The sequence below is a fragment of the Protopterus annectens genome, chromosome 5.part0, assembly GCF_019279795.1.
Source record: "Protopterus annectens isolate FY-2018-M chromosome 5.part0, PAN1.0, whole genome shotgun sequence".
Classification (NCBI taxonomy): domain Eukaryota; kingdom Metazoa; phylum Chordata; order Ceratodontiformes; family Protopteridae; genus Protopterus; species Protopterus annectens.
The window spans coordinates 988,795,153-988,939,331 of NC_056735.1; positions in this window are offsets into that span (position 1 = coordinate 988,795,153).

The following is a 144,179-nucleotide window of genomic DNA, read 5'->3' on the forward strand; positions in this document are numbered from 1 at the left end:
AACCCGGACTGAAATACAAAAGGGGGGGTGTATCCATTTTCATAAAGGATAACCACACCTCCAGGTTAGTGGCACAGCACGAGGCCTCAGGGACCATCCAAGTGCAACTAACAGTGGGCAAAGCTGCTTATCAGATCGTTGCCTGCTACAGATCACCTACCTTGTCTCAGGACTCTCACTCAGTATTCCTGAGAACACTGGAAAATATAAAGGTCCTACCAAACACCATGATAATAGGAGATTTCAACTACCCAAACATTGATTGGGAGAATTACTCAAGTACAAACTCGTTTGCCCAGTGCTTCCTAGAGTTTATAAACTCAAATGCCCTGGAACAGCTGGTCACCACATCCACTAGAGGTGACAACATACTGGACCTGATCATCACCAACATGGGGGATCAGTGTTCCACACCAGATGTAAACCCCTCGCTGGTAAGATCAGATCATAAAGTAATCACACTGGACATCCACATCCCGACCCCACCCCCAGTCAAGGAAACCACTGTGAAAAACTTTTCAAAAGCAAACTTCACACTTCTCAAGATCGAAGTGGAAAGTTTCAAAGCCCCCTTGCTACAGGATAATGCTATCCTACCCACAGAATCCTTTACAAGTGCATTATATGAGCATCTACAGGGATGCATGGATTGAGCCATCCTGAGTAAAACCAAGACTCACTCCTCCAAAAAGAGGAAACCAGTCTGGTGGTTCTTGGCCATAAATAAGTTATACAACAGAAGGAGGAAACTACTACACGATAGAGCAAAATTCCAAAAAGGAAAGGCATCACTGATCATTATTAGCAAGAAACTACAATTGCTCATAAAATCATCCAAGGCCAGTTTCTAAAGAAAAATTGCCAAGGAATCTAAAGATAACCACAAAGCCTTCTTTAGCTATATCAAACATTTAGGTGGCAACTCTCAGATATGCTTTGAGCTACTGCAAAATGTCAAAAATACACTGAATCAACTGACATTGCCAACATCCTGGCAGACAAGTTTAGTGCAAACTTCACCCCCACCCCCAAAAGAGCCTGTGTCCATCCCAGAAGAATGCAGAGCCTCAGACATCATGGACATGCAGGTAAAAACAGCCCTCTCCAAAGCTAAGAACACAGCATCAATGGGACCGGATGGTGTCCCAGGCTGCGTCTTACATGAGCTCCAAAAGGAACTAAACCCCCACCTAAATTCACTGTTAGACTCAGCCTTACCAGGGCTATGTACCCAAAGAATGATGTACAGCAAAGGTCATCCCACTCTCCAAAGGTGGTGCCACAACAGACCCAAAGCTATGGAGCGAATTATCATGGAACTCATAAACAGAGACATTGGTAACATCCAGACACTGGACCCTACCAAATTCGGCTTTGTTAAAGGCAGATCCTGCCTCCTAAACCTAGTTGACATCTTTGAAACAGTTACCAAGACCATAGATGAAGGGAAGGTAGTCCACACAGCCTACCTGGACCTCAGTAAGGCCTTCGACACCATTCCCCACTCTGGCATCATAGACAAGCTTACCAGCTTTAACATTAACCCCTATGTCATGAGATGGGTGGCCAACTGGCTCACGGATAGAACACACATGGTCAGAGTTGTGGGTGCCATGTCCGACTCTAAACCAGTCACAAGTGGCATCCCACAGGGGGGCCATAATTGACTCTCTGGCTAACACAGACATCCTCCAGAAGGGTCTTACAGAGACAGATACCTGGTGTCAAAACCATGGCCTCAAGCTGAATGCCAAAAAATGCATAGTCATCCCCTTTGGAAAAAACAAAGTGCCCAGGAATTACCACATAGGTGGTAATCCACTAGGTACGGAAAATGTAATTAGGGACCTGGGGACCCAGGTAGATAGTAACCTCTCCTTTGATAATCACATTGCCAAAGTGGTTAGATATTCCTTATATGTAGCCCACCTAATCACGAAAGAGTTCACCTCTAGATCAAGAGAGGTCATTGAGCCCCTCTACTCATCACTCATTAGGCCCATAATAGAGTACAATGCCCCATTTGGTATGTACCTTAATTGGCACACACGACAGCTAGTAAGACCACAGAAGTACCTCATGAAGAGGATCATGGGCCTCAAAGAGATGCCGTATGTAGCTCGACTAAAGAAACTCCAGCTCTACTTGGTTGCTTACTGCCTGCTCAGAGATGATCTATGCCCGACGTATAAGGCCATGTCCAACCCGGAATTAATAGACATGCTCCACCTCAAGAAAAACAAATCTCTTAGATGCACATGCTCCAGTGAATTAAACCTCAGCAAAGCAATAAACAGGATGTGCTGGAGGGATAGATTCCCAGAGACTTCCCTCACTCTGGAATAGAATCCCAGTTGATGTTAGGCAGATCCCCTCGCAGACTCTCTTCAAGAGGAATCTTGACGAGTGGATGGGAAATTGTAAATTTACCCCGGGGATCACTTCAGTGGCTCTGCTAGACAGAGGCCCAGGAAACTAATTTAAAAGGGAGGTGAAAGCCAATACATTCTGGCTAGGCTTATAAATGCCCTTGGGCAGATAGCCTAGTATCTACCTATGAACCTATGAACCTACACACTCTAGGGACCTAAACCTTGTCACCACAATAAACAGAACATGCTGGAGGGATAGATTCCTGTCCCAGAGACTTCACATACTCCAGAATAAACTACCTATCTATATCAAACAAAGCTCCTCATTAGCACTCTTCAAGAAAAATCTTGATGATTGAATGGGAAATAGGAAATTCACCCTGAGGATCACTTCTGTGTCTCTGCTCAACAGTGGCACAGGAAAATAAATTTCTTGGGTGGCATAAGCCAGGGTACCTTTTTGGCTGGGCTTGTATAGGCCAGGGCCGATAGCCTAGTACCTACCTATGAACCTATGAACCTTTGAGCCTTGCCTAAAAAAGGTTATATGGGGACAGCAAGAGCCTTGGCCAGTATTCAGAAGCATAGGGGCGACAGGTGCAAACCATCTGTAGCGAAGCAACAAAGTTTGCCTATCATGTCTTCACAGGCAGACAGAGACTGGATCCTCTTTGAATGACACCAGAAGCTCAGCCAATTGTTGAAGTTTATCATCTTTCTGTTATATTGCAGTATCATGTAGGTGAAGGTAAGATGCTACTCAAGGTTTGACTCTGTGTGTGCCATGTGGTGCATCAACCCATATATGATATGGTCATGACCTATGCATACAATACACTCACAATACACCTAGTATGATAAGCCTGCTGAGGTTAGCAAATGTGAAAAAACCTTTGTGCAAACTGTCAGCAAGTAATGTCTGTATTGTACCCTGTAACTCCATATTGCTTGCTGAAGTGTAAAGACTTACTTAGTTTGGATTAAGAACACCGTACTTGCCACCTGTGTGTGTGTGTGTCTGTCTGTCTCTCCCTGGGGAGAGAGCAACCTTTTGGGAGAATACTCACACCCCTTAAAAGTGGTATACTCATCTTTGTCGTCTCATGATGTCACCATCCTACAAATATACCTGTGGAAAAAGAAATCTCAGTAATGTGTGTAGCGCATCATGTAAATGTGTGCTGTTGTAGTCTCATAATGTAGTTAGGTAGTGGTTTGAACCCTGCACTTGCCACCTGTGTATGTTTGGAATGTGTGTGTCTCCCTGAGGAGGTGCAACCTTTTTGGAGACTACTCACACATCTTATGGTACACTCATCTTTGTCAAGTCTGATGATGTCACCATCCTACAAATATACTTGTGGAAAAGTGAAATTTCAGTCATGTGTATAGTGTGATGTGTAAATGTATACTGTTGTGGTATCATCATGTAATTAGGTAGGGGCTTGAATCCCACTTGCCAACTGTGTGTGAGTCTCCCTGCAGAAGAACAACCTTTTTGGAGACTACTCAAACACCTTAAAAGTGGTATACTCATCTTTGTCAAGTCTGATGATGTCACCATCCTACAAATATACCTGTGGAAAAGCCAAGTCCTGGTAATGTGTGTAGTGCGTTGTGTAAATGCATACTGCTGTAGTATTATAATGTAATAAAATAGGGGTTTGAATCCTGCACTTGCCATCTGTGTGTGACTCTCTGGGAAAGCACAACCTTTTTGGAGACTACTCACACCCCTTAAAAGTGTTATACTCATCTTTGATAAGTCTGATGATGTCACCATCCTACAAATATACCTGTGGAAAAATGAAATCCCAGTAATGTGTATAGTGTGTCATGTAAATGCATACTGCTGTCGTATCATGATGTAGTTAGAAAAGAGTTTGAATCTCATGCTGACTGACGGTGTTTGTGTGCTCCAGGTGTGTGACATCATTGGCCAATGTGGAGTAGGTTTTGATTTTTCTAGTGTATGATATATCACAATGACAACTGTATGTGCATTACACATGTAAGGTAGCTGTGGGGCAAATCCATATACATATATGTGACCTCAAGCATTTCATAGGTGGGTACTTTGCTTTCTCCATGAACACATCTGTTATCTTTGCCAGAGTGTGCTGGCACTTTCCAGACCTTAGGTCACTTCTGTATGCTTGTGACAAGCTAACCCACTGCAGTGATCCCTGGGCTATGGCTTCCGTTTCACATCACGGTTTCTATTGAAGAGTGCAAGTGAGGATTTATGCTTTAGGTATATTTGAAAACTGTTCCAAAGCAAGCAAAGTCTGGCAAAGATGACTAATCATTATAGGTGTGCAACAACCTCTGTGGATCTGCATGAAAACCCTTTATTGTTATGTGCTCCACAGAGGGATTTCCAAAACCCTTTGGTAATGTGATTATCAAAGGAGAGATGACTTAACACATGGCTCTATGTATACATTAGTACCTGTTCCACATTTTGGGGGCTACTACTTAAGTGGTATTCTGGGGATACTTTGTTTTCTAAAAGTGGATAACTATGCTTTCTTAGGCTTATAGCTTTACAGCATGAGTTTGACACCAGGTATCTATCTGTATGATACCCTTTTGGAGGATGTGTGTGTCATCTGGAAAATAAAGTATAGCCCACAGTATGCATTTTCATCAAACATGAGCATACATATCCCTACTGTGTTTGCTTGTACCTAAGAAAGCTATATGCCAAACAGGAGTGGTCCCAGGACTGAGTGCAGGTGAATACCACTTGTTACTGGCATAGAATAGTAGATGGAGGCTGCAAATGTTACTGTGTGTCCTACATCTGTGTGTCAGTTGTCAAGCCATCATCTAACAATCGTTTATGGTCAGTCTATTGAGATTATGTACAATACCAGTATGTGGGATGGGTATGAATTGCCGGTGAGCTATAGCCTGGCTGTGTTGACCTCCACTCCCTCACCTATAGCCTTGTTGACTGGCTTGAAGTCTACTAGGTGTAGGAGCCATGACCTGGCCTTTAGAGAACCTAAGTGGGTATGGTGCAGTGTTTGCAGGTTCATCATGTCTCTGTTAATGAGTTCCATAATGCTGTGCTCCATAGCCTTCCAGTTAACATTGGTCTGGCTTATAGGGTGAGAGTTTCCAGGACCTGCTGTAGTTCTACCCTTAATCAGTTTATGTTAACATTTGCACTGGGTGTGACGAGGGTGGACAGGTTTAAGAATAAGTATATTAGAGGGTCAGGTCAGGTTATGCCAGATAGGCAGGATTAAGTTGGTTTGTACATGTGCTGAGGAGGGATGCAGAGTATATTGTGAAATAGATGCTAAGTATGGAGCCGCCAGGTAACAGGAAAAGAGGAATGCCTAAGATGAGGTTTATGGCTGTGGTGAGAGAGGACATGCAGGTAGATGGTGTGATAGCACAAGATGCAGTGGGCAGGAAGAAATGATGTACTGTGGCAACCCCTAATGGGAGCATCCGAAAGACGAAGAAGATGTAGCTCAACCCTTGTGGACTGTGAACACCATTACCATGTGTCATTCCACAAGTATATGACCTGTATAGAGGCTGCATCTGGACAGAGCGTTTAGGTGAGTGGTGACTTCATATGTCAGCTTGTGTATGACACAGCCAGGGACACTGTCCAGTACCATTGCCACTGTGGTGTGTACTTTGTTAAAGAGATTTTTTAACTAGAGTGTCTGTGAATCAGGTTTTACGTTCTTCAGGTCTGGAAATGTGGCCCTTGTGTAATGACAGGGTGGTGAAATCCGCATTTAAACTGTCTTACAAGGAATCGGTAATGTCAGTCAGATAAGTGTACTTTGTGACCATTTACATTAACTGTGACCCAATCTGAGATTTCCCCTGTAGATTATGAACGACACTGAAGAAAGCTTTAGTGTTGTCTTTGGATTCCTTGCCATTTTGTATTTTGAAGCTTGCCTTGTATGTTTATTGAGGGATTGTATTTTCCCAGTGATACTGACCAGAGAGGGTATCCCTTCTTTGTATGTAACTCTTTTTTGGTATAACTTCACACCTTCTATTATATATTTAGTTTATGGCAGGGGTCCATGAGACTAATGCACTTTTACTGTATAAGTGAGAATTTCTTGTGTTTGTGATAGCACGGTCCATGCAACCCTGTAAGTGAACAGTGTGCATTAATAAAGGATTATGCAGCTGGGACAGTGTTAACCTTAGTAATGCAAACCAATGACAGATAGCAATGACAGCATCACCCACAGCACAGTATCAACCCATGTCATACACACACATGTGTACTCACGTTCCAAAATGTGTGTAGTACAATGCATACTGGCCACCAATAGAAAGTATGGAGTGTTAACACTGGCCAGTACAGGGCATGCCACCCTGCCCATGTGTCCAATATGCATGTACATGCAGACAGTGCACCTCCACCATGTTCACAAATGTACACCTGCAAACCTGTGCTGCACACACCCCAAACTTACTGTCCACTGTATAACACATGCTGACACAACTGCACACATCAGCCAAGTGGCACATGGGCAAACAAAACACAATTGGAATAAACACTGGTGAAAACAATACAGCATTGCTAATTACAGCTTTAATGCATCATGCCTGCTCAGCTACACCTTCAAGGATATCATTGCACTTCACTGCTGACAAAATGCTACACATGCAACCATTGCTATACGTTATTAAAGTCACCCTGTGCATCAGCACCATGTTAGCCTGTTCCTGCATCAATGTTACAGATGACAGGAAGTGACACAGATTTCCTCATATGCACAGGGTGTATTGTTGGTTTGCCAGAGGCCTACACTGAGCCATACAATTGACATGTGTGTGTGAATGTGTGTGTGAGGGCCATGAGTACTGTTATGGGCCATTGTTGATGTAATGTGGGCAGGTATGTGTTTGCCCTAGGTTTCTGGTTTATGTGTGTGTGTCGGCATGCACACAGTTCCAACATGTGGCTGCCATATACAGAGATTTGTGAGACAGCTACAGACTGTACCTGGCAGGCTTTACAGATCACCATCCCTGGCCATGGATACAGAACCTGTGCCTGGCAGGGGTGCTACAGAAAGTATCAGGTACTAATCCAGACTGGGTACTATCCAAAGAGGTTGACATATGTCCACTGGATCCAGGTCCCTGCTGGGACTGGCCAGAGCCACATGCATGTGCTCTTCTAGGATGGTCTATGGACAGCCCCCCCCCAACATTGCTGGGGGTAGTACTGGCACTATGGGAGAGGCTGTGACTTGCTGGATGTCCATAGCGACCTCAAGCTGCTGATGTTGCTGGCATATGTCCACGTTGATGTCTCAACCTTCCCGCACTGTCCTAACACATGGACATGACATTGTGTAGGACATCCAATGTCTCACCCCAACATCTATCAATGATCTTAGTGTAATTACGTATGGCATCTGCTAGGTCACGGATACTGTCATTTACAAAGGTGTTATGAGCACTCTGTGCCCTTAGTCCCTGTCTGCTGTACAGCTCCATTCATGTCTGTGCCTCCATGACAGCCTGGAACATGTGTGTGGTAGAAAGAGTTGTGGCACGTCTGCCAGGGACATGATGACCAGCAATGCTCTGATGAGAACCCCTGGGCATCTGCCTATGTGGTACCATTCCAGACATCAAGCTATGGCTGCTGTGTCCTGATACATGTGCCATAGATACCACACTGTCCTGGCCAATGCCAACCATACACTGTCCCTCAGCAAAAGGCAATGGTGATGATGGATGCACAGGCAGTATGACTGTGTGCATGGATGGGGTGGAGACTTGTCTACTGTCAATTGATGGCCCAACAATAGACCCTGACAAACCTGCCTGTGCCTCAACACACCTATCCTCATGATCACTGTTTGTCTCAGTGACATCAGGTTCCCTGCTGTACTGAACCAGCCCCACCTCGGCACCTGTGAGAGGAAAATAGGAATCACACTTTAAGACCTGAACATGATGTCAGACCACATGCACACATGCGCCCATGCGCACATGCCCACATACACACATTCGCACATGCACACATACGCACATGCACACATGCACACATACACACATGCTCACATGCACACATTCACACATGCTTACATGCACACATGCACACATGCGCACATGGACATGCGCACATGGACATATGCACACATGCGCACATGCGCACATGCACACATGCGCACATACAAAAATGCACTCCTCCCTAAAGCAGACACACACAACACCAGCAATCTCAGAACATACACAATAGCAGGTGATGGTGGGGTACAGTATCACAAGCAAAACAGTTATATCACACATGTCAACATGCAGGACATGTGTTGCTCAACAGCATGCAGTGCAAGTGTAGACAGTCCTTGTTACTAACAGTATACATGGCTTTGATGCATGTGTTTTGTTATTAGGTGATGGGCCTCCCCCTGGAACACAATACATACATGGACACAACATTGCTGTGTAGGTATTCAAAACTCTGTAATGTACTGTGCACCATAACAAACAGGTGTACATACCATGGCTGGATGTGTATCTGTGTGTCAGATAGGTATCCAATGCTGATTACAGCCTCTGTGTCTTTAGCTAATAATTGTAGACACATTTTTAGCACATGCATGATGAGTATTCACACAACATCATCAGTGGTGCATGGATAATTGATGGAATACCATTTGGCCACATACCCAATGTACGGTACTTATGGTGAGTGTAGATCATACTGTGGACATGCCAGTGTCATCCATGACATGACATGCTAAAACACAACTGCATAATTAAACACTACACATACCCAATGTGTGTCATATGGCCTAGCCACTCAATAGCATCGCAAGACATATAAGTGTCAGTTTTGCAAATGGTGATTGGTATGCATATTATTTAGAGGTGCGTATGTGTGCACACACGCAACATTAAGGTGTATAGCAAGGTGTATAGCAATGAAAGCTATGTGTAGTACTGTGGTTACAATAACTGGATGGGGTATAGTACCATAGGTCATCAACATGAAGCATCATGTGGTCACTTAAGGCTACAAATGTTTCCCAAACCAGCACTACTCATGCTGTACCGGAACTGTACTACCTTGGCTACATTCACCATTTCACAACCAGTTGTTACATGAGTTTGTAAGGAGGCCAATAAGGAGCATTCCCTGACATGAATGTGTAGTGTGTTGCAGAGTGTTTAAATGCCCCATGATAGGCCTGTACCCCTCAGGTATATTATGTGTAATGTGTGGATGAGATTTTGGATACTGGAGTGTGTCTTTACAGAGGGTTTGGGAATCCTTTATATGTAGTATGTTAAAATGCTCTGTGTATGACATAGATGTGTATGTTATCTGCATGTTGAGTATCAACTGTGCCTATCCAATGGTCACTACAGTCTAGCCACATTTGTTTGAGATGGTCTGGGTATTTCATGTGTTTGAGGCAGCTAATAACATTAGTGAGATGTGCGTGGTCTTACACCAAACATGCACACCATGCATTATGGGTAGTTGTGTTACATGTGTACATGGCCTATACCTTAACTATGACATGCACTTTTTATTTACAATAATAAATGTAGAACACACTCAACAGCATCTGTCCACTGCCTTGATGTCACCCCAGAGGGACCTACATAGAGATGAGACAGTTTGTCAGTGGCCACAACTGTGGCATTGCTACTGTGTGTTTGTAATCTTACAGTACAACAACAGTTTACATTCACAGGGCTACAGATTATGTTCCAAATGATCAGTATTGCACAACAACAGGCTCCACATCTTTTAATGACACACTCCACATCTCACATATGCATGATCTACCAATACAGATAACAGTAATCTACAGATATGCCATGTTACCTGCATGCTCCATGTGTGCTTGCTGGGTGGCCCCAACCTCCATCCTGGTGTATGTCTGGTGCTGTTGTTGTTGGGTAGGTGCCACCAGGCTCAGGAGCAGCTCCTCCACTCTGGTGAGGGGGGGTTGGATATTAACATCACCTCCTGTTGCAAGCTGTTGTCTCCGCACATCAGCAACACACTGACGGACATGTCTGAGAAGATCACTGCAGTGGTGGCGTACCTGCTCATATGCCCGGTTATGCAGGCCTACTTCATTTACCCTGTGGACATCTTGCCACATTGCAGTACGTTCCTGCTGGTCCTGGCTGGTTCGTGAGAACATGAGACTGTAGTGCTGAATCATACTGGTAGTAATTATGTCATCTTCAGCACTACTGTAACTGGGGTTCCTGTGATGTGCCAAGATCCCTGGAAGACATAAATACGAAAATATGTCTGAGCAAGTCATAGGGCACATTTAACATTATACAGTACAGATATCACTGAACTGCCATATATAGCAAGCTGTTAGCTAACCGAGAGTGAAATACTTTAACTGCCACTTATCACTGCTCACCCCACAACTGCTTGGAAGTGCCTGGCTCACTCTCAATCTAATGAACCATGTTCTGCACAACATCAAAATAAAATCACTATATAAGACTATACAAGAGTACCTGGCACACTGTATGCAACACAATGCACCACCTAGCCACAGCAGATATACATCAAGCTGATGTGTAAAGAAATATATCATCCATCACAATGAGTGCAAGGTCCAGTAAATGTATTACTATTATACCATACAACCTGTTAATGGCAAACCCGTGTCCAAAATATGTGCACAATTGGGAATATAGGTTGCATACTGCTGTAGTACACTATGAATGTTGCTAGATACGCAGTTATATGTTTTACCACACATATGTCAAAGGACATGTTACAGACATACCCACACACACATCAGACATAATTACAGGACACAAAGGTATGACAACCCAGATAAGCTTTCAGTGTGTACTATACAGTACTGTGTGTCAGTATTTGCACAACCTTAATCTTGAGAAATGTAATCTGTGATGAATACAGGGACTATACAAAACAGTGGGTGCAAGCAATGTTGACATACACCATACTTTGCTGTACAGGCCCAGAGCTTCAAGTAGTACTACAGTACACACATGATTTGGATTCAACATCAGTACCAATCAATAATCACAGATGTAGTGCTTTAGCCTCCAATGACACACCCTAGTTAAAACTTCAAATAGATCCACAGACTAATGAAAAACAAGGGCGAGTAGCACTGTGAGCAGAGTCAACAAACAAACAGATAAATCTTAAAATAAACAATTTAATGAGCGCTTTCGGTAGGATCTGTGTCTTACCTTCATCTGACTCTGAATAATGGTGCCTGACCTGCTCATCAGTCCGAGGAATGCCAGTGGCACTGGTGAGATCATGAGCAAGACTGTTCCAGGCCTCCATTTTATATTGTGTGCCCTGGTTCTGGCCCCGTAGGAGTCTTTCCTCATGATTGTGGACAAGGAGCCAAACCATTACTTTGGTTTCCTCAGTGCCCCAGCATTGCACTCAAAATTAAGTGACTTCTCCAACACCAGCCATGCTAACTGCAGAAGGGAGCTACAACCAGTTATGGCAAGTATTTCTGCCTGTGGAGCTTAAATATGCCTCATTTCCCACACTTATTTGTGATTGGCCAGTTTTGAAAAAAGTCAGCTGTAGGCACACCTGCTTAGCTGATGTTGGCAATGTTTAATATTCCTTTGATAGATATATGGCTGTTGAAAGTACATGGTTGTGAAATGATGTCATGGCTTAGTGGTAATGTATTGTGACTATAGTGCGCAGTATTCTGAGTTCGAGTCCTGTCACTACTTTTTATTTTCCTACTGGCCAAACCTGAATGGTTAAGGTACAGTAAAGGATGTGTGGCCGTGTTTAGCTGACTTTGCTCAACTTTGCCCGACTTTGCCCAATGTTGCCCAACATTGCTCGATGTTGCTCGACATTGCGCTGGTTAGCGTGGTGCGCAGCTACACACAAATACGTTGTATTTGCGCTGGTTAGCGCAGTGTGCAGCTATGTGCAAATACATTGCGCTTGTTAACGTGGTGCTCAGCTATGAGCAATTGGTTTTAAATAAGCTAAATTCTGCTAAAATGTCCTTAGCAGTGCTTTATATTGCTTAAAATAAGTTACTCATGCCTCAGAATGCATAACCATTTCACCTTCATATATATATATATATATATATATATATATATATATATATATATATATATATAAAATTTGTGCACTACTACATATAACATTTGAATGCTTTTTACAAAACTTATACATGATAAATGTCAGGAAATATTTCTGTATACAGATTTCCAACAGAAAATGGAACATGCGGCAATGGGACTTGAACCAGGAATGCCTCCTCTTTGTGCAAAGGCTCTAACCACTACACTATCACTATTTTGCTTAGTTTGTATGTTTCTTTCTTATTATCCTCTTCGGTGTCTAAGCTGCTAACTGTAGCTAAGCAATGGGCAATCCTGCACAAACATGCGCAAATACGGGCAGCTATATTGGAAATAAAACAAAAAATTTCTTTTAATTTTTAAATTTGTACGAGGTTTAACATATGGGGGAGTGCAGTGTTACAATGTACAAATGTGAGTGTACTCCCTCATGTAACTCGACATTTCTTGGGTTTTGTCAGTGCAGGGACGTGGATTTTTGGACTGCTCGGCAGTCTGACACGCCCCCTACACTCGTCCATGCTCCGTGTAAGCTTTAGAGTTGAGGCAGCGTGCCCTCATTAATATGCATGGCTCACTGCCATCATACTCTTAGACTGGCATTTCCGTGTAAGACTAATCTAGTCTTACACGGAAGATTAGTAAATTCTGGGGCTACAGAAAAATTATGTTCCAGTACATTACTTAACTTTATGCATCAAAGTCAAAGCTTATATGTCAGAATCCCATTTCTCCTTATGCATCATCCTTTTGTTATGTGCTGTCATTCAGATTTGCAGCCAGCCAGCATGGGCATATCTACTAAAATGATACCACACATATCATAGTCTACACCATGATTTAATGTACAATGGCAACATGTACATTTGCTGCAGAACATCCCACTGACAGAGAATAATTATGTGCCCACTAATGACATGACATGAATCAACATCAGTATAATGGCTTCATAGGTAAGTAGTAGGCGAGCTGTTCTTGTAGGCTATTTTAAGTCTTGACAATTTCCTTTCCAGAGGTGAGACTCAAACATGTATCTTTTGTCTATGAGGTAAACTTCTTAACCAATATACTAACCCCCCCACGCACACACACACACACACACACACTTTCAATTAATACCAGCAGTGGGTTCACTGTTATGCTTATGGAAGTATCATTTTGCAGATTAACAGCTGGCTACCCCAACTCTTCTGGTTTGGATCACACCTCATGATTCTAATGATACTCTCAGCATTTTGGGGTTTATCTGCTTAGTAGCAGAATTAGTCCTTTGATAGCTAACACATTACTGAAGAGTCATACACAATAAGGACACAGAGTAAAACACTCAAGTAGCCAATCGTAGAAGTGTAGTGGCGCTTCTTAAATTCAGTCCTCATTTCTTACAAATGCTATTACTCTTCTTAATTGCTCTTGTCTCACTCTGAGTTCTTTGTACATAACAAACATCACAACTCTAAAATAACTAAATTATCCTCACTAAGAAATGTACATTTGTCCTAAGGTTGAGGTATAAGCAAAGCAAAGAATGCAAACCAGTATATCCACACTGATTATTTAAAGTAACCACTCATGGTTATTCATGTCACTTCCTCTTACGTAATGTTACCTACTACTATATAAACATTTAAACATTTCATATAAAGATTTAATAACAGGTACTCACATAACTCAGTTGTTAGGGAGGCATTCATCCAAACCATAGCCTACCATTTGATAATTATAAGCTGTGTAAATAGTACTGAAGCCTTCTGAACTGTCTCATTTGGGCCTAAAATAACACAATTCAAATTTCTGTGCAATATAATAGCCTTTTTCATAAGTGAACAATCCAGTAGTAGCCTGACAATATAGCATTCACATAAACTTGACTTAAGCTTCACATAATCACAGAAAAATCCTCCAAGCAGATAAGTCACAAATAGTAGGAGCTATTGCTATCACATATGCAAGAATGTTACATGCATTATGTTTCCATTCTGGTTTTCAGCTAGATAAAGTATGACTGCATATTTCAGTGTAGTAAAATCAGACTGTTGACATGTCTTACCCAAGTGTAGATCCCCAGATGATCCCACAAACAGGTCTACGATGTCAGCTCAGTAACTGATTCTTCAATGCACATTTCTTTTTATATCAGCTCACAAGACTATTACCATGAATAAGGATTGCTTCAACAGTACTCAACCTATTTTTGTGTGTGTGTGTGTGTGTGTGTGTGTGTGTGTGTGTGTGTGTGCATGTTTTTGCAAATGTGCTCCAAATCAGACCTCTTGACTGTACCTATTTTGAAAGTACACACCTATTTTCATGCTTGGTTTACTTTTTATGCAACGTACCTATTTTTGGAGGTGCACTCCTATGTTCAGTTTTGATCTTCCCCTAAAAATGATTTCCTGAATCCGTTCATCTCACACACTTTTGAAGCTGTTAAGAAGACAGGAAAGCAGACTTGATTACCAATATACCAATGAAACCAATAATTGATAAAAAAAATATGACTGACATCTTACATCTCTTTTTTTCAGAAGCAAAAACAAATCAGTTTCTGTACATTTTTGCATTATCATTCAAAAAGATCTACAGATTTTCACTGGGCCTTTTATAATATGCCTAATACTTTGCATCATTTTTCACTATCTGTTTCTTTAAACTAGTCTTTGAGTAATATTCCACAATTCTACTGGAAGTGGAAGGTTATGTGTTATTTGCAATTCAGATTTTATGCTAATTAGACACCCAGATTTTTTTGGTTGGATGTACCTACTTTTCAAGCGCCTGTGTACTTATTGGCAAAGTCTTCAGGCTGAGAGGTATACAACAAACACAAACTCAGATAAATTATTCTGCTGAAGTCGAGATCAATTTTGCTCCTTACCCTGTCATTTTTATTCTGTTTTTGAGATCACTATATCTCTGAGAAAAAGAAATGTTTGAAAAAAGAAATAATAAGACATGTGCTCTTTCACTTAGATACGATGGTCTTGGAGGAAAAAGCAGTGTACTCAACAGTTCTTCCTGTTTTACAACATAATTCCAATTTCTTTTCTTACATGTTAAGTAGTACAAACATTGAGCTTGTATTTATGAAATTCAAAGAAAGAATTACAAGCATCAGGAACTTGAATTATATAAACAGACTGATATTGAGTTTGTGTAGCATCAACTAGCATTTCATATGAAGAAAGTTGTCTCATGTATATACATCCTTTCTGTAATTGAAATGCATGGAAAGTTTTTGGCCTTCCAAATGTGCATTAATTAAATTATCCACAAACGTGGAAATACTACATTCGGTATCAGTTTGAATTCCACACATAGAATGAACAGATACATCACTCAGGATCTCCCTAGCTTGAGGAAAAAGATGGCACACATATTAGGATGCTCACAAAATTCAAACTATTTAAAGCTGCTCTGGATGAATGACTAAGAACTAAGAGTCTGTCCAGACATTTGTGTTCCTTGACAGCTTTGTGGCCTTAATATAGCATCCTAAAAAAAGTCAAAATGATATCCTACAACTGAAATGAGGCACACAGATACAAAATGAAATGAGCATTTAAACAATATCCCATCTGAAGCAGGTATGAATCAAGCAATCCAGCTTCAAGTTCGAGAAGGGATCCCTTAAAGGTACAGTCCTTAGGATATACAAATCTGCCATGGATAACATATAATATAAATATTCAAGTAATTATGCTTGGTAAATTCAATATTTACCAGTCCTCCACAAATGAGCAGTACAGGCACACTTCTCTTCACTATTCACTTGGTATAACCCAACTTATCTCCTACATTTTTGGAATTGTTTAACAAAACAATCAATTCTATAGTTTAGACAAGACATTAGCATCTAAACATTAGATATTTACTAAGACAAGCCTTGTTGACTACCTCTTTGTTTTCACATATGGGCCATAATCATGCAGCTTTACTGCTTCACTTGGTCAAAAAAAAAAAAATCAACACGCCAAAGTTCTTAGCATTCCTCATAAAGTTCCAGTTGGTCTCCACTAATCTAGCTTATTCTTGATGACTTTTACCAGTCCTTCCTCATTATCTTCAAGAGCTTGCAACCTGTAAAGTGCAAGCATACCAAAGCCAGATGTATACCTTAGTAAATCCCAAAATGTAATTGCCATGACTAGCTGAAAATAATATAATTAGCACAGCTACTCACTATCTTATCCATTGTGGGTAGCTGAAAATTAATAATACCAAATCACTCATAGTTTGCAACAAGATGAAATTCTTCCTTATCCACAAAGTCAGCACGGAAACAACACTCGGATCAGTATGACCCAGTTACTCAGTCCAGGACAGAAATATTAGCCCATCCCCTAATAGATTTGTTATCACTAGAAAAAGTAAAAAAAAAAAAAAATGAAAATAACTCCACGTAACTGTAGCTCACTCACTACCTCCCCGCCAAGAGCAGCCCTGTTCTTTCTGAATCCAATAATGAATCATTTGACTTTATTTGTCTCTTATTACAAGTGGCCTAGTAAGTGAGCTACTTTCTCAACTCGGACTGAAATATTTAGTTAATCAATATTACCAAAATCACTATGCAGAGCACCTCGGTCTCTCGACAGAAGGCCTACACTGTATTTTTACTGATCAACCTCTAACGCAATGAAATGAACACTGCAAATCATTGACTATCATCCATTATTATTCCTCTCCATAACAGGAATAATTCATCTGAGCTATCTGACTTATATTGGCCTGTTACACTGAGGCAAGGCATCTGGCTTTGATGGTAGTGAACCGGGGTTGAGACCAGAGCAGAGCTGCTGTCAGGGATCAGCTGAAGAATTGATTAGCAATCAGCTTTCATGAAAGCTCTGGGTCTGATTAAAATAATTCTGCATGATAACACCACCGATATGCATCTAACTTTTAGACAACAGTTCCATCCTTCCTCAACCTCCTTTTCCCATTTTGTACATATGGTTAGGGTGTCACTTCAACAGTGACAATCATCTCAAGCCAAGGCTTACACCACTGGATGGCTAGCCCTGCAGCAGTAGTTCATCCATACTGCTCACACCTATGGCCAGGTTTGAGTGTCCAATCCACCTACTGCACATCTTTGGAATGTAGGAGGAAACTGGAGCTCCCAGCAGGAGCCCACACAACTGCAGGCAGGACATGCAGACTCCACACAGAAGGCATCCCAGCTGAGAATTGAACCAGAAAACTTCTTGCTGTGAGGCAACAACGTTAACCACTGCATGACCGTGGCTACCTAAACAACAACTCAACAGCAGCTCTAGGCATGAAATCTTTTAGTGTATGTTGAGAAAATAATCCTTGTTTCTCCTCACCCAACATGGTTTCCTATAGATCATTCCAAATAAATAATTATTCCTAGGACTTTAACAACTTTTGGAAAAGAAAAACTGCAAGCATGAATTTGGGGGAATATGTACTAATTCCAAGACTGCATTACTTTGGAGTTTTTCCCCTTGTCCAATATACAGTGCTTTTTGAGTTAGCATATGTAAGTAGCATGTGTATGGGGCGGGGTACTGCTCTCCTGCAGAAATAGTTTACATTTATAACAGTATGCTACTGCAATTCTTTGTTTTGTATTTAATTACTTAAACAAGTGTGTCTAGCAATATCAGGCCTAGCACTTCTGATAAGGAGCTCTTCACAGTGCATACTCAAACAGATCTTTATTATAGCAATCGTGTAGACAAGTCCTTTGGTATAGGTTTGTGTCTCATTTTGGTCTCTTTGAGTAGAGAAGTAGGTATTCACTCAACAGCCATTAAGTACTACAAAAGTTATTGACTGAGCATCTGTTAACTAGTTAAAAATTTATATCTCTGACAGCATCCAGTCTATACATTTTTCTGATTCTGTTTCAGGCGTCAACCCCACATATGATAGATTATTCTGGAAAGCCATGCTTGCTCCAGTTCTCTTAAGCATTTTTTTCATCATCTGGTGACTCATGTCGAGTCCATGTCTATCAATATGCCAATAATTCAAATAAAGGTGTCAATGCTGCAAATTAAAGTGTCATTGCTCGGAACAACTGAAAAAGTGGACTCAGTTCAGGAAGAAATGTCTTGAATATCTCAGGTTAATAATAGGGGTGTAGATTCAAAAGTTCATAGGTTCATAGGTTGATACTAGGCTATCTGCCCTAGGGCATTTATAAGCCTAGCCAGAGTGTGTTTGGCTTTCGCCACCCTTTTAGATTAGTTGACTGTGCCTCTGTATAGTAGGTCACAGAAGGTAGCCCTTTTAAGGTTAGTTTACTGTACCTCTGTCAAGCAGGGACACAGAAGAGATCCCAGGGGTAAACTTACGATCTCCCATCCACTTGTCAAGATTTCTTTTGAAGAGGGTCAGTGAGGGGCTCTGCCTAACATGGATTGGGATTTTGTTCCAGAGTGAGGGAAGTCTCTGGGATATGAATCTGTCCCTCCAGCATGTCCTATTTATTTCTGTGCTGAGGTTCAAATCCCTGAAGCGTGTAGCTCTAAGGGATTTGGATTTCCTGAGGTGAAGCATGTCCATTAATTCTGGGTTGGACATGGCTTTATACGTCAGACACAGATCGTCTCTGAGTAGGCGGTACGCAACTGAGTAGAGCTGGAGTTTCTTTAGCCGAACTGCATAGGGCATCTGTTTGAGCCCCTTGATCCTCTTAGTGAGATACTTTTGGGGTCTTTCCAGTTGCTGCAGGTGTCGGGTAAGGTACATCCCAAACAAGGCATTTTACTCAATTATGGGCCTGATAAGTGATGAGTAGAGGGGCACAATGACCTCTCTTGATCTAGATGTGAACCCTTTCATGATAAGGTGGGCTATATAGAAGGTCTTTCTAACCACTTTGGCAACGTGATTGTCAAAGGAGAGATTGCTGTCTACTTGGGTCCCCAAGTCCCTAATTACTTCTTCCATACTTAATGGATTACCACCTATGTGGTAATTTGTGGGCACTTTGTTTTTCCCAAAGGGGATGACTATGCACTTTTTGGCATTTAGCTTTAGGACATGGCTCTGGCACCGGTTATCCATCTCTGTGAGACCCTTTTGGAGGATGCTTGTGTCAGCCGGAGAGTCGATTACGGCACCCAGTTTGCAGTCATCTGCGAACTCGGTCAGCCATAGTCCACCCGTGTTAGCCTGTACCTCGGAGAAATATATACCGAACAAGAGAGGTCCCAGGACTGAGCCTTGTGGGACACCACTTGTAACTGGTTTAGAGTCTGACATGGCACCCGGTAAGTACTAGGCTAGCTGCCCTATTTGCAGGACATTTTAATCCTAGCAAATTTAACTTTTTTTTGTTTGAATTATCCTATCCTAACCTGTTTGCTGTTAGATTGACCTTACCTATCTCTTGGTGGATAATTATATATTACCTCTAGTGAGAATAACTGTAATCATACCATAGATAATATGAGGAGACCTATGCAAGGGATACAGCATTTAGGAGCTGCCTCTGCCCATTAGTAGTACAGAAGCAGTCCTAGGGTAAATGTCCTATTACCCATTGCACATTTTACATGGATAGGGAGTCTGTTCTGTAAAATATATATGTCTCTTTAAAGTATTCTGTTATTGCTGGAGAAGTGGTTTAGATCCCTGGACCCAATATTTCTAATGACATTTTACTTGCTAATGTGGGGTAGATCCATCAGTATTGAGTTGGAGGATGACTTGTATGCCAGACACAGGTCACATCTTAGCAGATTATTGGGTACTGAGTATAGCAACATGGCTTTGAGGTGGTCCATGCAGGGCATGTATTGTTTAGGCCTTTAATCCTTTTAGTAAGCTATCTCTGTGGGTTCTCCAGTTGTTGCATGTGTATTGATAGAAACATGTCAAAGGGGCATTATACTCAATGACTGGCCTAAAGAAGACTGTGTAAATGGGGCAATGACATATCTAGAGGTAGTCACAATCCTTTTGTTTATAAGCTGCATGATATAGAATAACTTTCTTATGACAGTGGACACATGCTGGTCAGGAGTTAAGTCACTGTCCACATAAGTTACCAAAGCCTGAAAAACTAGGTCAACACTCAGGGGAGTATTGTCATTATGGTGGTTTCCCACTATAGATGACGTCCCAAAGGATATGATAATGTATTTTGCCATTTAGTTTCAGTCCATGATTCTGGCATCAGTTATTCATTTGGAATAAAACCTTCCTCCAGAATGACTAAGTCATTTGAGGATTCAATAATTCCTCCTAGCTTGCACTTATCTGCAAAGTTCATCAGCCAAAGCCCTTTGTACTTCCTTTTATTTCATAGAAATAGATGCCAAACAGGAAATGTCCCAGCACTGAACTCTGGTGAACCCCACTGGCGACTGGTCTTTTTCTGGTGGTAGTGTCCCCTATTTTGATCTCCAGCATCCCATCTGTTAGCCAGATGGCAATCCAGCAAATGATGAAAAAATTTATTCATAGCTTATTTAGCTTTTCTACTATGCCAGAGTGAGGGATTGTGCCAAAAACCTTGGTTAGGTTAAGATATGCATTGTCTATCATTTTACTTCAATCCATTGCATTGATGACCTTTTCAAAGACATTCACCAGATTGATTAAGCATGACCTGCCCTTGAGAAATCAAACCTGGAATTAGTCCAGTGTTTATAGAATCCTGATGCCCTTATTGATTAGTTCCACGATAAGACTCTCCATGGTTTTGCGTATGACACTGGTCACATCTATGGGTCTGTAATTGTCTGGGTCTATGTAACATCCAACCTTATGCTGAGAAATGACTGTAGCTGATCTACATTCACTTGGTACTAAACCTGTATGGAAACTGAGGTTGAGCAGTTTTGTTAAGGAGGGTGGCAAAATCATGCTTTGTGCTATTTAAGTTGCATCCAGTTATATTGCCAAGACCCATTGATGCAGTATTTTTAGCTTTTTACCAAACTTTCTGGACTTGGATTTGTATGATAGCTGGAGGTGAGTGGGTTTTGTGTATATCATGTTGAATAGCTGGGGGGAGAGACAGGTAAAGTTAGAGAAAGTAGGTTCACTATATCTTCATCCACAGTGCAGGTAACATCATTCAAAACTCATCTCAGTGCATTGTTGAGTTGCTGGGTTGTGCATCTGAGATTTCAAGCATAACAATAGAAGCCTTGTGATTTTCTTTGGTTTGGATGACCATTTTAGCATCACTCTATTACGCTTCTGAGCTGATTGTTTATTTCAGTGATGAAGGCTGCATCTTTCTGGGATTACTCGTTTTACTTTTGGTCAAAATTCTCTTAATTTTATTGTAAAGGTTGTTGATATCATGATTTTGGGATTTGTTTCTTGGGTTTGTCCTGCATTTGTTCCTACAGGGTACAGCTACATCTATGCAGCTTTTTACATGCTGATATAGTTTAGTGATATATGTTTCTCTGTAATCAGTGGAGTTAACTGGGTTTGGTGAAGATTTGAAGCTTGCCAATGTGCCACTTAGAAGTAGGTAGTTTATCTAAGACAATTTTCTAAAGGTACCTTGGGTGGAAAGGGTCTCTGGATTCAGTTTTACTTTGGAGATGGCTTTGTGGTCAGACCTAACAAGTGATGAAGATATACAAAGGATAATGCAAGATGGCCCCTTATTAATAAGGACAAGATCTGAGATGTTATCCCCCTAGTGGGTACTCTGATTAATTGCCCCAGATCTTTTGTATTAACAAAGTCCAAGAATCTCTGTGGTGGTGTAGGTTTCCCAGTCTATAGTTGGACAATTTAGATCACGTAGGAAAATGGTATTGTATTTAATACTGAGTCATTATAGTTCCTGTAGATTGGCATTATGGGTTTCTTTTGTCATAGATGGAGTTCAGTGACTATTCATACCTCTCAACCTCTTAGAGCAATAAATTTGGACAAAGTCATAAATAAAACTGGGACAAAAGCACAAAAATAGGGACAATTTTTAACTATTGCTCTTACAAGCTTAGAAAGCTGATAGAATAGCAGTTTTTGCATTAGCATGAATTTTCTGAAGGGTATGAAGTCTGAAACTCAAATGTTTGTAATTATTTTCTAACATCAGTCTTTAATGGTTTGCAACTAATTTGCCAGAAACCGACAATTTTATGAAAAACAGACCAAAAATATGAGGCAAAAATCTGGACATTCTGCAAAAATATGTACAGTTGAGAGGTATGTGGCTATTGTATGGCACCATACTTTTCTGATGGTTATTTCAGCATGAAGAAACTATAGTGCTTCAAGATGCTTTACCAGCCTTGATGTGAGTCCCTTCTGGATGAAGACTGAGACACAGCCACCATTTTCCCCTTCTGCACGGTAGCTAATCTAAATATGTGGAAGGCGCTGTAACATTGCACAGCCAGAGTGCTCTCCCCGATGTTAAACCATGCTTCAGTCACTACATCTTCCAGGGTGAGAAGTGCTTGTAGATGGTGAAATTTCTTGTTTAAGCTCCTAGCATTGATCAGTAACACCTTCATAGTTTCCTTTGCTTGCTTTATTATGTTTGTTAGGTTTATCAGGTTGGCATTGCCTAAAAAAGGCATTATGTGGGTGGCCAATAATCAAAACCCTAGATGGAGCAGATGCAAACCATCCATGATGAAGCAGAATGGTCTTTCAGTAATATCCTCCCAGGATGACAAATATTGGAACTCCTTTGAATGATCCCAAAAATTTAGTCAATTATTTATTGCTGATATAGTGTCACTATCCTTGGAGAGGGTATAATGTGTTTCAGTGCTAAGATGATAACTGCCTGGGACTCATAGTCCGAGAGCTTCATCATGTCTCTCTTCATATAGTCTAGGGAGGTACATCTCAAGTCATTGAAATCCACGTGTACTATGAATGAGTCATACCAGTACTTGTTGTTTAAGGACTTGAAGGTGTTTGTAATATGATGGATCCTAGCACCAAACAACTAACTGTCACTCTTTCTTTGCCCAGTAAGAGGTACATCTGCACACCTTAAAATGGGAGATTGGCATACTAGTTAAGATGTTTACCTTGTAGACCCAACATGCCAGGTTTAATTCTTGAATGGGGTAATTGACTAGGCTTAAAATGGTCCCCAAGGGCAGTTATAGTGCTAATCTATGAACTTATGGAGTCACCTATAATAAAAATGTTTGATTGAGTAAATGCCAGCTTTATGAGCTCAGTATCCTTTCCTTTTTGACTCTTTTTGCTATGTGATGTGGTAAGCTTAACTTGCAGAGTGTGCCTTCATAGGTTAATAGGTATGTACTAAGCTAATGACCCCAAAAACCATTTTAAGCCTATCCATGCATCCCAGATAACTGAAAAGTTCTGGTACCCTTGAAAGGTGTAAGCATGGACTTGGAAAATGAAACAGTTACAAGCAGGGGCCTTGAAAATGAACTATTTATGGGCTACCTGTGTCCATTAGAGACATAGGTGCAAAACCAGGGATGAATTTCCTGTTTCCCATCCAGTTGTCTAAGTTACACTTGAATTGAATTAGAGAGGCACTCTGCTTCACATAGATGGGGAGCCTGTTTAAGAGAAGGGGTAGTATCTGCAATACACAACTGCGTCTCTAATAGGTCCTATTTATATCACAGGCAAGGTTTAAGTCTTTAGAACGAGTAACTCTGGTGCTGCTTGTTTTGCAGATATGCAGGAGGTCCATCGGAGCGGGGTCTGACAATGCTTTCTATGCCAGTTACAGTTCTCACCTCAACATCCAGAAGGGGACAGAATACAGGTATAGGGCTTTGAGGTGGTATGCACAGGACATGTTACTTATGCCCTATATTCTTTTAGTGAGGAACCTCTGTGGACATTTCAGTTGTTAGAGATGCCTGGTTAGGTACATACCAAAGGGGACATTGTACTCAATGATAGGTCTGATGAATTCTGAATACAGTGAAACAATGACTTCCTTGGACTTAAATACCATCAATTTTATTTATAAGTTGCACAACATAGAATGAGTTCCTTACTATTGTTGACTTGTGATGGCCAAAGGCTAGATTACTGTCTATGTGTGTCTCCAAGTCCCTGACTACTGGGTCGACTCTTAGGAGTATGCTGTCCATATTATATATACCAGGGGTGGACTTCCTGAAGGATACTATTATGCATTTCTTAGCATTTTATTTTAGTGTATGGCTGTGACACAGTTTATTTCCTGTGTCTGCCCTTCTTGGTGAACATACATGTCAGTAGGGGATGCTATGACTGCTCCTAATTTGCAGTTATCTGTAAATTTAGCCAGCCAGAGGACCTTAACATTGACCATGACATCAGAGAAGTAAATGACAACAAGGAGCAGTCCCAGGACTGATCCCTGATGGACTCTGCTTGTGATTGGTCTCATTGTAGAAGGGGACTCCACAGTTCTAACTTCCTGGGTTATATCTGTGAGCCAGCTGTCTATCCACTGGGTAACATAAGGTTTTATACCTAACCTCTTGAGTTTTTCAACAATGGCTAAGCGGGATATCATGTTAAATGCCTTGGCCAGGTCAATGTAGGCAGTGTGAACTGTTTGCCCTCATACTTTGCTTTGGTACCTTCTCAAAAAAGTCTACTAGGTTGAGTAGACATGTCTTGCCCTTGACAAAGCCAAATTATGTTGAGGCCAATGTTTGGAGGTTTCCTATGTGATTATTGATCATTTCCATGATTATTCTTTCTATGACTTGTGATATTTATGGGTCTGTAGTTTCCAGGATCTGTATATGGCCCACCTTTGTGCACAGGGGTGACAGTTGCTTTTGTTTGGAGGCTACAGTTAAATGGCAGTTCTAGAGGTCCTGATAGGTAAAGTTGCATGCTGTTTAGAAGGAATCCTGGGATACAGTCTAGGCCCATTGATGCAGTGTTCTTGGCCTGACAGAGAGGATTGAGGAGCTGTTCCTTAGTGATAGTAGGGGAGTTATATTTGATAGTATTTCCTGAAGGGATGCTGAGGGGGGGAGAGAGGGGTAAGGTAGAGATGAATTTGTCTGCCAGTAGATTTGCTATGTCTTCTGGCTCAGTATAGGTGGATCCATTAACAATGAGCTCTAAAAACAATTATGCATTGCCTTTGAGGTTGTGGACATAGCTAAAGAATACCATGTGGTTGTCCTTGGCCTGGGAGGCCAGATTTGCATCAGATTTGGCTTTGGTAGACTTTATTTGACCTCTGACTTTCTTGTTTAGTTTGATGAGAGTGCTTTTATCTTGCTGGGTGCTACACCTCATAACTTTTGCCATAATTTTCTTACTTTCGTTATATAGCCTATTGATTTTGTGATATCACCAGGTTGCTTTTTTTTAGTTAGTTCTGTACTTCTTCTTGGTCGGTATAGTTACCTCCATGCAGTTATTAACATAATGTTATTGGTCTTTCTGTGAACAGTTCCTCATAGGCAGCAGTGTTTTCAAGGTTTATGGGGACTTGAGATTTTACTACGTTATCATTAAATAGTAGGAAATTGGGCTTACTTCAAAGGAGACCATTTTATGGTCTGACCTTATCAGAGAAGACACTATACTAGGGGATGTGCATCACTCTCCCATATTGGTTGTCGTATTGACAATTTGATCCTGGGAATTTGTGTTTACAAAATCCAGGAATCTCTGTGCTTGCACATTTGGTATTGTATGTGATTCCCAGTTCTTAGTAGGGTAAGTAAACTCACCTATGAATATGATATTGGATTGGATGGCGAGTGTTTCTAATAAGCTTACATACATGTCATGGGTTACCTGGGTCATAGAGAGGGACATAGGAGGTGGCGTAGGATTTTGCCAATGGCAATTTGAATATGGAGATGTTCAAGTATTGTTCCGTTTGACAAGCATTGAGTGTATTTTTTTTTTATGTAAATCAAGACACTTCCATCCTTAATCCCTGACTGTGTAGTAGGTGGTCTAAATGTGTGGAAGGCATTATAGGCTTGCACTCCTAGTGTGATTTCTGTGCTCTCAGCAGTTTTAAACCATGTCTCAGTGACTGCACAGATGTCAGCATTCTCTAGGGAGAAGAGAGCTTGTAGGTAGTGGAGTTTCTTATTTAGACTTCGAACATTGATCAGTAAAACATGTAGCACCTTTGTGCCTGTGATACATCTTGGAGGACTTTGCAGTTTACATCAAGTTTATCTTTAGAAGCTCAGCACAAGATGGACTATGTGTATTGTGATGCCCTTGGTGAGGTGTAGAGTGGGATGTGCTTCTAACAATTTTGGAGTCTGAGTTTACTATGTGTAAGATTTTTGCCTCTAAGGACATTATATATGTACATCGCTCACACACTGCATTATACTATTTGAGTAGTAGATGATCATCAAACAGCATGAGATAAGTCTTATACTGTCTCAAGATACTCATCTCCATCATACTAACTACAGAAGGTATGGGTAAAAGCTGGTCCATGATTTTGAAAAGAGTAACTCGAAGGAGTGAGGCATGGGTGACTATGACAGAGGTTTTTTTTTTTTGGATACTGTTTCAGTGGGCTTATTTCTAAAGTAACGGGAAATGTAATTATTTGGTCATGGGTGTAATGCACCTCTAATCCTGTTTAGCTGTGCTTGCTGTAGGTTAATGAGCCTCAAACCTGGATTTCCAACATTGTTTAGGTTTTGCAGGTCACTTATAAGGAAAAAGATACTGTGCATGCAACTCACTAGACATGAAGTCCAACCATGACCATTCACTGAGCACAGGTCAGAGTAGTTTTTTTTTTCCTCTTCCTTTTTTAATGAAGAGCTTACTTGTCACAGTCCAGGGCATAGAAAAAACATGATGCGTGGAGCTCTGTTCTGGTTATAGCAGACTAGCTAGAAATAAAGCTAATACTGAAGCTTTGTGAATTACAGAACATGTACCAAGTCAGAGTTCTTAGTCCTATGACTCTGTGCTACGAGTCAATGCATCCAGGTAGGTTAAAATTTCAGAAACTTTAGCTTTTACAGTGAGTGCAGGGAAAACTGTAATGTGTGTACAGGCAGTAGTGAGCAGCATGGAGAGCAGTAGTTAATGTTTCAGTGGTGGCCGGGAGAATTATAGCAATTAATCAGACACAAGAACAGGGAACAAACTACAGTACTGATAACTGATAGAGCATTTACCTCCCCCTTGGCTTCCTTGCTACTTTGTCTCCAAGATCTGATGCAGACCATTTGAAAGAGCAAAGATAGAAGGAATGCCTTGGGAAATACTTGGCTTGATAGTGGAGGTGCAGTTTTAGGCACAAGACAATCTTTACAAGAAAACTGATAAAATGCAGTACATCCACTCTAGATGGTTATGATGAATATAGCATCTTAGCTTATCAGATTTAGAAGGTGAACAATGTATTTCAGACATCTGGCAATACACTCAGTAAACATCTTAGGTGTTCATTTCAGATGTGACTAGGCAGTGTTGGTATTATATTTGGGGTCTATGTTCACACATCAAATGGGAAAAACAACGGACAGCATTTCTTCATAAATGCAGTTCATTGAACCTCCTCATGTGGGGGTGCCCGCTAATTACATATACCGACTCCAAGATCACACTACAATGGGGAAAGGGCAAATTTCCCTATATTTACTGTGATGCAATCTTAATCAGAATGGCTCAATGAATGGCACATTTGATGACATATGCCATTCTATGTTTACCCATTCGATAGGTAAACATAAACCTTCTATCTTTGGAATGGATGTGTTAGGTCCCTTTGGAGTTGCAGAGGGTTAAGTTAATTAAGTTTTACAGAAATTGAAATAAGTTTCTGAATGTGCAGTTATCTGATTCTCAGAAGATGAAAAAATTGCCTATCTGAATGAGTGACTATGTTGCTAGTAGATGTTTGACATTTAAAATTTGAATTGCAAAATACATTTTTGACTTAAGGATTAAAAAGAATATTGATGATGGACAGATTTCAGGTACTGCTGAGCAGATTTTGGTGACAAAAGCCATCATTTCCAAGGTAGTATAAGATTTCAAAAGAAGCTGAGAAACTTATGACAAAAACCTATATAGCACTGGGAAAGGCAGTCATAGCACTAAAAGGGAATATATCTTGGAATCCGTTGCTTTATCAAGTGAAGAAAAATATGTTTCATAGCATTTAACAATTGATTTGAGATTAGTAAAAAAGTATTTTCTCTCTGCTGCCAATGTGGTAGCAACTATACCTGAATTAATGACCTAGCTACATAGTTATTATGAAATATATTTATGCCTTAGAATCTGTAATGTGTTTTTCTTTGTACATTGAATCTAGAGTCTGCATTGCAATTTGTTTCTATATATGATTGTCAGTAACATCTACATACAAGATTACCATAATATTTCACAGCTCATCTACATTTTTCCAACAAGCTCAGACATTTAAGCCCTTGGTGTTTTGAAACAAGTTATTCTTATACCAGGATGTCATTCTCATCCAGACCTATACTAAAAAAGTACACAAATAACTTTTGTTCATTAAAGGTTTAGCCATTTATTTTTCCAAACAATTATTGAGGATTTTGTGCAAAATGCATAGCTAATGTATCTCATGCTATGAGAAATGGTAGAAGACTATAATCAGTTTTTATAATGGAGCCCCAATTACCATGCAGCGTTTGGGAATCTGCAAAATGCATTGCCTGATTCTGCTGTATTGATCAGTGCTAATTTGACACAATCTTTTTGCATACATCTGCATGTCAGTGATGAATCTAGTTCAACTCTGTTGCTGCAAAAGAGACATAAGAATGTATCTGTGGTCAGATTATAACTCCATTCTCTAGATTTCATGGTTTTTAAATCTAGTTGATGAATTGTTTACTCCTTGTATGAAATATCACTGCAGGAAGGAGATAAATATTTGGTAGATTCCAAAAGAGTTGCTCTCAGTGTAAGTCTGCCCAGATTTTGAAAGACTTGCCCTCATTTAAGTGACTTACTTCAGGCAAAGAACCAAATAATGAGTTTGTAACTGTGCAACACAAATGAAAAGCATTAACTTAGGCAATGATGGGTTCACGTAGTCCCTGGCATTAGTCCAAATCATGTGTGACTGCAAAATCACTTAAAACAATCCACTCCATAAATATAAAAAAAAGGAACAGCATTTATTATTATTATTATTGAATTTTTTTATTTTTATGTTTATGGAGTGGGTTGTTTTAAGTGATTTTGCAGTCACACATGATTTGGAATACTGCTAGTGACTACGTGACCCCATTGTTACTTTAGGTTAAGAACTATCTATAAAGAAGCTTACTACAGGGACAAGATTTGAAAACACCTGCTCTCAGACTGCTCTCAGCGTATGTGGTCATTTACACTCAGAGCTAGTTTTTCAGAATCAGGGCTATTATTTGGCACAACTGTTACAATATAAAGACCAGAGAAATGACTGCTGTTAATAGCAAGGCATTTTTCTATCTTAATCTTTTAGGGGGCATTACCAAGAAGGTATTCTGTGCATTTACACTGATAGTACACAATATTGGTACTTATTGGTTTTATTATTGTATAATATATATATAATATAATATATTATTAATATTGGTCTTACGTCATAGAGTATGCTATTTGGATTTCAAGCAGATCACTATTGCTTAGATCCAAGTTACCTGCTCAAAAGGCAGAAATGAGACAGCTCTGTATGTTTTAGAAAGTTATGATGGATCTATGCCTTTTTAGGATACTCTCTGCATGATTTCCTCACTCTTACTGCAATTGTTGATTTGGGCCAAGAAGAAGATTGTTGTTTCACAAGGTAAACCACTGCAGTGTACAGAAAAAAATATAAGTAATTATATATACATTATAAATATATATAAATATAAATGCATTAGATACTTGTTTTTATATATATATATATATATATATATATATATATATATATATATATATATATATAATGTTTATTGTTGTATGTACATATAAATTATATCTTTATATATTTATTGAAATTTTAAAGTTGATGATGGACATAAAATTATAGCTGCAGACTCACTGAGTAATATAGTGGCATATAGCACAGCTGAAGAAGTCACCTTGGAGGGGAGAAGAACTATACCCTGGCATTATGGTAAGTCCAGATGATTCAGTGATTGAACAAGTTTCGCAAAACTGAATGCATCTTTATTGTACAACGTGATGCAATTTCAACAATAGAAATGTGATCCAAGTGTTGTAGCTAAACTGAAACATGAGTAGTTAGATGGAGAAAAGCAATTGTATATAAATGTTAGGGGTTACAAGTTAAACCATGTACTTAGAATAATGGCTAAGGAAATGATTGCATTTCATTATGTTATTTTCATGCAATTAGGATTAGGATTAGAGGCTTTACTCCGTATATTGAAATGTAAGTGTTGGCATCTTAACTTGAGACAAGTATAACAGAAGGTGGTTGATGAATGCTTGATTTGTTTGTAAAATAATTCAAATCTGGAAGTATGGCCAGAAATGGCCAGAAACTTTGGAGTTTTCCCAACAATGGTGAATTCTTTCTTGGATGGGAATATTTTCAATGTTTTAACAATAACATCTTTTATGCATTAATTCCCATGAAAGGGCAACTTTATTCACTATTTAAAATAGTTGATATGGGATTGATAGATGAGGGTTTTTGGATACCTCTACCTTGTGGAAAGGACGTGGACTTTATTCACCAAAGGAGTGGTATAGATGAACTCTGACAGTAGACTGACCTTGGGAAACATTTCAGATTGACTACATGGGACACTTCTGTGCTGGTATGGATGGTTACAAGGAGGCATTAGTGATTGCTAACTATATTTTGAAAGCCATTGGAAGCTTTACTAGCAGTGAAAATACAGTTCAAACTACAATGTACTCACTGTGGATATTTGTGTTTTCATATTGGGTATTACCAAAAGTTATAGAAAGTAACAATGGAACATTGTTTGTGGTTTGTTCTGAAACAAATATGTTACAGGGATTCAACAGAGACTTATTCTGCTGTACCATCCTCTGTCAGCAAGTCTGGTACTGAGAATGACCCATACTATACAACTGAAACTATGATTTTACATGAATAAGGTATTGACAGGGGAGCTTGCTTACACAATGTGCTCCTACCTATTTAATGATCAGTAGCAAAACGGACAGGATTATCTCCTTCTTAAATGATGATAGGATAAAGATAGCCAGTACACTGACTAGCAAAGATTTTTGTTCATAGTAGTAGTCAGATGGTGACATAGACAGAAATGATTTCTCTAGTGGCATAGCCATGTTCAAGAATCACAGAAGGTTACTTCCAAAAATATGGCAAGGAAAGGGATTTTATTAGAAAATTAGGTTCACAGATAAATACTGAACAAAATACACTATAAATGCATGTTATTGTGAAAAGTATGGAAAGCTGGCACTAGGAAATTCAGTTGAGGAGGACTTTTTACTATTATTGAGACAGTTGTAATGGTGTAAAGAACAAGGACATAAAGGAACCAAAAATCAAGAATAATATATTTAGATTAGTGCAAGCTGAAGTGAATATATTATACTTGCTATCATCTTACATTTTTTAATTTCTATTTTTCTTTAGAAATAAGTAACGAACAAAACATTTTGAAATGGGTTTCAGTATCTGCAATTGGATGAAATCTCATGCACAGAATTTCCCATGATTATTTTACTAGAAAAGAAAAGCAATTTTGTGGGGAAAAAAAGGAACAATTGCTACCCCCTTAACTTGTCTAAATGTGTTCCCTTCAAAGTACAAAAAATTGTTCTCTAACACCATGGGTCAGAAATTGAAAAGCTTCTATGAGAGGGATTTATACCCCAACCCTAGGGTTGGGTATGGAACCAAAAAATGTGGGGCATGTAATCAGTGTTCATATATCTTAGAGGCTGAGCACCTAACCTTGACAATACCTTAAAAACTAAGGTATACTCTAAAAGAGGAAATTGTGGGAGTCAGGGACTAATTTACTTAGGTGTATGTTCAAAGTGTAACAAATTCTATGTAGGAAAAACTGAAAGAACATTATGAAAATTAATTTACGATCATTATTACAGCATCAAAAACAAAAATGCAAACAATGCCCTTTTTAAACATACCTTACTGGATAGGACACACACTGAATTTAAATTTGTAATTTTAGAACTAGTTGACATTGGGGAGGGGACTGGGAAAGCCAGTTGGAATATAAAGAATTCTTATGGAAATTTTATCTCAATGCCTTTATCCCTCCAGGTCTGAATGACCATATTAGTATTAAGCCTGTATTGAAATTACATATGGCTAGGTTATAAAATAGGTAAAAATGTTTTTCTTAGTTAATCACTGAATGGTTAATACCTTGAGGTTTTCTTTTGACTTGATATGTTTTGTCTGTACGTATTATTTTAATTTTGAATCTTTTTTTATCTAGGTGGGATGTCCACAAAAAGTTAAGATCCTGTACAGTTTAAGCCGCTGTCCTGTTTGCAAACAGTCTAATATTATTAGATCTTTATGAGGAGGAGTTAGTAAGTGAGGTTTAACTCAAACAAACAAAACTATTTGGCAATAGCCAATAAGCAAAGTGATGTCTGGTTTGAAAATAGTATTTAACTTTATTTTAGTCTTGTTTAAATTTATTCTGACGAAGTCCTTGACTTGTAAGGATGAAAGCACTTTATCTTATTTTGTAAATAAAAGACTTGTTTTGTTTTATCTCTGTTTGGATCCCTACTTGGATTTGTAGTCTTGCACTGCACACTACACTAGTCACCACTTCTTCGGTTTATTTCTAGCATGCCTGGTGACTGCTGGACTCCTTTTTTTATTTAATGCTGTAATAATGCAAATTTTACCTTAATATACATGACTTTGCAGGTTGTATGATAAAGCAAAATACCATTATAGACATAAATCAGTGGACACTGGCTTTGTAAACCGGCACAGGAATGGCCAGAAACTGTGGAGTTTTCCCAACAATGGTAGATTCTTTCCTGGATGGGAATATATTCAATGTTATAACAATAACATCTTTCATGCATTAATTCCCATGAAAGGGCAACTTTATTCGCTATTTAAAATAGTTGATATGGGATTAATAGATGAGGGGTTTTGGATATCTCTACCTTGTGGAAAGGACGTGGACTTTATTCACCAAAGGAGTGGTATAGACTAGTTGTACACAACTATATGGCAAAAGAGAATTTCATAGGTAATTTGTCCATTTGGTCTTGTGACTGAAACTGGTGTAAAAAACTTTGAAGATGATAATAAACAATATTTTGTAGTTGAAAAGTTATTCAAACCATTTGCATGAAAACTGAATACTTGAGAATTATGTATGCAGGATCATACAAATAATGAGTATCTTTTTCTATCTGCATCTATAATATTTCTCAAATGTTCACCAAATTATTGAGAGCACTTTGAATGCCTTTTGGAAGGAAATGAATGTTATTCTCAGCAAGTGCTAACCGAGAGAGACACAACTAATTTTACACTTTTTACACAGTCTTTAACATTTTATTGCAGTTGAAAAACAGTTCTATATGATTTTACATTACTTGAGCATTCTTTATAACTTAAAAACATTCATCACTGGTGTGGTCATCAGACCATGGTGGTACTTAAAGACAAAGAGAAACAAATAGTAGCCATTATTCAATACTATAACCTGCATGTATCAGAACTTTGCAAATTATTTGGTGGGATGAGGCTATTAAATTCTTTGAAAGAAAAATATCAATCCATTGTTTTAGCTTTTGCATACTGTAGCTCTTACCTTCTGCTGTTCATACTATTGATGGGCTACATTAGCAAACAGGTTGGAAGGGCGGGATCAACAAATCTGCTGTTGGAGGGGAGGGATCAACAAATCTGCTGTTGGAGGGAAGGGATCAACAAATCTGCTGTTGGAGAGGAGGGATCAACAAATCTGCTGTTGGAGAGGAGGGATCAACAAATCTGCTGTTGGAGGGGAGGGAATCAACAAATCTGCTGTATGCAGACGATGTGGTAGTGGAGGCAGACTCTGAGCTAGAACTTCAGGAAAGTACAGGAGAATGGAATGCAAATCTGAAGGCACTTGAGATGAAACTAAGCACAGGTAAGATGGTGGTAATCACAGCAAATTGGGGAAACCAGAAGAAGCTGAGAATAGAGAGAGAAGGGAAGATAGTGGAACAGGTGAACAGCTTCAAGTATCTGGGAGGGGTAGTTGAGGAGAAGGGTAGTCTGAATGAAGAGGTCAAAGCTAGAATCAGAGGAGCTCCAGCCAACTGGCATATGGTATCAGGTGTAGTTTATGACAGAAGAATGCCAAGGAAGCTGAAAAGTAAGGTGTACATGACAATGGTGTAACCAGTACTACTATATGGTACAGAAACTTGGTCAATAAAGGCAGAACAGTTGAAGAAGCTAGAAGTGATGGAAATGAAGTGCCTGAGAAAGGTCATAGGATGCACACTGTGGGACAGGCAAAGAAATGAGGACATAAGAGCAGAAGCCAAAGTAGCTCCAATTGCAGAAAAGATCAAAGTGAACAGATTATGATGGTATGGGCGCATGTGTAGAAAAGCAGAAGACAATCTGGTGAGGAAGATTTAGGACAGACAGGAAGAAGGTAAGATGAAGCAAGGACATCCAGCAAAGTGGTGAATGGATTGTGTGAAAGAAGAGCTGCAACACTCAGGCATGAGTGTTGAAGAAAGCAGGAGTGCGGCACTGAATCGAGAGAGTTGGCAACAGCTAACACAATACCTTGATCCCATATAGAAAAATGGGAAAAAAGGGGGCTGATGATGATGATGACTTCTTACATTATTTTGTGAATATCATATGATATCTTTGCTATTCTGATTGTCACCAGCTATTTGAATCATAAAATTAAATGATTTTATCCCTACTGAGTGATGACAAAAAAATAAAAAAAGATTGTTAGTGGGTATTAGAAATAATTTCCCTTAAGAAAAAATAAATAGGGAGGGACTGAAAGAATTAAGTTACTTGTAAATAACATGTAAATGGACAATGTACTAATTTTTGTATTATTGCTGGTTTTTAGTGAATATCTCATTTTGCATATGGTGAAGACATTAGTATATTACAGTTGCTATCATTCCTGCCTGTACTAAAATACATGGATATGTATAATGTTTATTAATTCTACAAGTTTAACTGTATGTTGACCCTGTTTATATTAGCAGAGAGGTTTGTGTTAGAGAGTCCTTATTTCTGGTTCATTATGACCATGAAATTTATAAAATAACAGGCACACAACCTAAGAAGAACTGTGCACAATTTGGAAGAAGATATCTCAGGCACTTTATCTGTATTGCATTCCTAATTCACTTGTTTTAGATTAAGTTGTACTACTACTAAAATAATTATGAATGCTGTGTTATCAAAGTGTACTTGTTTCAAGGACCTTTGTCCTCCCATTATTTTAGGCTTTGTTCAGATTTCTTGCACTAAGAAGTGAAGAGGTATGCCTATGAATTTCCTTCCTAAAAGTAAAGGCTTGGTTATCCAGATTGGGTCTGCACTTAAACACCATCAAAAACATGACCATGCTATTATTGAGTATGTATGGCACCTCCAGTTTACCTAGTAGCATCAGTATCAACTCACCCACAGGAACCACAAATCAAGTGGCGAATAATATCAAACCCTAGGTATTATCATATGTCACAGCCTTGCCACACACATAGGTTCATAGATTAGTACTAGGCTAACTGCCCTTGTGGACCATTTTAAGCCTAGCCAATTACCCCATATGTGAATCAAACTCTGCACCTTGTGTTATTAAGATAAGCACCTTAATTATTATGCCAACCTCCCAACCAAAGTTATTTTGAAAATAAACAGAAATGTAGGTTGTTGTACACACTGTCAATCCACATACTTCTTCAGCCAAGTCATTACTGGTCTCTAGTTTCCTCTCTGCCAGCTCTCTCTTTCCTAAACCAACTCAAACTAAACTTTCCAGACTGCTGCAAACCTATAATATAATTGACTAGTTTGTACCCATTTTCACCAGCAAGTGAGACTGAAAAAAATGCACTGACTCTCCAGCAAAAATGACCTGAGTCTTATGATTGTTCACACCTCTACTAGATGTCCTGCCACAATGCCATTACTACAATGCACATCCTAATCAGTCATGTTTGAGTAGAATCAAAAAAAATATTCAATATATCCAAAAAAAAGAACCACTATTGTAGCACTCTGTTTTAACTCCCACTACCAAATCTCTTCAATAACCTCCTCAGTGAAATCAAGAAAAATGTCCCAGGGATTTATGGCTTTAAAAACATTTGAAAATGTGGCTTCTCTCATACTGGGTGTGTTGATGTCATTCAGGTATGATATGATTCAGATGAGGTAACTGTTCTACAGAATTAATACCTGACCCTTTTCATTTTCTCTACTGATTATCCCCTTCAAGTTGCCCTCCTAAAAATCTTCTGCATTGTCCATATTCCTCGTCACTGTTATCCCTGCCCTCATCCCAACAGCAACTATATAACTATAATTATGGCTGCACAGTCTTCCTATTGTATGAGTAACAATGGCTTTCTAATTCATCGGCATCTTCTATTTCTTTGTTATAATGTTAAATGTAACTAATGCGTACACACATTACAATGCTAATAACATAACTGCACTCATGACGCCATTCTTTCTATTTTCCCCAAGTTCACTTATCACTGCTTGATTCTGTTCCACATAACCGCTCATACTGATAATACCTTATAATGTTTCACTGTATCCCATACAAAAAGTCCATAAATAGCTGTCAGTCAGACTCTTGCATTCCTTATCTAGCATCTCAATCATCACTTTCCTTTCCTTTCCTGGCTACTTTATGATCTGACCAAGTACTCTTTTGCTCTTCTATACTTACAATTGCTTCGTCTAGCAGAGGACTTCTGTTGAGGCCAAAACTCTTTACCACCTGCTATGGGTATATAATGCTTCATGATTGTTAATGTCATTGTGCCCAATACTGTCAGACAATGCACACATATGTGTATTTATATTATGAGTGAATGCTTATTAAATGGCATGGCTATAACCTGTAAAACTCCTTGTAAGTGACACTAATATTTTTTTTTCTGATGGGTTTCTTAACAGATCTGTAATAAAAAAGGGGCATTGCCAATTGGTATTCTCCTTGTCTATCAATAAATTAAATATGTAAAAGATTCATAAATAAATTCATAGATTACTGCTTTATAACCACAACACTGTACTACACCGTCCATCCAGCCAGAACCTCTTTTTCCCCATTTTTGCACATGAGGTTTGGGTGTCACTTCAATAGTGATTATCATCTAGAGCCAAAGTTTACACTGCCTTGTGGCTAGCCCTGCAGCAGTAGTTTATCCACACCATACACTTGCATGTACACTCACATCTATGACAATTTGCAGTATCCAAACAATCTATTTTTTGCCAGCCTTATGACTGACTTAGTTGCTATGATTTATACAGTTTTCCTTACTTAACTAATTAAGCATAGGATTTTCAATTTGGACTCAAGCATTAGTACATTAGTGAGAAAACAGTTTAGCTGGATTCCTTGCGCTGAGCAATAAAACTGTGAGACAGTAAGAGTAAAACTTGCAGCACCATGAATGGGCAGACTCCATACAACAAAATAATAAAATGATTGCCATTTTTCTGTTTCTAATCTTAATATACATAAAATCCATTTCCTAACATATCAAATATAAATGGTGGTCAAGGTACATTCTTGTACTTCACTAAAGATTAATAATTGGTGTATTTTTGCAGGGATTCTATAAACCGTATGTATTTGTATCTCTAGTTTCTTTTAAATATGAATATAAAATCCATTAGTACTTAAAAGATTTTATCAGCATGAACTCCAACCCTTTCTCTTAGAATCATAACACCACATTAGCAGTATCGGGGTACTAAGTTCAGCATTCCTGTTTAAGCAAAGAAAATGAATGCCTTAGTAGTTAACACTGACAGAAGTATTGAAAACAAAGTGTCTACTTTCTCTTCCTGAGTCTGACTCCTATTATATTGTGCAAATGTGTTTCTGTGATTACTTGTTTACAAGGTAACATAGAAAGTCATGCAAATTTCCATTTTTAGTGGGGTCACATACATTTACTACAAAACATTGCAAGGACATGAGATAAATAGCACATAGCTACAATAGTAATATTATGCTCACAATCACTCTATATCTGCATGTTCCTAAAACTGTCATGCTATCACAGAAACAATGTGGTAAATAAATTAAAGTTACTAGTTTGCCATGAATGGATGATAGAGATGACTGCTACAGTAATGTGATGAGGCAAGGATTAATGTGACCAGTCAGGCTGACCAAACAGAAAGTGTTAGCATGTTTTGCACTATGGCTTAGTAGCTGTGACAGGCAATTAGAGAAACAGAAGAAAGGAAATAAAAAAAGGAAGCAGCAATTCACACATTTATCACCTTGTTCAAGCTGCTCCTTATATCACATGTCTGGGGATCACGTCAATCGCCCTGCTAGACAGGGGTCCAGGGAATAAATACTGTGGGAAGAAACAGCCAGGGAATTGTTATGGCTAGGCTTGTATAGGCCCTAGGGCTGGAAGCCTAGTACCAATCTAAGAACCTATGAATGTAATGCCTGCAAAAAGAAGTGTCACTGCCACAGGAGTAATATTATTCAAATGGTATGATCTAGTTTGGAATATGCTGCATGCTTTTTTTCTGTTCCATTAATTTGCAGTCAGTAAAGTGGATAAACATTGCAACTTGCTCATCAGGAAGCGTGCATGTTGTATCAGAAAACAGCATGTGCTGGAATCACAGTTATAACATCATGTTTTCAGTGACATCCAAGGGTTATGCTTTGAACTCCAAATGGAATAGTTATCCTTCATTTCAATGTCAGTCATCACAATTATTTTAATGTGCAAATCTATGATAAAAAAATATACCCAGGTATTCATAAAGAAATACTGCAATGCAGTAGATGAAACTGTAACAGACTATGGTACACAGGACAGGGGCCATTCACAGACACACAATGTTGCCTTCCTATGCCAGGAAATATCGTGACCAGCATACAATTAGATAGAAATCAGCAACATTATTACAAGCATCATGGCAAATGCAAAGGAGGTAAACAGTATGGTGAAATGATTCAAAAACCTATGAAAACTCTATGTAGAAGTGCTATCACCAGGGTAGCTGTACAAAAAAAAATGCTTGAGCAGGGAGACAATCTCTGGAAAAATCATGCTGGAAGTAGAATTAGGTTTAGCAGAAATGGATATTTAGGAGGCTATCCTTACAGCTGGTAGTTGCAGAGGTGCACATTGTCATATACCATATTACAGAGTGATCCTACAAAGCCTAAAATTTCATCCCCTCCAGAACAGAGAAACTGTGAGTAGTGACACTATGCAGAAGCTGGTACAGATGCACTTTCATCATATGCAAACAGATGGGATTCATAGAATATCCACTCCTGTGTAGTTTAGAGAATACTGGCTCCAGGGTCCTTCCATCCACCAAGGGGGGAAATGATGGGTTTATCACAGGCATCTGCCTCAAGGACACTACACCAGGTTCTTGATGCCACACTATATAATATGTAGAAAAGTATTTGTGTTCTAATGCACACAGAAGAGAAAAACAGCATTGCATGAGAATTCTAAAATGTAACTTATTTCCTTGAGGTACTGAGAACCACTGACTGCACCATCATTTCCTTTAGGGCCCAACATAAGTAACAGGGACAAAGATATGCCAGCATTAAGGGATTCCGCTATATTAACTGCCTGCATGTTGTTTAATGCAAAATGAATTATATACAATGTGAACGTGCACCTGTCAATGCAAAAGGAATAATATACAATGTGACAGTGCTCCACTGAAACAGTGACCGTGATTCCCATATATGGCATATGCACACCTTACAGCAGTGATTAATTTGGTGTCATTTGTCAAGCATTATCTTATTGGTTATGCTGGGTATGCCCTTGAGACATTGCTCGTGAGCCAGATAAGAAATCTTCAGACCATGGCAGAGAATACATATTGCACCTCCCTGTCTGAGACGTGAAAGATTGTCGGATGTGATTAGATTGATGAAGTCTCACTTCTACTGTCTAGACATGTCCATTGGCACCATGATGTATGACCAGAACCATGCAGTAAAATATTTGTTGTGTCTATAGTGTTACTAAGCATGTTGGTATGAAAACAAATAGAGCAGAGTATTGCTATTGGGGAAAAGGAAACCCCACAGTCTACAGTGGCAGTGGAGGATGTGCCTGTTCATGAGTCTCTGGAATACCAGCCACACGGGATGACCATGCAAGGAGGAGGCAGGTGCAGTACACCATGGTTCATAACTAATTTGCAGATGCTTCACTTTGTATTGATTTCTAATATAGGGTCTAGGACACCTGCAACATGTATCTGTACTGGGTTCATTATATGCATCCTGTCAGCATCTGAATCCCTGGAGTGAAAGATGTTGCATAAATGCACAAAGCCCTCTCTGAGATCTTCATGCAGATCATGTACTGCACTGCTCAGCTCTTCTTTGACTGTGATGGAATCTGTCTGTGCCAGTATAATGGCACTGCATATTCTATGTGTGCTGATCATCATACCTCTCAACTTTCCAGATTTTTGCAGAATGTCCAGATTTTTACATAATATTTTTGGCCTATTCCTCATAAAATTTGCAGTTTTCTGAAAATCATTGAGGATTGAAGTCACTAAATAATGATAAATAATAAATTACATGTGAGTTTCAGACTTTATATCCTTTAGAAAAACACAAAAGTGCAAAATGTGTTCTAACAACTTTCTATGTCTACATGAGCAATATTTAAAATCTGTTCCTGTTTTTGGGCCTTTGTCCTCCCATTATTTCTGGTTTTGACCAGATTTCTTGTGCTGAAGGGCTGATAGGTTTGCTAATCATGGGGTTACTCAGATCAGGAGTGGGGCATGATCCATGGTAATCTTGGCTACCAGTACACTGGTCCCTATTTCATTCCTCATGCTAACTCCTGTCCTTGTGCAGTATCCTGTTGGTGAGAATTAAGTTGCACAGGCATGGCAGCAGTGCCTGGGGAATGGTGCTTGGGGGGGGGGGGGTGATATACCTCTGATATTCCCTGAGCTTGACATTGTCACCATGACCACAGCCTATGCCAGGCTGTGGTAACTCATCATCAAAGGGCACAGACAGTTCTCTAACACTAGCATGCCAATATAAATGATGAAGTTAGATGAACAAACCTAAATGTAAAATGCACCTTTTCTAAACATCCACATCCCAGTGAGACTGCAGCTATAAAACAGTACTTTAAAAAATGTATGACTCATACCTTTTGCAAACTGTTGTCACAGCTGGGGCCTAACATGTTTTTAAGAACAAGATAAACATACTTAGCAAAGATATAATTCTGTGTCAGGTAGGTTGCATTGTATGATATATGTTAGGTAATACCTAGCCGAGACATCTTCCATTGACAGTCAAGGTGATCAGTGAATTTATGCACCAGTATGGAGTCCTCCCCTCGGTATAAGTGATCTGTTACTGGTGACTTTGTCAGCAGACCCACCTCTACTTTTCAGCCATGAGAGTTGCCTTGTTGTGGACATAGCAAATCATGTCCATGGCCCAACACTGTACTTGTTCTTGGGCCAAATTATGGTAATCAACTACACTGACCTGTTCAACAAGGTCCCGACTGATATACCAGTGGAAGGCCTGGCCTTTCTTGCAGGTATGGCACATCTGCTGACCATATTTATTGACGGCTTCCAATACTACATCCTTCTTTGCCTGGAAGAGCTCATAGGTTCATAGGTTTATAGGTAAGTATTAGGCTAGCTGTCCTAGCAGGCCATTTTAAGCTTATCTAATTTCTATTTTTGTTCTCATGGTTTGTTAGAGATTGGTCTTACCCATCCCATGGTTGATAATTTTATATAACTCCAAATGAAAATAACTGGGATCATACCTAAGAAAATTTGAGGGGTCCCATGCTTGAGATAAAACATTTAGGAGCAACCTCTGTCCATTCGTAGTACCGGGCAGTCTTAGGGTAATTTTTCTGATTCCCATCCATAGATCCAAGTTTCACTTGAATATGGACAGGGATGAACTTTGTTTTATGTGGATGAGGAGTCTGTTCCACAGCAGTTGTATCCTCTGTGAGATATACCTGTCCCTCCATACCATTCTGTTGATGATGCAGAACAGGTTTAGATCCCTAGATCTAGTATTTCTGATGCCTGTTGTCTTGTTAATGTGAAGTTACTCCATCAGCATTTGGTCAGAGGATGCCTTTTATGCCAGGCACGAGTAACCTCTTAACAGTCAGTAAGATCCCAAGTATAGTGATAGGGCTTTGAGTCAGCCCATGTAGGACATGTTTAGGCCTTGTATCCTTTTAGTAAGGAATCTCTGTGAGCATTTTTGTTGTTGAATGTATCTAGGCAGATACATGCCATATGGGGAAATATATTCAATGACTGGCCTAATGAGGCTGGGGTAAAGGGGAACAATGACATCCCTAGATCTAGACACAATCCCTTTGTTTATAAACTGTACAGTATAGAAGGACTTTCTTACAACAATCAACACATTTTTGTCAAATGTTAGGCCACTTTGCACATAAGTTCCAAATCCTGAACAATTGGGTCAACTTTTAGGTGCAAATTGTTAATGTGGCAGTTCCCTGTGATAGACGACTTCCCAAAAGATACAATAGTGCATTTTTTGACATTTAGTTTCTGTCCATGATTTTGGCAGCAGTTATTTATTTGGGACGAACCTTCCTGCAAATAGGCTTAGCCATCCTGGGATTCAATGACCACTTCTAGCCTTCAGGCATTTGTAAACTTATTCAACTAAAACCCTTTGGTTTTGGCTTTTACTAAAGAAAAGTAGATGCCAAATAGGAGAGTTCCCAGCACAGAAATCTGGGTTTCTTCACAGGTGACCAGTCTCTTTGTGGAGGTAACCGACCCTATTTTGATTTCCTACATCCCATCTGTGAGACAATTGACAATCCAGCAGGTACATAGGGGCTTATTTCATTTATTTAGCTTTTCTACTATGCCTGAGTGGGGAACTGTGTCCAAAGCTTTGGTCAGGTTAAAGTATGTGGTTGTTACCATTTTGCTTTCATCCACTGCTATGGTGGCATTTTCAAAAAATACACCTGATAGAGTAAACATGACCTGCCCTTGATAAATACAAACTGAGATAGGCCTAGTACTTGGAGTTTTGCTATGTCCTGATCGATTAGTTCCATCATAAGTCTTTCCATGGCTTTGAATATGAGGCTGAGATTGAACAGTGCAGACAGAGGTGTGGCTAAATTATGCTTCATACTATTTAAGATACTTCCAGGGATATTGTCCAGACCCATCAATGCAGTATTTATAGCTTTTGATAGCACTTCTAGGTCTTGTGTGATAACTGGAGGTGAGACAGTTTCGTGTTTATCTTGAGGGACAGACCAAGAGGAGAAAGTTTTAGGACAAAATCCAAGATGTTGTTTCTCCTAGTGGGCATTTGGATTAGGTTTCCTAGCATATAGTTGGATAGCTTAGATCACCTAGGAAAATTGCATTAGGTTTAATACTAAGCAATTCTAGTTCATGTAGATAAGCATTGTGGCTTTTTTGTGCCAAAGAGGGAGTTCTATAGAAAGCTAATACATGGAACAGGACCTTTACAATGTCTATTTGAACGTGAAGACACTCTGGTATATCATGCCATTTTACCAACCTTGATGTGAGACTTTTCTGGATGTAGACTAAGACATGTCCATCTTTTTTTCCCAACCTGTGCAGTAGCTGGTCTATACATGTGCAAGGCATTATATCCCTGCACAGCTGGAGTGCTCTCCACTATCTTAAACCATGTTTCATACACTTCATAGACCTCAGTGTCCTCTAAAGTGAGAAGGGCTTGCAGGGAGTGGAGTTTCTTGGTTATGCTTCTAGCATTGATCAGCAACACCTTCACATTTTCCTTTGCTTGTTTCTTAACGTTGGCATTTCATTATTTTCTCCATATTTCTGCCCTTCTCTGACAAGGCCCTGAAATAGTCAGAATGAATGCATGTAAGCTTTAGTCAGGTTATACCAGTCCCACTCACATTTCAGTACCCCACCAAAAAGCCCAATGTGACATTGGACTGTGTTACATCCAACCTACAAAAAGAGAGGGCAATACAATCTGCTCAGGGACCTGATGTTTTGGAGCAGTCAGTGTGACATCATAAGTGTTTCCCTGATATAAGACAAACAGAAGCATTTACCTGCAAAAGTCTCTTTCAGCAAAGCTGAAGAGGACTTCCAGCATGGCAGGGTTCTAAGCAACAGTGAGTCTCTGGGCTCTGAGTTAGAACATGTAAGCGAAAGTTAGGCTTTATAACAAGCAAACAGAGAATAACAAAATAGTGATTATGTAAAAAATGGCAAAAACAGAAATAAACAAGATGAGCCAGTAATGCAGACAGCAATATGGCTCAAGCTGAAGGACTTTAAACAAACGTTAGAAGACAATTTAACATTGCACAAGAGAAAGATTGAAGAAATTCAGCAGGATCTGAGTGAACATTCAAAGATTTTCTGACATTGGTGGATAGTAAAACATAGCATAAAGAGGAACTGGACTCAAGAATAGAATGCATGGAGTTAAATCTAGTACAGTTAGAAGACAGAGCCAGAAGAAAGAATAGAAGGATCATAGAATTACTGTTGAAACAGGAAGTGCAGGAATGCAAATAGCTGGTAACAGAATTATTAGAAAAGGAAATAAATACCAAAGGAATGGGTTAAGATAGAAAGGGTGTATGCAGCCATTTATTACCCAAAGATTAAGATGAGCAGAAAGGTATATCCATTTATGGTTAGGTATGCAGACATATGAGCTAAAGTGAAAACTCTTGAAAGCAGCACAGGAACCAGGAAAAAAAGTAATGCTCCTGGTTTTCCCCTGCATTTTCTCCTGTTTCATCATTTCTACATTAGCCCACCTCTTGTACTCCACAAGATTATCCCCTTACTTTTAAACCATGGTTATATGCTCATGCAGCTCTTCTAGTATGTTGTCACCTTTCCTTCGTTAATGTAATTTTGTTATTTATTTTACAGTTTTGTTTCCTTTGTTGACTACACTAGTCCCACTAGGCTAGTGAACACTTTACAGAAGAGACCCAACATGATATTTATACTACAGGTGGAAATTTGGCCAGGGCATCAGGGAATTTCCACTACTCATAGCTCATACAGCTAGCATGTACATGCACATATTCCATTCTGCTTCTAGTGCAGACGTGGCTGGTATGATAATGTGTGTGCAAAATCATGGTGGAAAACAGAAAGGAGGAGTGTGGTGTGGTGTGGATTCACTGCAATGTAGTGGTATTATGATGGATTTAGAGGTTATTTTTCAAAAGGAACTGTTTGGTGAATCTGATACAGAGAATTTAAATAAAGAAGACTGTTGTTACAACCCTCCTGTTGGGAGAGTTAAGGGCTGATATATTAAAAGTCAAGACAGTACAAAACTAGCCAGAGAATGATGGAGAATTTTTATGGGGAGAAATAATAGATAATATCCAAAAGAAAGAGGGAAAATCTATTTTAGAAAAAAAGCCAATGTAGAGGAATGTGAAGAAAGAAAGTCATATGCAGAGACAGTTGCAGAAGGAGTGAAAAAAGAAGGAAGTGGTAAAGATAATGCAATAATAAGAAAATGTACCATTAGAATACAAAGGAAAGAGGTAAACAGGTATGATATTGGCTATGGATGCTGCAGTTGTGCAGTGGTTAATGTTGTCACCTCACAGTAAGAGGTTCTCTAGATTGATTCTCAGCTGGTGTGCTTTCTGTGCAGAGTTTGTATGTTCTCCCTGCATTTGTGTGGGTTTCCTCCGGGTACTCTGGTTTCCTCCCACAAACCAAAGAGGTGTGTCTGGAGCATTTCTCCCCAGACCTCTGCTGAAAATAGGCTCTGTCCTAGTCGGACTTTCCTGCTCAACAAATGATAAAAAATGTTTGGGGCAACTTTATAGACTTATTGAGCATCAAAGTGCAAGAGGCAAGGGTTTTCATTTTAATTAACAAACTTTTTATGACATTATTTTTGATACTGGACAGAGTGTGGAAAAGTTTTGTGTGAATATGAGAAAAAGAATGATAGCCCTTGCAACTTATATGTTATGTTTTAAAACATTTAACAAAGAGTCTAAAAGAAATGTAAATGTGCAATTTTGAATGGACATTGATAAAATAACTTTGAAAAAAAAACACGAATGAATATGTAATAATCTTATGTATACTGCAGAAGTGAATGGTAATACAGGTTTATGGCTAGGGGATGGAAATAATGCTGTGATACTGAAAATGGTAAATTAAAAAAAAAAAGTTCATATTCCAAGCATTATAAAAATTGGGAGAGCAGATCTTTTGTAAAACATTGGGGCCAACCCGAAACATGTTTGTGTGTGTGTGTGTGTGTGTGTGTGTGTGTGTGTGTGTGTGTGTGTGTGTGGGGGGGGGGAACAGGACATGGTAAAAAATATATGAGTCAATGTGTTATATGTGTAACCAGTTAGGCATTTGTGGATGGACTGTAAGACAGAAAAACATTTAAATGTGAAAATAAATGAAGACCAGAAAAGTAATTATAAGAGAAGAGTAGAAGAAGAATCAAAACATGAAGGGATACAAAAGAATAATGATAAGTTAGACGTAAAAATAAAAGAAAAAATAAAAAAAAAGAAGTAGAAGAAAGTTCAGAAGTAATTGATGAAAAATATATAAGCTGGACGGCAAAAATATATAAAACTATATTGGTAAATGCGTAAAGGATAGGAAAAGGAAATTTAGAGGAACAAATATGAATGCAAAGAAAAAAGGAAATTGCTGAATATACCATTTCAAAATAAAAATACAGAAATTCAAGAAAATGTTTTTAAGCAGAGCAAGAGTAAAATAAGAAAGTGAATGCTTAAAAGTAGTTCCATTAAATTTAAAGAGATAAAAACGTGATAACTTTAGAGTGCTTTCAATAAATGTGAACTGTATTATTAATATTATGAGAAAAATAGGATTATTAGAATGGTGTGTTAAATGTGATGTGATGTGACTGTTGTTTTATTAGAGGATGTAAGATTTCTGACAAATTAAGAGAGCGATTACAAACTGAAAAATTGCTGGGCAGGAATATAACATGGAATATTGGTAGTGAACTTTATTAGGGTATGGCTGTGTTGTATAAAAAAATGGTAAAAATACCAAATGTAATGTTAGTAAGGATGGGAAGATTACCAGTTGTAGATATAAGGTAGAAAGCACATATTTATAGAATTATAGCATTATATGTGTATATAACCAGTAAAGAAAGAGATAATCTGTTTCACCAAATATTAAATTATTCAGTGGCTAACATGGAAATTATAATTGCAGGAGACATTTTGATTTATGAGGAAAGGTAAAAAGAGAGGGAACGGTGAAGAAATGCATAACATGATAATATATGGTAAATTAACTGTTTGGAATAAAAGTCAATGGATGTATAGAAGGGAAACGTTTGGAATTGAAATTTATTTTTTTAATCAGAAGTCCTGCAGATAGCAGATGATGATATAGTAGTAATGGGTCTATATCAATTCATCAATGGTTTAATTCAATGAACTTTTCTTCATTGAACCCTAACCATAGAGCAGTCATTTCAGCGAATGTTTTCATCAAAAATAAATCCAGCTCAATTCTTAACAGAGTTAACAGAGTTGCCTTCTGTTCAGAGATTGTATATTCTCCCACTGTCAGCATAGATTTTCTCTGGATAATCCAGTTTCATCTTACCTGTCAGAAACAGCAGTAAATTAATAGGTATAATAATTCCCATCATACAAAATCTTAAACACTGAGTTAGCCCTCGGCCCCATTCTAGGTGCATTACTCTTTCCCAATCTTCACATTGCAAAAGTGGCTAAAATGTCTACAGTAAACAAATGACTCCACAGTTATATGCAGTTCCACAAATCAAACCACACTTTTGTCCTGCTTGTACATTTTAATTAATACATTACTAACTCATTGAAAGACTCAAAACATATTTTTTTAAACACCTTTACTGAATTATCACTTGTGACATAGGCACATTTATATTTATATAAAAGTAATCAAACTGTATTAACAAGTTAAAATTAACAAGCATTATGCTCCACGTATATTGCTCTATAGCATATAACTTAAGCAACATTACATAAATTGGACAGAAAAAATAACACGGACTGAACATAGCAAACAGGTTATAAAACTTTAATTCAAATGGTTAGTGCTTTCTCGCCAATAATGGCACTTCTTCAGACCATATATTCATTCATAATAATACTTTGCACTTTAAATAGTTACAAAATTATAGTTTAAAAAGCCACCTGCTCATAGACAACCAATCACGTTCCACAGCTCCAACAGCACAGATAACGTCACCACATCTTCTCCCATTCACTAAAATCCATTGATAAAAACTTAGCAACTCCCTCACTTAAACAAATTAGTGCTTTAAAAAACGGTTTTAAAAGGATTTTCCAATTCAGCCCTGGGACCTTGTCAGCCTGCAGTCTAATTATCCAGCGGGCTCTCGTTGTATTGTTTTATTTTTAATATTGCCAAACCATAAATCCTCATCTACATACTCAATAACCATAAATTTAAAACAGTGTGCAGAATCATTCTCAAGGACATGCTTTATTCCCTGTCACACATCCAACATTTGCTACTCCCCAAGGAAACATCTATGGCATCTACTTTGGGTATAAAAATATGTATGTAAACATTTCCAAGCAAAAATTCTAAACCTTCTAGATTTTGTTGCATATTTAGGAGACATACATATATCCTCCCATTGTTTCTTTGTCAGTTGCTTATCCAATCCTTTATAACCTCCTCTGATTGATTCTTATAGTTACCATGCAATATTTTATATGCTGTACTAATTATTCCTTTTTAATGGCAGCTTCAGTTCTAGATTCTATTAAAAACTCTACTAGTGCTGATCTTTCATTTAGGACCCCTTATTTCTTTCTCTTTGCCTATACTCTGATATCAATCCTTGATAGGAAAGGCAATCTCTAACCTGCAGTTCAAATAAATTCTTGTCATTTCCCCATTCTATCATCCCACCCCTTTTAGTCATTTGCTCCCAATATCTTAGTTACTTTGTCAGTTTTCTCCAAAAAATTCTAGCACCCTCATGCCTATTGTCTATATTTTGAATAAAACAAAAATCAAATATATGATTTCAAGCCTTGAAGACACAGCAGATGTGTCAGTTTCCTTCACAGTAAATTATAGCATCATGTAGATCATTACTTGCTATAAATAATGTACTTACTTGTACAATTGTGGAAGAAATGCACAAAATGTCCTCTATTCCATCAAAAATTCTGCTTATCTTATTCTTCAGAAGTCACCTTAGCTAATGATTTTCTCACTACAAAACTCCTATATGACTTCAGTGCTTTTGGCAATCCAAACAAGGCCATATTCCAAAATCTACACACTTCAAAATCATGAAATGTATTTCATATTGAATAAATAATAAAAATAGTTTCACTGATCTTAATAAATTCAACAGGGTGTATTTCACAAATAAAATGAACTGCATTCATCTAATTTACCAAAAAATTATCTGTTACAACAAGAGCTCAGTCTTCAGTTCATTGGACCATTGATATATAACCAATAGAACACTTAATTTCTCTGGTAAAAATCTTTATAATAAACACCAACTAAAATTGGCAGCAGCACATTAAGTATGTTTCTCTCTAAAACATGGCATGAACCACCTTAAGAATTGGTGCAAGGCAAAAATGCAAGAAATTTCAAAAATGTGTCTAAATATTTATTCAACAATATATTAACCTGTTCCAGTAAATTACCACTGTTTATTTCTGGCTATGCATTCTTATACTTAGCATTTCTCTTATTGCTAATAAACAATAGTAGTGCCCCCAAGTCAAATAACACTTTGATGAAACTTAACTTTGCAGTTTCCCATAGTTCTGTTACATTGCTCAGTTCCTGTTTGCTTATCATAATTTCTTTGTTCTTTTTCATTTTTATCTCTAAGCATCATTTCTTTCAACTTCTATACCTATCCCTGGATATCAGACTCCTAATATTAACATTTCTTCAAAACTACTTCCTACAGCTTCTACTTCCTTCATATTCAGTCTATAATTATGTCACCTACACATAGCCTTTCCTTATTGCTTTACACTATATTTATCTTTCCACACCAGTACTCATTTTACCTGAGTGTTTGGCTGTCAGAGTTTGTGGTATGTTTTCACTAGCCTGGTCAACAAAATGTTAATAAATGTACATCATTTTCTGTAGGTATGTGTGTAATATGGATACAGATGTCTGTGTTCTGCTATTGACCTGCATATTTGTAAGAATGAGCTTCAATGCCTTGCTTCTATTGGCTATCAGTAATAGCTCTGGTTTCTTATGAACTTCTAGAAAGACAAAACATATTACTGGAAACTTAATGAATGGATAAATGGATGGAAGGATAGATAAAACTTTAGTGTAAACACATTCATACAGTCTTGTTTATTTTTAGATAAGAAATACATCTCCTGGTATCCCTTTCTCATGCACACCTGACAGCACTCATTTAATCTGAGATGAAATTGTGAGTTTCTGTCAGGATTTACAGCAACTGCTTGAACCTGAGACACATATTATACAATTAAATGTCAGAAAATTGCTTCAAAATTGAACAGGTAAAATATTTTTCTTACTTGTACAGCTTAAAATATTTTCACACATTTAAACTGCTTACTCCTGGTACTAAGCACCTTGAATATAGTACCATAAATAAGCGACATTGTAGGAGCATCTCTGTATGTTATCTGTCTTTTTTTTTGTTTTACTCAAGAATGTTTTTATTGATTTTCTTCAAAAATGTAATAAATGACTTATTGATATTTATCTAATGAAATAAGCAAGTTAACAAACTATATACAATATTTACATTTGGTCTGAAGTTGAATTATAAAATGAACCAAACTGAGTCAGTCTTGTAAGACATTTGAACAAATATTCTTCTTATGTTTTCTTCTTTAAGTATAGTCTGAGTTCATTTTTAATGTTTCAATAAGGGATAGTATCTTCTTCCAAGGGTTGTTATAACATGTTTTAGGAGTGATCCATAGTTCTTTAACTTTGACTTCCATCGTTGCAGTTTCATTCAATAACTTTAAGAATTCTTCAAAGGAAGGTTCAAAAGTGGATTGCCATTTTCTAGTGATGCATTTCCTAGCAACCGCTAATATAGTCCATAATAAATGTCTTTTTTATTCATTTCAGTTTTTTCATTAATATTCAATAAAATTAAAGATTTAGTTAAAGTAAACATATCTGTAAATATGGCTTGTAGGAAATTATCAATATCTTCCCAGTACTTTTTGAGTTTAATACATTCGTAAAATGTGTGTACCCAATCTGCTTTGCATGCTAAGGACATCTCCAACAAATAACATTGTTAGAAGAAACAAATTTGGCTAGTTTATTGAGTGTATAAAATGATCTATGTGGAAATCTCCATGTGAATTATGTTATCTGCCTTTGATGTGCTGTTGGCACAATTGAGAAAAGGTAGGCCACACTCGTAGTACTGCATAGTTGAAAAGGAAGACAGCAGAAATGACCATATTAACACATGATCCCAAATGGTACAAGCACTTAATGTAATGTTTCTTCTTAACAGGTATTAGTTTGAAAGTCTTACTTTTACTGCAGCGCTTCAATACTGCCTTTGATCATAAGGTATCCTTTTTTGTGCTTGAATAATTTATATAAATGCTTTGGTTAATGGAATCTTGTTCTCCCAAATGAGAACATTTCAGTATTTAACAATGTGCTGAGTGGCTTTTTTTGCCCTTTCTTCTTGCACTATATAATTCACTATGATTGTTATTTTAAATTCTTATTCCTTCTCATAATAAATTGCCTATACCCTCAGACAAACAAGTACTACAAGATATTCAATGCCTGCTGCAGCTATCGACAGAATTAATAGACGGACCACCTTTTGGTGATGTGTGCCATTTTTAAGTTCTGTATCTGAAGATGATGGAGAACAAGCATAAACAGATAGTTGTCAAATATATGTAAAGGAAGCAGATGCTCATTAACATTAATCACACATGCAGTGCACTTTATAGCACCGTTTTTATAAGTTAGACTGACTGTGACATTCACAGGTTTTTCAGGCCTATGCTGGTACCACTGGAAGCACTTTGTGCATCATTTCAGCATGAATTTATGTTTCAGGTGTTACTGCTGCACCTACAAAGAGTATTGATATGAATGCCAAAAAATGTACATGAGCCATAAATCAGATTATGTCGCTTATTTTGTCAGTCTAATGCTTCCATACTGTAGAGTAACAAAATCAATTTAACCACAAACACCATGCCTAGAAACCTAATGAACAAGACTGAGAAACAATTGGTCTTCAACCGTTGGGGATTGTGACATGAGAAATCTATCACAAAACACTCCTCTTTGATGTGAGCATCTTGTTTTATCTCCTGGATCCTGTCCTCTGTGATACATATTCTTCAACATTCAGCAAAGTACCCACCTAAAACATTACCAAGAGGAACCACCTAGAACATTAGCAACAGGAACCATCTAGAACATTACCAACAGGAAGCACCTCTCCCCAAGCTCTTTCTGACTGCTCTCGCTATGATTTTCACATCAGAGGTATACTCTCCTAATGACATCTACCAGAAAATATAACATCTTTCTCCTTAGTAAAGTTTGCCTTCCATTTCTTGAAAAGAATTGCTTTACATATGAAAGAGACATATGGATGTTCCAAGCAACATGTATGTGTAAGAAAGAAATATGCAGAACATTATGCTGCCATGTTGAAACAGAGCAAACCTTCAGACTGAGCAACACCATTAATTAACCTACTTCTTTTCTGACATCCTAATGATGCTTTGCCTAAACCACCAAATCTGCTTCTATACCCACAAAATTCACTGCTACATGTTTTTTTTCTAGTTATACCATCACTCAATAATTTGCTGGCAAAATATGATCTACTAGCTTTCTTCTACAACTGTGTAAGTTGAATTACAGTCCCACCTATGACTATCTATGCTACACTCCTATTACATATCCATCCATCTATCCACAACCTCTTTTTCTCATTTTTGCACATGGCTTCAGGGGTGTCACTTTAACAATCATCTAGAGCCAAGGTTTAGGTTACATATAAAATATCATGCATTTATGTGCATTACATAATTATACAAACAGTGCAAGACTCACAGATACATCAATAAGAAAGACACAGACTACTATAAACTACTATAAACTAAAAACATAGACTGTCACACACATATCATTCCTAATTACACATTCACCAACATAAACACAAACATTTTGCACCAAACTAAGCACATCACAAAAACTTACACTAGGATGAAAAAACAAAAAGCAAACTCCACAATCTAACACACAAATTCATCCAAATTCCTCCATGCCCTTATCGTACAACAATGCTCCAAAAGACAACATGCACTAGCTCAGTATTTGTTGCACAGGAGCTGGCCATCCTACACACCAGTTATGTGGAAAGCCCCAACACCCCTTAACTTTATATATATCTACTTATCCATACAGAGATATATTTATATAAATAAAATAGATATAGATAAATGCATCAACTCTAAGATTACTAGAACTTGAAGAAGAGAGAGAATCTACACAAACCTCAATGTGTGGATTTGCTGCAGATCAGCAGATTATATGGCATCAGAAATACTCGAGCTAGGGATTTAAAACTCTTCTGCAACATCATCAGAATGGTTTGGAGGGACAGACTTATTACACATGGGATACTGCTGCTTTGGAACAGACTCGGTATCCATATAAAATAAAGTGTCTCCTTATCCATTTTCAAGCACAACATAGATGTATAGATGTGAAACAAAAAATGTACCCCAGGGCTGCACCCTGTATTACTAATGGGCAGAGGCAAATCCTAACTGCTTTATTGTGTGCATGTATCCCCTCAATTTTTTTCTGGTATTATCTCAGTTATTCATATTAGAAGTGATATATGGTTATCAACCATGCGATGGTTAGGGTTAGTCTATAACTAAATGGGACAGGTTATTTCAAGCACAAAAAAGGAAAGTGGTTAGGCTTAAAATGGCCTGCAAGAACAGCTAGCCTATTACTTAGCTATGAACTAGAAAGCTACAAAACAGGGCACTCTCTTTCTCACTTTTCTCTGACTCAAGCCACCCTTTAGTCAACTAAAGTCACACAAAACAACAAATAATCATTCCACTCTATGACAAAATTGAACTATGTGCCACAAGGAACGTCAGTTGATTTAATGTACTTCTGATCAAACCCAGCTAATCTCTCTACACATGTAAGTCCCCATGACATATATACTTAAAGTAAGAAAGTTTTCAGAACAAAAATCTCATCCTCTTACTCTTCACTGTCTCAAACCACCATTACTTCATATTGATGTCCCATAGAACCACAAATGATCATTCCATTTTCTTGCAAAATGTAACCTTTTCACCAAACACTCCACAAGGAACACCTTTTGATTTAACATTATTTCAATCACGTCTATGAAGAACACTTGACTCTACATTCACTAACTTTAGATTTCTTCACCTGTAGCATGTGGTCATCACAATCTAAACTCAATTTTAAAACCATAACTGTGAGTAACAATATCTGAATTATAGACAGTGTTATTACATAATGCCGAAATATGCATGCGATTACACTTCTGGATTTTTCCTCCTCAGTTCCCCTCTGTAGATGTGCACCAACCAGTAAGGACAACAAAGGATAACTAAAATAAATAAATCATGTGCATGAAGGACAGATGATATGTTGACATTTTCCATTCATGGATAGTACATATGAAATATACTAGTTCCAATGCATACATAATGAGGCATGCGCAGTGCAGTGCAGTGCATTAATATGTGAGAGGCACAGCTTGATAACTAGTGAAAGTCCTTCTGTATGCATACACACTTAAAAATAAACATCACTGTAGCATATTTACTACTGCAGACAGAAGCTTATATATGTAATTCACATTCCTGAAGTACATACACCAGTGGGCACAATGAGGTGTGACTCCAACCCCTGCATAATTAATAACAAGATGTCCTTGAACACTGCCCCTCACAATCTGCAGTACATGCACAGATGAGCTAAAGCCATCAGTGATACATTCTGTCCTGTGTGCATGGCCATATAATACATCACATAGTTGATGAAAGCATAACAAATGTCAACATGCATACATATGGATGATACCACACTGTAAAGCCAAATGCATACATGTAAGTGAAGAAATCTAATGGCATATATATTGCAGTAAGCACTGTAAACAAATGTAAGTTATTCTATCTTGATGGTTAATGGAACACTTGTTGCTCATACTGGATGGGTATTCATGAATGGTATCCCCAATAATGGGGACTATCCTTAGTAGCAATGGTCTGACCTCTCATGCCTGCAGCCTGACTGTAGAGTAGAAATTGGTGCCAAGCAGGAATGGAAATCAAACCGTAAGTAAAAAAAGATCAGGAAGTAACTGAATGTGCCAAAAAACAACAAAAAAAAAAAACAAAACAAAAGAAAGCATATAAGGTGAAGAATCAGATAAGACGGCAAGAAATGTGGAAAATGCTAAATATAGTTGCATGTATAAAATACTCTTGGAACAATCTCATGTTGATCAGGATCAAATTCAGGAATGGTTAAAGAGAGGTGAATTTGAACCTAAAGATGAAAAGTTAATATTGGCAGCCCAAGATAGTGGACTATGTACATGTTGATTTACAAAGTCTATTGGCATGTGGAAGAAGCAGACAACTGTAAGTTTTGTAAAACAGAACTGGAAACAGTCGCACATGTTTTTGCTGGTTGTGACATACTAAGGGCAGAAGGACTGTATATTGAAAGGCATAATAAAGTGGCAAGACTGTTACATTGGGGTTTCTGCAAACATTACAATATTAAAGTAGCTGAAAAACATAGGAAACATGAGCCATAAAACATTGTAAAAAATGATGAAGTTTATATCACATGGGATCACCCACTACCAACAGTTCAAAAAACAGATGCAGGAAAACCAGATATAGTAGTCCATGAAAAGAAGACAAAAGTAGCATTGATCATTGAAATTGCTACACCCAGTGACTACAGTGTCCTGTGTAGAGAGAGCCACAAAGTCATAAAATACCAGGATCTGCAGACAGAAATGAGGGCAATGTGGAGGAAGGATACCTAGACAGTTCCAATAGGAGCAATGGATCTTAAAAAAAAAAAGAATTTACAATCGTATTTAGATATGTTACCAGTACATGTAACTCCATATGAATTGCAAGAGTCATTATTTACTAGGCACATTGCAGGTGCTGCAAAGAGTACTTCTGGCTAACATCAAAGACTGAAACAATACTAATTTGATGAATGTTAATCATACTTTGACTTAGGAATGGGGTCCATTCCCATCATGGTATTAGAAATCCAAAAGACTTGGAGAAATTAAAAACAGAATAGAAATAAATATGTTATGTAGCATGCGAGAGTGCTAGCAGATGTGTTGACACCACATGTGTTGCTTAGAAGCCTGTCTCTTTATGGTGCAAGTACATACAATACAATACATAACCAGTTTGCTCTTCATGGTGTAGTATTAGCTGTTTTTAACTGGCGATTGTCCATATAGTGAACAATATATATGAAAAGCACATAGGTTGCTCTGCCCTGACATACCTTGCCCCATTGGTGCTGGTGTAATAATCAAAACACAATGCAGATACCCAGCTACGCACAACACCGGTAAATCAAGTGCAACAAACAGCCAAAAAATGCATAAATGCAGTCCACAAAAGCATTGCACTAGGCACGACACAGGCAGGTAAAATCTGTTGCAGTTTATTTCACAAATAAACAAAGCTAAGAGCTTTCACAGAAAATAAAAACTCTGCTTCATCACCAAAAACATCATCATCTTCTTTCGGCTGTTCCCGTTAGGGGTCGCCACAGCAGATCACCTGTTTCCATTTCTTCCTGTCCTCTGCATCTTGCTCTGTCACAACAACCACCTGCATGTCCTCTCTCACCACATCCATAAACCTTATCTTAGGCCTTCCTCTTTTCCTGTTACTTGGTAGCTTCATCCTTAGCATCTTTTTCCCAATATACTCAGCATCCCTCCTCAGCACATGTCCAAACCAATGTAATCTTGCCTCTCTGGCTTTATCTCCAAACCTTCTTACCTGGGCTGACCCTCTAATATACTTATTTCTAATCCTGTCCACCCTCATCACATCCAGTGCAAATCTTAACATCTTTAACTCTGCCACATCCAGCTCAAACTCCTGCCTTTTTGTCAATGCCACTGTCTCCAACCCATATAACATAGCTGGTCTCACTACCCTCTTGTAGACCTTCCCTTTCACTCTTACAGGTACTCATCTGTCACAAATGACTCCTGACACTTTTCTCCACTCACTCCATCCTGCCTGTACTCTCTTTTTCACCTCTCTTCCACACTCACCGTTACTCTGAACTATTGACTCCAAGTATTTAAACTCATCCACCTTCACCACCTCTACTCCTTGCATCCTCACCATTCCTCTATCCACCCTCTCATTCACACACATATATTCTGTCTTAGTCCTGTTGACCTTCATTCCTCTTCTCTCTAGAGCATATATTCATCTCTCCAGGGTCTCCTCCACCTGTTCCCTACTCTCACTACAGATCACAATGTCATCTGCAAACATCATAGTCCATGGGGACTCCTGTCTGATCTCGTCTGTCAACCTGCCCATCACCATTGTAAATAAGAAAGGGCTCAGAGCTGATCCTTGATGTAACCCCACCTCCACCTTAAATGAATCCATCACTCCCACCACAGACCTCACCACTGTCACACTACCCTCGTACATATCCTGTACCACTGTTACATACTTCTCTGACACTCCTGACTTCCTCATACAATACCACAAATCCTCTCTAGGCACCCTGTCATATGCTTTTTCTAAGTCTACAAAAACATAATGCAACTCCTTCTGACCTTCTCTGTACTTCTCCATCAACACTCTCAGAGCAAACATCGCATCTGTAGTGTTCTTTCTCAGCATGAAACCATACTGCTGTTCACTAATCATCACGACCCTTATTAACCTAGCTTCCACTACTCTTTCCCATAACTTCATGCTGTGACTGATCAATTTAATCCCTCTGTAGTTACTACAGCTCTGCACATCACCCTTATTCTTAAAAATCTGTACCAAAACACTTTTTCTCTATTCCTCAGGCATCCTCTCACTTTCTACGATTTCATTAAACAATCTGGTTAAAAATTCCACTGCCATTTCACCTAAACACCTCCATGCTTCCATGGGTATGTCATCTGGGCCAACAGCCTTTCCATTCTTCATTCTCTTCATAGCTATCCTTATTTCCTCCTTGCTAATCCATTGTACTTCATGATTCACTATCCCTACATCATCCAACCTTCTCTCCCTCTCATTCTCTTCATTCATCAACCCCTCAAAGTACTCTTTCCATCTCTTCAACACACTCTCCTCGCTTGTGAGTATGTTTCCCTCATTATCATTTATCACCTTTACTTGCTGCACATCTTTCCTAGCTCGGTCCCTCTGTCTAGCCAATCGATACAGGTCCTTTTCTCCCTCCTTAGTGTCCAACCTTTCATACAACTCTTCATATGCCTTATCCTTAGCCTTCGCCACCTCTCTCTTTGCCATGCACCTCATCACCTTATACTCCTGACTACTTTCTTCATCTCTCTGACAATCCCACTTCTTCTTTGCCAACCTCTTTGCCTGTATACTCTTCTGTACTTCCTCATTCCACCACCATGTCTCCTTGTCATCCTTCCTCTGTCCCAATGTGATACCAAGCACCTTTCTAGCCATCTCCCTTATTAGCTCTGCTGTAGTTACCCAGCTATTTGGTAACTCTTCACTGCCATCCAGTGCCTGTCTTAACTCATCCCGGAACTCCATCTCACAATTACCCTTTTTCAATTTCCACCATTTGATCCTTGGTGCTGCCCTCACACTCCTCCTCCTCTTCTTGATCACCAACGTCATCCTACAAACCACCATCCTATGCTGCCTAACTACACTTTCTCCGATCACCACTTTACAGTCTCCAATCTCCTTCAAACTGGCCCTCCTACATAAGATATAATCCACCTGTGTGCATCTTCCTCCACTCTTGTATGTCACTCTATACTCCTCCCTCTTTTTAAAATACGTATTTACCACAGCCATGTCCATCCTTTTAGCAAAATCCACTACCATCTGACCTTCTCCATTCCTTTGTTTAACACCATACCTACCCACCACTTCCTCATCCCCTCTGTTCCCTTCACCAACATGCCCATTGGAATCTGCTACAATCACCACTCTCTCACCCTTGGGTACAGTCATCACCACTTCATCCAATTCACTCCAAAATTTTTCTTTCTCATCCATTGCACACCCAACTTGTGGAGCATATGCACTAACAACATTCATCATTACACCATCAATTTCAAGCTTCATAAACATCACTCTATCCGACACTCTTTTCACCTCCAAAACAATCTTCGCATACTGTTCCTTCAGAATAACTCCTATGCCATTTCTCCTCCCATCCACATCATGATAAAACAATTTGAACCCACCTCCGTTACACCTAGCCTTACTCCCCTTCCATATGGTCTCTTGCACACACAATATATCAGCCTTCCTTCTGTCCATCATATCAGCTAGCTCTCTCCCTATACCAGTCAAACTGCCAACATTCAAAGTTCTGACCCTCACTACCACAGTCCTAGCCTTTCTCCTCTCTTCCTGCCTTCGGCCATGCCTTCCGCCTCTTCTCGTCCTTCGGCCAACAGTAGCCCAATTTCCGCCAGCACCCTGCTGGCTAACAGTACTGGTGGCGGTCGTTGTTAACCCGGGCCTCGACCAATCTGGTATGGAAATATTTACTGGTGATTGCATGAAATGATTTGGCGAAGTTTTACGCCCGATGCCCTTCCTGATGCAACCCACCCCATTTATCCGGGCTTGGGACCGGCACAAAGAAATGCACTGGCTTGTGCATCCCTAGTGGCTGGGTTTGCTTCATCACCAAAAATATTATAAAAAACATTCAAAAGACATTTAAAAAGGGTGTGTGAGTTAATCTGACTCATGATTGGTGGGGTATGTAGTATTTAAGCTGCTTCTGTTTTGAATATGGTGGATCTGATGAAGCAGAATTTTTATTTTCTGTGAAAGCGCCTATTCTTCTTTATTTGTAGAATAAACTGCAACAGATTTACCTACCTGTCGTTCCTAGCACAACGCTTTTGTGGACTGTGTTAATAATAAAAACACATATATTCATAACACATTGGTTACTGAATGCTGTCTTTTCTTATGTATACAGGTGTATAGGTATGCAGAGTGAATGAATTGTGTATACTATAGATGTTGTTCTACCTGGTGTGGTAAATCATGTCACCTGCTGGCTTGAGAACATATAAAGCAGAGAAGGTATATATAATGCAAAGATTACTGTGATGCCTACTTCTTGTGAATAAAAAGGTCATAAAATAAACATAATCTAGACACAGCATATAGATGACTAGGTCATGATACTTCATACTTCTCAACTGTACAGATTTTCACAGAATGTCCAGATTTTTAACTCATATTTTTGGTCTATTTTCCATAAAATTGTGTTTTTCTGGCAAATTAATGGCAAATCATTGAAGATTAAAGTAAAAAACTAATGACAGCCATATGAGTTTCAGACTTTATACCCTTCAGAAAATTCATGTTAATGCAAAACCTGCTAATCAATCAACTTTCTAAGTTTGTAAGAGCAATATTTAAAAATGTCCCTATTTGTGGGCGTTTGTCCCACCTTTATTTATGGCTTTGTCCAGATTTCTTGCTCTAAGAGGTTGAAAGGTACGTGTCACTTTCATTTGCTCCATGAGAGCTGCAGGGGTGCTTCAGGTTCATAGCCTATTATAAGGGCAAATTGCTAATGATGTAGAATATGGAATAGTTTTCTTTACCATCTTTTCATTTTATCTAAGGCCAACTGTGAGAATATGTATTCTGTGACTTATGTTGCCTGTGCACAGCTTTTTTTTTTTTTTTTATTAGCGCTGTTTGTGTGGGTTAGATTCTACTGATGGCACTATATACTTGCTGCATTACTTTGCTGGGTATGAAACTTTATTACAAGGAGCATATGTTACATGCCTTATTGTGGGCCTACCTACCTTCAGGACATCATGCATGGTCCATTTTGTAGTGAATGGTGCAGGATGCTTGGGTCATATGGATATGGTATGGTGTGAGATGCACAGAACCATGAGTATGTAACAAATGTAGCTGTAAACCACAATATATTACTTTTTAAGGTGGCATATCATACAACAGTGCAAAATACATCACTACCACAACCACCCAAAGTATGTATAGTGGATATTATATATGGCATGCATACTATTTTAGGGTATTACCAAAGACTTTATTCATCCTGCTAGATCAGGCTGCATTCAGCAGATATTTGTTATCAAAATGTTTTTTTTTTTTTTTTTTTTTGCTGTTGTTATTGTTGATGTTGCTACCAATCACATGGGATGGAAGGAAAGTATCCTTCTTATTTAGTGTTAGGTCACCATTCCTTCCAAGAATATATCACTCCAGACTACCTTTACTTTTTAAAAAAATTGACATTTCTAGGAAGGTTGACCTATTGTTCTAATGGTGGGTTCTTGTCAGGTTCCTATTACCTGAGAGAATGTTTAAATTAGTGAATACCTAAACGTCGATCTGGGAATAGCAAAAGCAAAAAAATGTGAACAGCCAATTTAACGCAGGGAAATAATTCCCTTGGCCCTTATGCGGATTTTGCCCCTTTCCTCACTGTAGAGCGATCTCAGAGTTGGTATATTTAGTTGGTGGGTGTGTGGGGCGAAGCCCCCCACTTCATTTTGTTTTTTTTTTTTTTCTTTTGCTGCTGAGGGAATTCATTCCCTATGTTAAATCAGACATTTGCTGTTTTGATTTTTTGATATTACCAGGTCGACATTTAGGTATTTGCTAACCTAAAAGTCCAATTGGGTAATATAGATGCTTCTTGTCATATTTGCTACATATCAGTACATGCTTTGTTTTCTGGGATAGAGCACTGATGTCTTTGGACCCTTTTCAGACAAGCCAGGGAACACTGTCTGGTTAAGTGACATCGTGATCTAGTTTTAATACAAGAGCTCTTGGACATTATTTTGAATAATACCTTTTTTTTTCCGCTTAAGGGTGATTATTATTTGCAGAAATAGGTGGTAGCCAAGGGCTCCCCTGTTGGACCCAGTTTGGCTAATTTAATAATAGCATATTGGGAGAGGGAATTTGTATTCAAGAACAACCCTTATACTGACCACATCTATTATTACACCAGATACCGAGATTATATTTTTATAATATTTAAAGGGGGTCATGATGCGTTTGCTGAGTTTATTCAACACTGTAATAGTGCAACACATTTTTTGGTTTTCTCTTATGTGTTCAGTAGTGACTGGATATCATTTTTAGATGTGAATTTAAGCAAAGATAAGGAGAACAGATGTTATAAGGCTTAGATCTTTAGGAAAGTAACATATTCCAACTCCTTTTTACATTATTCAAGTGCCCACACCTTGTACCAAAAGAGGTCAGTTGTAAAAGGTCAGCTTGTAAGAGCTGCGCGGGTGTGCACAACTGATTTAGACTTTACAAATGAGTGTGATTTGCTTTATCAGTTGTTTTCTAAATGAGGTTATCCTGCTTATTTATTAGATGAGTTAATTCAGGAAGTTTCCACTAAGAGAAACAATGGTCACTTTAGGGCGATTTTAAACAGGAGAAATTCCGGTCTTGTTGACAATGATCCTTTAATGATTAACAAGACTGTAATGGAAGTAGGTAGGTTTCCCTTAACTTTTGTTACCCCTTACAATCTAAATAGTAAGAATATTAAGCAGATCTTAATGAAGAATCGGTCTTCAATAACCTCTGATGAGTCACTCATGTTTAAATTTGGGCCGACCACTAGATTTGCATTCAGAAAGGGACGCAACCTCAAGAGATTACTAGAGTTTAAGAAACCCAGGTTTTTTAGACAGAATGCATGTTAAAATGTGAGGCCTGCTCACACTGTAAATATATGTATGTGGGTAGTACCTTTACAGTGAAAGGACACAAATTCACTTGTAGGGTAGATTTAATTGCAACTCAACAAGTGTGGTGTACATGGCCCAGTGTCAGTCTCGCCCTGCTTTTTACATAGGCAAGACTGACCACAAACTAAGGGAGCATGTTTATGAGCATGTATATAACATTAGGAAGGGTAAGTCTGACAATGCTTTAGCGAAGCATGTGATTAATCAACCTGTTCATTCATTTTTATTTAAAGCTATTGACCATGTTGATTTTGATATAAGAGGTGGCCCACAGTCCTTCAGACTTGAACAATTAGAGTTAATTTGGCAGATTAGAACTGATGCTTACAGTTAGCCATGTTTGTATGATGTATGTTCTATTTCCAGTGTGCTGAAACTGAGAAGCTTAATGTGGTGAAAAAATGTTGAAAAATATTTTTAACATTATTTGTTTTAAATATAAGGATTTTTATACTTTAAAGAAACTGTTTTATTCTTTGTACAAGCATTTTAGGTTTGTATATGTTTTTGACGAGTTGGTCATGTGATTTCAATTGATCATATGCCTCATAATGATTATTTAAGTGGTAGTAGTTTTGTTTCCTTTTTGTCTGATGAAGTTGAGTTAATAAACTTGAAAGCACTTATACATTACTTACTGATTTTTGTTTCTTTTGCCTCATTTAGTTGATTTGTAGTGGTTAATTGACTTGCTCAGAGTCACACAGTTGGGAAATAAAAGCTGAGGGAATCAAACCTTGCACCGCTGGACCACAGGAAGCTCATTAGCAGATCCTTAATCCTCTAAACCAACTGCCAGACAAAATAATATGACAATTATTTGTGATTTTTATGCCTTATTGGTATTATTCTTTATTGTCTTCTTGAAAAACAAAACCATCATGTACAAATAAGACTTTAGCAATGCGTAAAAAATGGGAAATACTATACTTTTTCAGACTTCTGTGTTATTCTTTTCAAAGTGAAGAACAAGTCAACTGTCTGGATAATCATCTGACAGTTTTCTGTTTAATTGTATTGCTTCACAAGAATTCCGTGTGTTTGCATTTCAACCATATTTTCTTCAAAAGATAAAAGTTCTCTGAGGCCTTCTCACAATTTGTATGAGAGAAAAAATGTAGCTATGGGTATCCATTTGAAGTATTAGGACCCACTAGAGTGGATCCCCAACATGTAGATTGGATGGCTGAAAAACAGACTTACAAATATTAAATCAGAGATGGACATTTTTCAGGATATTCCCTTTACTCCAATGGTGATCTCGGAGTTGGTATATATAGTTTTGGAGGCGGTGGCTTGCCCCCTTGCACAAAAGAAGTTTAAAGGAGAAGAGCAATGTATGAGATTCACTTTTCTCTGTGATTTTCAGGGGGGGAATTCAGCATGTCTGCACTCAGCATTTGAACTGCCGACATTTCAAGAGGAAGCCATACTGATGACATTGCTTCACTCAAATAACTAATTCTGAACTGCAAGTTGCATTTCTACAGTACAGAATAACAAGTCACAAATGAATCAGGCATTTGTTTTCATTTCTAACACAATACAACATCTTGAATATTTCTCACAATGGGTTGGGAGGGTGGCCTAATGGTTAAGGTGTTTGCCTTACAAACACAAGGTACAGGGTTTGAGTCTCACAAGGGATAATTGGCTAGGCTTAAAATGGCTCGCAAGGGCAGTTAACCTAGTATGAACCTATGATTTATGTACTGTGGATGTTTACCAGATCACATGAGGTCTTTAATGTGGCTAACTTTTTAAAACAGATGAATGACATGAAAAGCATTTACCATCTTTAAAGACTCTAATATTTAAAGATGTATAATCAATATACTAGAGTGAGTTTGTTTATTTATTTTTTATTTTTATTTTATTTTACATTTGTTAACTGGGATGGTCCGACTGGACGAGGTCCATTTACAGCAGAGGCCTGGGGAGAAAAGCTCCACTTAATTAATACAACAGATAATAATAATACATAATGTAAAGTAAATACTTTGTTACTGAGCAGTATTTTGTGCATAATAGAACAGTACACAACGAAAGATCATATCAGCAATATATACAAGTGAACATTGTTAGCCATCAAAATATACAGACAGAGATCACAACAACATTTCCAAATGTGAAGGGATACCATTTGTTACTTCCATTTTTACCAAAGGTCTGATAATTGGAGAGAAGAAAGAAAGATGATGGTAGCATACACTAGGATTAAGTAACACATGGACATAGCCAAGAGCTAATAAGATGAGCCTTAAGGGAGTTTTTGAATTGTATGGTATTAGGTGCAGAAGTCACCGAGGGAAGGAGATTATTCCAACTTTTTGCTATACTGTGAGAAAATAGGGCTTTATCTGCTGTGTTGTTGGCTGTGGAGATAGAGAGGAGTGATTTGTTGGCAGAGCGGAGTGGTAGATTTGGAATGTAGTTACTCAGTAGTTCCCTAAGGGCTGGAGTTTTTTCAGGATATTTTAGGTTGTTATAAGCTATGACTAGTTGGTGGTAGGTTAATAACTGTGGGAGCCCAAGCCACTAAAGTTGCCTAAGAGGTATATAATGGTGTTCTAAAGAGGGAATTTTTTGCAAACTTGGGGATTTTGTTATAACACGACTCAAGTTTCTCCAGGTCAGATTTTTTTACATAGGTGAGAATAGGTGCATCCATACATGAGTGTGTAAAAAAGGAGGGTTTGAGTTAGGGTGACCTGAGCTTTATCTAATAGAAAGTCTTTTTGTCTGTATGGGGACCCCACTTTTTTGTGTACCTTTTTAATAGTTTGAGAGATATGGATGTCAAAGTGTAGGTTTCAATGCCAAGCAGCTTGGTGTGGAGAGAGAGTGAAATGACAGTGCCATTATTGGAGGAGATAGAGAAGGAGAGTGGAGTGTTTTTCTGATTTGTTTGGGGTAAATAAAAGTAGTTTTGTTTTGTTGGGATTTAAGATAAGTTGAATATCTGTGATCTACCTTTCTACTGAGGTAAAAGATTCCTGGGTGAGATGCTGTAGGGTGGTGATATTTGGGGTGGAGCAGATCAGGGTGGAATCATCTGCATACTGTATGAGTGAAGCCTGTAGGGTAGAGGTATGTAGATTATTGGTAAAGATAGAAAAGAGGAGTGGACAGAGTATGGAACCGTGAGGTACACCAATGGTAGATGGGAGTAAAGATGATATAACTCCTTGCCACTGGACAGCTTGTTGTCTGTTTGATAGATAGTTTTTAAACCATGCAAAAGTGTTAGGAGCAAAGGATAGAGAGGTAAGCATATCTATTAGAATGGAGTGGGAAACCATGTCAAATGCTTTGGAGAGGTCCAGGAATATAGCAGATACAAATCTGTTGTTATTTCTATGTTGATTAACCAAGTTTGTGAAAGAGAGAAGGGCTGAAGTTGTGCTATGGTGTGGGAGGAAACCATGTTGTGTAGAGGAGAAGAGATTGTTAGAGTCTAGGAAATGCATGACCTGAGAGTGTATGCATTTCTGAAGTATCTTTGATAAAGAAGACAGAATGGCTATGGGGCAATAGTTAGAGAAATCATAGGAATTCCCACCTATGAAGGGGAATAATGTAAGAGATTTTCAATAGTTGAGAGCTGTGGGATTCCTGTATGGAGCAGTTGATTAAGACTGAGACTGGATAGGATAGAGAGTCGACAGCCATTTTTAGGAAATGAGCAGGTATACCATCTGTTGCAAGAGTAGTGGGTTTAAATTTGAAGAGGTATTTTTTTATTGTTGATGTTGGGACAGGAGAGAATGTAAAGGGAGGTGAGTTTTTAGGAGTTGTTGGTATGGATGAGTAGCTATTTTTGGAAAGTTGAGTTGTGATTTAATGGATTCAATAAAGTGGTGATTAAACTGGGAGGTTATATCGCTATCTGTTTTTGTAGAGGTGGAGGTGGGAACTGATGTGGAGGTTTTACCAGGTTTTAGTAGGGAGTTTATTGCATGCCAGAACTTTTGGGGTTTATTGGAGTGTTTATTTTGTATGTCTAGAAAGTAGTTCTGTTTATCAAGCTTTGTTTTTGACCTAATTCCTAAGGTGTTGATAATTTTGTTTGGATAGACTAGTGTTATCTTTCTTCCAGGTGTTCCATGCCTTGTCTCTGGTTTTTAATAGGTCTCTAGTGGATTTAGTAAGCCAAGGAGCATATTGTTGCTTAGCTCTATTTTTTTTTACTGGGGCAACTGAATCAAGGATGTTAATAAGAGTATTATTAAAATAGTCCACTGCTTGGTCTAGGTCAAGGCTGTTTAGTGGTTCCCAGTTACATTTTTGTAATATAGTGTTGAGTTCTAAAGGGTTAACATTGTGATAGTTTCTGACTTGTCTATAGACTGTAGGTTTGGGTAAGTTAGTACGTTTTCATAGAAGGAAAGTAGAGAGATGATCACTAAGTTCATCAGGTAGACTACCTACTTGGTAATTATGTTCAGGGTAATTTACTAATGTCCAATCTAGTATAGATTCCTTATGGGATTTTTTTGTCTACTCTAGTTGGTTCTTGAATGAGTTGAGAAAATCCATATAGGTTGATGTGTTTAGCGGGGTTTTTAGAGTTACAGGCTAGCCAGTCAGTGTTTAGGTCACCTAATAAAATAGTTTCCTGTGGGAGATTATCTTTTGACCATTGTAGAATCTCCTCAATTATTGGAATGTTATTACCTGGAGGGATATATGCACAGAGAATATTGATGCTCTTTTTCTTATTTAACAGTAGGACAGAGCCTACGATCTCAGCAGTATGAAATTTAGGTAGAGGAGTTAGTAGAGGTTGCAGAGAAATTGTATTTTTATAAACAATTGCAATGCCCCACCCTTCTTTCCTGTTCTATCTAGGCATACAATATTATATCCTGGAAGGAGAATTTCTTCATTCTGTATTCTGGGTTTTAGCCAGGTCTCTGTTATGGTAAGGCTGTCGGGGGAGTAGTGAGTTATGAATGCGTGTAAGTGAGAAAGTTTCTTTGATATACTGCAAGAGTTAAGATGAGTAGATCTGCAGTGTCTTTGTTTGGGGGTATAATGTGGTTTGGCCCTGGATTTGGGTGAATATCACCTGAGGTAAGGAGGTATTTCTTTAATGAAAGTTGAAGCTTGGCAGTTTGTAGAATATCTATGTGGAGTTTACTTGATGTTTTTCTAGTGTAGAATAGTGAAACATACTTGTTACGTAAAAATAGTATTGTGATGTCACTAAATAAAGATGGGGCTATAGGAAAGCTTATATGTGTAATAACAGGTGTGAAGGTATGTGTTGTATGGTAGGTGGTGTTTGGTAGTAGTGTGTTTGTGTGTAAGGATGTAATGTAGGTTAGAGTTGTGAGGGTTATTAGGAGAGATGAAAGTAAGGCCTGCATAGTTTGGGTTTGTGGTATTTGGATGCAAGTAGTAAATTAGGGGTGCGGTTAGGGTGGTTGTAGGTGAGTGGCTGTAGGGAGTGGTCAGGTGATTGGGGGTTAGAATAAATGTAGAAGTAGTGGGGGTGGGTGGGAATTGGGGGCAGGGAAGGGGAGCGGAGTGAGCTGAGCATAGTAAGGTGAACAGAAAAAAGGAAAAAAACAGCCAAATTGGGGTAAGTTCAGTATATCTGCTTCCCTGTAATGCAGTGGTAGACTGCTGGCAGTTTGTTGCTGCCTAGTCGCCAAAGTAAGTCACTACAGCCAGAAAACACTAACCTGTGTGTATGCTCATCTGCCTTGTAGTAATACTTTAAATAAGGAGCAGTTTATTTTTTAAAAGCAGATAGTTTTAAAAACAGATTCAGAATGTGGATAAATTGCAATAGAAGGAACACCTACAGTTTAGAAAGCTGTGCTCTTTAGTTTTGGTTTTGAAGCTGCTTCAGGCAGGTAACTGAAGCAGATTTACACTCTTTCACAAGATATTTTGCTGAGCGAGCCTGTTGGGCAGGGGGTGACCACAAAGTGTTTAACCTGTCAGGAGAAGCTGCAAGACATAAGGGGGAACACATACGAAAGGTTAGAACAGGAAAGTAAGAAAAGACACATGAGAGACTAGACCTAGCAAAACCCTAGAAAAAACAGAGATTTAAGTGAGGTATAATACAGACAAGAAATAACTAGTGTAGAATAACAGTATTCCCAGTTGACTAAGTTATGAAAGCAGAGCACTGAAAGTAAATGCAGTAGGTTGTACAGAAGTAGCAAATATTAGCAAACACAGTTAAGCCCTGTAATCAGAACAGAAAACAATCCTAAAAAGAAACTGTAATGGAGCACTAGGAGTAAATGCAATAGCTTGTACATATAAAGCAACTTTTAACAAACACAGTTAACTGAGCCCTATAAGCAGACCAGAAGACAAATCTGCTTAAACTGTAATGTAATACTAGAAATAAAATGCAGTAGCTTGTACAGATAAAACAACTTTAGCAAGCACAGTTAACTCTGCACAGACAGACAGTACTTAGTAGTACTGTAAATAGCAATAAATAAAACAGTATGTCATACACAGTACCGTCTAAAGCCAGAGAACACAAAGGCAGGGGAGAGTAGAAGCTTCCATGTGGAATGCAGAGAAAGCTAGAAGGATTTTAATGATGGCACCACAGGAAGGAAGGAAGGCAAAGTTAAAGAGTCTGGGGGAGGGGAGGGGATGGAAAGAAAAGAAAGTGAAAGTGAAAGAAACAGATAAAGCAGCTTTTAACAAACACACAGTTAACTAAGCCCTGTAAGCAGAACAGAAAACATTCTTAAAAAACTGTAATGAAAGGCCAAATCACAACATACCACCTTGCAAAGCCCAAATACTTGAGATACCACCTGGGTGAAAACTCAAATTGTAAGCATTATTTTTAATGGGACCATTTGTCCTGTACTACATGTGTGACCAAGCCATCATACCTTCTGAAGTAATATATAGTAATCACTCTGTGGTGCGCATGCATAAAAACATGCTCTGACAGCAATTTCATATGGAAAGCAGTGATCAGTGGTTTGATGTTTGGTGTGTTGTGATTCAGGTTCCTGATGCACAAAGGACATAAACTCACTAACCCATAGATATATCACCAGAGAGGCTTTTCTGACTGAAGGGTGGAGTGAATATCTACAATATCAGTTATTAGGATATGAAAAAAAAGCCAGACTGCACAGAAAGCATTGTACATTTGAAATTCAAGTAATTCGCTCAAGATAGAGTTATACATTTAAGAGAAAGAAAGCAACACATTTGATTCATTCTGTATAAGCTGAGGTGGAATGAATCAAGCACAGCTATTCACAAACACTGCTATTTCACATGCCACAGCAAGTTCTTGATCTACTCAGCAAACATTTTCATCTTCCTGCAAAACTTAGTTATCTACCAGCTTCCTATTTACTTCCTACAGTTCAGCCATTTTCACTTAACTTTTTACCAAAAATCTCAGTAAGACCAAGTAAGGATGAGAGGCAAGTACCATGATAATGATGAAAACATTGTCCAAGTGGAGAGACTGCAAATTAACTTGATGATTGGAATATAAAGGTCTGCAAACTGTGGTTGCAAGAATGACTATGTGGAGGGTCAGCCTGGAAACTGTAGCACACAAAATAATGCACAACTCAAAAGAGTAAACTAAACACAAAGCAGTGCCAGTGTGCATAGAAGTACTTAGTCTGCTCACACAAGGTTGTATTGGTTTACAGTATACAGTATGCCTGTTGCTGGTATAATTAAGAGAAAGAAAGCAACACATTTGATTCACAAATTTGCCACCAGCCACAAATCATCTACTCATCACTGTACATCTCTGCACAAACTCAATTGGCTAGAGCTTCCTCACTATCTCTCATATACTCAGCTCACTCTTGCTCACAAACTAATTTTTCAACCCTCCCTCTGTCCCTCTCTCAACTCTACCTTTAAAATGCACATGCCACAAAGATTCCTAAGATCTAATAACCAAAACCTAATAGAGCTGTACAAACCCCTTCACTCTCCAGGACAAAACCTCCTATCCTATACCCTGGCACGCATATGGAACTCACTTCCTCCCTCTATCCGTATCACCACCAACCTCCCTGCCTTTAAAAAATCACTGCACTCACATTTAACATCCTCATGGGAATGCTCCTGCTCCCACCCCTCATAGCCTATTCCCCACCTCCTCCAAACAACTATACCATATATTACTAGACACCAATTTAGCCAACTGTAACAACATCTTATCATTTGACAATCCCTACAATTCCCCTCAAGGAACTATATATTTACACAACAGCAATGCTTGCTCCTATACAGAACTTAACCTAAGAATCTTTATTTCATCTGCTCATATCTTAGTTTTCCTACAAAATAAAACCCATAACTTATCACTGTAACTGCTTAACCTTTGTTTTGTTTTTTCTGTAACCCACAAATGACTGAAATTTTAAACTGCTGTAATCTTTTTGTTACCATTGTTTAAAGATTTGTCTCTAATCTGCAAATGATTGAAATTGTAAACTAATGTAATCTTTTTGTAATCTTTGTTTTGGAGCTTTTCTCCCCAGGACTCCATTGAAAATGGGTTCTTTTTGGTCCAATGGACTATCCTGGTAAACCAACTGCAAATAAATAAATAAATAAAAATAATATGCATGCATGTGTCTCAGACATTTTTATGTTGTTGGTTCTTTCTTTCTATTCATACTTGTGTTGTGGCTACTGATTCTTTGACATACACATTCCTGCATGAATCTCTCTCTTTGGCCTATACATTCCTGCGTGAATATCTCTTTGGCCTACACATTCCTGTGTGAATCTCTCTCTCTTTGGCTTACACATTCCTGTGTGAATCTTTCTCTTTGGCCTATACATTCCTGTGTGAATCTGTCTCTTTGGCCTACATGTTCCAGTGTGAATCTCTCATGCTGTTGTTGCTGATTGCTGTGGCTATTAATGTCACCAATCAGTCTGCATACAATGTGCACAGCAATGTTCTGTGGGGTCTATAGCATATGAACAAATTGCACAAATTATGAACGCTCATAATATCGAATGTAATGGACCTTGAACATTCTATTGTGGGGGTCTGTGCCCCCCACATCCCCCGCTAAATATATGTTCCCACTCCAAGATCGCACTACAGTGAGGAAAGGGAATATATCCCATTCTTCACTGTACTGTGATCTCAGAAAAAGCACTTCAAGGTCTGGTACATTCGATATTATGAGTGTTCACAATTTGTGAGATTCGCTCATATGGTATAGACCCATTCTGTGCACTGGCTGTTGCACGCACTATTATTTCTAAATGCCGGTGTTCCATCATGTGTTACATTCAAGTGTTTTGCAGATCTTCCTACCTATGTATATGTATATGTATACCTAGCATTTCCTCTTTGTAACAGTTAAGTGGAGTATGTGTCATGTTTTGGCTCAGAGCACTGTTAATATGTGTTCATGTATGGTACCTTATAACTGTACCTTTTGTAGTTGGCCCTTGTGTAGCTCAGTTCTTGTGTGGCAGCAAATGTTCATATTTATTCACTTCTGAGGTATATGTTCCATCATCCCCAGTCTCTTAAGCTTTTATTTTGACTAAATGTGAGCTACGTTGTGACATGATTTACTGTTATTATATATATATATATATACTTGCTGCTTTCTCTGCAGCTTCTACATAAGAACATCCCTCAGGCATAGCCTGTATGTGATGAGATTCTGTCTTTATAAACTTCTGCTCTTCTGAGATTCTGTTTTCCCACTGTATGCATCACAAGTGCCTTGAATTATACAGTTACCTGCACCAGTACAAATTTTGTCTTCTGCACATGGCAGTTCTGTTGGTTCAGATTTATATAAATAGCATATCATTGTTTAAGAATCCAACAGCCTACCTAATGTGTACTGTTATTACAAAGTGCGTCTTATCTATGTGAAGAATATTGATTTTGGTGTTAAATATATATTGCATCTGTCTATAAAAACTCTTCTGCTCATATTTGCAAAGTAATATTTTTTGAAAATTCAGCATTTACCTTAGAGGGTCTCCTCTGTGTTTTATTACTGCTAAAGTTCTGATTTCTTTAGATATATCATAGATGGTCTGCAAGAATATAAAACAAAGTAGATAAGTGCATACATGCACCAATATTTCTGCAGATGACAGGATATTACCAGTGTAGCAATCATGATTATTTTAAAAGCATCTTCAACTCTATTACCTGTTTTACTTTATTAAGAACACAAATTCTGCCTTAAGATATTCAGAATAGTGTCTCCTGATACAGGTCTTAAAACCAGATTTAATTTTTATACTAAAATGCAGCTGGTTCTGTAAAGATCATTATGTTTCCTTCCCAATGTGTTTACAAGAGGAACTGGCCTTGTCATTCCATCTATTCTTAACCCCTTTTTCCACATGGGGTCAGGGTGTCACTTCAACAATGACAATCATTTCAAGCCAAGGTTTACACTGCTGGATGGGTAACACTGGTGCAGTAGTTCATCTATACCATTCACTTGCACCTACAGCCAATTTAGAGTGTCCAGTCCATCTACTGCATGTCTTTGGAATGTGGGAGGAAACCAGAGCACCTAGAGGAAACCCACACAACCACAGGGAGGACATGCAGGCTCTGCACAGACGGCACTCCAGCCAAGAATCAAACCACAGAACCTCTTGCTGTGATGTGGCAATGTTAACCGCTGCACCACGATGGCCACCATATATTTGTCATTGCCTCCATTTTAATATTATATCATAGCATTTTTCACTTAAATTTTAAGTTCTGGTTTTGATTTATATTTGCACTATAGCAGGTATAATCATTTCACATAAATACAATTTACACTAAATAACAGATTAATAAAAATAAACATAAAGATAGTGTCTAAGTAATCATTAAAAAAGCTTAACTGTAATAAACTTTAGAAATTAGTTTGGTAATATCTGACAAGTTATCTCATACTGAAACCTAGGGTATAGCATCTAGCTATTTGTATTACTGTAGAAGGCATCCTTAGGAGTCACTAAAGTTCAGCGTACTAACTGCATTATATATCAATGACATGATTCTCAAGACAGGTGGCAAAACTGAGAAAAGAGCTATCTTTGAAAATTCAACACAATCTGGTGCATGTCAGACATTTCATTTTCATCCAGTAATGGCAAATTACAATCATTAAAAGGTACATTGCATGTTTACTTTGCCTTGTTCTGCAAATGAATTACTTTATTTTTGCAGCTGTGGTCTCCAATATGGAAAGACAAAGGGCACAGATAAAAGTTCCTGTGTGATGTACAGAAATCACAAGCATATTGCAGGCCATCATTGAGTATTAATACACAATAAATTTTAATAATACTTTAGTGAATATTTTAGTAGTCTCTGATGGATTAGAAGTCTAACAAATGAAAAATCAATGTTCAAAAGGACAAATGTAAAGCTAACGGATGCAGTTTCCTTAACAGAAGAAAGCAGATACATCACATGACCAGTAATCAGATAATTTTCAAGAGGCTATTTTAATACCTCTGTTCTCTGCCAAATGGCTAAATAAATGATTTATAAAGTGTTCTGCATGCAGTTTCTGGGCTCTGTATCATGTAACTGTAGTAATTACATTTTCTGATGGCTTCCGTGGATAAACCGATACCTAGCCTCTTGCTGCAATACTTATTTCTATAGTAATTTTTTCAAGAACAAAAAGCTTATCTGCTTCAACCCATATTTTATTCTCTAGAAGTAGCAAATAATATTGATTTTGTATTGTTATAGTCTTGGGATAACTTATTTTGAATTCAACAATATTATTGTATGCACCTCTGCTTTGCTAAAGAGGCATTAAAGCATTATGCAGTTCTCATTTTGCCTTTCATTAGCACATAGTTACATATGTTCATCTAGCCGTTACCTTTATACTGAAATGCTTAATCCACATTAGGGTCTGTTTGTGTTTGTGTGTGTGTGCATGTGTATGATGTTTCTGAGTTTTAACTGATAGTCGTTATATATTTTGCAGAATATGTGGCAAACAGTTTGTACTTTCTACTGCTACACATACATTTTCCCTTTTTTTGCAATAGGTTGTGGTTCTTTATCATCTTTGTCACCATCACTAACATCAATTAACTGATTTTTATAGAAATGTAATTATTTAGAGGCACAGATATACTAACTACTGGACACATATTTCTAAGATGGTGAGAGATATCTTTGTAAAAATTCATGAAAAGCTGAATTAACTGCTTTTTGTAATTGATTTTTTAAGTAATTCAATGAAAGCACAAGCAGACTGTTTATTGGGTTCCTATTAGAAGACGAAGGTCGAACTTAAAAGACTAAAAAGGAAAAATATCAAAGTGGCTTTTAAGCAAATTTTTTCCCTGGGAAGGAATTTACTTGACCGCTTCATTTTCATTGCCATTTTCAGCACTGTAGTGTGGTCTCGGAGTTGTTATATTTAAGTAGGGGCTGTGTGGGAGGTGAAGCCCCCTACTTAATGTAATGTTTAAAGTGTTTTCTTTTTTATTTTTTTTTTTTGTTGGAACAGCGATTTTTTTCCCTTGGAAACAAAATTGCTGTTCTGACAGTTTGACATTGTACGCTTTCACTTACATAGGGTCAATTAATCATCGTTTAATCACCATTTACTTTTTTAAGCATTCGGTGATCTAATATAGACCCTATTTATTTTTGTATTTGTTTGATTTTTAACTAAGTTATGCAAAGCTGCTTTTTAATTATTTTTATTTTATTTTGAATTTGTTAACTGTGGTATAGCACTGATTTGACTGGACCTATTTCAGTCTCAGTTTAATAGTAATTAATTTGTTACTCTAATAACTGTAATAAATAAAAGTACCTGTTTTTGAGGATTTCCCACAACATTATCATGTTAAGGGACTTGTTCAGAGCCACCCAGTAAGCAAAGTATTCCTAAGATTACAGGATGAAGTTTCTTAGAAGCCCATAACCTTAATCCTTAGTGTTAAACAGTGAGAGAAACATAGTATACTGATTGTAGCTCATAGAGACATGTCCATGTGAGACTAACTCTAACTAATGAAATATAAAGGACATGATGATACATTTTGAATCAGTTTATTTTAAAATACAGTTTGAGACACATTAGAGAAACTCTAGCCAGGCATGTTATTTTTCTATGCCATTCTGTAAAAGTATAGATGTTGAAAAGGTTATGTGAGCCTACCTTAACTGAATGACATTTAACAGTAATTATGCAATTTCTGAATGTAATTGATCTAATTGTCCTATTAGGTATCACAAACAAGACATCACATTATGAATTAAACCTATGAGAAATGAAGAAACTGTGACTATATCAAGAACAAGATAAAAAATAGCAGGCATTTTACAATGTTGTAAGGAAATATTATACTGAATATTAGAAAACACTTGACAACAAAACTGGGACACATGAAAGAAAGCTAAGCCCATGCTAGAGAATTTCATAAAAAGTAAAATAAATTACTATGAGAAAGTACTTATAGAAGTGTTAAGCATTAAAACATACAATTAACTTAAATAATATATTACAGATACTGAACACAGTAAAATAAATGTCTGAAAAGCAAATCCACAAGTCATAACAATCAATTGTAGAAAGCATCTCATAATTACATAGATTCTACAATGGACGTAATTCCAGTAACTAAGCACTAATGTAGGTAAAAGTGCAATATTAAATAGTAAACAGTGACTAGCAAAATACTAACTAAGGCATATACCTACTGAGTAACATCACTGGTCTCCATTCTGCACCCAGTATGATGCCTGGAGTTGTACAGTGTTACATAAAAAACAGCTTTAAATATATGGCATTCAGACCTGTTCTGTCCCATTTGCTGATTCCAAATCACAAATAGGGAGCTACAAGCTCTTGCTAAGCCATTAGAAGTATTGTAATGTTGTGGAACTGATTATATGCAAACTTCTCCAGACATGGTCAATTGTTTACTGAATAAGAAAAATATAAAACACATCCACATAAGTGCTTTCTGTTCCCTACTGGAAACTTCATCATATAAATGTACAAACATTTCCTGATTCCTTTATTTAAACCTAAAACCAGTCAGTGAAAATTAAAATTAAATGTCCACCTAATTATTTTACCATTTTAGTCTTAGCTATCTTTCCAATGCTTTTAACCTCAACAGACAATTTATTGAAAGCTGTCCATTTAAACCAAGCCAATTAATAGAATTTAACTTAAGCTGCCAATATAAAGCATGGCATTCAAGATGAAGTTGCCATTTCATTTTAATTTTAACTTCATCCCCTTATGTAAAAATGCTTATATTATTTTAATACTTGTAGGCATTCACTAAAGTGACCAGGTTTTTATATGTATATAACTTTAACATATTTATACAGTTTCAACCTATTTTTGCTTCACAGAATACTTAACTGTTATACTTAATTAAAAAAAAAATCATTATTTTTATGTAATAACTTCTTTAATTACTGCAGTTTTATACATAATTCATACATAATTTTAACATTTATATTTTAATAGAAAGTTGACTACTTGTTCAACTTGGTTTTATGCTTTAGCATTTGTTTTTGTTTTTGTTTTATACCTTAGTGCTTGTTGCTTCATCATTTAACCTACAAGTTACCTTTAAATATGGGCTGGCTTTGGAATTTATGCTGGGGGCTTGGCTAGCACATGACTGTTTTCACTAACTCTGATTGGTTTTAGGTTTAAATAAAGGAACCAGGAAATGTTTGTATGTTTATCTGATGAAGTTTCCAATAGGGAAACAAAAGTGGGTATGTGGCTGTGGTTTATGTTCTTCCTATTCAATAAACGATTGAACCTTGCCTTGAGGAGTTTGCATGTAGTCAGTTCCAGTGCAATTTCTGACTTGGTTTGTGCTTTTTTGTTTGTGTTGAAGTATTGCAATGTTTCCAGGATATGCCTTCTGTAAGGATGGAGATGATGGCAATGACAATGAAGAATGGAATCTTTAAAAAGCGGATATACATGTTTATTCTGTGAGTAGATAATTTGCAATCTGATATGTGATGGCGGCTGACATAGATGTTGCTGCTTCTGATAAAGTATGTGCATGTATGTAGTGCATTAAATGCAACAATTCCACTCTAAAATTAGGGAAAAGACAGACTTGTTAAAAACCATTATGACATCAGCAAGGTGTTTAGCATTTTTTGTTAAGCATCCTTCACCACTGTTAAGCTCTAGTTTCCTGCTTGCTTGAACATTAACAGAAGTCAGTCACTACCACAAAAGAGCAATGGGAAGTTGCTAAACACTTCATACAGTGAGCAGAGCAAGACATAAAGGACAGCGTGATTAAATAAGTTAAATACTAATATATGAGCTTGGCAAATAGGATGCTATTTGCTGAATGTTTAGATGAAAATTATATTGAGATCATTACAGAAGCATAGCTCAGGGAGAATGCTTGAGTGTTTGCCATATTTTAAAAATAGTAATTGCAGAAGGAGAGGCGATATACAAAAAACCAAATGAACAGCGATACTACAAACTGGAGAAAACAAATACCGGGAGGTAGTAGCTCACAGAAACACCACGGTTCAGTGGAAATAAATCCAATAGTTCTTAATAAATAAAGTCTAAACGCAACTTTATTACTGAAAAATAAAAGCGTTTTCACTACGAAAAATAAACATGTAGCTTCTTCAGAGACAATGAATAATGCGTATCAGAGAGGTTCGCGCCAAATGTTACATTTAAATTAAGGGAGGAGATTGTCTAATTACGTCATTTCCTCCCTGGCGCTCCGCATCTCTCTAAATACTCTGATTAAAAAGTCCATCAAGTCTTAAACAGTGCATAAAAACAATTAATTATTAATCATCACATAATCAAATCATATATATAAAAAATATAAAATATTAACATGTTTAAAAATACTGAATACACTTAACATGGTGAGACAAAATGCTAAAAAGTGTGTATGAATTAACATGAACATATTAATTCACTATTTATTTAGAATAACCTCTCATTTTTAACACAACTGAAATATTACAGTTGTCATTCAACCCAGGGCTATGGAATGCATTAAGTTTAATTTGCCATTCTAATTCATAAAGCTCGAGAAGTAGTGATAGGGGCCCTCCTCTGATATTCATGGGAATATGATCAATTCCCATGAAGTAAAACTTATGATCAGGAAAATTCAGTACATGCTTAGCTAAAGCGTTTTCTTGTTTCTTAGTCCTCATGGCATAGACATGCTCGTATATGCGCTGACGCAATTTATTAATTGTTTTTATGCACTGTTTAAGACTTGATGGACTTTTTAATCAGAGTATTTAGAGAGATGCGGAGCGCCAGGGAGGAAATGACGTAATTAGACAATCTCCTCCCTTAATTTAAATGTAACATTTGGCGCGAACCTCTCTGATACGCATTATTCATTGTCTCTGAAGAAGCTACATGTTTATTTTTCGTAGCGAAAACGCTTTTATTTTTCAGTAATAAAGTTGCGTTTAGACTTTATTTATTAAGAACTATTGGATTTATTTCCACTGAACCCTGGTGTTTCTGTGAGCTACTACCTCCCGGTATTTGTGATATACAAAAAGGCAAAGGTGTTATGATGATAATTAGACAATCATTTGATGTTTCAACACCATTGTTTTGATAATCAGGAAAATTTAATTATTGCATAGGCATCCTGAAAAAAATGAGCAATGGTATGTCTTGGATTACTGAGTTATACAGACCTCCCAAATTTAAATATAAGGATACAGTGAAAGTAACCAATTTTATGCATTCCATAACTGCTATTAGTGGAATTATTTCTGGGGATTTAAATCTCCATAAATCTTTCTGGGGTGCAGAGGATAAGAGATACATGAAACATGTGATACTAAATCAGATCCTCTCTCAGCAGATGTGTCAGTTCATGAATTTATGAACAAGGGGAATGAATACCCTTAACAATGTTTACATACGCTCATGTATTTTTGCATTGGCAGTGATAATTTAGTAGATAAAGTGAAAATATATCTGGAAAATAAAGCAGAAACGAGGCATGATGCAAAGGGAAAATATATATTTTCATCATAGACCATAGGAAAAAAAATAGACTTACTTTGAGACCATAGACCAAATTGATAAACTATGTGCAGATTCTAAAATCTATTCTCAGACATAACAGGTTATAGATGCATTTACAAAATCTTATGTAAAACAGTTTGGCTCCTCAAAAGGGGTGCTAAGTTATTCTAGTGACATCCAGGTAACTCCATATACTGGAATCAAATTAGATTATATTGGAAACGAACGGTGCAAACTGGATCCAAACAAAGCACACGGAGGAGATGGAATAAGTAACAATGACATGAGAACACTTCAGCAAGAACTTACACTACCATTATATCTAGTATTGACTAGGTCATATAAATATGGAGAGATTCCTCAAGATTGTAGACATGCACTTATTAAACCTGCCTTTAAGGGAAAGGGGAGTAGGACAAACCCAGAATCATATAGACCCTTAAGTCTACTTTCATGTTGTGGAAAAATAATGGAGAAGGTAATACTGGATAAGTTATTGTCATAACTGGATAGGTTGGGATTTGAAACCATATATCAGCATGCATATGTTGAAAATAGATCTATTACCACCTGTAACATGACGTTCTATAACAACATAATAACAGCTATGAATGAAAAATTGTGCTGTGATGTGATTTATATAGATTTAACTTCAGCATTTTACGGGGTCATACGCAAAACACTGATCAATAAATTAGTACAACTAGGTATTGATGTACTGTTGATAATATGGATAGCTGCATGGCTTACAAATAGGACATGGCAAGTATCACACACCAACTGGACAGGTGAAATCCTTGGTTACAGTCAAAGTGTTCCACAGGGCTCTGTCATAGGTCCTTACTTGTTTAGAGTGTATCTTTTAGACCTTACTTTTTTATCTGAGGTGTTCTACAGTCTGTATGCTGATGACCTGACATTGGGTAAACTGATTACATGTGCTACAGATAAGGCATGTCTGCAAAATAATTTGACTAAATTTACCATTTGGGCACAAGAGAATAATATGTCGATAAATACATCAAAAACTAAGCATATGAGATTTAGGAGACACAAACTGAAAGGTGAATATTTAATACAGCACACAGTGATTGAAACTGTAGACTCATTTAAAGACCTGGGTATATGGGTTGATTCAGCTATGATTTTTTCTAATCGTATAAACCAATTGGCTAATGATAGTTATAGAACTATAGGTTATATAAAAATACTTATACAGTCTAGGAAATCAAACATAATGAAGTAATTGTTTGTTAGTTACATTAGACCCAAACTTGAGGATGGAATACCAATATGGAAACCCATAGGAAAACAAGCATTTATAAACTGGAAAGAGCACAGCGGAAATATACCAAGGGCATCCATGGATGTGAAAATCTAAGTTATTATGAAAGATTAAAATAGCTGAACTTGTACAGTGTCTCTTATAGGGATTTAAGTGGTGATCTTATTCAGGTATATAGGGCATTTAGGGACAACTACCTCTGGGAATGTTTGGGGTTATCAAAAGGTACTAGGGAATCATCAGACAACCTATATAGAAGATTCTATAGGAATGAGAAGTGCACTAATTGGTTCTTTGACAGAGTAGCTGATGTTTGGAGCAGGCTACCAAATTACATTAAAGCAAGTACTAGTTTAAATATTTTTAAGAACAGCCTGGACATTTATTATGGGAACAAGTGTTTTGGTATATTGGCAAGCTAGAAGGGCATTAATGCCTGTGCTTGAAACATTTGTATGTATGTCTGTATAAGTTGGTACAAACTATTTGATGAAAAAAGCAGCAGAAAGATGAAATCTGATAAAAAAAAACTGATATGGGTTGGAAGAATGCAGATAAAAATCTATCATTATGATAGAAAAGAATTATATAAGACTTACATAAATTAAAAACAAAAAAATGAGAAAAGATCAAATTATTTTATTTACTTATTTATTTTACATTTGTTTTCTGGGAAAGTCTGACTGGGATAAGATCAATTTCCAGCAGGTGCCTGGGAAGAAAAGCTCCATATATAGAGATTATACAAAACTTATACAAGAAATTATACAAAACTTATACAAAAAAATTATACAAAAAATATACAAGACATAAGGTACACCAGAAATTACATTCTATGCTATTATACCTGACATTTGTATTATACAATCATCTGATATAATTCCTTATTGTTATGTAGACATTGTAATTTCTCAAAGTAAGCTGAGGAAAGGTTTGTAGGGTGGAAATTGAATAGAAAAATATGAGGCTATAAATTATCTAGACATGAGAGAGAGTATAGATTATGAGGTGTCAAAATTAGGCAAAAAGGGGATTATAAAGGGGATTCCAATATGGTGGTCGTCTAAGAAACACCCTCTCCAGACAGCTCCAACTACAAATATTTGGTTAAACCATTTTCTCTAAGACTTTGGACTTTAAAATATTGTGCAAGTACTTCTCTGAAACTGCAAATAAGTATGGCTATACTCCTGATCTAAATAAGGATTCTGATACTATAAATAAAACAATCACTTTGGACTAATAAACCAAGCCAGCAAACCTACACGTGTTAGCATAGAGGCCTGAGCTTTCAGGACCAATGAGACTGACAGCGCATATGAACTCAAAGTCAATATCAGCTATGTCTAAAGATAACGAAGCAATGGACTCTCAAACTACTAAATCTAAATTCTCGACAATATCTACATCTCCAGAAAAGGAAGCAAAAAGGCTCAGATCATCCAAACAATTACAGGAACAACCAACTCAAACCAAATCAAAATCTGAAGGAATGCTCCAAATGGAAGAGTTAAAAAACGCTTTACTGCCCCTGCAAACAGCAATACAGGATTTGTCTGCCCAAATGAATTCTTTTGGTGCATCTATAAATAAAATAGCTGATCGACTAGATTTGGTCAAAAATAAAGCTAAATCAAATGAAATCGAAATAGACTACATTAAAAATCAGCTGCAAGGCAAAGACAAAACAATCGGAGAAATACAGGCAAAACTTCTAGATCTGGAAGCTAGAAGCAGAAGAAATAACTTGATCATCAGGGGAGTATCTGAGAAATACGAGGCTAATCAACTTCAAGCAACTGTAAAACAAATCTTTAATAATCTCTGCAAAGATGCCAACCCTCCGGTTAATTTCATCATAGAAAGAGTACACAGAGCCCTCCGAAAGCATCAAACCGACGCACCTCCGAGACCTATCTACGCGAAGTTGCTCAACCACCAAGACGTGCAATCTATCCTCTTAACTTTTAAAAAAGTAAAACAATTCACCTGGAACAGCCAAAGAATCACTATTTCACAAGATTTGCCCCTAGAGATAAGAGAAAAGCGACGCTTGCTCTCCCCTTATTGCGCGGATCTTATCCTGTGGAAAATCAAATTTCAAATGAAATTCCCTGCACTTCTCACATTTACATTTAAAGACATCAAATACCAAGTAACATCGCCGAAAGAAGCAGATTTTACTTTCAAGAAATGCTTCGGATCAGCCCCTTCCACATGAAAGTAAAATAAACATATCTAGTCACTTACCAGTTACATGTGCAGAGGATCTTAATCATATGAAGAGCGGAAACTTATCTAAATCAGATACCCTGTCCAAATATACATTTTAAGCCTTTTTATTTTGTGTTTTTTGTGTTTTAATCCATTCAATTAAGGTAGGAACATGTATTCAGGATTCAGTTGTAAGGGGGTCTGCTTTTTGGGCATACATCCGGGTCCTAAATAACTGAACACAGTTAAAGCAGGAAATGGAGTGAGGTGAATTCTATGAGGCTCGCTAGTAACCTCACGGACTGAGGGATGTTGTCGACGCTTAGATAAAATATAAATTCCTGTCTGATGACTGTATCTTGCTGCTCGGAGCCAACACTTGACAGAGATACCGCCTGATACATTCTACTATCCTCTCAATGGTTAGTGACTTTGAAAGCGCCCCTGTCTCATCTCGGATGATAAATCCGGTCTTTCAGGTAGTTGCTTCTTTTCTGCCTCATGGATGCGCTTCAATCGATGGACTGTGACATTATCTGGATGCACAATTTGAAGGAGAAATGATCAAAGAGAAATATACTGAGTGTTTTATTAGTCATGTTTTAAAAAATGTTTTCCATCTATGGTCACAACTCATACTTTGCTAATGGCATGTAGGTTACTTAAAATATAAAAATACTCAGAAATACACTAGCAAATTATTGCGTAGTATGGATCTGCTATATTGCATCCTCTGGGTCCTAAAACCAAACTTGTTATCTTAGATTTTTACACTTTTACAATCGTAGTGTATAACTACCAATGTATTGATAGTTGTTGTTATTGATATTTTTAATCTTAAAGATGACTCAATATGCTATAGTATAACAATTTGAATACTGCTTATAGAGTCAGAGGATAAGTTCTATATAGCTTGTTTTAACACTACTCTTAAAGTTCTAACATATCATTTTAGTTTACTACTCAGCTGTTCATGTATATGGAACACTTCAGTTTATTTGCAGTGATTTCTATATACTTAAAAAAAAAAAAAAAAAAAAAAACCTCCCAAATAGTTAAATTATTAAGGTTTCACTACCATCTTAATACTTATCAGCTACATCCTGTCTAAATATATTGAATATCAGAGAATGAAAATATTGCGCTTGAATGGGAATCACTAGAAAGTGCTTCAGGTACATGTGTTAGGTCAACCTCTACATAAATTAACCATTCCCCTAATGATATTACAATTTACTTAGAAGCTGTTTGGTTAAGTTAGATAGGGTTTTGGATGACTTCTTGGGAAATCAGTCTGATGTTGTATATTGAATGTAAATATTGTTGGTTTCATATTTTGACTCTACATCTCAAACATTTAGTAAACATATGTTTTTTTTGTATATGTAGATTTGCTTCTCTCTCAAACGTAGGGGTTTTGTGGGTAGGCACGGGAATAGGATTGAGAGAGTTATGTGCCAATCACTTATTTACTATCTTATGCTACAATACCACTGAAAATTACTCTTTTCCAATTACTCTACATGCCAAATTCTCATATATTAATTCCCAGACTCCAACGGTAACTGGATAAAAATTGGAATATTACTTCCTGGAATGTCAGGGGGTTACAGATGAAAATCAAACGAAATTTATTATTGCATATACTCTGCAAATCCCAATCGGACCTCTGCTTTATTCAAGAAACTCACATGAAAAATGATGAATGGGTCAAAGAATATAACAGAAAATGGGTTAGAGATATTATTTCATCGGGTTTCTCTAATAACTCCAGGGGCGTGGCGATCATTGTCAAAAAATCCTTCAAACCTGTGATTACTGACAGAGGTTTTGATCAGGAGGGTAGATGGTGTTACTTTACATGTTTATCTCATACCTTAAAAAAACCTACTTTATTTTTAAACCTATATGGCCCATGTTCAGGACAACAGGATTTTATCATGAAGAGTTATAATCTTTTACTTAAATTCCCAAATCATATCTTTATTATAGGTGATGATTGGAATTTGGTGATTGACCCTACCATCGATCGTTCAAGTGGATCGGGAGCTACAAATTCCCAAATTTCTCTAGCGTTGAGAGAGTTAATACTGGACTTTGAATTAATAGACCCTATTACATTTGACTGTGACACAGGAAACAAGAATAAATTTACTTATTTTTCAAAATGTCATCACTCCTGGTCACGAATAGACTTTTTTCTAATATCCGACATTTTAATAAATAGGCAAATTAAGCTTCTAACTGAACCCAGATTCTTCTCGGATCACTCAAGAATCATTTTGGAGATAGGCTTTACGATTAACCCATCCACAATGTGTAGAAATTACAATTGGGCTTTAAATAGCAATTTATTAAAAGACAAATCACTAAATGAAGAAATTATCCTCACTTTAAAGAAACTTTTCTCTCCATCCAGAGACAGTGAAATCCCTTTTGATATTAGATGGGAGGCATGTAAAGCTGTGTTGAGGGGAATTTTTATCAAGAAAGCCACCTTCCTTAAGAAAATGAACAAAGAACTAGAAAATAAACTAATACGAGAAATCAAGATCTTAGATGATAAACTAATAGAAAAATACTCCCTAGACATAGAACAACAATTACACATTAAACAAAAAGAATTATTTGATCATCAGCAATCCATCCTTACCCTTCAAGAACTGAGATACATTGCTAAATACTCAGAATCCATACAAACTCCGTCTAAAGCCCTTGCTAGGCTGATAGGCTAGACACCTAAGTCTCCTAGAATAACACTTATTCATCATCATAACAGACTTTATAAATCAAATACACAAATTATGCAACTATTCCACCAAATCTACACAGACATGTATGCTACCAACAAGACACTCCCTTCATATACCGAGATGGAAAAGTTTCTGTCTAACCTCACTTTTCCAAAATTAACCGAATGCCAGAAAAACGTTCTATCAGCTCCACTAAGGTTATCTGAAATTCATGAAGCTATTGATAACCTTAAACTAGGGAAAGCACCAGGCCCAGATGGTTACACTCCTGAATTTTATAAATTATTTAAGAATAATCTGGCCCCCATTCTGCTCCAACTTTATGAACATATCACAGCCAATGGTATTTCTGACCGATATATAAATCAATCTAAAACTTTTCTAATTCCTAAAAATACTCTAGATACCTCTAATATAAATAACTACAGGCCAATTTCCCTTATGAATATAGATATAAAAATTATTTCGGCCATTCTAGCAAACAGGCTTAAAAAAACAATACACACTTTAATTTCTTCAGAACAAGCAGGCTTTACTCCCAACAGACATACCTGGGATAATACCCTAACCCTAGAAACTATAATAAACCTTATCAAGAAAGAAAGAAATCCTAGATATGCTTTGATCTTAGATGCCTGTAAAGCCTTTGACAGGGTAAACTAGAATTTTCTGTTCCTGGTACTCTCTTCCTTTGACATTCCCCCTGACTTTATCAATATCATCAAAACATTATACAAGAATTCCAACACTAGGTTATATATAAATAGGCAATACTCTCACCCAATAAGGATTACCAATGGTACTAGACAAGGGTGCTCTCTGTCACCACTCTTATTCAACTTATACTTAGAGTCCCTCTTTTTATTTCTATTACAGAAAACTTATCATTCAATTCCTAAAATCCTTAAAAATAAAATTAGTTTAACTGCCTTTGCTGATGATCTGAATATATATTTTGAACATCCTATGCCTGATCTTACTAAGTTGGTGAAAACCTTGAATACCTTTGCCTCTATCTCGGGCTACCAAATTAACCAAAATAAATCCTTTATTTTCCCGATCAACCCCATATCACATAAACAACATCTATTTCCAGATGTTTCCTATCATATAGATTATTCTCTTAAATATTTAGGAGTTTTTTATGATCATACCTCTTCCTCTATTCTGCAAACTAATTTATCCAAAACATGGCTTTCCATCTCTCAAGACATTTCGAGGTGGCAGCAATTAAAACTCCCCATGCTTGCTAAGGTTTCCATCATTAAAATGAATATCTTCCCCAAACTTCTCTATCAACTTAATGCATCTCTTTCTTACACTTCGAAGTCTTTTGTTATTAAGATACATAAAACTTTTGCAAAGTTTATCTGGCACACTAAATCGGTTAGAATTGCGTATCAAAGACTTACCCTTCCTAAGAATAGGGGAGGACTGGCACTGCCCGATCTACTCCTATATTACAAAATTATCCAAGCAAACAGGATATTCACAATCGCAAACTATCAGCCAGATGCCCATACCTGGACTCCCCTTTGGGTCAAACTATGGTTTAATCATGCTTTAGACAATGACATTAATCCAAAAGCTTTACCCTTTCTAAGCAAATCAAACCTTAAAAAGATAAAATTGCATCCTTCCTTAAAAGGGTTAGTCAAAGCATTCCAAGAATTGTTTCAAATCACTAAACTAGGAAATGCTCTCCTTCTCTTTCAGCCATTCCATCTTAACCCAAATATAAATATAAATAATAAATCAATTAATCTAAATAACTTCCCGTTAATGAAAAACTATTCCTTATGGGATATACACAAATATAATCATCTATCCTTAACAGAACTTCGTGCGATGCTAGGTTTACCTAAAAAATATATTATCACTTTGAGGCAATTAAAAGAGATTACCATATCGTGGGTATCCAGATTTCCCAGCTCTATTATGGAACAAAACCAGGTGGCTTCTCTACTTAAACATTTAACTAACAAGAAAAACATGGTCTCTATTGCCTACAAGAATTTTTACGAAACCTCAAAAAAAGGAAAAATTATATTCACTGATTACTGGGACCATCAAAGTCTAAACATCTCAATAGAACAGAAGCTTCAGGCTATTAATTATACACTTATGTATTCGCCATACAAAAAACTGTGTTATACACAATTTACGATTAACAACAATCTATATTTAACTCCAGTACATTTGAACAAATTTAACCCAAATATCTCCACTACATGTTCCTGTTGTTCGCACCCACATGCAGATATTATATATATATTGTGGTCCTATAGGTACTCTCACAGTATCTGGTGCTCACTTAAGGTCCGTTTGGAGAAAATGGGATACCATAAATCTACATTGTCCTGGGAGATGGCCCTATTACATATCACGAGTATTTATATACCTAAATTTAAACTCCGTGCATTAATTATTGTCTGCCTCCTGATCAAACTCTACATCACCAAACATTGGATGGACCGCTCCAAAATATCCTGCAGGGATTTTAAGTCTTTGGCCATTAAATATATCTCTTCACAAAAACTATTAATAACTAATTCCTGTAAAAGGGCTACATATCAAAGAATATGGGATTTTATCTTCCTGCTCTTGGATACAGAGTAACAATGAATCCTCATAGTAATCTCATTTTACCTTTTTTACTCTTGGTTTCTGCACCAACTCACCTATTTTTTCTTAGAAACTATCCTGGTAGATGGATCTGGGAAAGAAAATTATGGGACATCTAAATTACCTCCCTTCTGCGGGATTATAGGAACAAATTTAAGGGCAAATGTAGCATACCACATGAAGGCTCAACAGGACTTCACACATATCTTAATGATATTGTTTCTTTTTCCTTTTTGTTTCTGGCACATATGTAGATATGTATATAGGTTATATTTTGTTATTCCTGTACTTTTTATGTAAAACTATTACACTAATTATTGTAACATGCTTATTCTTCCTTTTGTTTTCTGTAAAACAATAAAACTGTGTTTAAAAAAAAAGGGGATTATAAAGACCAGAATAAATTACTTTGATGAAAAGATAAAGGATGAAACATTTAGTGATGACAAATCATTTGAAGAAAAGTTTATAAGAAATGTTAATGTTTTTTCTAAGTATCAAAGGAAACAATGAGAAACAAATGTCTGTTTGGTTTACCTGAGCTACAAGGGCATAATACATTGACCTCATAAGAAGGCCAAAACATGCATGTCCACAGCTAATGGAGTTTGGCTTTATGGGCCTGAATGTATCCATAAAGACTCAAGAAGTAAAAAGTTATGGGCAGTCAGAAGCTATTAGCTGAAATGTCCTTAAGGGGTCATATACATATAACTCATGGGCCTCTTTTTCAGGAGGTTTAAGGTATCACAAGGTGAAAACTCTATTTTGACTGGGTTTTTCTTGTAGTTTTTTAATGAACATTCAAAGGTATAATTTTAAGAAGCTATGAGCTAATAAGTTTAGTATTTACTTCATGAAAGGTCAAGGAAATTGTAGTATGCCAACATCGATCTATGTCATATAATTAACTTTTTAAATAGTTAAATTTCATATGATCAAACTCACATGATAGATGGTAACGTAATAAATAAACTGCTATCAAGTCAGGCAAACGCTCCTTTCCAAGAATAAAAATAAAATAATCAGCAAAGATGAAAGGGTAGGAGCGAAGCAGATGTACAAATTGAATAGTCCAAAAATCCTGCAATAATCCAAAAGGCTCTTCAAATAATATTCACAATAATGTTCCAAGAATCACAAAACTGATGTGGTAAAAAGCTGAATAGGACTTTATTTCATGAGATAAGCGCTTTCGCTATGTGTAGCTTCCTCAGATCTCTTAACAACAAGACTAAATGCAGAGAACAAAATATATACACATGCCAATTAAGCAATCAATTAATGAAACAAGAAAATTTAAAGGAAAAATATCAATCACATTTTACATATGACAAATAGCATAAAGCCAAAAAATAAAAAATAAAGAATAAACTCTAAAATATCCAGGCTAAACTGTGTACTCTAAATGCATATATCTAATCGCAAACAGTCCATGTGTGTATATGGCATCTATTAAACATATATGAGAAATATATATAAAAATGTATATAAATATGTATATAAAAAGTATATATATATATATATATATATATATATATATATATATATATATATATATATATATATATATATATAGAGAGAGAGAGAGAGAAAATATATACACATGTATGCCATGCATGTGCATATATATATATATATATATATATATATATATATATATATATCTATATATATATATGTATATATATATATATATATATATATATATATGTATATAAAATGGATATAGGTGAAATTATAAAACACATGAAGCATATAAAAAAATAAGTGTAAAAGATATATATGGAAGAGAAATATGTAGAGAACACACTCATATGAGGACTCATATGTGTACAACAGAAATATAAAAGAAATGTAAAAGATTTACAGTCATTTACCTAATATTTCTACTTCCCCTCAGTCTGGGTTTTATTGAGGCTCTCTCATTGAGTCGTGACCCACTATCAGCTCTGAGTAAAACAATCCAGTCACTCTCCTTACTCCTTACTCATGTGTGTTCCCAAAAAGATTGACATGTTTTGCTAGAGCATTATGTGGTGATCCTTTCTTAATATGGTAAACATGTTCTCTCACTCTGTTCCTAACAACTTTTTCATCTGACTACTTTGAAGTTAGAGAGATCATTAGTAAGTACTGGTCTATCTTACAGGTAGATGATGATTTGAAGAATATATTGGGTGATATCCCTAGGTTCCAGTATAGGAATAAGAATAATTTAAAAAGGATGCTATGCTACCCAAAAAATGGAAGGAAGGGTAGGACAATAGGCCATACGGAGCCGTGTGGACATTGTAACTTCTGTTCATTTATGGATACAAGCACTGATTTCTTGCATCCAGACTCAAAGATAGTTTTTAGCACGAATGTTAATGCAAATTGCATGACGTGTCATGTGGTATATCTAGCCATCTGTCAAACCTGCTCTTGCATCTGTGTAGGTAAAACTAACCGTCCCCTGAGGGACAGAGTGAGAGAACATGTTTACCATATTAAGAAAGGATCACCACATAATGCTCTAGAGAAACATGTCAATCTTTTTGGGAACACACATGAGTAAGGAGTAAGGAGAGTGACTGGATTGTTTTACTCAGAGCTGATAGTGGGTCAGGACTCAATGAGAGAGCCTCAATAAAACCCAGATTGAGGGGACGTAGGAATATTAGGTAAATGACTGTAAATCTTTTACATTTCTTTTATATTTCTGTTGTACACATATGAGTCCTCATATGAGTGTGTTCTCTACATATTTCTCTTCCATATATATCTTTTACACTTATTTTTTATATGCTTCATGTGTTTTATAATTTCACCTATATCCATTTTATATACATACATATATATATATATATATATATATATATATATATATATATATATATATATATATACACATGCATGGCATACATGTGTATATATTTTCTATATATATATATACTTTTTATATACCTATTTATATACATTTTTTATATATATTTCTCATATATTTTTAATAGATGCCATATACACACATGAACTGTTTTGCGATTAGATATATGCATTTAGAGTACACAGTTTAGCCTGGATATTTTAGAGTTTATTTTTTATTTTTTGGCTTTATGCTATTTGTCATATGTGAAATGTGACTGATATTTTTCCTTTAAATTTTCTTGTTTCATTAATTGATTGCTTAATTGGCATGTGTATATATTTTGTTCTCTGCATTTAGTCTTGTTGTTAAGAGATCTAAGGAAGCTACACATAGCGAAAGCGCTAATCTCATGAAATAAAGTCCTATTCAGCTTTTTACCACATCAGTTTTGTGATTCTTGGAACATTATTGTGAATATTATTGAAGAGCCTTTTGGATTATTGCAGGATTTTTGGACTATTCAATTTGTACATCTGCTTCGCTCCTACCCTTTCATCTTCACATGATAGATAATTTAAAATGTCTCTCCTATGTAAAAATCTAAAAACAGCATTTTATCAGGGGACAAGCACCCCCTGCAGACCCCACTCCCCTTGCTAATAATATATATATATATATATATATATATATATATATATATATATATATATATATATATATATATAAATTAGATATAGATATATATACATAGATATAGATATATATAGATACTAACTTTGAGATTACACCACAGTTGGTAAAAGGGTATATTTCCCAATCCCCCTTATACAGTGATCTCAGGACAATTCACTGTTTAAGGAAATGTGATAAGTTTGACCATTTAAATAGCTGGAATCTGACTATTTCAAAACTTCAAAAACTTATAAGCACACAATTTTTTTAGAATGCAAGTAGTCATTGTGGCTGATCAGTTTGGTAGCAGACAGTGTCCCTGGTCTGAATGAATGCATCAATATTAAGTGTTTTTTAGCACTAAAATAATATTCAAATCACAATAATATGGTAATGTTTTTATATTAATACATTGTTTATGAAGTTTTGACATTCTAAGCTGTTTGGTAAACAAGACAGTTTTTTATTTTTATGGTATGATTTTATACCTTTAATTTAAAGTATTATGAAAGTCATGTGATGTGTGATGTAACTTATAAGAGGTATGTTTGTGAGAGGTTAACTTTTTTCTGAAGAAGTTCATGGAGAATAAATTTGAACGAAAGTACTAAAGAATTGTGTTCGCTCCTTCATTCCATCCACAGCTTTTGGTTTGTGTTTTATTTCAAAACTTCATCTTTTAACATAGACCCATGCCAGCTTACCTCAGTTAATGCTCTATCCATACTAACAGGTAAGTATATTTTGACAATAAAAGTATAACCACCATGGGACATAATATATAGACAGATGTTGTTTTAATTGATTTTTCATCACCTTTTCATGGGGTGGACTGCAGATTATTGATTGACAGACTTATTATATTGGTATTTCAGACAGTAGACTTACTTGGATTCCTCTGTGGTTGGATAGGAGGGAATGGTATGTTGATTTTGTTTAAAGGACATGGATAAACACTAGGAAATGGGCAGGGGGGAGGGTGTATCAGGATTCAATTTTACGCTGCTGTTTGTTTAGCATCTGTATCTGGGACATGTCTGTTGAATTCTTTTTGACAGTCTATTCAGATGATGTAGAATGGGTAAATCAGTCACAAGTACAAACAACCAAAACATTCCCCTGGATTCTGTATGCCTTGCACGGTGTGCAGGATCAGTGCAGGAGTTCTAGCGGGCAATATGTCTGCCGTGCGATCCAGGAACAGTCTGCAGGGGTGTGCACGAGCGCTCCTGCACTAGTCTGGCACGGACTAAGCCCCTGTATGCAAATCACCCCATTTGCAGGAGAAATCCATGCAAATGAGGTGAATTTGTGATCCAGGATGCTGGAAACTGGCCATGCAGGACTAGTGCAATCTGCAGAAATGTAATCGATTAGTAACCGAGTACATTCCTGCAATATCCAAAACGGAACCGTGACAGCTCCAAATAAAGGCTGCATATCAGTCAGGAAACATGCCAATGGCCAAGTATAAGGCCATTGGCATTGTAAACAACACAAAAAATAAAAATATCAACTTTTATTTTTTTAGCCGATCTCAGCTGTTAAAGCGTAAGGCAGCAGCGGGCAAACGGGACCCAGGGGAAAATAACAAAATAAACCCAAAATAAGCAGTCTAACTAAAATCACTATTCTACCATGCAAGTCAATGGCAGGCAAAAGACAACATGGTCAGTGAGTAGTGGTTGTTAAGGGGGGACTCTCAGTGTGAGACATGTAACTATGCATTAGCAGGCAATCTTATTCAAATGAGGGGCATGATAGTGAATCCCAGTTTTCCCCAGCGTGCTAGTCAGGTCCCAACAGTAAGAGTAGGAATAGCTTGGTGCAAGCCTAGGAGTTAACTTACATCATGGGGGTGTGTGTCAGTGGATTGGAGCCCTGTGGTTCGGATTTGCTCCTAGATTAGCACAGCTAAGCTAGGGGGGTCTGTCTGAATCTGCGTAGCACTCATTACATTGCCTAAGCAGGTGTGCATACCACGCACTGGGTTTTAAAGGAAGAAAAAAAAAAGTTAAACCAGGAAACAGCAGCACTGTGCAGATTTGAGCACTATGTTTGCACTGCACGCCCCTGGGCTTAAACAGTAAGGCAATGGGAAGGGAAAACAGCAGTAGGATGGTACTCAAGGAGAACTAGCATAGCTGGCAGGTGAAATGTATCAGAATCAGCCAATTACACAGGCAGCAGACCAGCCCAGCCCAGAACACTACTATAAACTATGCAAACACCTTCCCCTCTGTTTTTTCTCATACTCTACACCACCGGTGTAAACAAGCAGGGAACTTTTAACAAACAAACCTACAAAATGAGAGGGGCTGCAGCAGACAACATAGAACAACATGTGCAAGAGGCTGAGGGTGGTGAGGATGTGAATGCTGCCGATCAACCCACAGTGAGGAGACGGAGAAGAGTGTACAGATCCAGGGTAACCTACCAAGGGCTACATGAGCTGGAGATAGTGAAGCTCTATATGGTGGACAGGGATCTCCTACAGCAAATTGTTGAGCTGTGCCTGCCACGCCTAACACACCAAACTGACCAAGGGGAACCCATCCCAGTGGAGAACAAGGTATGTGTAGGCCTAGGAATACAAGTCACAGGTACTCCTAAAGCTCAACTGGGGATATCATGGGGATCTCACAAGCATCAGCATCCAAAGTATTCCACCAATTCCTGGATACCATATCAGCACATGCAGCTGAGTACGCATATTTCGTCAACACCCATGAGGTGTTGGCCGACGATATGCATCTCTTCCACCAAACAGCAGAATACCCTGAGGTAGTGGGTGCTATAGACTGCACACACATATGCATCAAAGCACCACCTGGTGATCAGGGTAAGGCCTACATCAACCGCAGGGGCATCCCCTCCATCAACTGCCAGGTCATCTGCAATGCCCAGGGCATTATAATGAATGTGTGTGCTGGCTGCCCTGGAAGCTATCACAATTCCCACATTTGGCATTGGACACAGCTGTACCAGAGATTTGCCAATGTGGACACCGCCTATGGTCACCTAGTGGAGGATGCTGATTACACACTGGAGCCGTGGCTGATGACACCCAACAGAAATGCACACACACACCTGAACAATAATGCCATAATGAGGCACACACAGAACAGATTATAATAGAGCATGTGTTTGGGATGCTCAAGTCATGGTTCTGGTGTCTGGACACATCCGGTGGAGCCTTGCAGTACTCACCAGCTACATGTACCCAAATTGTTATGGCATGTGTCATGCTACACAATATGATCCTGTGGAAACAGCTGCAGCAAGAATAGCACAGGGCAGGGCCACCCAGCCCCCACCAATTCCAAGGCCTGCACAGGCACAGAGTGACTCAGAGGAGGAACAACCTGAGCCTGTCCCAGTAGGCAGATGGAGGCGTGCCCAGCATGCCAAGGCCATGGCAAAGAGACAAAGCATAGCACATACACTGACATAGTAGTGACCCGGGGAATGACACCCCTCTCTGACTCGCACATACAGTAAGAGGGATGCCAAACATGACCCTACCTGTGCTCAATCATGTATAGGGAGTGTACTATGCGCATCTGACATAGGCAGCACTCCAGCACCATCCTCAATCCTGGCACACCCACAAAGTAAGTCAATCAACCTACCAATTGCCAAATGATGTAGAATGTGTCGTTACCTGTATCTATGGTATGAATGTGAGCATGCGTGGAAATTGAGTGGCTGAATGTTATGGCAGCAGATAGCAGACACCCATAGTGGCACCATGACATCTGTAACACATATTGGAGTCACCATAGTAGCCAGTACTACACAGGGTGACAAAACCCACTGCAGGAAATGTGTTGGGTGACATATGTGTCCATATGACTCACACATGCCAGTCAGGGAGGTTCACATACCCAACAACAGTCTCAGCCAGCAGGACAGGTGTAGACAAACCCAAACAGAGCCTGTGCTATGGCCTCTGAATGATGCCTATGGGTAACCTCCCCCCAGGCCTACACAGACAGACTACAGCAGGTCAGGCAGTGAGATGTTAGTTCTGAAGGGTAGGAAGTCAGACACTAATATGTAGGGCAACCAAAGATAAGACCTGTAGTACACTGATATGCCTCTAGTCAGTATGATAGGTTAGAATACAGAATGAAATGGAGTACCTGACATATCAGTACAGTCATAGCAAATGTGTGCATGTGCCAGGTGTGTCCCCTATCCTATGTAGATATGTAGAAACAGTAAGGTGTGCCCTCCCAATCCTGTGTAGAAATGTAGAAACAGTCAGGTGTGCCCCCCACAATCCTGTGTAGAACTGTAGTAACAGTCAGGTGTGCCCCCCAATCCTTTGTAGAAATGTAGTAACAGTCAGGTGTGCCCCCCCCCCCCCACTCCCATGAAGAAATGTAGAAACAGTCAGGTGTGTATTAGAAAGAAAACATTCAAAGAAGTGACAGCAGTTTCTCAATAGCTCATTCTGATGAAACATAAACATGTATTTTTAGCAGAAACAGCCATGGTATGAATCTCTGGAGTGGCAGAAAGTAGTATGCATAATTTCAAGCAGCATTTTGTGAATATGTGTAGAAATAGTAAGGTAGTGTCTACATATATTCCATCCACAGATCCTCCAGGTGAGAGAAGGTATAAAGTAGCTATAAGAAGCCAGTAGTAATGCTGTGTCCAACACCCACAGTCAAACCCCAAGGCTGCAAATGAAAGCAAGATAAGTACATACACCAAGTGGTCTCCTCAAGAAATGTTCAAAAGTGTCACGCTGCCACAGCTACTGGTCCCTGCTACCAACAACCAGGGTGACTCAATTGAAATCAAGGCAGAGTATGTCAGTTGGACACACACACACACACACACACACACACACACACACACACACACACACACACACACACACACACACACAGTACAAGTGTACATATGTAACCCTGACTATGTGAATATGGGTAGAAACAGTCATGTAGCATTAACAAACATTCCCTCCACAGGTCTTCCAGGTAAGAGAAAGTATAAAGTAGCTATAAGAAGGCTGTAATTATACTGTGTACAAACATACCACTGCCAAACCCAAGGCTATAGTTGTTGTAATAATACCTGTAGAGTAATGAGTAGAGCAATGATTATTAAAGCTGTGACCACTGCAAGAATCTACATTTGTTAACTGACATCTCTCTCTTTCCCCCACCTTATCTTCACCAATAATCTAAACACATAAATGAATGGGTATGTTTTCTACCAAACATATTGTTGGGACATGTGTTCTGTTGTTCTACAAATGTTCAAATGTATCCCAATTAATGTTCCCTGCTCAAATACTATCATTGGTGGCCTGTTGCTATCAATGTACCCTGCATGCCAGTGTAATGCCCACTGTGGTTCCATATATGCATGTGTTCTGTTTGCTATGCAAATGTTCCAAATTTGTTGTTTTCGGTTAATGGGAATACTCATGCATACTGTTATAACTAATCCTGGAATGTGTTTACCATTACTAACCAACATCTGTTCTAAAACTGCAACACCATAGCACATCAGAGAAGGCCAATCCCAGTGGATCCGCCTCTCCCTCCTCATCTGGCCGTGGCACCGGGCCTCAGCACATCTTGGACCCACCCCGGGACCTCCACATCTGCTGGTCCTGCACCACCTTCGGGTGGAACTGCCTCAGGGGATGGGGCTGGGCCCCCCTAGCCACAGGGTGGGACAGGATCTTGTCACCCAAAGCCAGTTCAAAGGTCTGGTGGGTAGGAAGCTCTGCAAGGAATTGGGAGATCTGCTATGCCAGATTGAGGGCCGTGTGGCACAATTAGAAAGACAGCATTCCCCTCCTGCTCAGCCCCCAGCACAGCCACCTTCGGTGCTGTGAAGATGCAGTAGTGACTGCTCATGCATGGGAACCTCAGTCCCACTGTATCTATTTGTGGGCTTGTGGGCTACCAATTACCAACCACCCATCCCAGTCCAAGGTGTTTACCCCCACATGTGTCATATACCAGCCCTGTATGCTGTCTTGTCTGTCTTGTACTGTCTACCTCCCAAAACATACCTAACATCCTTTCCCAACATCTCACTCTCACCTATATATTGTTGTACTCACCACTCTCTCTCAGGGGCTTGAATGTACAATTTACCTCCAAATTCAGTATATATGCACAGCTGTTGCTGTAGAAGAAATGGACAGCTATGGACTGTCCCTACACGCATCCTGCACATCCCTAGATATTTTTTATATTGTTTTACCCTCGTTCTGCCCCCTTTTTCACCACTTTCCTATAACCTATTTTTTCTTTCCTTTTAAAGAAATTAGCATGGGGGTAAGCAGGAGTAAGCAGTAGTAAGTGGTATTAAGCCTGTTCAGATAGCGCTAAGCAATGCCTACACAGATTAAGCACTTTTAGGGCAACTGTCTGTAAGCATATTTCACCGGAAGTTAGCATTGCTTAACACCGCAAAACAACTGCTTAAACATGCCTTTTGTGATAAAAGCGCTTCCGTTTAAGTGTGTTCAGGTTTTATGGGTTCGGATGTTGGCTCAGTCGAGCAAAAATCCTAGATATATATATCTATATCTATATATATATCTATCTATATATATATATATATATATATATATATATATGTATGTATATATATATATCTATATATATATATATATATATATATATATGTATATATATATATGTATGTATACAAATACACACACACACACACCACACCCACATATATATATAATATATATATATATATATATATATATATATATATATATACATACACATGCTTATATTTATACATATATATATATATATATATATATATATATATATATATGTATATACATATACATACATATATACATATATTTTTATATATATATATGTATATATATATATATATGTATATATATATATATGTATGTATGTTTGCATGTATGTGTGTGTGTGTATATATATATATATATATATATATATCTATATGTATATATATATATACATATATATATATATATATATATATATCTATATCTATATGTATATATATATATATATATATATATATATATATATATATATATATATATATATATATATATATATATATATATATATATATATATATATATATATATATATACAACAAAAAAATACCAGCACTCGACCCAGCAAAGCTTCTAGTAGTAAAACGCCTAATATAGCAAAAAACAAGTTCAGAAACACTTTTGAGTGAGCTAAAATGGTTCTATATTTTTTTTACTTGTTACGCCATCACTCAGCAGTGAAACTAGTGAAGAATACACAGACTGGTATCCTGTTTCGCCCTCTGGCATCCTCAATGTGTAATTACATTTCACCTCTCTTCAGTTAAATACACAACCTTATTAAAGCTGCAGTAACCATTAGGACAGAGTACATTCTTATTGAATCAAAATTTTAAAGATTAAGGGCAGGATTCACGATGGCTTGCACGGAGTCTAAGAGTTGTGTAAGACTCCATGCAGCCATAGTGATCCAGGAACAGCCCGAAATACCGTGTAAGAGATCAGCTAAAACATCTCTTACACGGGCAGGGCGTGGATATCCTAATTACCTCACTTGCAGCCGAAAGGCATGCAAATGAGGTAGATTAGCGATCCATGAAGCTGAAACCAGCCCGTGTAAGAGTCGTGTTAGGTGCAGAAATGCACTCAGTTGACAACTGAGTACGTTTCTGCAAATAACACAATGGAGCCATGTCAGTTCCAAATAAAGTGTGCATATGTGTCAGGCAGCATGCCAATGGCCAAATATGTGGCCATTGGCACGGTAACCATATGCAAACATGAAATAAATGTTTTTTTTGTTTCGGCTGTGCTATATAAAACATAAAAAAAAAGGTTCTAAACCCACAAATGTGGGTTTTATGCAATGCATGGATTTACAATGCAGGGACTAGCAGACCGAAAACAACATGGCCACCGTTTAGTGGTTGCTAAGGGGGGAAGCTGAGTGTAAGACACGTAACTAAGCATTAGTAGGCAATCCTATGTAAATGAGTGGTAGGATAGTGAATCTCACTGTCACATAGCAAATGAGCACATTCTGTGTAGTGTTAGAGTTAGATAAGGGGGAGTAACAGAGTAGGAGATAGGTGACATCACAGGGGGGAATGTTAGAAAGAAATCAAGCTCATTGGAGCAAAGTGGTATGTGAAAGATGTCAGTCACACAGCATAGAAAGAGGAGTGTCAACAGATAAGCATGGGAAAGTCAAGAAATGGAAGGTGTATACTGTGGCTAACATCAAAGTTTCTTGCTGTGCGTGCATGCACGCGTGTGCATGCTGGGAGGCGCGAGTAAGACAGAGTGCGCACGTGTAAGGCAGAGTAAGCATGTAGGTGCCTGTTTAAAGATCTGTAAACCTGTTTGCGCTGGTGTGCGTGCATTTAAACGCGAATAAGCAGATTCTAGTCCGTGTAAGCATGTGTGTGCATGGTAGCCACTGTGAGCGTGTTTTCGCTGGTATGCGTGCTGCTCCCCCCTGAGGAAACAGAGAGGAAAAAGGAAGCAGAAGAAATAGTAGGAAGCTAGGAGGGAATACTGATAGAGCTAGCAGATGAAAACAATTAGAAGCAGGCAATTACACAGGCAGAATACTAGCCCAGCCCAGCACTTAAAACACTGCAAACAGCATTGCAGTATGTTTCTCTCAAGAGACACTACAAGACAGGAGTAAGCTATTAGAAGTGAAAACTGAAAAAGCTGCACTCAGACCAAACATGCTAGGGGCTGCAATAGCTGTTATAAGGAGACATAGGAGACTTGCTGAGGGTGGTGACAATGCAAATGCTGCCAGACAACCCACAGTGAGGAGACGGAGAAGAGTGTACAGGCCCAGGGTCACCTACCAGGGGTTACATGAGCTGGAGATAGTGGAGCACTATAGAGTGGACAGAGACCTCCTGCAGCAAATTGTTGAGCTGTGCAGGCCACGCCTCACACACAGAACCAACAGAGTGGAGCCCATCCCAGTGGAAACCAAGGTATGTGTTGGCCTAAGAATACTAGCAACAGGTACCTTCCAGAGACCAACTGGTGATATGATGGGGATCTCACAGGCATCAGCATCCAGGGTACTGCACCAGTTCCTGGATGCCATGTCGGCACATGTCGGAGATCATGTATATTTCCCCAATTCCCATGAGGCATTGGCCAGCAAGATGCGACTCTTCCAGCAAATAGCGGAATACCCTGAGGTAGTGGGTGCAATAGACTGCACGCATATACGCATCAAGGCACCAGCTGGTGAGCGGGGTAGGGCCTACATTAACCGCAAGGGCTTCCCCTCCATCAACTGCCAGGTCGTGTGTGATGCCCAGAGCATAATAACGAATGTGTGTGCTGGCTGCCCTGGAAGCTACCATGATTCCCATATCTGGCATCTGACGCAGCTGTACCAGACATTTGCCAATGGGGACATCCCACATGGTCACTTAGTGGGGGATGCTGGATATGCACTGGAGCCGTGGCTGATGACACCCATCAGAAATGCACACACACCTGAACAAGAACGCCATAATGAGGCACACACACAAACACGAAATGTAATAGAGCATGTGTTTGGGCTGCTTAAGTCACAGTTCCGCTGCCTGGACACATCTGGTGGAGCCTTGCAGTACTCACCAACTACATGTACCCAAATTGTCATGGTATGTGCTATGCTACATAATATGATTCTGCGAAAACAGCTGCAGCAGGACCAGCATAGGGCCGGGACAAACAGCCCCCCACCATTGCCAAGGCCATCACAGGCAGAGCATGACTCGGAGGAGGAACAACCTGAGCCTGCCCCAGTAGGCAGAAGGAGGCGTGCCCAGTATGCCCTGGCCTTGGCAAAGAGGCAACGCATAGCACATACACTGGCTCAGTAGGAAACCTGGGAATGATACCCCTCTCTGACTCACTCATATAGTAAAAGGGATGCCTAACATGACACAACCTGCTTTCAAACATGTACAGGGAGTGTAGTATGTGCATCCAACATAGGCAGCCCTGCAGCACCACCTGAGGCATGATTGCCATGTGTTAAGCAATGTAACACCATCTAGTATATGCAAACATGATGACCCTGCCTAACATCTCACCCTCACCAAGCATGATGCCACACTATGAGGACAACAAGATCAAGTACAATAATTGGCTGAAGTATTGCTGTTAGTCAAAGGGGAACAAATGGCTGACAGCCTGGGATGACATGCCGAGCAAGACATGATGCTCCACCTGCCAGGGATGGCACACACCCAGCACACCTGGCTGTGTGGATACTGGCAAAGGCTGTTGTCACCCCCACTGTGCCTTGAATAGGTAAGGCTGGAAACACAAACCCACCACCATAGGTAGCACAAGGGATAACAACCTGGACGTAATGCTACCCAATGCCAGAAGTCTAAACTGCAAGATGCATGCAGACCAAACCCACCTCAGCATGGAGAATGGTAATATCTGTTCTGTAACAGAAACCTGGGTCAAGGCTCAGAAGAGCACCCTAATACTACCAGGTTATGCCTTATACCATGCTTTACAGCTCCAAAACATGGAACAAACTACAATAGGAGTTTGGCTATCAATAATTGTCAAGGATAACCACACCCCCAGGTTGGTACCACAGCAAGAAGCAGCATGGACTATCCATGGGCAAGTAACAGTGGCTTAAACTGTGTCCCAGTTTGCAGCCTGCTACAGACCACCCTCCCATACCCTTGAACCCCAGCCAGCCTTCCTGAAGACACTGCAGAGTATGAATGTCTCACCAAATACCAAATAAGGCACACACAAAGTATGACATAGGTGGTAATTCATTATGTACAGAAGAAGTAATCAGGGACCTAGGGACACAAGTGGACAGTAACCCATCATGTGACACTCACATTGCCAAGGTGACCAGGAAGACTTGCTATATTGCCCACCTTAACATGAAAGGATGCACATGTAGATCAAGAGAGGTCACTGTGCCCCCACACTCTTCTCTTATCAGGCCCATACTTGAGAACAATGCCCCAGTTTGGATGTACCTTACCTGACACCTGCAGCAGTTAGAAAGACCACAAAACGTACCTCACCAAGAGGATAAAGGGTCCAAACATTTGTCAGCTGCTGCCTGGCTGAAGGAACCACAGCCCAATTCACATGCATACTGCCCAGTCAGAGGCGATGTATGCCTGATGTACAAGGCCATGTCCAATCCAGAATGAATGGACATGCTCCACTGCAGAAACTCCAAATCCAGCAGAGACACCACAGTGAGATATCTGAACCTCCACACATAGATAAATAGGATGTGCTGGAGGGACAGATTCATAACCTAGAGGCTCCTTACACTCTGGAACAGAATCCCAGTCCATGATAGGCTGAGCTCCACACTCATACTCAACAAGAGAAATCCGGTCAAGTGCATGGGAGATAGTAGGTGTACACTGGGGGCCATCTCTGTGTCACATCTAGTAAAGAAAACCCTAAATGGGCATAATATGCACATTGCAAGGGGTGTCAAAAGCCACACATAGTCTGTCTAGGCTCAAACATGGCCAGGGCAGATAGCCTAGTATGAACCTATGAACTTATGACAAGACAAATTGTGCAGGACACAAAGGATAATCACACAGCTGTCCTAACTGATGGTAGGAGCCATGGTGATAATCCACAGATATGCTCTGCAGTACTCAAATATCACAAACAATACACCAAACCCAAACACATTGCCAACATCCAACCTAACAGATTCTTTGCAAACTCCCCACCAGCACCAAACTGCCAAATAGCTATCGCAGCAGAGTGCTGGCACCCTGACATTGCAGATGCTGAGGTAACAGCCAGCATCTACAAAGCAAACCACAGAGCATCAATGGTACCAGATGGTGTCCTGGGTTGTGTCCAACAAGACCTGTAAGAAGAATGGAACACCAAATAGCACTACTGCTCACTCTCAGTCTTACCACAGGATATGTACCCAAAGAGCAGTGTACAACAACAGTGGTCCCTCACCACAAAGTTGTTGCCTGAATGGATACTGCAAACTATCACCCCTCAACCCTGACTATCTTGGTCGGCAAAGTAATGGAGAGGATGATCATGGACTCCAGGAATAACGAGATGGGGTACCTACAGACATTGGACCCTACCCAGTGTTGCTTTCGTAGGGCAGATCCTGCCCCTTAAACATGTCTGACTCATGTGAAACATGCACCAAGGCCATTGATGAGGGGAATGTGGTTCACACAGCCTATTTGGATCTTGCAAAACTCTTATATACAATACCCCAGTTGTTCAGTACAGATAAGCTCACCAGCCTAACTATAAGCCCCTATCCAAGTAGATGGGTTGCAAACCAGCTCAAGGACAGAACTGATCTGGTTGGAAATGCTGCAGTCATGTCAGACTACAAACCAGGTACAACTGGCATCCCACAAAGCACGGTCCTGGGACCTCTCTTGTATGGTATATATGTCACATAGGTACAGGCCAACATGGAAGGACTGTGTCTGAACAGGTTCGCAGATGACTACAAACTGCCCACCATATCGGACCCTCATGCTGACACAAGCATCCTACAAAAGGCACACATAGAAACAGACAAGTGGTGCCACAGCCATGTCAACAAGCAAAATGCAGAATAAAGTATAGTCATCCCCTGTGGAAACACAGTACGTGGCCACAAATTACCACATAGGTGTTAACCCATTAAGTAAATCAGGAGCAATAAGAGACCTGGGGACACAAGGTGATAGATATCCTGCATGTGACAACCATGTGTCTGTAGTGGTTACAGAAACATACCATATACCCACCTAATCATGTAGGTAAGCACAGCTAGGTCAGGGGAGGTCATTGTGCCTCTCCAGTCATCCATCGGCAGTCTCACAATTGCATACAATGGCCCTTGTGGGATGTACCTTAGCAGACACCTGCATCAACTGGAAAGACCCCACAAATACCCCACCAGGAGGATCTCAAAGCTGTAACAGATGCCATGTGTTGCCTGATTAAACAAACTGCAGCTCCACACAGTGCCATACCACCTGGCTAGAGGTCATCTGTGCCTGATGTATAAAGCCATGACCAAACTGGAATCAATGGACATTTGGCACCATGTAAAATCTGAATGCTGGTGACCTATGCACATGACAGGCCTGAACCCCAGCACAGACATAAACAGGACATGCTGTACTGATTGGTCCATAACCCAGAAGCTCACTCCACTCATGACTAAACTCCCAGTACAGGTTATCCAGGGAGTCCCTCACTGACTGTCATCCAGAGGAATCATGATGACTGGATGGGAGATGGTAGGTGTACCCTGGATATCACCTGTATGTCATGGGTAGACAGAGGCACAGCACACTAACCTTGAAATATGTCATGGCAAACACCAGTAAATATGTGTGTTGAAGGACAAACACTCTCTGACTAGCATTACAAATGGCCTAGGGCACATGGCCATTGTTTGTCACTGTCCACACAAGTTGTGGAATACATTAACAATGTCGGACAATCTTGTTCTATGTTGTCCACATCTGAACAAAAAGCAACAAGATCATATCTGCACAACTGGCCCTCAACCAGTCTGGTGTGCTCACTATAAATATTACAAGCAGTGATAGGACTGAAACCGATGATACTGTCCACCACAGTGAAAGAACTGAACCAGTACACTATACGACAATACACTGTTTGGTCAGTATGAAAGGATGTTGATAACTGTATGCATACTATCCCATGGCAACCCTGCAGGCACAGCATAATGCCTGTTAGGTTCAGACACAAAGCAGTTGGGCAGTAAGAACACAACCTGACGTCCAACACTCCACTGTACATGTGAAATATAGATGAAGACCACACACAAACACAAATGTGGTGGACCACAGATCTCAACATATGGAAAGTTCACACTAGGCATGATAAATGATAAATGAGACGTGTCAGTCAAGAAGCCATATAAACTGTGAACTGGGCATGCTCACACACTTAGTCCATGTCGCAGTTCAGCAGTTGCACACACATATCTGGCATTTGTATGTGTTAATACAGGAACCTCCCACAACACAGAAATCTGCCCAGTGCACACAGTTAAATTACAACAGAGACATAAGTAAAGTAGTGGATCCCACTCATATGCAAACATCTGCCACAGTACACAAGTTGTTCTTAGAGATAGGGAAAGCTATGGCAATAAAGACCCACAAACAGTTAATGAGCAACAGATACTTGCATCTGACAGGTAAACATATGGCCGTAGAGTTCAATACTAGGCTATTGTCCCTAGGGAATACAGAAGGCTATCCACAGTGTATTTGGCGTCTGCCTCCGCAGTACAATAGGCCACTGTGCCTCTGCAAAGTTAATGCATATATATGCTCTCCCCCTTACTGATGGATAGTAACAGATGTATATACCTCTTCATAAATAATGATGTCAGCACACTATACATATGTCAGGAGCACAAGTGATACCCAGTCATTTGAATAGCGCACTCAGCTACTGCGTCTCCCCCAAGTGTCATAACATAGTTAGGTAGGGGTTTGAATCCTGCAAGTGCTCAAAGTGTATGTGTGAATGTGGGGGTAGGGTGTGTGCAATTCTATGTGTAAGAGAAATGTCCCTTTTGGCAACTAGTACAACACACCACATGCTGCATATTCCACTGTCTAAACACTGATGATGTCAGCACCCTATAAGTACAGCAGGAGAAAGCAAGCCTCCCAGTAATGTGAATAGCGTGCTCTGCTACTGCATCTCTCACAAATGTCATACCACAGTTAGGTAGGGGTTTGTATCTTACAAACGCCATGTGTGTATTTGTCATACAGTTTGTCCATGTGTGTGGGGTATTGTTCCCAATATTGCATGACATAGATTATTTCAGTAATGTTAATGCAAACATGGTGTATGTGGCACCTGTGACCTTCAATAGTTCCCATGTCTAAAGCCTGCCTCATGTGAATTCATGGAATTTGCATTAGACTACTTTATGACTGTGGTGTTCTGTGCAGGGGCTGCATGTGGTATGTGAATATACAGTGTGAGTTGTATATGGTGTCATCCTACCAGTGAGGGATATACGTCTGGTCTGGAGCATATAGTCCACATGTTGTTGATGAACAGGTGCAGCATGTTTTCACCTCTTGTGGGAGTGGTAACAAGTTGTTCCATAGCAATTCAGTGAATAAATGCTACAAACTTTTCAGCTAGGGTCTTGGAGCTAGAGTAATGCTCACACTATATGTTTGGGTAGTTGCAGTCCACCCATATAATGGTGTTTGTAGAGACCGTCATATTCCCAGTGTTGTCAGGAAGGCCAAGTGGGTTTCCTGGGTATGGGAGGGTGGTGTGTGCCAGGCTATGAACCTGAAGGCAGTCTAATCCACTGTTAGTTGCACATGGATAGGCTCTGATGCTTTGTGCTGTGCCACCAACCTGGAGGTGTGTGTATCTATGGTGCCTTTGGATACTTCCCCCCTGTTCTGGTTTGGTGCATGTTTAGGGGACGACAAGCATGGTATGAGGTATGACCTGGCAGTGATGGGGTGCACCTGGGAGCCTTGTACCAGGTTTCTGTTACTGCACAGATATTGCTGTTCTCCATGCTAAGGACAGTTTCCAGTGCATGCATCTTGAGGTCTACACTACTGATGGTGAGTAGCATTACTATTAGTGTCCTATCCCGTGTAATACCTGTGTAGGTGGCTATGTAATTTGAGCCTTGCATAAAAAGGCACTATGTGTGTAGCAAGAGCCTTTGCCAATATACAACGGCCCATGGGTGACAGGTGCAAGCTGTCCCTAGCAAAGCATCGTGGCTTGTCTAGCATGTAATCCCACGCTGACAGGCACTGTATCCCCTTTGAATGTCACCAAAACATAAGCCAATTGTAGAAATTGATCAAATTGATCATCCTGTCTACATATTGTGGCAGCATTCTTGGTGAGGGTAAGATGCTACTCAAGGTCAGGGTCATACCAGCCTGTGCCACATGCTCAGAGAGCCCCTCTATGTCCCCTATCATGTAGTCCAGGGAGGTACGTCACAGGTCATTCACACTGGCACGGACAATGACTGTGTCATATTTGTACATGCCTTGGAGTGACCTGTATGCTTGTGTTATGTGGTGGATCATAGTGCCCAACGGGCATCTCACCGTGACCTTCTCCTTGTTCAGCCTGGTGAGCGGGACCTCAGTGTACCTGATGATAGAGGTACCTATTACAACTGTAGCAGGTGTGTTGTTTAGCCATATGGGCTGTGACTGTTTGGCACACAGGCTTTGTGAGCTATGTGTTGCACGTGCTCTGTTCTGGCGTAATGTTTGCTTGTGTGTCTGCTTTGCAGGTGTCTGCTGCTCAGGCAGGATGCTACTCTGAGACTCCAAAAATGTTCCTGTGTGTTTATGTGTTTGGATTGCTGTTGTGGTAGGTCTATGTGAGACTGGTATTGTATTCACTGTAGTATCCCACTCCACATGACAGGTTATGCCAGTACTGAGTTAAGAGAGCTTAGCCCCCAGTTTGGCTATGTGGTTGCATCTCTCACATGTGTTGTAAGTTTATGGGAAGGGGAGAGGGTTGTCTGTGTACATGAGGCAGCTGTAACATTGCCACATGACTCACAGATTCACCAACTGGACCAGAGAGGAGATTGACAAGTGACCTTTGCACATGCTACCATAGTATTGTGAATCCCATAATAATTAACAACACATAGGGCCAATGGGGAACAAGGTACTCAAGGTGAGTATGTGAGGGTGTAGTGCTTCTGATTTGTCAGTGCTGACATATATAAATGCTTTTGTGAGCAAATGCCAGGTAAGTCATATGCAATGTGTTACAGGCAACTTACATGCAAACAGGACAAACAGTGATGTTCTGTCAAGTGAGACATGGACATGAGTACAGTAAGCACTACAGATGTCACTAGGGATCCACAGAGGTGCTGTAAATCTGCATTGCAGATGGAATCCTTGTTTCAGGGAAATAACAAGCAAACATGCATACAAACAAAGCTACAGTCAGCAGGCCTGGATCTAGACTATGGTACAACAAACAAGGTGTATGACGTTCAGTAGGTAACAGTGCAAATATGCAGGCACTATAAGCCTGTACCCAGAAATGCACAGGTCAGATGGGCAGGGTCCAGCCTCACCTCCCACAAGTGTACAGACCATGTACCTTCATAATGTAGAATAACTGGCCTGAAACCCAAGTGCTCATTCCTGAACTAATACACATTTTGAATAACAGACACTGAACCCTCACTCAGCAGTTCCACACTTAGTAGGATGTATGCTACCTGTCCTGGCACCACAGTATCCTTGACATGTATGGAGACTCTCCCTCCTGTCATAGTTAGTTCTGTGTTTTTGGGCTGTCATGCATGGTATGAAGTGTGACCTTGTAGTGCTAGGGTGCTCTTGTGAGTCTTGAACCTGTTGTGTATTACTGCACAGATATCAACATCCTCAAACATCCTCATTGCAGAGTCGAGTGTGGACAGCATGCAACTTGCAGTTAACATGTCCATCATTGAGTATCAATACTTACATTTTCTTATCCCCTGTGCTACCTATGTAGGTGGCCTTCTGTTGACATCCTCACCACCAGTATGCAAAGATGTGCAGACATTACAGTATAGTAATTACTATGGGTGTACAAAACAATACAATGACAATCATACTGTTACTGCATCATGCATGCTGGGATATACCCACAATGATATCATTACACTGTACTGTTGACAACATGATACTATTACTGCACTTCTGTGTAGTAACCCTGTGCATCAGCACCATGTTAGCCTGTTCCTGCACAGATGTTACAGATTGCAGGAGGTGGCACAATTTCATCATATGCACAGGGTGTGTACTTGGCATGCCTAAGTCTGCCACTGATACAACCAATTGACATGTCTGTGTGTGTGTGTTGGTGAGGGACAGCACTACAAGATGGGGCAATGCTGATGCAGTGTGTGCGTGTATGCGGTAACCCTGGGTGTAATCAATTCGCATGTGTGTATGCATGCACACAGTTCCACCTCATGGCTGCCATATACAGGTGTTTGTGGACAGCCACAGACTGTACCTACCAGGTCATACAGATCACTGTCTCGGGCCACGGACACAGTACCTGTGCCTGGCAGGGGTGCTACGGACCATATCAGGTACTAAGCCAGACTGGGTACTGTCATCAGAAGCAGGTGGTTGGTGACTGGAGACAGGTCCCTGTTGGGACTGTCCAGAGCCATGTGCATGTGGTCTCCTGGGGCGGTCTGATGACAGCACAGACCCAGCATTGCTGGGGCTGCTGCTGGCACTATGGAAGCGGCCGCGGGCCTGTTGTCATCTGCGACAACTGCCAGCTGCTGCTGTTGCTGGCATACGCCCATGTCGGCACCTCAACCGTCCACCATTGCCCTGGCTCATGGACATGTAGTTGTGGAACAGATCTAATGTGTCCCCCCAACGTCTGTCAATGACCTCGGTGAAATTACGGATGGCAGCCGCAACATCACGCATACTGTCATTCATATCTGTGCGACATGCTCTCAGCTCCCTCAGACCCTGTCTGGTGTACCGTTCCATACGTGACTGTGCCTGCATTACAGCCCAAAACATAGTTGAGGTTGTAAGACCTCTGTGGGCATGTCTGACAGGAGCAGTACACCCACGGATGCTCCCACGAGAACTCCTGGACATCTGCCTGTGTGGTACCATGTCAGGATTCTGGCCATGGCTGCTGTGTGGGGATGCATGTGCCACCAATACCACATTACCCTGGTCAATGCCCACTGTATCCTGTCTATCACCTAGGGACATTAGTGACAAATGATGTATTGGCAGGATGACTGTGCGCAGCTGTGTACTGTCAATTGGCTGACCAACAACGGACCCTGGCACACCTCCCTGTGCCATTACACAGGTATCAGCATTATCACTATCCACAGCAGCTGATTCAGGTTTCCTGCTGCACAACACCAGAGCAGCACCAGAACCTGTGGGAGTAAGACAGGAAACACAGTTTACAATGTGTACACAATGTCACCACTGATACGCACAGGCACACATGCACACATGCACACATGCACACATGCACACATGCACACAAGTGCACATGCACACATGCACACAGGTGCACATGCACACATGCACACAAGTGCACATGCACACATGCACACAGGTGCACATGCACACAAGTGCACATGCACACATGCACACAAGTGCACATGCACATATGCACACATGCACACAATTGCACATGCACACATGCACACAAGTACACATGCACACAAGCACCCATGCACACATGCACACATGGACACATGCACACAAGTGCACATGCACACATGCACACAGGTGCACATGCACACATGCACACATGCACACAGGTGCACATGCACACATGCACACATGCACACATGCTCACATGCACACATGCACACAGATGCACATGCACACATGCACACTCCTCAGTATATGAGATATCAACACACAGACACATACACACCTGCAATCAAACACATTGCACTACTGCTTCAGCCTATTATTACTATTAGTATCAAGAGTATTGAAGGTATTGTTATTACACACTCACCAGCATGGATAGGCTGCCTTGCTGTTACACCAGAGGGACCTGCAGAAATGAGACATTTATTGTCAGTGGGCACAAGTGTGCCATTGATACTGTGAGTATGATACAGTTCAGTAGTACAACAGTTGGCTTCCACAGGTCTACTGCTGATATTGAGAATATCACTCTTGCACAATAATTACCAAGATAACAGCTACAAACCGAGGACACACCTCACACATGCATAAACTACCAGTGTACAGAACAGTCAACTAAACATATGGCATGTTACCTGCATGCTCCGAGTCCTGCTGCTGGGTGGCTCCAGCCTCCAACATTATGCATGTATGCTGCTGCTGTTGTTGCTGTTTGGCTGGAGCCACAACACTTAGGAGTAGTCCCTCCAGTCTGGTGAGGGGGGATGTATAGCCGCCCCATCACCTGTGGCAAGCTGTTGCCTGTGGATATCTGAGGCATGCTGATGGACATTTCTAATTAAATCACTGCAGTGATGGCGTACCTGCTCATATGTCCAGTTATGCGTGCCTATGTCATTTACCCGACGGACCAGGTCTTGCCACAGTGCAGCCCTCTCCTGCTGGTTCTGGCTGGTGCGGGAAAAGAGTATTGCGAAATCCCGCACCAGGTTCTGGTGTATCTCCTCATCCTCCGCAGCGGAGTAGGTAGGGTTTCGCTGGTGAACCATAGCCCTGAAAAGGAAAAGAAAAATATGTCAGCAATATATGTCAGCATAATATGGCACACATAATACACATAATACTCAACTGTAGTGATATAACTTCACTCCCATATATAGCATCTGTCTGTCTATTGGGGGATACACATGTAAATGACCAGATATCAGTGCTCAGCTGACAACTGTGCAACAGTACCTGGCACACTCCATACAACAGACTAGTATACTCCAGCAGTCAGCACACTTGTTCAGGTCCAATGCACAACCTCACACTGGGGGTTCCTGTCAAGGTACTGTATGGGGAACATTATCAACCCATGCACTGCATGCAATGCACATTACATATTTCACTGGTAATGCACACTATTCTTACTTGCCATAACCCTACCTACACCGCAGTCACATACAGGGTAACACAGCACAACATATGGCAATGTAGTATGTTTTGATCGCAATACCTCACACATCTGTCTCTGGCCTCACACCAAGGACACACACTACCATGACAGACAGATAGTCATGGTGAGAAATCACACCATTACATAACATGCACCCAGTCACTGGCACACTCATTCCACCTCACATAGTTGGTTTGCAATGGGTTCCTGGGTGTGCATTGTGTCTTAGGAAGGTAGTATGCTATTGGCCCTGGGCCTACAGCAGCATACTGTTATGCTACCCTGCCCCTTGTGACACATGTGATGTGATCGTACCTGCTCCTGTCAAACAGTTACACAGGGTGACTCATATGGCATATTACCTATCTGCATAACATTCAGCAGGGGTATGTCTGACATCTACTCATTGGGAGCCTTGCATCTTAATGCTGTGTGGTTTACTCCAGGGTATGTCTTATCTGTGGGTAGGAACCTGTACCTCCACCATGTGCTATTTACTGCGGTGACAAGGACGACAGACATAGGTCATTTGGGTTGTGGATGTTGTGAGGTGTTACCATGGTTGTTGGACAACTGTCATGGGTGTGACTTAACTATGTATATCCAGCAGTGGTAACCTCTATGTAGGTAGTATGGGTGTGCTCTGTGGTCTTGTCAGTCACTCAGCATAGGTAATGTGTTTGAGGGCATTGTCACAGTTTCTTACGTATGACTGTGTCCTTCTCCATATCTGTAGCTGTCATGGGAGGTACATACCATGTAGGACATTGTGGGGTGTGGAGGGGTACAGTGACCTACATGTCCATAGCTGACACACCATGTCTGCTGACACATACCATGCACAGGTATTACAGGACTAATGTGCCACTGTGTATATCAATGGGGAGCCTATTGTACACTTGTTGCCCCTGTTCTCCCCTGACACATGCAGTGGTGGGCAGGCAAGCACATATGTGGTGGTTACTTGTGTAAGTGTTTTGGAATGGGTATGGTACTCCAGTATCCACACTGGTGTTCACTCCATGCCTTTGTCACCAGGCACCTGTTGCAATACATCTGCACACATGTGCCTCACTCAATATATATATATATATATATATATATATATATATATATATATATATATATATATATATATATATATATGTGTGTATATATACATATATATATATATATATATATATATATATATATATATATATATATATATATATATATATAGATATAGATATAGATATATAGCTATAGATATGGAGAGAGAGGGGGAGAGAGAGAGACAGAGGGAGAGAGAGAGAGAGAGAGGGGGGTTAGGACAGAGAGAGAGAGATAGTCATATACAGACATATCTGTAGACAGTCAGATCTGTCTGTATATGTATCTACATATATCTATATATGTATGTGTGTATTACATATATCTGTATGTACATATTCTATCTATATATGTCTATGTATTTCTACATCCCTCTCTATCTATGTATACATATATGCATATTATGTATATATATACATACATATCTCGAAATACATAAACACACATATGATATATATATATAAACCTTTTTATTTACACATATGTATACACACAGTAACGTACTGATGATCATCCATTACTGTACAACCTACATTGTACATTGCACTACAATCTACATTGATATGTGCACATAGTTACCTTCACATACATATGTATGTACAGCCTTCAGTGACAGTTGCAGTATGTCCCCTGCCCTATGCACATCTTCATATACATGGATACAGACCAATAACACATATGGAGGGTTCACAGTATGTAGACTATTGTATTATTACTTTACATTACCTGTGTTTGTTACAGCTGTTTGCGTTGGCTTTCTGATAGTTGGCCTGCTGCTGCTTCTCTTGCCAGCTTCAGTTTGCCTTGGCAGTGTCAGGTTGTGATGACAACTTGTTTGTTTTGTTGTTATATATTTTCTTTCTTTCTTTCTTTCCTTTCTCTCTCTCTCTCTCTCTCTCTGTCTCTACCTCCAGAGGGTGCAATGAAAGTATTGCATGTATGGACTGGGAGTACAGGATGCTTTTGCAGGTATCTGTGATGGCCTCTGCACCAATTGTTAGCCAGCATTTACTAATTGCATGCAGCCTGTTGTGTAGTGATTGCAGTTCTCACTGTGATTTCAGGACAGTGCTATAAAAAGGTTTGTTAGGTAGGCATAGCCCTTTCAGATTATCAGGGTGGGGACCATGCTGGTATGCTGTGGACACTGTTCTGTGAGTGTAAGGGTTGGTATGTCTCTCATATTTCAGGCTGTGTTGTAGACACTGCGATGCATGTTGTACTGTAACCTGGGTATTCCTTCCTCCAGTTTCCTTTTCTCAGTGTGTATGTAAACTGACACCTAAGACTAGTAATACTGTGTATATGGGTGTGTGTGCTTTCCTGTGGGACTTGTGGTGTAGCTGGTATATAACAGTGGCTCTTGCAATTTGTTGCTATGGCTTCAATATTTGCCCTTTACATTCACTCATTGTATGCCTGCTAGGTGTCTTTACTGTAATGTGTTGCTATGGCTTTCCTATTTTCCATTTACATTCACAGCTTGTAATGCTTGCTATATCTGTTTGAGCAGCAATTCCCTATGTGTTTGTTGTGGTAGGGTGGTACTGCATGGCCATGGTGTGGGCCTTGACACTTAGAAGGGTATTTGATTATGCTGCTGAGCAGGCCTCAGATACTCTCAGGTGCATCTTTTATCAGCCCCATGGAATGGTACATATCAGTGGGATACACCCATGACATTTTCTGATATTCTGCAGTTGTGACTGTGGGTTATTTTGAGCATATGTATTACTACACCATTTGTGATGTGCAAGTGGTGCATACTTTCAGTAATTCATAATTACCATTGCATGTGTTGTAACACCTTTCTGCCTACTGTTAGTACATTTCACAGGGAGTCAGTGGGGCAGAGTTGACATTTGTTTTCAAATCAGGGACATCCCTGTAACTCAGTCACAGTTGCTATGTCTGGGCTCTTAACTATTAAACTATGGCAGTGTTTATCCTGCTCTGAGTATGTGTGTGGCTTGCAAGGTGCTACTGTGACATTATTACTTACTAGCTACCAACTAGCATGGCTGTTTCTCTTCACACAGTAATATTTTACAAATCCACTAGATTTGACAGTAAATATACATGACATGCTTTGTGTACTAGACTTCCTATATTCCCTTTACATTCATTCCTACTATTTCATGATATATTTCTTTCAGCACAATGTTCTTGTATAGCAGTCATGGCTTAGTGGTAAGTCATGCAGACATCTGTTTCCAAGGTCCTGGGTTCAGGACTGACAGTGGAATTTTATTTTGCTTCTGAGCAGACTACAGGCTTGTCATTCAGAGTGACTACGGCACTTTTAAGCAGTTATAAGCGGGTTAGTGCTGGTTTGCGCGGCGCTCATGCATGCGCACTGTCACTTAGCTTCACGCACACATGCTTAGCTAAGCGCACACAAGCGCACACCCGCTTACAACTGCTTAAAAGTGCTTACTCTCGTGCACACCCGCACTAATTTCTTTGAAAGAAAGAAAATGGGGAGATAGGAAAGTGGTGAAAAAGGGGGCACAAAGAGGGTAGGACAGTAGGAAAACAAGCTCGGGATTTGCAGGAAGGATGTAGGATAGGCCCATAGCTGCCCATTTCTTTATCAGCAACAGCTGTGCATATGTGTGTAATTTGGTGTGAAATTTGAAACCTTCCTCCCCTGAGAGAGGGGTGAGGACAACAATATTTGTTGTACAGCCAATTGTAATTGCCAGTTTACATGTCCAGCAGACATGTCTGCGAAATGGGCAGCTATGTATGGGGCGTAATTTTTTTGCGGGAACAGAGTGCCCTTTTTTTTTTTTTTTTTTTTTTTTCAGGTGAGAGTGGAATGTCAGGTACAGGAAGTAGGTATAGTTGGGGAGGTAGGTAGGGGAGGTTAACAGACAAGACAAACAAGATGCATACAGGGGTGGTGTATGACACATGTGGGGGGGAAACAATTGACGGTGATGGATATTTGAATATCTCGAGCCCATGAGCCCACAGATGGCAACAGTGGAACTGAGATCCCCACCCATGGGCAGTTGCCACTGTGCCTTCACTGCCCAGGACGGGGCTGTGCTGGGGGCTGTGTAGGATGGGCAGCAGGCATGCCCGTGAGTTGTGACACCCTTGCCTCAAGCTGGCGTAGGGGCTCAAGCACAGAATGCCTGATCTCCCTATGCACCACAGTCTGGACACTACGGAGGGTGAGTGGATGGTCTCCTCCAGCCACGCTTTCAGAGGGGGGACGTGCCCCATCCCCTGCAGCGCTTCCACCCAAAGGTGGCACAGGGCCACCGGAGGAGGGTCTGGCCTGGGCACTAGTGCCAGGTGCACTCACCAGCTGAGGTGGGAGAGGTGGATCTGCTGGAACCCGCCTTCCCTGTCGTCCTATGTTTTGCATTATTTTATGACAGTTTGAGTTAGTAACAAACAATACCATTCACAATTAGTTGTAACAGCATGCATTAGTATTCCCATTAACCAAACACCCATAAATTCAAGACATTGAACAGCAAGCATAACACATGCATAATTTGAACAACAGTACACAATCCAACAGCATGCAGGTTTGAAAGATGGCAACAGGCCATCAGGTTTGGATGTATGAACAGGGCACATGCATCAACGTACATGCAAATATGCATGAACCAACAGGACAAATGTCCAGGGGAATTAATTGTGAATACACATACCCATTTCATGTGGAATGGATTATTTGTGGTTATAGGGTAGGGTGGAGAAATATTTCATTAACAACTTCAAATACCTATACATATGCTGTACATTTCAACTAGCTGCAGATATATACACCCTACAGGTCTGACTACAGTTTCCTATGTGTAAACATAGGCATGTCGGTGATGGGAATGTTACTGCTACATTAATATACATTGCATTTTTATTCATACACATTCATATCTGGCTCTGTTCAGCTACAGCATCCTGCTACATTTGCTTTATATGGCTCTAGACAACTGTGGGTGTTTGGTATTTCATACAACCATACTATCTGCATATTGCAAAGGTACAGCAACATATCCAAATTGTGGGACAGACATTCCAGCTTCAGTACTTTATTGCACACATTTCACTCTTTGGTTGTGCCTGTCACATTCATTTCATTCTGTACTGACTGCAGTATACTTTATTCAGGAATTATTACAACTTTATTGGTGGATTCATACCTCTTTCTCACACTCTCACTTGTTTTATTTTTACAATTCAGGATGGTACTTAATTCTAGGCTTTATTGACATGTTTTACTTGGTTACAACAATCCTTTCCAACAGTCTCACTTGTGTCATGTTTCAGATTTTAAACAGGGATATATTTCACACATGTGTTGTACTCAGCTTGTGTAGCTGTAATTTACAGCCTGCTGCAGGTTATGTACTATTACATTACAGGTGGAACATCTTTATTTCAGACTTGTTTCATTTTTATTTTTGGATTACGGGCTGCATCACACTTATGTAATCACACAGTACTAGCAGAATCTCTCTTACACTGTTACTTGAACTTTTTATTAATAAAAGTTGTCATACTTATATTTTTTAACAGTTACAGGGAGAGAATTACTAACCTGCCTGGTGGCGCAACTGCACAAGCCTATCAGCATAGGCTCGACGATTCATGGAATGAACACCTGCAGCTGTAATATGAATGAAGTAATATTGGAATACATATCTCCATAATATCAGCTAGGTTAATTTCTTACATAAATAATTACATGTAACTTACTCAGTACTAGGGCGTTGGGCATTTGCCGGGCCTCCTGGATCCAACGGTTTAGTTGGTCCTGCTTCCATCTCTTCAGGTCCGCATGGTGGTGACGGCCCTGTTCACCAGTCCTTGGTATTCCTGTGGTACTGGTGAGATCATGTGCCAACTGGTCCCACGCCTCAGGTCCCACGCCTCAGCCTTGTATGCTCCCCACAGGACCTGGCCCTGCATGAGTTGGGCCTCATGATCATGGACGAGGAGCCAAACCATATATTTGGACTCCTCAATGCCCCACCTCTGTGCATGGAAGCAACTACCCACTCCTACACCTGCCATCCTGACTGCAAATCGATTCCACAATCAGTTATGCTGTGTATTCCCGCCTATGGGGCTTATATATGCCGTTTTTCCCACACTTATCTGTGATTGGCCATTTTGGAAATGTATCAGCTTCACAAAACCTGCTTTGTCATACTTCTCTTTCCATTCATTCCTATATATATGCTAATACTGCATTTCTCAGAGCAACTGTCATGGCTTAGTGGTTCAGTACTTTGACTATGGTGCATGTTATCCTGAGTTTGAGCCTCGCCATTGCTTTTTTTTTATGACTGTCTACACAAGCTAGGAGGTGTGTCTGTGTAAAGGCAGTTTTGATACAGCTTGTTCAACGTTGCCCTCCGGTTAGCTTGTTGTCGCGGTGCGCAGCTCCGCGCAAACGGGTTATGCATCATTTGGCTGTCAGCATGCATATTACGCTCAGCTCAGCTACGGGCACACAGTTTCAGCATGTTACAACACTGCTCAACCCCGGGCACTCATTTTACACCTGTTGAACCACTACTCATCTACGGGCAGATATACTCAGCTTGTTAGAGCGTAGCTCAGCTATAGGCACTTCTGACATTTTTTTTTTTTATCTCACATTTATTCAAAATACATGACCCATTTCATTACATTTTACATAAAATATAATTTTATATATGTACATATATGTCAGGGAATTGTTTTGTGCTTATTTCACTAGAAATAAAAATTGATGTTGTTGGGGCTCGAAGCGTGACTGCCTCCTCTTCATCTGACGTCTCTACCGCTACGCTATTGCTTCTTGGCTTACTTTGCATATTTAGATCTTATATGCTTTTCCACTGACTGCTAACTGTGGCTAAACGATGGGCATGCCCGCGCAAATGAGCGCAATTATGGGCAAACATCTTTAAAACTTATAAAAAAATATATAACATGTTCATTTTTACATTTTATTTTTATAGTCTGTGAGACCATGTGTTGTGTTGTGTTTGTTGACATTTACACGGACTCTCTCATGGGGGTTTACTTTCGGGACAGTTCTTCTTCTGGGGGCGTGTCCCGTTTGCAGGACTCGCCCTGCGGACACGCCCCCTACTTTCTTACACAGATCGTGTTATCCTTGGGTGTGAGTCAGCATGCCCTCATGAATATGCATGGCATGCTGACATCACACCGTTTAACTGCAGCCTCCGTGTAAGACTTGTAACACTTACACAGAGGCTTCGTAAATCCTGCCCTAAATTTATATACATAAAAATATGCATATATATGTACTTATACATATTAAATAATTTTCTGTGACCAGCATGCATATGTTAAATAAAAATAAATGTATATAATGAATTAATTTAAATTAATAAAACATCTACAATAATAAACATATAAGTGGTATATATTTTTTCTTTTTGTACCACATATCTTTATGTACATAAAACAATTAACTTAAAACATCCCACAACAAAAAAGCTTATGAAAACTGCAGTATAAATACCCACCTAATTCATCCCTAATACCCATTTAATCCAGGTTTATATAAAGCTCCCAAATTGGTAATCCATACTCTTTCTTTTTTATCCAAAATCCTATGTTTATTATTATCATAAAGATGTAACTCCACAACCATGTCAATTCCTATAAACACAAAATCTAAAATCAAAATTTTGATTCAATTAGAATGTACTCTGCCCTAATGGTTACTGCAGGTTTAATACAGTTGTGTATTTAACTGAAGAGTGATGAAATGAAATTACACACTGAGGACACCAGAGGGTGAAACCAGATACCAGTCTGTGTATTCTTCACTAGTTCCGCTGCTGAGAGATGGTGTTACAAGTAACAAAATATAGAGCTATTTTAGTTCACTCAAAAGTGTTTCTAAACTCATTTTTTGCCTGTATTAGGCATTTTACTACTAGAAGCTTTGCTGGGTCGAGTGCTGGTATTTTTTTGGTGTTATGTTTATGAACCAAAGCACCCCTCTTAACATGCGCACCATTATTTTTGGAATTTGTATTGTTTACGGAGTGCTGTGTTTCAAAGCATACTATCTGGTGGATGTTATATTCATTTTTTACTATATGAGAGTGGAACGAGAGTCATGGCAGTTGGTTATGATGATTTGTGGACATTTATTGGAAACCAGTCTTCGGACAAAGATGATAATTCATGGTATGAAGGCCAGAGAATACGGGAAACCATTAGGACAGTAATTGAGGTGAATACCGATACTGAAATGGAGCATGCATTTTAAGATTTGACTTTGTGTTCTAAAAAATTTTGATCTACAATGTGGCACATTAAATTGCTGAAAGCATATTTGGGGGCTAAAATTGCTCCACGGGGCTTACGGACATATGTCGAACCTGGGATTGGAAAAGAGGACATTGAATGTATGTCAAAATGACGGTTGGTGAAAATACCACTTCTAGAATGTTTATAGAACTTTTAACTTTGCATTAGGATAAAACATTAATAGAGATCAATGTAAAGTTAGTTTCTAACCTTTTGAATGTTCAACAATATGAAAAGCAAAGTGGATTTAACAAATTGTATGATATGTAAGTAGAACAAATTAATGCATTTGACAGTGAATTGAAAGTGCATAAATTGAAAAAGTTTAATAGAGATATGAATGATTTTAAAAATGACACAGTATATACATTCAGATCCTGCAGATAGACTAGTGGTGGACCGTAGCTGGGATAGCTACTAAAGTTCAAAAAAATGACACGGATATATGAAACTTGAATTATGTCACTGATAAAACAGAACGAAAAAAAGATGAAAAAACACTTGTTTTAAATCCACAGAAACCTCACTGCTTCGCCGAATTGGCAAGATGTTGAACTAAAGTGTAACAAAAAGACTGTTACACACTGATGTTTAGCAGTTCAGAGTTAAGTAGGACTAAATCTGTTTATATCCCAGGCATATACATTCCTATAACTCTTCCAAATGATGCAAAGTAACTTGAACACAACTCACAACAGTCTGTGTGGGGAGACCATAACAAGCATAAAAAAGTACCTTAGAATGTTTGTAAAAGCTGATGAAATGTTGTAGAGCAAATGCCTGGTTGCTCAGGAAGTCCTGACTATCCGTTTAGCTTCAGGTAGAGAAAACCCAATCCAATACTTTGTAGTTAGAAAAACACAAGAAGCTTTCCTTTGCAAACTCAATAGTTCCAAACTTGCAGGAAGCAAATGAAGCACTAGAAGCACTAGCACAATTGCTATGTAAACAAACTCAGAAGTTCCAAACTCATACACTGTTATACACTGATGTTTAGAAGTTCAAAAGTAAAGTAGGACTAAATCTGTTTATATCCCAGGCATATACATTCCTGTAACTCTTCCAAATGATGCAAAGTAACTTGAACACAACTCACAACAGTCTGTGTGGGGAGACCACAACAACCATAAAAAGTACCTTAGAATGTTTGTAAAAGCTGATGAAATGTTGTAGAGCAAATGCCTGGTTGCTCAGGAAGTCCTGACTATCCGTTTAGCTTGTGGTACAGAAAACCCAATCCAATACTTTGTAGTTAGAAAAACACAAGAAACTTCCCTTGGCAAACTCAATAGTTCCAGACTTGCAGGAAGCAAATGAAGCACTAGCACAATTGCTATGTAAACAAACTCAGAAGTTCCAAACTCATAGGAAGCAAAAAGGCTGTAGACTGAAAATAAATCCTTTATTACAACGATAGCATTCCTTAAGCACTAGTTGGCGCTTTCATCTGCACCATCGCAGACTTCATCAGAACTAGTGCAAAACATTTAATTAACTCATTTAAAACAGTTTTTGGCCAAAACTTTGTTACTCAATTTAAAGAAACAGTACTCCATTTGTAACATAACTAATATTGGACCTATATAAAAAACATATAAATCTTGGTGATTTATGTATATACATACCAAAAGTAAATACAAATGTATATATAATTATAAATATTGATTTTAAAAGTCACTAAAAATAATTATTCATATGGTATTGTGATTGAAATACTAAAACATGAATTAAATTCACTATGTGTACTTACATTTCATCAAATATTGCAGCCATAAAAATATTATATATCAAGAATTAAAAATGGTTTTATACTTATAAAATCATTAATAGCTGGATTCCTGGTGGAATCAGTTAAAATCTGCCACTTGCTTTCTTTACAGGCCAGTCTTGTTTTCCAATCCCCTCCAAAAGGAATTTCCTTCACCTCATCTATTATCATAAAGGAGAATGTGTGTCCCTCACCATATTCCTTGATGTGTCTGTATAGGCATTTTACTATCCATTTTCCTAATTTTATAATAATGCTCATAAATACGTTTCTTTAACTCTCTTTCTGTTTTGCCTATATAATAGGCTGGACATTTTTTGCACAGAGCTAAATATACTATGTGCTTGGTGCTGCAATTTCCACCTATGCTCCTAATTTTACTGTGATTAATGTCATTCAAAACAATATCACTGTTGGTGTTTATATGTGTACATTGTTTGCATCTTCCGCACTTTCTGGTGAAAACCTTGTCTTTATTATTGTTTCTGCCTTTCCTAACTTGGAATGTTCCAGTAATCTTTTTATGTTGGGACCAGTTTTGTATACTATCTTAGGTTCCTCACCCAGTATATTTTTGTTGACATCTGATACTGTGATAATGTCCCAATATTTCTTTATAATGTCCTTAATCTTGGTGCTGTGAGGGGTATAGGTCAGAACACACACTCTACCCATATTTGCTTTCTGCAAGTTAGCGTTAATCTCTTTATCAAGACCTAGCAGTGGTTTGTATTTTATTCCCCATTGGGATTTGACAAATTCAATGGTGTCACTAATCATGTTGCTGGGATATCCTCTCCTTTCAAATAAATCTGCTAACAGAACCATTTCTCCTTCCATGAATTCTCTAGTTGATGACATTCTAGCACATCTAATGCACTGTCCCTTTATAATATTTTTGAAAATGTGTGGTGGATGTTCACTTCCATAGAATAGATAATCATTAGAGAATGTGCTTTTTCTATGTATCTTGGATGTAAAACCTTCCTCATTGGAACCTATGAACACATCCAAATATGAAATACCTGAGTTATTTGTTTCATAGGTAAATTTCAAAAAATTGGTAGTTTCGTTGATGTATTCAATAAATTGTGGTATTGTCTCGTTGGGTCCCTTCCACAGAATGAATATATCGTCCAGAAATCTTACATAGAAGGTGATGTAGCTGGAGAATGCACAGTTGGTAATGAATTCATTCTCCCAATCAGACATAACCAAGTTTGCAAATATGGGGGCACAAGATGCGCCCATAGCAACTCCCTTGCTTTGTCTGAAAAATTCACCCTCGAAAGTAAGATAATTGTGATCCAACACTAGGCCCATCATATCACTGATTAGATTTATTTTATCCCAGGTCAATGTAGAAAACTTTCTAAGACTCCTAGCAAATCTCTCTAGTCCCTCGTCCTTAGGAATACATGAAAATAAGTCACATACATCAATGGTGATGAATGTACATTGTTCTGTCCATTTGTCAGGACTGAGTTTACTCAAGAAATCCCATGAGTCTTTGATGATGAATGGTACATGTGTATAAATATGTTTCGTCCATCTATCGATCGTTACTCCTATGTTATATGTTTTTGACTTTGAACCTGAGATGATGGGTCTGAAGGGTGGTTTGGTCAGAGACTTATGAATTTTCGGTATTCCTATTATGCAAGCCATCACTGGATGATCAACTTTTAGAAACCTATATACTTCTTCTGTGATGTGGTTATCAATAAAGTATTCTTCCAAAGCTATGTCAATTCTTCTAAAACCTTGGTTAATTTGATTGATTGAAACCTGTTGGTAATTCCCAGAATGGTATAAAATATGGTATATCTCAGTGATATAATCTTTTTGGGGATAAATAACTGCCGCTCCCCTTGTCGGGTTTCATTATTCTTCGTCTTTTTATACATATATTCATTCAGTACCGCTCTTTCTTCTTTGGAGATGTTATCTTTTGTTAATTCCTGTTTTTCCGATATTCTCTTGTGATTTCATGGTTGAGTAGATACAGTTCTTTACATATCATTTGTTCAAATACATTCACTTGTGAATTGTACTGAGGTATAAATGTACTTTTTCTTTTTAATTCAGTGGGTATATATGTGGCCTCATCATCCTTTCCTTTTCAAATAGTAGAGCCAGGTTAAGTCTGCGACTATATAATTTGATTTCTTTGATATGATCTACTAGATTGAATTTCTGTGTAGGGATGAATTTGGTTCCTTTGCATAAATTGCAACATAATTCTTCATGAATAGGGACATCTGTGTAGTTGTACACGTTGAAGCCTTTATAGTGCGTGATACTAGGTTTTCTTTTCTAATTCTGATGTATCTACCTCCTGTATGTCTATTTTCACAGTTTCATCATGTCCATCATTTGAATTTTCATTGTTGATGTTGAAGGGAGATGGGACCACGTCAATCTCTCTAGATGGAACTAAAATGGCAGGAGGAGAGACAGTAAAACCTCAACTGTCGTTCTAAACTGACAAACTCTGGATTTTACTTGTATTTTCTGCTGCTCTGGTAATTTGTTTTCCATAATTTTGATGGTGTCTTCCTCCTGAAAATTTAGCTGTCTGTCCACCTGTCTTCTACCTCTTACATGTGTATATCCTTCATCTAATCTTTCTTTCCTATCTTGTGGCCAAACATATACCTTACAAGTTCTATATAGCTCCATATCACGCTCTAATTTTTGTTTTCCTTCGGAAAATATTTTCCGCTGTGGTTTCTGCCATTTGGAATTGTTTGTGGTATAAATCATACCACTGTTCAAATGCAGGGTTACGCAAAATAAATTCATTAACATGCTCTACTTCATCAATGAGTACATTCAACTTATCCTCGTAACACTTCAATAACAAATTCATATAACAAATGCCAAAATCATCAAACAAACTGTTGAAAGCTGAAATTGTACTCTCATTGTATTCTAGGCCCATAGGTAGTTTGAAAAACCTAATCCCTATGGGAACTACATTCGAATTAATGCATTGCTTCAAATAAGCTTTATCAACTTTAATATTCTGTATTTGTATTAAAATGTTTCCCATTTTGTATATACTACTTTTGATGGATTCATTTTGATCATCATCCCCATATTTTTTGTTAATAACATTATCATGATGTTGAAACATTTCATTAGAGTGTGATGGATCAAAAGCATAATCATTTTTGAGAAACTTATTAAACGTGGAATAATTATTATCAACATGTTTTCCTTGTGTAACTCTCTTGTTTCTTACAGTATTTTCATTGTGTAACAAGTTAGAATTACTAGGTATAGTACATTGAGTTTTAGTATTTGGCATACATGCCATAGCAGAATAGGTTTTTGGGGGTGCATGTTTGGCTTGGCCTCTATAGTCCATTTCAGCTCTACTGTGAAAAAGCTGAAATCGAAGGTAAAGTCCTTTTCAGGTATCGATAGGTCATCAACGCCCTTGGGTTCATATCTATATTGCCCGTTCTGTGTGATGACCCTGTTTGATTTAAACACCCCTGTCCATTGGGTATTTCAACATTGGTATCCACTGTCAATATCAAGTCATTCTCGCTGTTATCCTGAATCCTGGGTATGTCCTTGTGGGAAGATGTTCGTTCATATTTACCGTTAATATGTGTAGATTTAACAATCGAAGTGACTAATTCCGTGAGCTTGCTGACATCTTGGTGTAATCTGGCTACTTCAGCCCTTAAAAGTAGAATTTCTTCACCATCCAATACAGCCGACGCCCCAACCACTGCTTCCGCCATCACTGTAAGGCAACTAATGAGGTTGTGCAAGAACAAACAACTGATAAAATATAATCAGATCCTGCAGATAGACTAGTGGTGGACCGTAGCTGGGATAGCTACTAAAGTTCAAAAAATGACACGGATATATGAAACTTGAATTATGTCACTGATAAAACAGAACGAAAAAAAGATGAAAAAACACTTGTTTTAAATCCACAGAAACCTCACTGCTTCGCCGAATTGGCAAGATGTTGAACTAAAGTGTAACAAAAAGACTGTTACACACTGATGTTTAGCAGTTCAAAGTTAAGTAGGACTAAATCTGTTTATATCCCAGGCATATACATTCCTATAACTCTTCCAAATGATGCAAAGTAACTTGAACACAACTCACAACAGTCTGTGTGGGAGACCATAACAAGCATAAAAAGTACCTTAGAATGTTTGTAAAGCTGATGAAATGTTGTAGAGCAAATGCCTGGTTGCTCAGGAAGTCCTGACTATCCGTTTAGCTTCTGGTAGAAAACCCAATCCAATACTTTGTAGTTAGAAAAACACAAGAAGCTTCCCTTTGCAAACTCAATAGTTCCAAACTTGCAGGAAGCAAATGAAGCACTAGAAGCACTAGCACAATTGCTATGTAAACAAACTCAGAAGTTCCAAACTCATACACTGTTATACACTGATGTTTAGAAGTTCAAAAGTAAAGTAGGACTAAATCTGTTTATATCCCAGGCATATACATTCCTGTAACTCTTCCAAATGATGCAAAGTAACTTGAACACAACTCACAACAGTCTGTGTGGGAGACCACAACAACCATAAATAAGTACCTTAGAATGTTTGTAAAAGCTGATGAAATGTTGTAGAGCAAATGCCTGGTTGCTCAGGAAGTCCTGACTATCCGTTTAGCTTGTGGTAGAAAACCCAATCCAATACTTTGTAGTTAGAAAAACACAAGAAGCTTCCTTGGCAAACTCAATAGTTCCAGACTTGCAGGAAGCAAATGAAGCACTAGCACAATTGCTATGTAAACAAACTCAGAAGTTCCAAACTCATAGGAAGCAAAAAGGCTGTAGACTGAAAATAAATCCTTTATTACAACGATAGCATTCCTTAAGCACTAGTTGAGCTTTCATCTGCACCATCGCAGACTTCATCAGAACTAGTGCAAAACATTTAATTAACTCATTTAAAAACAGTTTTTGGCGCCAAAACTTTGTTACTCAATTTAAAGAAACAGTACTCCATTTGTAACATAACTAATATTGGACCTATATAAAAAACATATAAATCGTGGTGATTTATGTATATACATACCAAAAGTAAATACAAATGTATATATAATTATAAATATTGATTTTAAAAGTCACTAAAAATAATTATTCATATGGTATTGTGATTGAAATACTAAAACATGAATTAAATTCACTATGTGTACTTACATTTCATCAAATATTGCAGCCATAAAAATAAATTGAGTAACAAAGTTTTGGCGCCAAAAACTGTTTTTAAATGAGTTAATTAAATGTTTTGCACTAGTTCTGATGAAGTCTGCGATGGTGCAGATGAAAGCGCTCAACTAGTGCTTAAGGAATGCTATCGTTGTAATAAAGGATTTATTTTCAGTCTACAGCGCCTTTTTTGCTTCCTATGAGTTTGGAACTTCTGAGTTTGTTTACATAGCAATTGTGCTAGTGCTTCATTTGCTTCCTGCAAGTCTGGAACTATTGAGTTTGCCAAGGGAAGCTTCTTGTGCTTTTCTAACTACAAAGTATTGGATTGGGTTTTCTCTACCACAAGCTAAACGGATAGTCAGGACTTCCTGAGCAACCAGGCATTTGCTCTACAACATTTCATCAGCTTTTACAAACATTCTAAGGTACTTTTATGGTTGTTGTGGTCTCCCACACAGACTGTTGTGAGTTGTGTTCAAGTTACTTTGCATCATTTGGAAGAGTTACAGGAATGTATATGCCTGGGATATAAACAGATTTAGTCCTACTTTACTTTTGAACTTCTAAACATCAGTGTATAACAGTGTATGAGTTTGGAACTTCTGAGTTTGTTTACATAGCAATTGTGCTAGTGCTTCTAGTGCTTCATTTGCTTCCTGCAAGTTTGGAACTATTGAGTTTGCAAAGGAAGCTTCTGTGTTTTTCTAACTACAAAGTATTGGATTGGTTTTCTACCAGAAGCTAAACGGATAGTCAGGACTTCCTGAGCAACCAGGCATTTGCTCTACAGCATTTCATCAGCTTTACAAACATTCTAAGGTACTTTTTATGCTTGTTATGGTCTCCCACACAGACTGTTGTGAGTTGTGTTCAAGTTACTTTGCATCATTTGGAAGAGTTATAGGAATGTATATGCCTGGGATATAAACAGATTTAGTCCTACTTAACTTTGAACTGCTAAACATCAGTGTGTAACAGTCTTTTGTTACACTTTAGTTCAACATCTTGCCAATTCGCTAAGCAGTGAGGTTTCTGTGGATTTAAAACAAGTGTTTTCATCTTTTTTCGCTCTGTTTTATCAGTGACATAATTCAAGTTTCATATATCCGTGTCATTTTTTGAACTTTAGTAGCTATCCCAGCTACGGTCCACCACTAGTCTATCTGCAGGATCTGATTATATTTTATCAGTTGTTTGTTCTTGCACAACCTTATTAGTTGCCTTACAGTGATGGCGAAGCAGTGGTTGGGACGTCGGCTGTATTGGATGGTGAAGAAATTCTACTTTTAAGGGCTGAAGTAGCCAGATTACACCAAGATGTCAGCAAGCTCTCGGAATTAGTCACTTGATTGTTAAATCTACACATAACGGTAAACATGAACGAACATCTTCCCACAAGGACATACCCAGGATTCAGGATAACAGCGAGAATGACTTGATATTGACAGTGGATACCAATGTTGAAATACCCAATGGACAGGGTGTTTAAATCAAACAGGGTCATCACACAGAACGGGCAATATAGATATGAACCCAAGGGCGTTGATGACCTATCGATACCTGAAAAGGACTTTACCGATTTCAGCTTTTTCACAGTAGAGCTGAAATGGACTATAGGGGCCAAGCGAAACATGCACCCCCCAAAAAAACTATTCTGCTATGGCATGTATGCCAAATACTAAAACTCAATGTACTATACCTAGTAATTCTAACTTGTTACACAATGAAAATACTGTAAGAAACAAGAGAGTTACACAAGGAAAACATGTTGATAATAATTATTCCACGTTTAATAAGTTTCTCAAAAATGATTATGCTTTTGATCCATCACACTCTAATGAAATGTTTCAACATCATGATAATGTTATTAACAAAAAATATGGGGATGATGATCAAAATGAATCCATCAAAAGTAGTATATACAAAATGGGAAACATTTTAATACAAATACAGAATATTAAAGTTGATAAAGCTTATTTGAAGCAATGCATTAATTCAAGGTAGTTCCCAAAGGGATTAGGTTTTCAAACTACCTATGGGCCTAGAATACAATGAGAGTACAATTTCAGCTTTCAACAGTTTGTTTGATGATTTTGGCATTTGTTATATGAATTTGTTATTGAAGTGTTACGAGGATAAGTTGAATGTACTCATTGATGAAGTAGAGCATGTTAATGAATTTATTTTATGAACCCTGCATTTGAACAGTGGTATGATTTATACCACAAACAATTCCAAATGGCAGAAACCACAGCGAAAATATTTTCGAAGGAAAACAAAAATTAGAGCGTGATATGGAGCTATATAGAACTTTTAAGGTATATGTTTGGCCACAAGATAGGAAAGAAAGATTAGATGAAGGATATACACATGTAAGAGGTAGAAGACAGGTGGACAGACAGGAAAATTTTCAGGAGGAAGACACCATCAAAATTATGGAAAAACAAATTACCAGAGCAGCAGAAAATACAAGTAAAATCCAGAGTTTGTCAGTTTAGAACGACAGTTGAGGTTTTACTGTCTCCTCCTGCCATTTTAGTTCCATCTAGAGATTGACGTGGTCCCATCTCCCTTCAACATCAACAATGAAAATTCAAATGATGGACATGATGAAACTGTGTAAATAGACATACAGGAGGTAGATACATCAGAATTAGTAAAAGAAAACCTAGTATCACGCACTATAAAGGCTTCAACGTGTACAACTACACAGATGTCCCTATTCATGAAGAATTATGTTCCTTTATGCAAAGGAACCAAATTCATCCCTACACAGAAATTCAATCTAGTAGATCATATCAAAGAAATCAAATTATATAGTCGCAGACTTAACCTGGCTCTACTATTTGAAAAGGAAAGGATGATGAGGCCACATATATACCCACTGAATTAAAAGAAAAAGTACATTTATACCTCAGTACAATTCACAAGTGAATGTATTTGAACAAATGATATGTAAAGAACTGTATCTACTCAACCATGAAATCACAAGAGAATATCGGAAAAAACAGGAATTAACAAAAGATAACATCTCCAAAGAAGAAAGAGCGGTACTGAATGAATAAATGTATAAAAAAGACGTAAGAATAATGAAACCCGACAAGGGGAGGGCAGTTATTTATCCCCAAAAGATTATATCACTGAGATATACCATATTTTATACCATTCTGGGAATTACCAACAGGTTTCAATCAATCAAATTAACCAAGGTTTTAGAAGAATTGACATAGCTTTGGAAGAATACTTTATTGATAACCGCATCACAGAAGAAGTATATAGGTTTCTAAAAGTTGATCATCCAGTGATGGCTTGCATAATAGGAATACCGAAAATTTATAAGTCTCTGACCAAACCACCCTTCAGACCCATCATCTCAGGTTCAAAGTCAAAAACATATAACATAGGAGTAACGATCGATAGATGGACGAAACATATTTATACACATGTACCATTCATCATCAAAGACTCATGGGATTTCTTGAGTAAACTCAGTCCTGACAAATGGACAGAACAATGTACATTCATCACCATTGATGTATGTGACTTATTTTCATGTATTCCTAAGGACGAGGGACTAGAGAGATTTGCCAGGAGTCTTAGAAAGTTTTCTACATTGACCTGGGATAAAATAAATCTAATCATGGATATGATGGGCCTAGTGTTGGATCACAATTATCTTACTTTCGAGGGTGAATTTTTCAGACAAAGCAAGGGAGTTGCTATCGATCCATCTTGTGCCCCCATATTTGCAAACTTGGTTATGTCTGATTGGGAGAATGAATTCATTACCAACTGTGCATTCTCCAGCTACATCACCTTCTATGTAAGATTTCTGGACGATATATTCATTCTGTGGAAGGGACCCAACGAGACAATACCACAATTTATTGAATACATCAACGAAACTACCAATTTTTTGAAATTTACCTATGAAACAAATAACTCAGGTATTTCATATTTGGATGTGTTCATAGGTTCCAATGAGGAAGGTTTTACATCCAAGATACATAGAAAAAGCACATTCTCTAATGATTATCTATTCTATGGAAGTGAACATCCACCACACATTTTCAAAAATATTATGAAGGGACAGTGCATTAGATGTGCTAGAATGTCATCAACTAGAGAATTCATGGAAGGAGAAATGGTTCTGTTAGCAGATTTATTTGAAAGGAGAGGATATCCCAGCAACATGATTAGTGACACCATTGAATTTGTCAAATCCCAATGGGGAATAAAATACAAACCACTGCTAGGTCTTGATAAAGAGATTAACGCTAACTTGCAGAAAGCAAATATGGGTAGAGTGTGTGTTCTGACCTATACCCCTCACAGCACCAAGATTAAGGACATTATAAAGAAATATTGGGACATTATCACAGTATCAGATGTCAACAAAATATACTGGGTGAGGAACCTAAGATAGTATACAAAACTGGTCCCAACATAAAAGATTACTGGAACATTCCAAGTTAGGGAAAGGCAGAAACAATAATAAAGACAAGGTTTTCACCAGAAAGTGCGGAAGATGCAAACAATGTACACATATAAACACCAACAGTGATATTGTTTTGAATGACATTAATCACAGTAAAATTAGGAGCATAGGTGGAAATTGCAGCACCAAGCACATAGTATATTTAGCTCTGTGCAAAAAATGTCCAGCCTACTATATAGGCAAAACAGAAAGAGAGTTAAAGAAACGTATTTATGAGCATTATTATAAAATTAGGAAAATGGATAGTAAAATGCCTATACAGACACATCAAGGAATATGGTGAGGACTCACATTCTCCTTTATGATAATAGATGAGGTGAAGGAAATTCCTTTTGGAGGGGATTGGAAAACAAGACTGGCCTGTAAAGAAAGCAAGTGGCAGATTTTAACTGATTCCACCAGGAATCCAGGTATTAACGATTTTATAAGTATAAAACCATTTTAATTCTTGATATATAATATTTTTATGGCTGCAATATTTGATGAAATGTAAGTACACATAGTGAATTTAATTCATGTTTTAGTATTTCAATCACAATACCATATGAATAATTATTTTAGTGACTTTTAAAATCAATATTTATAATTATATATACATTTGTATTTACTTTTGGTATGTATATACATAAATCACCAAGATTTATATGTTTTTTATATAGGTCCAATATTAGTTATGTTACAAATGGAGTACTGTTTCTTTAAATTGAGTAACAAAGTTTTGGCGCCAAAAACTGTTTTTAAATGAGTTAATTAAATGTTTTGCACTAGTTCTGATGAAGTATGCGATGGTGCAGATGAAAGCGCTCAACTAGTGCTTAAGGAATGCTATCGTTGTAATAAAGGATTTATTTTCAGTCTACAGCGCCTTTTTTGCTTCCTATGAGTTTGGAACTTCTGAGTTTGTTTACATAGCAATTGTGCTAGTGCTTCATTTGCTTCCTGCAAGTCTGGAACTATTGAGTTTGCCAAGGGAAGCTTCTTGTGTTTTTCTAACTACAAAGTATTGGATTGGGTTTTCTCTACCACAAGCTAAATGGATAGTCAGGACTTCCTGAGCAACCAGGCATTTGCTCTACAACATTTCATCAGCTTTTACAAACATTCTAAGGTACTTTTTTATGGTTGTTGTGGTCTCCCACACAGACTGTTGTGAGTTGTGTTCAAGTTACTTTGCATCATTTGGAAGAGTTACAGGAATGTATATGCCTGGGATATAAACAGATTTAGTCCTACTTTACTTTTGAACTTCTAAACATCAGTGTATAACAGTGTATGAGTTTGGAACTTCTGAGTTTGTTTACATAGCAATTGTGCTAGTGCTTCTAGTGCTTCATTTGCTTCCTGCAAGTTTGGAACTATTGAGTTTGCAAAGGAAGCTTCTTGTGTTTTCTAACTACAAAGTATTGGATTGGGTTTTCTCTACCAGAAGCTAAACGGATAGTCAGGACTTCCTGAGCAACCAGGCATTTGCTCTACAACATTTCATCAGCTTTTACAAACATTCTAAGGTACTTTTTTATGCTTGTTATGGTCTCCCCACAGACTGTTGTGAGTTGTGTTCAAGTTACTTTGCATCATTTGGAAGAGTTATAGGAATGTATATGCCTGGGATATAAACAGATTTAGTCCTACTTAACTTTGAACTGCTAAACATCAGTGTGTAACAGTCTTTTTGTTACACTTTAGTTCAACATCTTGCCAATTTGGCGATGCAGTGAGGTTTCTGTGGATTTAAAACAAGTGTTTTTTCATCTTTTTTTCGTTCTGTTTTATCAGTGACATAATTCAAGTTTCATATATCCGTGTCATTTTTTTGAACTTTAGTAGCTATCCCAGCTACGGTCCACCACTAGTCTATCTGCAGGATCTGATTATATTTTATCAGTTGTTTGTTCTTGCACAACCTTATTAGTTGCTTTACAGTATATACATTGAAACAAATGAAGAGAGCAGTTAGATTTTCTGGAACTGTAAATAAATCTAGCTGTGAAAAATGTAACAGGGGAAAATCTATATTAAAATCAACATTCACTATGTGTTTTACAGACTCTAGTGCCTCAGAGATTTCCTCTAATCCACCTAGTACAGACACTGATAATGATTTTGGAGACACTTTTGAGCAGATGTCACCAGTACATAAAAGAACTAAAGGGAGAGAGGGCCCTTTAGTAGAGGGGGGCGTAAGCATTGGAAAGCAACCAGATTTCAGACTGTAAGTGGTGGAAAAGGTTTTCAGGGACACATTGAAGCTACCAATGTAACTGAAACTTTTCAGCAAGCCAATTTGATTGTTAATTTAACTAATGTGGAGCTAACAAAAATGAGAAATGCATGTTAAATAAAGGCTTGAATTATGTACCTTCAACTTATGTCTTTGAATATGATATTAATAGTGATGTAAAGAGATTTTGTAGGTTTCTAAACTTGAAGCATTTTTTGCTAAAACAGTTGGAAGTTGTGTTCCACCCCCTGAGTTTAAGATAAAACAATCTAACTTTAATCCACCTTATGAAACTAAGGTAAGATTATTTGAAGAACTAGTTTTGTGAGACTTAAATAGTCAGCAAACTACTATTTTTAAACATCATGGCTCAAACCTCAGTCCTGATGAGAGACAAGCACTCAAGAGCCTTAGGGCTAATAAGGATTTAATGGTTGTTAGGGTTGATAAGGGAGGTGCCACCGTCATTTGGAATACTTTGGAATATACTAATGAAGTGATGAAACAACTAAGTGAAGCCAAGTTCTATAGTAAATTAACTCATGACCCCATTAAAGAATTTAAAAGAAAGATAGATGGTGTACTTTCTTTCTATAAAGAGGGGGGGGGGTATTACAGATAGTTTATATACAGAACTTTTGGTGACTGATTCAAAAAAAATCAGAATTTTTATCTACTTCCAAAGATCCATAAGATGATAGACTCCCCTCCAGGTAGACCTATAGTCTCTGGTAGGGGACTTTTTGACTGTACCTATTTCAAAATATTTAGAATTTCAGTTAAAGCCCCTTTTAGTTATGGTTAGAGCCAGACTAAAAGATACAAACAAGTTTCTTCATCTGATGGATAACCTACAAGTTCCTGTCAATTCCTATTTATGTACCTTAGATATACAATCATTATACACTAATATTCCTCATACAGGTGGACTAATGGCAGTTAGATATTGGCTTAAGGAATATGGGAAATACTCTGAAGAACATTGTGATTTTCTTGTAAAGATGATTAGTTTGGTACTAGAACACAATGTGTTTTATTTTGGAAATGATTGTTATCTGCAGTTAAGTGGGACAGCAATAGGTACAGTATTTGCCCTATCTATGCTGACCTTTTTATGGGCTTCATTGAATGTAGCTTGATATATGGAGATCAAAAATATGTGGCGCTGTTTTCTGGATGATTGCTGGGAAGTATGGACTGGTACATTGAAAGATTGGCATATATTTGCGGAATACCTGAACTCTAATGAGCTTGGTATGAAGTCTGTAGATAGAATAGAACCATGTACCATTGATTTTCTGGATGTGAATGCGACAAAGGTGCTGGATGGTACTATGCTTACAACATTATATAGGAAACCTTTTACAAAAAAATGCCCTCTTAGAAGCCAGTAGTTGCCATCCTAAACATACGATTACTAATACACCAATGGCTCAGTTTCAGAGACTACGCCGCATTTGTAGCAATGATGTTGATTTCATAAATGAAGCACAGAATATGAAAAACAGGTTCATAGATAGGGGTTATGATAGAGCCCATATTGATTCAATATGTGATAAAGCTATGCAGCTTAAAAGGGAACCATTGCTGTACACTTCATGATCAGATGATATTAAGATAAATTCTTATGTTGCTCCCAAAATTAGATTTGTGACTAATTATAGTACCAACACTTATAAAATTAAAAAAATCAAAAATAGACACTGGCATATTCTAAAATCAATGTAAAAAGCAGAAACCTGATCTCACCACGATGTAGTCAGTTAACAAATTAAAGTTCAGGTGGTATTCCAAGATACAGTTCCAAAAGTCACAATTCCAAAAGACACAATTCCAAAAAACTGTCGGCAGCCGTAGTAAAAATATAAAACTCTTCTTTATTGTAGGTATAATGGGTGAAGGTAAGCGCTTTCGCGTGGTCACAGCCACGCTTCATCAGACAAATGAAAACCCTACACAAAAGTGCTTAAATAATACATTGTTTAAAAGCCAAGCCCTATATGATTAGGTACTTCAATCATTATTTAAAACGGCAATGCCATCAAACAATCAGAGGCATTACATTCATTGTGAATATTTATGAAATCTAAAATATAGCTTATACAGAACTCTTAATGCAACTTATAAGCTAAGAATGTTTAACATTCAGATAATTAGAAGACTTATTGCATTTCATCAGTAATTCTGTACTTAAATAAATAAATAAAATAAAAACAAACAGATCCCTGCGAGTCTAAACTCAAACAGGTATATCACAATGAGAAACGTTTTTACGGTTACCATCGTAACCGAAAACTTAATTCATTAGGCGGGAACTAGTTATAAGTGTCCGCAAAGAGTTATACAAAAAGAAACATTTCTAAACTTTTCCTACCTAAGGAAATAGCATAAATGCATAGTTGTTGTGAGCAATATTCATGTTTTTAAAACCTTAATAAAATCGGTTAGATGGTTTTATAAACCTAGCTAAACCTTACTATAGAAATGCAGATAAAATACAAATAGATCTAGTATAAAACCACTTAAGACCAAGTAACATATAACTTTTAAAGTATATGTGAGAAACCAAACAAAAAACAGAAGATACATATCCTCATAGATAGAAACATAAATCAGAATCATCTAGATTATGCTAGTATCTTGAAATGTAGGCGTATCCAATAGAACGCGGTAACTTTATGAAATAAGAAAGATGCGTCAGTGTTAGAGCTGCAAAGCTGACTATTTTAAGTTAAAATAGGAGCCATAAATATGGTGCTGAAAGAGCATAAAACGTCTATAATGCATGTATATGAAAAAATAAAAATATAAGCAACAACAAATATAAGTGTATATATAAATAAAGTAAAAATGTAAATATATGTATACAGTTATATGTCTATGTCAGTACCCATAATTAAAATAATAATAAAGTATTGTTAATAAAGTATATTGCCTTGAATGAGGCCAAATGCCATAAAAAGTAAAAATTATAATAATGTTATCTCTAGAAGAATTTTTGTAATAACATAAAAATGTGAGCATATGGAAACATGTAGATCAAATAGGTCAAATACAAATGGATAATCAAATCCATTTATTATAAACTACTAAAGTTTATATACCCATAAGCTCCTAAGGTTATGTTAAAGCATTTTTTATGAGAAATTTTTTATTTGTTTAAGAAAATTCTTAGAAGATGATTAATAAGTAATAAATAAATAAATAAATAAATGCATAAATAATAATTAATGAGTAGTGATTTTAAAAACCTCAGTTTTAATGAAAATGTAAAGTTCTTTATATTAAGGTTGAATATACAAAGGATTTTAGAATTAAAATTAAAATTAAAATAAAATAAAGTATATCGTTGACAATGTTAATGATACGACAAGGGACAAAATATTTCTTATATCTTAAAACTAAAGAAATATAATAGTTTAAATTAATTTAATTCCAAAACATGTATATATATGAGAAGTATATACATATAGAAATTAAAAACTGATTTAACTAAAGGTACTAGTTACCCATGAAATATAAAAAGTGATGAATAAAATTATATAAATAGTGAATAGAAATAGTGAATAAAGAATAATAAATAGTAAGCTAATGTTATAACGAGAATACTAAATTATGTACCTTATAACAAAAATTAAAAATATTTTGGGATTAAGGAACATACATCAAAATTTAATCATAAAGTTTAACGCTTTCTATTATTTAAAATAGGTTTGATGGAAACTGAAGTATTCAGTCCAGGGTAACTATGAGCATTGAATTTTAAAATCCACTTTAATTCTGCCAGGGCTAGATTGTTGATATTATCGCCGCCCCTGGGATTCAGAGTTATTTTTTCAAGTACCCTGAATGAAAAAGTGTGTTCTTTGTATTCTATTACATGTTGAGCTAATGCGTTAGTGTCTATTTCTTTCTTTATCTCGTACAAATGATCGTAAATGCGATCAGTTAGTCTTCTTTTAGTCAATCCAATATAAAATGCAGTACATTTTGTACAGGTTGCTAAATATACCAGGTTTTTAGTCTGACAAGTAGCTGAAACATTAACATAGTGGGTAAAACCTAGTGTAGGATGAATGAAGGTTAAGTCAGAACAAATCAACTTGCACCTAGTACAAGTACCACATGAAACTGTCCCCATATTTGGGGTAGATTTCTTAGCATTTAATACAAAGTCTTTACATAAAATTTGTTTTAAATTAGAACAGTTTTTGTACAAAAAAGAAGGATAGTTACCCACCAAATTAGTTACTGAGATGTCAGTCTGCAATATGTTCCAATTATTCCGTATAATATTCTCCAAACACTTCACATCACTGGTATACTTTGTGATATATGGTATTTTTATAATATCGTTGGCTTTTTTATATATAAAAGAATTGGGTTTCTTAACCATATGTGTTGCAGAATCTGTGGGATGTATAGTGTTGTTTTTAATAGAATTAACAAGCTTAAAGTCATAGCCTCTATCCAAAAGGAATTTCTCTAATAAGTCAGATTCTTTTTCCAAAATTATACTATCCTGGCAAAGTCTGGTCAATCTAGTGAACTGGCTCTTAACTATTCCTGGGAACATATGCCTAGGATGCATGCCACTGAAATGAAGTAGTGTATTAGTCCATGTGGGTTTCCTGAAAATAGAAGATGTGATTTTTCCATGTTCGTTAAGTGTCAGGGAGACATCCAAGAACTCTACTTGTTTCATAGAGGCTTCCACTGTAAATTTCAAATAAGTGGTAGTGGTTTCTAAATGGTGTAGGAAATGTGTAAAATCCTCTAGGGTACCCTGCCATATTAGGAGAACATCGTCTACAAAACGTTTGTAGAACTTGATTTTATCAAAAGCAGGATTGGTAAACAAGTGTTCCTTTTCCCAATTCAGAACTACTACATTTGCATACGTATTTGCGCATGGGGTGCCCATAGCTACACCCCATGTCTGCAAATACGTAGTGCCATCAAACATGAAGATGTTATTGTTGAGCACTAAATCCAGTAGTTGACAAATTAGAATGACTTTATCAGTGGAGAAGTTGGTATCTCTAACAAGTAATTCTCTAATTGCTTCCAGACCCAGATCATTGGGGATGGACGTAAAAAGATTTTTTACATCTAAAGTTATTAGCATATATTCATCAGTCCCAATATTCAATGTTACATTTTTAAGGCTGTTTAGCAAATCATAGGTATCTTTTAGTAGAGTTGGAACCGAATCCACTACAGGCCTGAGGAATTTTTCGAGAGCAGTAGAAATAGTGGCAGTTACCCAGTTACAACCTGAAACTATAGGCCTAAGAGGTATAGGATGTACTTGTTTATGAATCTTTGGCAAACCTTTTATTGTAGGAGTAGTGGGGAACTCAATGTACAAATATTTATATTCTTCTGGCGTGATTTGTCGGCACATTAGAAGGTCATGTAAAGTTGCATGTACATTAGTTATAATAGAGCAAACTTTTTTCTGGGAAATAATAGAATAAGTTTCTCGATCAGATAACATATTTAACATCAGCGTGATATAATCCACAGTATTCATAACTATGATTCCACCACCTTTATCAGCAGGTCTAAAGGTGATATCAGAGAGCTGCTTAAATTTCCTCAGGGATGCCATTTCACTAGATGTTAAATTTACATAGGCTATTTTGTTCTTTTTAGTAGAAAAAAGTTTATAGAAATCTCTCTCACAAGCCTTTAGGAAACAATCTAAGCTAAAGGGTAGTGGAGGTGAAAAATTACTTTTTTGTCTTAGAATTACTGAGTCAGGATGTAAAGGTTCATTGCTGTGTGTTGTAGTGGTGTTTTTAAAAAACATTTTAAGGGCTATACTTCTACAGAAAATACGTAGCTCACATAAAACTTCAGCCAAGTTACTACACTGTGCTGGTATAAAGTTTAGGCCCTTATTGATCAAACTAACATCAGATATACACATATCATAATTAGATAAATTGACAAAAATGTCAGTCACATCCTTTGTCTTCGTGTCGTTCCATATCTCTCTTCGGAAATTTTCCTTTTTCTTGGCCCTCTGCTTTGAGAGCGTCCTCTCCCTTGGTGTTGTGTTTTTATGGGATAAGGTAAAAAACGACTTGCTTCTTGAACAACTTTAGGTTTCGCACCTAAACGATTGTCATTATGTATATTAGCAAAGGCTAATTGGTTAGGAGGTGGTGTAGCAGAATAAGCAGTTAATCTAGGAAAATCCGTCTCACTAGATTGAGCAGAAGTATTGTCAGTTGTAGACAAAGTAGGCAGGGCTAAACTTCCAACAGATGAAGAAGCAACATCATGATGTATAACATCATCATTAGTATGTATCGGAGAAGTTGGCCTTTGCGCTTGAGTTTGTGCATTATTATTATGCCTGGGCCAGACAAAAATCTGACCTGTTTGGAAATCATTAAAGTCCCTCTGCAACTTTTTCAATTTTATTTGTTTTAATTTCTCACTAAAAGAATTCACTTGTGAGAACATGGTTTGCAGTCTATTTCTAGCATAGTCTGATTTAAACTTGTCAGTTAAATTTTTGTGAGTTATGTCTATTTCTGTACGTAACTTAGTCTCAAGTGGTAAAAAATATTCATTTAAAAGTGACATATACCTGAAGCCTTGTTCAATATTTAGGTCCTGCCACTTTTTCAGGAGCACCGGATGATTAGTCCCATACGACGGCATACAAAAAACGCGCATTCCTCGGGGTACGATGCGATGGTGTATAGAGGCTTCAAGGTGTTGCCTTTGCCAGGCATACCTTTGTAATAGGTACAACTTGTCTTCAAACTCTTTCACAGTCAAGTTGAACTCTGCAAGGTTATCTTCAGGTAAAGTAGGTATAGAAGTATTAAGCGACCCACCTAGTTCCAAAGCCAATAAAGGGTTAGCGACATGATGCAACATCATTTTTTTTATATTCTAAAATCAGATGATTTATTGAATCAATGTCTAGATGATGTCTGTTCCTTTAGCTATAGATGAGGTAAAAATAGTGGTGAATTTCTATCCTGGTACAAAAAATGGATAGAAATTGTGATTATAGACAGGATGGGCCTAAGGGAAGCACCTGCTGTGGCAATTGTACATATTGTAAGGTCATTTCAAAAATGAAATGTTTTACTTCAATAAACACTCCCAGAATATTTGAGATCAGATATCTGATTACTTGCCAAATGGGTGATATATATATATGGCCATATGTTAATGTGGTGCTTTCTATGTGGGTCAAACTTCTAGGTCTTTTAAGACTAGAATTGCTACTCATTTGAGTGATATTAATTGTAGAAGACCTAGAAGTGCCCTATTTAAACATAAACATGAACATGATACAGCCAATTTTGTGTTTGTGGGAACTGATATGGTTGTGGAGTTACATCTTTCTGATAATAACAAACATAAGATTTTGGATAAAAAATAGAGTATGGATTACCAATTTGGGAGCTTTATATAAACCTGGATTAAATGGGTATTGGGGATGAATTAGGTGGGTATCTATACTGCACTTTTCATAAGCATTTTTGTTGTGGGATGTTTTAAGTTAAATGTTTTATGTACATAAGGATATGTGGTACAATAAGAAAAAATATATACCACTTATATGTTTATTATTGTAGATGCTTTATTAATTTAAATTCATTCATTATATACATTTATTTTTATTTAACATATGCATGCTGGTTACAGAAAATTATTTAGTATGTATAAGTACATATATATGCATATTTTTATGTATACAAATTTAATCTTTAAAATTTAGATTCATTTAGAATGTACTCTGCCCTAATGGTTACTGCAACTTTAATAACGGTTGTGTATTTACAAAAAAACAGCAAACCCAAATGTAGAACCACAGACCAAGAAGCAAATAAGATATCCGCCACGGAATCCAGACACCAAACGGAAGTTATTTCAAAGTGTAAAAATCTTTTATTCCAGACGAAAACAAGAAGAGTATCCACAAGCGCTTTCATTTGGATGTTCCAAGCTTTGTCAAGTAGTTTTAATGTTCCAAAACAACTGTTTAAATAGTTGGTAGGCTCTAATTAAGCCAAAAATCTTGTACTTAATTAATCAATTGTCATTAATAATTAAAACTCTTGTAAACCAATATTGAGCAGTAAAATTCAGTTACCATTGCTGTTAACAATACCCCCACCCTTGTCCGGTTTCATTACCCTTATGTTGTCCCTTTTCAATTTTTGAATGTAAGATAAATTAATGGTAACAAGAGAAAATTACATATAAAA